Source organism: Nerophis ophidion, linkage group LG08, assembly GCF_033978795.1.
Source record: "Nerophis ophidion isolate RoL-2023_Sa linkage group LG08, RoL_Noph_v1.0, whole genome shotgun sequence".
Lineage (NCBI taxonomy): Eukaryota > Metazoa > Chordata > Actinopteri > Syngnathiformes > Syngnathidae > Nerophis > Nerophis ophidion.
The window spans coordinates 54,519,717-54,641,612 of NC_084618.1; the positions used below are offsets into that span (position 1 = coordinate 54,519,717).

At 38.4% G+C, this 121,896-nt stretch overlaps 5 protein-coding genes and 1 non-coding gene across 7 annotated transcripts; 3 read left to right on the forward strand and 3 right to left on the reverse strand.

The window, feature by feature from the left end:
• Positions 1-32,916: 32,916 nt before the first annotated feature.
• Positions 32,917-57,548, forward strand: cdc42ep1a (CDC42 effector protein (Rho GTPase binding) 1a). The gene is made up of 3 exons (XM_061908944.1): positions 32,917-33,059; positions 47,191-48,076; positions 52,707-57,548. Exons 2-3 carry the CDS (start codon positions 47,605-47,607, stop codon positions 53,372-53,374), a joined length of 1,140 nt encoding a protein of 379 aa, XP_061764928.1. The 5' UTR covers positions 32,917-33,059; positions 47,191-47,604; the 3' UTR covers positions 53,375-57,548.
• A 1,106-nt stretch (positions 57,549-58,654) lies between these two features.
• sh3bp1 (SH3-domain binding protein 1) lies at positions 58,655-81,657 on the reverse strand. The gene is made up of 18 exons (XM_061908943.1): positions 81,428-81,657; positions 72,060-72,102; positions 71,828-71,932; positions 71,688-71,764; positions 69,710-69,821; positions 69,552-69,628; positions 69,380-69,467; positions 69,225-69,293; positions 69,030-69,120; positions 66,482-66,618; positions 66,279-66,390; positions 64,043-64,124; positions 63,889-63,969; positions 63,670-63,783; positions 63,504-63,601; positions 60,022-60,184; positions 59,686-59,954; positions 58,655-59,304 (listed from the first exon to the last, which is right to left on the reverse strand). Exons 1-18 carry the CDS (start codon positions 81,475-81,477, stop codon positions 59,066-59,068), a joined length of 2,007 nt encoding a protein of 668 aa, XP_061764927.1. The 5' UTR covers positions 81,478-81,657; the 3' UTR covers positions 58,655-59,065.
• A 929-nt stretch (positions 81,658-82,586) lies between these two features.
• Positions 82,587-92,415, reverse strand: pdap1a (pdgfa associated protein 1a). Its single transcript, XM_061908945.1, has 6 exons — positions 92,222-92,415; positions 90,430-90,512; positions 90,292-90,363; positions 90,093-90,217; positions 83,691-83,842; positions 82,587-83,589 (listed from the first exon to the last, which is right to left on the reverse strand). The coding sequence occupies exons 1-6, from the start codon at positions 92,232-92,234 to the stop codon at positions 83,555-83,557; spliced, it is 480 nt and encodes a 159-aa protein (XP_061764929.1). The 5' UTR covers positions 92,235-92,415; the 3' UTR covers positions 82,587-83,554.
• A 4,048-nt stretch (positions 92,416-96,463) lies between these two features.
• On the reverse strand, positions 96,464-100,653 carry cby1 (chibby 1, beta catenin antagonist). 2 transcript variants are annotated; one of them, XM_061908946.1, is made up of 5 exons: positions 100,406-100,653; positions 99,493-99,594; positions 96,906-97,011; positions 96,696-96,808; positions 96,464-96,620 (listed from the first exon to the last, which is right to left on the reverse strand). In XM_061908946.1, exons 2-5 carry the CDS (start codon positions 99,583-99,585, stop codon positions 96,552-96,554), a joined length of 381 nt encoding a protein of 126 aa, XP_061764930.1. In that variant the 5' UTR covers positions 99,586-99,594; positions 100,406-100,653; the 3' UTR covers positions 96,464-96,551. The 2 variants fall into 2 exon arrangements, with proteins under 2 accessions (XP_061764930.1, XP_061764931.1); XM_061908947.1 differs by lacking the exon at positions 100,406-100,653 and adding an exon at positions 99,670-100,238.
• Positions 100,654-101,022: 369 nt separating this feature from the next.
• trnar-ccu (transfer RNA arginine (anticodon CCU)) lies at positions 101,023-101,095 on the forward strand. Its single transcript has one exon. It is a non-coding gene; the product is annotated as a tRNA-Arg (tRNA).
• Positions 101,096-101,581: 486 nt separating this feature from the next.
• On the forward strand, positions 101,582-121,470 carry plbd1b (phospholipase B domain containing 1b). Its single transcript, XM_061909826.1, is given in 10 exon segments — positions 101,582-101,811; positions 107,859-107,942; positions 112,166-112,307; positions 112,388-112,531; positions 113,252-113,396; positions 117,406-117,606; positions 117,679-117,819; positions 117,903-118,088; positions 120,744-120,850; positions 120,995-121,470. Coding segments are annotated over 10 exon segments (1,557 nt in total). The 3' UTR covers positions 121,172-121,470.
• Positions 121,471-121,896: the final 426 nt, after the last annotated feature.

Here is a 121,896-nt window from a genome sequence, read left to right on the forward strand (position 1 = left end):
ACCATACGTACACTTAACGTGAGCGTTTGTCTTTTTTTTCTCAACAAGTGAACGCTGATGGAAGCCATTTTGTGTCAGGTTTGGGCTTAAGTGTGTTTTCATTCACTATCCCATAATTAGTTCCCACAATGAGAAACTTAGTTGCATCTAAATTACAGGGTTGGGCTGTTACAGTAGGGTGTTTTAATTGGGAAAATGACTGTGTGCATGTGCAAAAAGGTATATTTGTGTATATATGTCCACAAATGAAATAGAATTGAACTTGAACACGTTTCTCCCCATACATAACATACAAGGGATTTGGTGCATCAGCAGGCTTGGAGGCGATGAAACAATATTTAAAGTACTTTCCGTCATAGTTTTTAGTTCGATTTTACCAAATGTTTTCATCCTTTTTCATCCAATGGACTCTGACGGACCGGGGATACAATTACATAATTGTATATTGGAAAAAATTAGAATATAATATAGCCTTTATTGTCATTGCATGATCAAGAAAAATTAATGCAATTCTTAATGGCGTACACGCGACAAAATAGTTCTAAAAAAAACAAACATGTAAAACACATGGGAGCCTGATGTACTAAGATCCAAATACCACTCGCTAGTGATGTGTGGATCCATACTGAAATATAGATACCGCCGATATCAGCTCTTTAAGCTCTAATATTGATTCTCAAATGAAAATATCAAAACTTTTGATACTTTCATTCAGAGGTGTCCAAACTTTTTCCACCATACTAAAAAGTGAACGTATTCTTGATTTTTTTATTTTTTTTTGTCCATCTATCCATTTTCTACCGCTTGTCCCGTTTAAGGTCGCGGGGGTGCTATCTCAGCTGCATTCGGGTGGAAGACGGGCTACACCCTGGACAAGTTTCCACCTCATCGCAGGTCCAACACAGACAGACAACATTCACACTCACATTCACAAACTAGGGACCATTTAGTGTTGCCAATCAACCTATCCCCAGGTGCATGTCTGAGTAGCCGGAGGGAACCCACGCAATCACGGGGAGCACATGCAAACTCCACACAGAAAGATCCTGAGCCCGGGATTGAACTCAGGACCTTTGTTTTGTGAGTCACATGCACTTTTTTGTTTTTTAAATATGCTAATAACAGATATTGTTTCAGCTATGTATTATAGATTACTAAGTGTGTTATTATTTTATTATTAGTCAGAAAGTTTCATTTTTTTCTAAATACATACGTTTTCTTTCTTACATTTTTACTGTTGTTTTTTCCCCATTTAAAAATAGAATAAACATATTAATGATAAGATTGTATAACTGCATAACCAAGTGTGTCAAAACCTCCGCCTGTCTGTAAATATCTATGTACAGTTACATATTTAGAAGGGTTTATTGTGTTTTTTGTAATTTTTCAAATTAAATGAGGTGGCGACTTGTCCAGGGTGTACCTTGCGTTCTGCTCGAATGCAGCTGGGATAGGCTACAGCCACCCCTGCTACCACTAGAGGGACAAGCGGTAGAAAATGAATGGATGGATAGAATTCAAAAGTTAGTTTTATCAAAATGTTTAATTAATCAATTAAAACTTTGTTTATATTTTAAGTTTATTTTATCTTTATTTTGAAAGCTTCTTATATTTTAGATTAGGGGTCTCTAAACCTTTTTCACCAACAGATATTATATATATTTTTGAAGACACAATTGTGTTATAGGCGACTAAGTATATTATTATTATTAGTTTAAAAATGTCAGGTTTTTCCTCATTCCCTTCCTATGTTTTGCTTTTTTCCCTCACAATTTTAGTGGACACATTAGGGGTATTTGTAGGTGCCAGCCTGAATTTTACTTGGTATCCGATGGGAAAGAAAAATATGTGGTATTGCTCATCATTACCTCACACTAAACTCATGTTCAAACTGTAAAATTGTGTGTACTATGTACAATGTGTTGCATGTGATCTACTAACATTATATGTAGAGGTGCAGAACGCGCTATTTAAATGATGTTTTTGGGTGTACTAAGTGGCTTCACCATGGAAATACTAATTTCCCTCCACACCAATGCTATCATGCTCTCCTACATTTGGGATTTTGCAATGTTGTTGAAAAACATCCATAATCTGTGTCACTTTTTTTGCAATATAGAATGGCAATCTATGCAACAAAACCTATTTTTAGCAGACAGACGGGTGCTTTCTGCAGGCAGCACCTCAGCCCATTCATGCGTCTGGAATGATCCAAATGCATGTAAATGCATATTGCAAGAAATTTTTATTCGGAAAGTATGTTAATAGATTTCCTAAATGAAAAAATTAACATAAAAGAAAAAAAAACAGTAATTTTAATAAACCTCTAAATTACTTGTAGAATGTAGCACCAAAGACTTACAATGGGTGTAATTTGAAGTGATATTTGGGAGCGAGCACACTAGTCGTAGTCTCGTCACTCGTCTTTGCAACATATGCAATGATCGCCTTTTGGGTAACCATTTGGTCAAGGTGAAGTAGCATGTGCAGTCAAAATAAATTGACTGATCTGCGTTTAAATAATATCTGCAAAAATGTTTGTGATTAATCACACGAGTTCACTAGTCATTTTTGACAGCCCTAGTTACAACTAAGTAACTAAAAAAAATCTCATTAGAAATTGCGTGTGAATGCTCAAAAGTTGAAGGCGAAGTGAAATGCTAACAGTTAGCATACAGGCCAGATAGCATCAAGTAACAAAATAAACAACTCTTAGATTTGTATCTGCAAAAATTAATACTTCAAAGTTCAACTCATGCGTTAACTACTAAAATATGACTGAGGTTTAAAATGGCAGAATTAGCTAAAAGAGCCTTTATTTTTGTTGGTAAGAGGTGAGAGATTATTATCATATCTTATCATACATATGTCAGGTAAATGCTGCCAAATAAGAACACGTTCTTAATTGATTTACCATGCACAAATAATGCTTCAATAAATTCATAAGTGCATTAAACTAAGAAGTAAATGCTTATATATTACATTACAGAGAAGGCGTTGCACTCTAGATGGGAAACAGAAGTAGGTCTGAGTTACACAGGAGGAGAACAAATGTGCCATTTGAGCAATAAGGATTTTCTATATGATTGCAAGTGGCTGTTCCTGCCTAGTCTACACAACATAAAATAATGTAAGTTTTGATTAGACTGTTTGTGCGTGTTTAAGCGACACTTTAAAGGGGAACATTATCACCAAACTTATGCATGCGTCAATATATACCTTGATGTTGCAGAAAAAAGACCATGTATTTTTTTAACCGATTTCCGAACTCTAAATGGGTGAATTTTGGCAAATGAAACGCCTTTCTGTTTATCGGTATTTTAGCAATGACGTCAGAACGTGACGTCACCGAGGTAACACACCCGCCATATTAATTTTCACATTACAAACACCGGGTCTCAGCTCTGTTATTTTCCGTTTGTTCGACTATTTTTTGGAACCTTGGAGACATCATGCCTCGTCGGTGTAACAACACTAACAGGGAGGGATTCAAGTTGCACCGAAGATGCGAAAGTGGCAAGAAATCTGCCGCCGGAGCCCCATTGAATGTGTCGGAGTGTCTTCACATTTTACCAGCGGTGCTAAGACAGACATGGCACAAAGATGTATGGATAACCTGCAGATGCATTTGCAACGATTAAGTCAACGAAATCACTGATGTGAGTTTTGTTGATGTTGTTGCCTTATGTGCTAATCAGACATATTTGGTCACGGCATGACTGCCAGCTAATCGATGCTAACATGCCATGCTAATTGATGATAACATGCTATTTATGCTAGCTGTATGTACATTTGTAACTAGATACCCACATTTAATGCGAAACAAACACTTACCATTCGACGGATTTAAGTTGCTCTAGTGTCACAAGATGCGAAAGTCCTGATCGTTTGGTCCGCACATTTTACCGGCGATGCTAATAAGGCAGCCATGCTATGGGCCACTTCATTAGGTACAACCACGCTATGGCAGAATAGCGTCAATAGCTATTCGCTCAATAGCTTCAATTTCTTCTTCAATTTCGTTTTCGCTATCTGCCTCCATACTCCGACCATCTGTTTCAATACATGCGTAATCTGTTGAATCGCTTAAGCCGCTGAAATCCGAGTCTGAATCCGAGCTAATGTTGCTATATCTTGCTGTGGTAACCGCCATTATGTTTGTATTGGCCGCACTGTATGACGTCACAGGGAAATGGATAGTGGTTTCGAAGATAGCGAAAATAAGGCACTTTAAAGCTTTATTTAGGGATATCCCGGGACCAGTAAAATTTTGAAAAAAACTTCAAAAAATACAACAAGCCACTGGGAACTGATTTTTATTGTTTTTAACCCTTTTGAAATTGTGATAATGTTCCCCTTTAAGAAAAATGTGTTTGCCGCAAATTGATGATGAGTGGCCAAATTGTGGGGGGAAGTTGCAGTCATTGGTTGCGAAGCTAAATGCAATTTGCGGGGATTGGTTTGATTTACTTGAATTGACATGATCGCAACATCTCAAATTCTTTGGGGGCCTGAAAGCGGTGGTAAAAAAAAAGGTCATCACACTGTTAGTATTGCCCCAAACATATATTGCACAATATATGTTTGTCTCATGAAGAGGTATTAGGAGCATTACACTCATTTATAGCTTCTGGATAAAATGTGTTGGTCAACATGTTTAATAATCTGAATAGAATGGATCTTTGAAAGTGTTTTTAGCTTATCTGAGAGATCTTCAAGAAAGGGAAAAGAGCAGCTGATGATCTTCTAGGCTGAGTTGATGACCCCCTGAAGCCGTTTACTCTGCCACTGTGCATCAAGCAAACCACACACACATCCAGTATGTTGCTATCCGTGACCAAGTGATAAAAAGACACTGCTGTTTCTGCAGAATCTTCAGGAAACAGTCTGCTGTGCCTTCTTGTTTATTGATGTGGGGTGATGCTCCAAAATCAGGTCCTCCTCTATTTGGACACTAAGGGAGCAGACGTCCAAGATGGACAGGTTTCTGTCCACACACCATGCAGTCAAGCGCTGCACCTCATCCTTTTATGCAGACCTATTTCCCCAATGGATGAACTCAGCTGAGCAGGTGTGTCGCAGTGTGTACGTGGCTAAAGATTGTGCTCATGTGAAAGAGTCATTCAAGGGATGCATGCTCAGGGAGACACATTTACATTGACAGATTCCTTATTACACAAGCAGGAGTTGCGTGAATTCCCGGAGGATGCATGTTTTGACCGAAATCCGGCTCGAATTTGAGAGCAAGATGCAACAAACACATTGTCTATGCAGTGAGAAGCTACTTCTAAGATAATGATCCTCACCACCAATTTTCTTCCAAGTCTCATAATCACTGGAGGACAAAAGGAAAATAATGACTAAGCATGCTACACACACACAGGATGACACAATAAGCTAATAGCTAATACTTCAATGTAAATTAGGGGTGATTGATCCGGGTGTCAACACTGTGAATACCTAGTGATTAGATCAATCTCAGGGCATTCAATCGATCGCAACTGGACTGTTTGGTTTGTCTTAGAAGACAACATCAGCTGTGAACAATGTTTTTAATTTTCAGAAAAATAAATAAATATTATTTTTATGTTTGAGTTCTTCCGGAGGTGGGAATTAAAACTCTCTGACAGGAGACTCTGCCAGACGTTCCCAGCAGACCCTCACAATGCGCTTGGGCCTGCCAGGTCTGTCCGGCATCCTCCCCCACCATCGCAGCCAACTCACCACCAGGTGGTGATCGGTAGAAATCTCCGCCCCTCATGAGGCCGCAAATCTGATGACACAACTACAAAGTCGATCATGGAACTGCGGCCTAGGGTGTCCTGGTGCCAAGTGCACATATGGACACCCTTATGTTTGAACATGGTGTTCGTTATGGACAATCCGTGACAAGCACAAAAGTCCAATAACAAAACACCACTTGGGTTTAGATCCGGGCGGCCATTCTTCCCAATCATGCCTCTCCAGGTTTCACTGTCTTTGCCAACATGAGCGTTGAAGTCCCCCAGTAGGACAAGGGAATCACCCGGGGGAGCACTTTCCAGTACTTTTAAAAAACAACTTTTGTGCAACTAAAAAACAACTAACATGAATTTAAAAAAACACATCAATTCTGTCTCTTCTATTCACTTTTGGTTTTCCTTTTGGTTAGTATAGTATTGTGTTTGTACAATAGGTCTTTTCAATTGCTTGGTATCTTGTATATATTTATATCCTTAGTATTATAAAGCTGGGACTGGGTTGGATCTTGGTTTGCTCTGTTTTTTTATTAGAATGATTTACATTCTGTGATATTTGTAAATACAATTTCAAAAATACATTTATAAAAAGACCAACATTGCGCGAATCAGTAAATAGTCAGCAACCAAGAAGAGCTTTTGTAAGATGTTCTGAAAACGTTATATTATGATCTATATACAAAATATTATATTACGAGAATCGTGTTGTATCGAAAGTGGATTCGAATCAAATAACACCGCAAGAATCGGAATCGAATCGGCTCTTTTGGTGCCCTAATATTCCGAATTGTAATTTATATATTGGTTCAAAATTGCCCTGTGAAAAATTAATAGTAATTTTTTCGAATCGGAAATAAGAATCATTGGGAACCGTATTCGGAACAGTAAGCGAAAACAGAATCTAAACCGAAATCGTACAAATTCAAACGATGCCTAACCCTAGTCCTGATGTTTAAAACTATGCCAGTTGGTTTTATTTAAGCAGTTCTGCAGCTGAGGAGAGGCACCACCAGACCATGTTTTTATAGTCTTTGTTGTTTTAAGAGCACTTTTCTTGAGGGGGGACGTATGGTCCGACTGGTCCAGGTGTGCGAGTGGTTTAGGCCCTGTAGCCATGTTGACGTTGGTGTGTCCAAGGTCATTGTTACTTTGGTGGAGTGTTCAATGTGTTGATTGCATTTTGGAGGCCCTGATTATAAATCTGCATGGTTAAAATCAAAATGCATGCCCTGGATAAACTACTATTAGTGTCATTAGCATTAGCAATTATTCCTTATTAAATAACAATTGTATTTCCAAAATCGATTTACATGTACAGTAAATACAAATTGACATAGTTATCTGACCCTACCGGTCAATAGCCTGGTGGTTGATGATCACTTTTATTATATAGCAATGATACGTTTGAAAAATGATGTCCATATGAGAGGTAAATCAAACAATACTTCAAGAAAAAAATGAACAAGAGACAAATCAAGTATCCACATCTGATGGTGTAATTTAACAAAAATCCTTGAAAGAGGCAAAAGAGAGAACAAGCACCTGTGTCCACTGCAGACTCCCCAGACGGACATTTGGTTCCAGACTCATGAAAAACACAGTAGCTGCTGTTATTTTAGGAGTCAAATTAGCGCGCCAAAAAAAAGTTGCTGGGTTCTAATTTGAAGCAGCCCTGCTCGTTTTGTGCACTAATACAAAACTGTAGAAAGATTTGTCGCAAGTATGAGGATATTATTCAGGGTTACAGACATTTTTTTTAATTGAAAAAGCAGGAATTAGCTAGTGTCAAATATATTGGTATTTCGATATTTGGGGATAAAGTTGTGACAAACCTACTGTGCTCTTCCATGTGAGACTATTTTAATTACATCTGAGAGTATTCCTTTTTTAAACATTGCTCCTTGTAATAACATATGCTCAAAGTTGTTGCACGCCAACAAACATAGCTCATTTCTTTATGACCTTGACACTTCTGAAAGAGTCCCGGTGAGAAGTATGAAAGGTATAAAAAGTCTCCATCTTACATTTTGTTTTTTAGGAAAACGTTTTAACAAACATAATTACAGAAGTTTCCATATAAATGCAGCAATTACAGGTTACATACAATGTCATTGCGCAAGAGACCATTGGAATATAATTCCAGAGCACTGTTTTTTCCATCTCAGGAAATAATTCTCTCCATGTCTTTGATTTGGTTGCATTTCATGCTGTTGAAACGTCTCTCTGTGTTTTGGCAGCCATTTGTAACGTTTAAAAGTAACCTCCAGGCGACTGCTTTACAATGTATTCATATGTTCCCTTCTACTCCTGCTTTTTTATCTTCTAACCTCCATTTGTATTCCTAAATAACCCATTCACTTCTCAGATTCAATTAAAGTGACATGTTTAGTTTTCTTTGGTGAATTGTAAAATGTTCTTTTTCCCCCTCATATAAGATTCAAGATTAAAGATTGTTTATTGTCATATAAATAGTTAAACAGTTTGCCATACAATGAAAATCTTACGTTGCTAGTCCACCCTTAAAAAAGTCACACGGTATGTAGCTAAAATAAAAAATAAAAAATGTTATATACAAGGCACGGGCTTCACGGTGGAAGAGGGGTTAGTGCGTCTGCCTCCCAATACGAAGGTCCTGCAGTCTTGGGTTCAATCCCAGACTCGGGATCTTTCTGTGTGGAGTTTGCATGTTCTCCCCGTGAATGCGTGGGTTCCCTCCGGGTACTCCGGCTTCCTCCCACCTCCAAAGACATGCACCTGGGGATAGGTTGATTGGCAACACTAAATTGGCCCTAGTGTGTGAATGTGAGTAGGAATGTTGTCTGTCTATATGTGTTGGCCCTGCGATGAGGTGGCGACTTGTCCAGGGTATACCCCGCCTTCCGCCCGATTGTAGCTGAGATAGGCGCCAGCGCCCCCCGCGACCCTGAAAGGGAATAAGCGGTAGAAAATGGATGGATGGATACAAGGCACAGTGAGTAGCCTAACATTATTGCACATTCTGATTCACAGTCAACAGTATGAATATGAAGATGACATTGGGTCACAGCAGCAGTTAAAAGTGTCTTTAGTGATCAAAGGTGAAAAGTGTCTACAGTTCAAAAGATAAAAGTAAAAATAATTACTTACATAATACAAAATTTACACCAATATCCAGAATCCCATCGGGGTATGATCAATCAACCAATCAATCAAATTTGATTTGTATAGCACTTTTCATACATCCAATATGTAGCACAAAGGGCTTTACATTTAAAAATGTGTGGTTCTCGCCTTCATTACATAACCCCAGGTTAAAACAGTCAACCCCACCCACCCAAACCCTCTTTTCCCACTACAACACATCTGCACTTATAATAAAAGTCATGTAAAAACATATGTGGCTGAGTCCAGAAAAAACAGGTGACATGATGGGAGCCACTTCCAAACCATGTTTGATTTCTTAATCATGTCATACAAGAACCATGCTAACGTTGTTGCTTTGAGAAAAAATATGTAATGTAATGTTTTTTTAATGCACAATTTAGTAGTGATTGGAGGATCCAAATATCAATCAGAGCAATACAAACATTTTAATTTTAACAAATGTCTATTGGCATTTAAACATGGCTTTAGTTAAACACTTGACCTAGAGGCACTTCTGGGATTTTAGTCGATGGTTCAGAGTCCCAATTAACTACTGTTTATTGACCTGCATTTGAAAAAATGTTTAAAATGGAATGGAGTAGATTCATACGCTCTTGAGAAAAATTGTGAAAAAAATGTGTTTATATCTGAGGAGTCCACAAATTAAGCATTAATCAGTGAAAGACAATGTTGGACCCATCGGTAAGCACATCAACTAAGCTTTAAATCTCAGGGCATTCAATGGATTGCAACTGGACTGTTTAGTTTGTCTTAGACAATGTTTCACTCTCATCAGAGTAGGCTTCATTAGTTCATGCTCATAGACTTAGATTGGTCAGATCTAGTCTTAGATTTAGATTGGTCAGATCTAGTCCTAGACTTAGATTGGTCAGATGTAGTCTTGTGGCTGGTGACGATTTGCCAAATATTTATACTCTAAAACCAGGAGGGTGTGCCTGGGCAGAGATGGTTTTGCCCTATCGTAGTGAGAAAAACAACTGTTTTAATGCAAACGAGCAATCTTAACTGTCAAAGCCAATGATAGTCGTTGAAGTGTAAATTCCCTTCGTTAGCATTGAGGTATTGTGTGACTGAACAATCGCTGTGGATCGACTACTACCAGTCCAAAATAGTCAGAAATCCTCATTGCTACCATTCCATTCAGTTGTAAACAAATAGCACAAATGGCATTCTGGTCACCTTTTGTGACCAGAATGTTTTTAACTCCTTTTATTTGTTGGAGGCTAAATTGTGGACTCTTTTAGGACTGGTTGAAAGGACAGTGTTGTGTGTGGGAGTGTCGCAGATCACATCCTCTGTTCAGGATAGATTTTTCAATCTTGATATAGAGGGCTTCCCTCACTCCTCTTTCTTACCATCCGTCCTCCCTCCACAGAATCAGTACATGTTTGTTCTCAAAGGAGTACTGTTTCTCATTGAGGTCCAGGTAGACAGCTGAGTCTTGGCCTGAAGAGTTTGCCTGTCTATGCTCTTCCAAAAGTCGGCTGAGTGGTCGTTTTGTTTTCCCTAATATATGAATCAATGCATTCATCATTACATTGGATAGCATACACCAGATTATTTTTGTGGGTGTGGGGTGTCCAATTTTAGGATGCACCAGTCTCTGTCTCAGGGTGTTGCCTGGTTAGAAGTGTAGCAGGATGTTGTGTTGGTTAAAATGTTTTCTGAGTTTCTCATGGATACCTGACACATACTGTATGGAATGACAATAGTTTTGTGTCTGTCACCTTTTTCTTCCTTAATTACTATATTCTTCTTATTTCTGGAACTGGATGCACTTTTCACAAATGACCAGCTTGGGTAACCATAGGTTTTGAGGTCTTCCCTCAAATTCCTATGCTCTTTCTCAATGGCCTGTAGGCTGGTAGAGACATTATCAGCTCTGTGTTCTAGGGTTCTGATAACACCCAGTTTGTGTTCTAGTCGGTATTGATCGGTATGTGTGGGTTTTGGTTGAACCCCGACATTGAGGTCTCCGTTTTCTCCAATGTAGACATCGCAGTCGTAAAAAGTGTATCTTACTGTCTTTGACATTCTCACATGTAAACTTGATGTTTTTGTCCACTGAGTTAATGAGCTCGGTGAAGGCTTGCACTTCTTGTTTTCTGATTTTCACCCATGTGTCATCCACATATCTGTACCAATGACTTGGTGCTGTTCCCTTAAAAAGCTCAGGGTTTGCTACTATTGATGTTTTATTATGTTTGTTATCTATCAAGAAGTCTGCACTAAGTAGAAATCAATGATGTTGTTGAAGTAGAAATCAACGGTTATGATTTGTTTATGGAATTAATGCTTAAAATGAGCAAAAAACATAAACATTACATCTTATTATGAATGTGCCTGTTACTACATTACATATATACTTAGATTGTGTATATAAAACCTTGATGGAAGTGTTTGAATGTTTTTTAAGCGCCTTATAGGCAGTAAAGCGTGACTCCCATAGAGAGGCTCCATTGTAAGCGGACTTTGATTGCATTTATTTTCTATTTAAAATGCATAATAACAGAAAAACATATGAGTGCTTGTCTTACATAAGGATTGTAAATTATATGCAAAATTCAAAAAATAGTGCTGTTCCCCTTTAAATCAGAATACTCTGTATAGATTGGGGAGGAACGGGGTTGTGTCACACTTTTTTTTTTTACATTTGTGAGAATTGCTCATCAAAACATCTTTCAACAGTCATTCCAACATTAAATCGTCCGTCACAATCCTATTTAAACGGAATATTTCTGAAAAAAGGCGTAACCTAATTTGCAAGTCGAATTGCTTTGACAAGTTGAAAATTGCTCATCAAAACATCTTTCAACAGTCATTCCAACATTAAATCGTCCGTCACAATCCTATTTAAACGGAATATTTCTGAAAAAAGGCATAACCTAATTTGCAAGTCGAATTGCTTTGACAAGTTGAAAAATACATACTGTAACTTAATGAATCTTAACACAAAATTAGCAAGGGACATGAACAGTAAACACATCTTTAAGCCATGTAATGAGTAATGTCTGAGTGTATTTGACAACCAACCCCACAGAGAAAGTGACGACTAACCCCAGATGGAATTTCTTGCTAGCATCAAGGCTAACAATTGTGTCGAACCATTTGCTAATCTAAACTAAACCCATCACATCTTTTAGGGGTAACAATTGTTTAGTTATTAGGCCGTTGTCTAAATGCCAGAGTTGGGTATAGTAGAAAATAATTCAGTAAATGTACTATTACTTTAAAGTAATGTGACCAAAGTAAAAGTGAAACGTAGTCCACCAAATAAATACTTGAGTAAAAGTAAGAATTCAGAGAAAAAAACTACTTAACCAAAAAGTAACTGTTGAGTAACTTCTAATTTATTTAGCTGTAGCTATTTTTAATGGTACTTACACTACAGCCGTGGTGTGCATGTGCATGAGAGATAGCGAGCAAGTGAGAGAGAAACACTACAGTGTGTACCACAAAAAATGCACATTTTACAGTCCCTTATGATGTCACAACATATGCGCAACTAAAACATAAAATACTAAAACATAAAAAAACATCTACAACATACAGCAACATGTTTTCTTCGGTTGGAATTGGAATTCTTGTCAGAAGAAATTTGAACATTTCTACTGACACAGATGACAGCGGGTGATACAAATGTTCTTTTTCCTACTTAGTAAGTAAACCTTGAAGAACCTTGTCTCTTTTAATTGCGGGTCATGTAACTGCCATGCTCTGTTTGATTAGTGAAATGGAGTTAAACGTCACTTGTGCTTATGTTAGATTGGTGGAATACAGTCATGTGACAGTGAACGTTGAAATAATTATGTCAGACAAACCACAACAATTCGTCTTTGCTAACAATGATTTTACTGTACATTACAAATACAATGATGATATCGGAATGAAACTCAATGTAGCAAAGTAAAAGTATTTTTTCTTCTTAGACTTAGACTTAAACTTCCTTTATATTGTCATTCAAATTTGCACTTCACAGTACAGATAAGAAAACATTTTTATTGCATTAGCTCATGGTAGTGCAGGAAAAAAAAGCAATAAGGTGCAGATATGAATAAATAGATTACTGTACAGATAAACATATTGCACTTTTGCATATGCATCCAAGTTTATAGATGTATGTTATATTGTTTTTATATTCCAGCGAGTTAATCCATTTTTGGGGGGGAATTATGATGCGTTCAAGAGTATCTTCACAAAAATACTCAAGCAAAAGTAAAAAATGCATTAAAACTACTCTGACAAGAATTTATCCAAAACGTTACTTTAATAAATGTAACGCAGTACATTTGGTAAATACTGAGGAGCTGAATATTTCAAATTTAACATGACGAACAGTCAGCCATTTTTACGCCACAGGCGTTTATGTAGGTGAACTCTGATCCTTAGTCCGTAAATTTCCATACCACAATTTGAGACACAGGACCCCAAAGGGAATAAGCAGTAAAAAAATGGATGGATGGATGGACTTTCTGGTGGCAAAAGCATGACAACCATCCCCATGCTACGAACGTGTGACTCTAAAGGAAAAAGTAAGATGGCAAGTACGGTTCTTCATGCCGTGGGAGCGTTAGGATCGAGACAAATAGGGAGACGAAGACCTATTTGGAACCATTGCCTCCCTTTGGGGACTTGACTCAGAACAGCATTTGATGTTTTTAGCAAAATAGCTGACATACTTTTGAAGGGAATTTGTTTATTTTGGAATTGGACTGAATGTGAGCAAGGAAAGGGATGCAAGGTTGGGAGAGAGGGCCAATATAGGAACAAGGGGTCGGATGCAAGAATTAAGTTTAGATGCTTGGAAAACTGCACTATAAAAAGCAAAATACAGTTTGAGCTAACATTTACACTCACTGTAATATTTGACTTCTCCAGCTTGCAGCAACACAGGGAAGAACAGTAGCAAAAGTCAATAAATGCAGAAAAGTCAACTTTGCTTCAAACACACACACACACACAAGTTAGTCTGGAATGCTAGGAAAGAAAACATAAACAGATGAACGAACGTATTAAAAAAATTAAGCTATTATGCAACTTCCCTCCAGAACAGCAGATTGGTCACAATTAGATTCTAACAGTTAGAATCACATTTGGGAGCAATATGAAGTCATATGCAAAACAATAGATCCAAAAACTGAATCCATACTCAGAATCGGGTCGATATAAGCATCATAAAAATCCATGTCATTTTGTTTATTTACCCTGTGCCAACTCTTTGTACCCCATGCAGGAGGTGGCAACTGGAGACTCGACAGACCCACGGGTGTACATGTCCTCCACCAGCACTGTTTACAGATTAGATATGCATATCAACATTATTTGCCTTTAAAGGACACATCGTTCCTGCATTAAAAATGTCACTGATAACCCAGAAATCATGAATGAAGTTTATCCCACTTGAATTAAAGGGCCCTTTTAATGCTGACAACTTTGGCATTTATTTCATAGCTCTGGACCCCAAAATTTAAAAATTCCCCCCAAAATATACACTAGAGATTTCAGGCTTGTTTTCTAAAGAGTTTCAGCACATTTTGAAACACCTACATTTAGCCCCAAAATGTGGGCAGGTCTGCACGACCCTGCTGACGTCAGCTACAGAAGATGAGAGCTAATTTCAAATTACGTAGTATGTGTCTTGAAAGGATCTTCATCCTGAATATATACCCTATACCCGGGGTCACAAACCTTTTTGAAACCAAGAGCTACTTCTTGGGTACTGATTAATGCAAAGGGCTACCAGTTTGACACACACTTAAATAAATTGCCAGAAATAGCCAATTTGCTCAATTTACCTTTAATAAATAAATCTATATGTATATAAAAAAAAATGGGTATTTCTGTCTGTCATTCCGTCGTTAATTTTTTTTCCTTTTACGGAAGGTTTTTTGTAGAGAATAAATGATGAAAAGAAAAACTTAATTGAACAGTTTAAAAAAGAGGAGAAAACACGAAAAAAATGAAAATTAAATTTCTAAACATAGTTCATCTTCAATTTCGACTCTTTAAAATTCAAAATTCAAACGAAAAATATGAAGAGAAAAACTTGCTAAATTGAATATTTTTGAAATTTTTTTAAAAAGAATTTATGGAACATCATTAGTAATTTTTCCTGATTAAGATTAATTTTGGAATTTTGATGACATGTTTTAAATAGGTTAAAATCCAATCTGCACTTTGTTAGAATATATAACAAATTGGACGAAGCTATATTTCTAACAAAGACAAATTATTTCTTCTAGATTTTCCAGAACAAAAAAGACTTTGAAATAAGATTTAAATTTGATTCTACAGATTTTCTAGATTTGCCAGAATATTTTTATTTTATTTTAATCATAATAAGTTTGAAGAAATATTTCACAAATATTCTTCGTCGAAAAAACAAAGCTAAAATGAAGAATTAAATTAAAATGTATTTATTATTCTTTACAATAAAACAAATTAATTTACTTGAACATTGATTTAAATTGTCAGGAAAGAACTTGAAGGAATTTAAAAGGTAAAAAGGTATATGTGTTTAAAAATCCTAAAATCATTTTTAAAGTTGTATTTTTCCTCTAAAATTGTTTTTCTGAAAGTTATAAGAAGCAAAGTAAAAAAATTAAAAAAATAATTTATTCAAACAAGTGAAGACCAAGTTTTTAAAATATTTTCTTGGATTTTCAAATTCTAATTGAGTTTTGTCTTTCTTAGACAAAACTCTAAAATTTTGAGCAAAGCGAGACCAGCTTGCTAGTAAATAAATACAATTTAAAAAATAGAGGCAGCTCACTGGTAAGTGCTGCTATTTGAGCTATATTTAGAACAGGCCAGCGGGCTACTCATCTGGGCCTTGCGGGCTACCTGGCAGAGGTGTGGACTCGAGTCACATGACTTGAACTCGAGTCAGACTCGAGTCATGAATTTGATGACTTTAGACTCAACTTGACAAAGTGTAAAAAGACTTGCAACTCGACTTAGACTTTAACATCAATGACTTGTGACTTGACTTGGACTTGAGCCTTTTGACTTGACATGACTTGCTACTTTCCCCAAAACCCAACGATTAAAAAGTTATTCAGGAGCGCTCCGTATCTTCCATTGTGTACGCGTGTTTGTCAACATGTGTGCGATGACAGCCTGTGCGCTACCTGTCAGTACAACAGCCAATCAAATTACAGCCAATCAAATTACATCCACGTTGTTTTCGTCACATAGCATTCACCCAATCAAATTGCAGGAAAACCAACGAAGAAGAGCTTTCAAACAACAGAAGAATAAGTGAAGAAAATTATGCCATAAAGTGTTTCGTTCGGGTATTAAGACGCATCAATTTACATTTGAAGTTGCACAAAGAAGGGTACTTATTTCCATCATTACTGCATTATCCTCTATATGTCCAAATAATATGTCAGCAGAAGAAAAAGAAAGTCTCTTAGAAAACCAAAATAAATTAGACAAAATGTATCAATCAAAAGCAGAAGGAGCCTTTGTAAGATCTAGAAAACAATGGCTGGAGGAAGGTGAACAAAACTCTGCGTATTTCTTTCGTTTAGAAAAATCGCAGGCTAAAAATAACACCATTGATCAATTGAAAATAAATTATGTAGTTTGCAATGACGCAAAACAGATTGCAAATTTTTGTTCTCAATTTTACAAAACGTTATACAATAGTCAATACTCTGAAAGTGATTCTGTTAAGTTTATGGACACCTTAACTGAAACTAAATCAATCAGCACAGCTGACCAAGTATTCTGTGACTGTCCAATCTGTCTCAAGGAAGTAGTGGAATCAATTAATAGTTTAAAAAAATAACAAATCTCCTGGAGTGGATGGTATTACATCTGAATTCTATAAAATATTTTCAGAAGAGCTAGCTCCTTTCTTACTAGAAGTATTTTGTGAAAGTATTGATACAGGTGCCCTTCCTCCAACTTTAACACAAGGCCTTATTACCCTTATACCCAAGCCAAACAAAGATTTACTAATCATTGATAATTGGCGTCCAATTAGCCTTCTAAACAATGACTATAAAATTGTAGCTATTATTTTTGCGAAACGTTTAAAATTGTTTCTGGACGACATAATTGATGAGACACAGTCAGGTTTTATGAGGAAGACACATATCTAATAATATCAGGCTTGTACTTGACATTCTGGATTACCCAGAGGTCATTAATGATGAAGGCTTCCTTCTTTTCCTGGACTTTTACAAAGCATTTGACTCGATCGAACATGAATTTATATTCAGGACACTTGAGAAATTTGGCTTTGGCAATTTTTTCCGCAAAACAATTAAGACTTTGTACTGCAATGGTAATAGTTATATAAAGCTCAAATCTGGTACATCTCCTAGATTCGAGTTAAAACGTGGGATACGGCAAGGTTGTCCTATTTCTCCATATTTATTTCTGTTAGCCACCCAACTGTTATCGGTTCATATAAAAACTAGTCATTTAAAGGGGATTTCTGTATTAGACAGAGAAATAATTATCAGCCAACTGGCTGATGACACAACACTCTTTTTGAAAGACTCTTCTCAAATTCCCCCATCCTTGGATGTGATTCATGTTTTTTCCTTGGCTTCTGGTCTCTGTCTAAATGTGAATAAATGTGAACTAATGGCTGTGAAGCGATGTGAAATGATGTCTGTATCTCAAATTCCAGTTAAGGATAGTATTAATTACCTAGGAATACATATCACTAAAAATCAAAACTCTAGATCGGTATTGAACTTCAATCCAATTGTAGAAACAACTAAGAAAAGATTTAACCAATGGCTACAGAGAGATTTATCCTTAAAAGGCAGAACCTTACTTTCCAAAGCAGAAGGTATCTCCAGGCTTACATATGCAGCAATTTCTTTAGATGTTAACCAAAAAATATGTAAAACTATTGACAAAATACTGGTTGACTTTATTTGGAAAAACAAAATTCATTATATTAAGAAATCTGTTATAATGAACAATTACAATCAGGGTGGTCTAAACTTTCTTGACTTCACTACACTAAACAACACCTTTAAAATTAATTGGATAAGACACTACTTGAAAGACCCTACCTCAATTTGGAACTTTATTTCTCATCATGTATTCTCTAACCTTGGAGGCCTAAAATTTTTGCTATTGTGTAATTATAACATTGATAGGAAATCCTTTTGCGCTCTCAAACTTCCACAAACAAGCCCTTCTAGCATGGTCTCTTGTATACAAGCACAATTTTTCACCTACCAAATATTTCATCGGGCTTCACGGTGGCAGAGGGGTTAGTGCGTCTGCCTCACAATACGAAGCTCCTGCAGTCCTGGGTTCAAATCCAGGCTCGGGATCTTTCTGTGTGGAGTTTGCATGTTCTCCCCGTGAATGCGTGGGTTCCCTCCGGGTACTCCGGCTTCCTCCCACTTCCAAAGACATGCACCTGGGGATAGGTTGATTGGCAACACTAAATTGGCCCTAGTGTGTGAATGTGAGTGTGAATGTTGTCTGTCTATCTGTGTTGGCCCTGCGATGAGGTGGCGACTTGTCCAGGGTGTAGCCCGCCTTCCGCCCGATTGTAGCTGAGATAGGCGCCAGCGCCCCCCGCGACCCCAAAAGGGATTAAGCGGTAGAAAATGGATGGATGGAAATATTTCATCTGGAACAATAAAGACATATGTTACAAAAGGAAATCTCTTTTCCTCAACAATTGGTTTAACAATAATATTATTTTAGTGGAGGAGTTCAAGTACCTAGGAGTCTTGTTCACGAGTGAGGGAAGAGTGGATCGTGAGATCGACAGGCGGATCGGTGCGGCGTCTTCAGTAATGCGGACGTTGTACCGGTCCGTTGTGGTGAAGAAGGAGCTGAGCCGGAAGGCAAAGCTCTCAATTTACCGGTCGATCTACGTTCCCATCCTCACCTATGGTCATGAGCTTTGGGTCATGACCGAAAGGATAAGATCACGGGTACAAGCGGCCGAAATGAGTTTCCTCCGCCGTGTGGCGGGGCTCTCCCTTAGAGATAGGGTGAGAAGCTCTGCCATCCGGGAGGAACTCAAAGTAAAGCCGCTGCTCCTTCACATCGAGAGGAGCCAGATGAGGTGGTTCGGGCATCTGGTCAGGATGCCACCCGAACGCCTCCCTAGGGAGGTGTTTAGGGCACGTCCAACCGGTAGGAGGCCACGGGGAAGACCCAGGACACGTTGGGAAGACTATGTCTCCCGGCTGGCCTGGGAACGCCTCGGGATCCCCCGGGAAGAGCTAGACGAAGTGGCTGGGGAGAGGGAAGTCTGGGTTTCCCTGCTTAGGCTGTTGCCCCCGCGACCCGACCTCGGATAAGCGGAAGATGATGGATGGATGGATGGATTATTTTAGTGAGTCAGCTTTTCAATAAGGAAGGTCAACTTTTTAATAACCAAGGATTTCTCAACCAATTTAAGATACCTGTGACTCCCAAACAATTTGCTATTGTATTTGATGCCATCCCAACAGGTGTTGTTATGTTGTACAGGGCTTACACACCCCCTCTTTCTGCTGTAAAAATTGTGAATGATCCACTTGACACTCCTGTGGGGAAACTTTGCTTTGATCAAAAAAATAACAGAAAAATCCGCAGCTTATTCCAAAATGATTGTGTGTCTGTCTCCTATGTAATTTCCTAATGGAATAATGTTGTAAATGACATCTGTTGGATCAAAACGTGGTCCCTTCCTAACAGGTATTTACTTACCAACAAAGTCAAAGAGATATCATTTAAAATCATCCATCGCTATTACCCTGTAAAGACTGTGATGGTTAGATACAAGTCGGACATTGATGTTACCTGCACCTTTTGTAACATGCACCCAGAGACTGTTAACCACTTGTTTTGGACTTGTGAAAACACTCGATCACTATGGCAGGGCATCTGTCGCTTCATCCTGGACAATATTTATGACAAATTTGTGCTTTACTTTAATGATGTGATTTTTGGTTTTACACTGTATGAACAAAAATTTGAAAAGGAATTCTACCTTTGCAACCTCATTATTTTATTGGCTAAGTTTTATATATAAATGTAAGTTTCTTAATACCCGTCCTATCTTTTGTGCCTTTAAAAAAGATCTGGAACTTTACATTAAAACGCTCTCTACCTCTAACAACAAAAAAGCTGTGAAAACAATGATGCTGTGTTCCAAAATTAAGTTGTTTGATGAATCTGAATAAGCCTACGGCTTTGCATTTTGTTTATTATATATATATATATATTTTTGTATTCTATTTTTGTACTGTTTTCATAATGTTTTATAATGTTTTATATTGTTGTTTGACTTATTGTTTGTAATTGTTGAAATTTATAAATAAACCTTTAAAAAAAAAAAAAAAAGAAGAAGGGTACGTTTTGAATGTAAGCTAACGTTTATTGGCTGAGTAACATGACTTTTATCTGCTGTGTAGTTAAATCAGTGAGGCTATAAACTCACTGCTAACGTATAACCATAGACATCTTATAAGGGTACGCAGCATGGAGCGCTACTGCCTATTGCCGCAGACGAGACGCGGGGCCGCCATCTTGGAGTGGTGATCCGCTCCACTCAGGGCAATTAATTTGTCAGGAGCAATGAACTGTCAGCACATTTGATTCATATTAACTCACTGAATACCACTGATATTCACGCGCTTTTCTGTCATACGTGTACCTATGATAAAGGACACATGTTTGCCGTGTTCATAATTTGCTTAACAGAAATAGAATATTCTTATATGCTATAAGTGGCCAGACGTCTCAGATCAAAACTGGGAATATAATCCCAGAGAAGGGGAAAAAACAGTCAGCTATTTTGAAGTTGAAGAAACAATATGATTAGGTTGTATATACATGCATATATCCTACATAAACAATGTATGAATACATTAGATATCTATATATTTTACGGACCTATAGACCAGTGGTTCTCAAATGGGGGTACTTGAAGGTATGCCAAGGGGTACATGATATTTTTTTAAATATTCTAAAAATAGCAACAATTCAAAATCCTTTATAAATATATTTATTGAAAAATAGTTCAACAAAATAAGAATGTAAATTCATAAACTGTGAAAAGAAATGTAACAATGCAATATTCAGTGTTGACAGTTAGATTTTTTTGTGGACATGTTCCATAAATATCGATGTTAAAGATTTTTTTTTGTGAAGAAATGTTTAGAATGAAGTTGATGAATCCAAATGGATCTCTATTACAATCCCCAAAGAGGGCACTTTTAGTTGATGATTACTTCTATGTGTAGAAATCTTTATTTCTAATTGAATCATTTGTTTATTTTTCAACAAGTTTTTTTTTATTTTTATATCTTTTTTTCCAAATAGTTCAAGAAAGACAACTACAAATGAGCAATATTTTGCACTGTTATACAATTTAATAAATCAGAAACTGATGACATAGTGCTGTATTTTACTTTTGTATCTCATTTTTTTTTCAACCAAAAATGCTTTGCTCTGATTAGGGGGTACTTGAATTAAAAACATGTTCACAGGAAGTACATCACTGAAAAAAGGTTGAGAACCACTGTTATAGACTTTATCTCTGTTGCTGCAACAGCAGAGAGTTTATTCTGTCTTGACACTTTGTATTGATATTTTCTATTACATTCTTCCTTTAAATGATCATGTTTACAGTGATTGTTTTATATGTATTTTTCATGTATGTTGCTTTGGATAAAAGTGTCTGCCAAATACTTGAACATATATAAACACCTGAAAGTCTATTTCAGCTAAAACCACCAATCTGTTTCACTGGATTCAGAATAAAACCAAATTCTGTGTTACTCAACAAAGTTAGTATTTGAATATTGTTACTTGAAGACTTATCTGTGGTTACAATAAAATGAGAATGCATCATAATCAATGGCGTCTGGTGAATTTTGTTTTAGGTGGGCCTGAAAGTTTGTAAACCAAATACCTGTAGGGGGGTCATCCTCCCCCAGAAGATTTCTTTGTGATTTTCAGATACAAATATTGTAGTTCTTTGCTCCTGCTTAACTCTGTGGTAATATTCTTTTCACAAAATACAACCAATAGTATGTTAATGTAAATTCGTACTTGTGAAAAGAAATCCTCCAATTCCTATTTTCAACAATCTGCTCAATTGAGCAGGAAAACGCTGAATACCAGCCCAGCATCTTTGTTTTCTACCTGCCAACTGTTCGTTTAGGCTGCTTGCCGGCTCCTCATCACCACTTCAAGATGGCGGCCAAATTGCTTCCGCCACAGCAGCCAATTCTGCGTCTACTTATAAGATGTTTATGGTTATAACGTCACTGCAAACACGGCAATTTGTTGCATCCACTGCAGTTCGCTACCTTATTCATACTTATTGTCAAGTGATTTTTTTTAAGCAGGGTTGCATGAGGTACCTACACATAACGTTACGTTAGTGAATGTATCACACACAGTAACGTAACGTTAGACGGCGGTCAGCAGCACCGCGTATTTTAGCCACCTACAAAAAGACAAACATAGTCAAATAAAGGTCAGTTAAAATGTATACTATATTAAGAATATGTGTACATATTCTATAGAGCCCTGACATCTAACAAGTACAGCACTATTCATTGTTATGTTCATGTATTTGTTGTTTTTCATGTGTACGCACACAAACACATACAGTATGAGATGAGATCAATGAGATAAGGTGACAACATGATATAAACTGCCAATGAACTAGTTACAATGCAATGTTCCATGGAAATACAATGTTAACACTTTTGTGCAAATAAGTACAGTTGCACTTGTTTTTTCAAATGTGTTTGTACTGTAATGAGTTAAATGTTTAGAATAACTGGTTAATAGTGCTATTATGAAGTGCAATGTCAGCACTGTTTTTTTTAATAATAAATACGTACAGCGTTTTAAAAGCATACACAATCTGTGTACATATATTAGTCTGTGGTTAAAAAGACTTGAAATGACTCGAAAGCCAAAATGCAGGACTTGGGACTTGACTTGAGACTTTCCAGTATTGACTTTGGACTTGACTCGGACTTGCCTGTCTTGACTCGGGACTTGACTCGAGACTTGAGGGCAAAGACTTGAGACTTACTTGTGACTTGCACAATAATGACTTGGTCCCACCTCTGCTACCTGGTGCCTGTGGGCACCGCGTTGGTGACCCCTGCGCTATACAATATCCTACCCTATTACCCTACTGTGCAATACTACCTTCGAGTGCAATACGTCCGACACTCATTGTTATCTATGACACTGATTGTTATTTATTACTTCGGTACTCTTGTCTTGTTCTGTATATTGTACAGCATTTTGTATTTCTATAGTGTTTTGTATATTGTACAGGATTGCTTATTATTTTTATTAGATAGTAGTCTGTTTATAAGCGGTAGAAAATGGATGGATGGAAAAAGTAGTCTGTTTATTTCAATTGTTAGTTTTTCCTTTATTACCTTTTGTGCTATTTATTTTAACCCCATATTTGTTCCCACTACCGCACCTTAAGTTGGAGTCTTTATATGCAAATATAATGACAATAAACTCCATTCTATTCTATTCTATTCTGAATCACGTACAGTAATAATCACATATGTCTGCCAGATGCATTGTTGCAGGTTGTAGCAATACAACTAAGGGGTCAGCCTGCATAAATTTCCAAATGATGGAAATATGTAAAACAAAATTCGGTCAAATGGTCACCTCTGTGAGAGGAATGCAATCCTGGAATAAGTTGCGCACACACATTAGAGACTGTGATAACTATTCACTTAAAAAAAAAAAAACTTACACACTGGCTAAAAATAAATCAGACATCCATCCATTTTCTACCGCTTATCCCTTTCAGGGTCGTGGGGGGTGCTGGAGCCTATCTCAGCTGCATTTGGGTGGAAGGCGGCGTACACCCTGGACAAGTCGCCACCTTATCACAGGGCCAACACAGATAAACAGACAACATTCACACTCACGTTCCCACACTAGGGCCAATTTAGTGTTGCCAAACAACCTATCCCCAGGTGCATGTCTTTGGAAGTGGGAGGAAGCCGGAGTACCCGGAGGGAACCCACGCAGTCACGGGGAGAACATGCAAACTCCACACAGATATGCACCCACTAAACCAATAAACACTGTTTTCAGACCCCAGCCCGTTGAAGTGGGCTTCTGGCCAGCGTATTTGAAGCTGTGAGTGAATTGTCTGTCCTGGTCTATTGTCTTGTAATTGTGTATTCCAACTGCTTGTCTTGTCTGTTTTATCATGTCTCATTAATTTGGTTCTTATTTCTGTCATTGTGGTTTTAAAGTTTCATGTGTTTCACTGTGTTAAAACCTGCCTTGGGAAAATTAGCATATATGAGCATTTATGCTTTACAATGTTTATCCAAGTGTTGATTAATGTGCACTGTCCCAAATACGTAAAATTAAAAAAAAATGTTATTAAAAAAATTTGAGGAAAGTATAAACCTCTCCAATCAAATTAAGTTGTGTAAAATAGGATGGATCAAGTGAGAAGAGTGTAATTTGCAGCAATCATTTTAATGATTCTGACTTCAAAGAAGAAGGGTTTTGGTTGGAATTTGGATGGAAAAAACATAAAAAACTCAAGACAAATGCAATCCCCAAATTTAGAAGCACAATCAAGAAGAGAAAGACTGAGTCAGAACCTGCAGAAAAACAAAAAACAGCAAAAATGAGAGAAAAATATCATTCATTGATAGTCTTCTATTTTGCGTCCTCTTTTATTGATGTGTTCCTCAAGATGCTTGAGGTTATAAAAGAGCACCGTCGGGTCAGGATTGCTCTCCTGCATTTGTGCCCGGCTTCAGGCTCAAGACAATACCTTTGAAGTTGATGATTGGAGGTTAATTGGCCTTCTTCAGTGTTTTCTGCGGTAGAATCACAATGCAAAATCTTGAACTCAGAACTTGAATCAGAGTCCTCTTGCACGTAAGCCATGTTTGTCCAAACTAGTGTAAAATTAAAAAACATTATTGTGGAGAAGCGTAGCTGACGGTCCGACGGCGGGAGAGGGCACGCTGGAGCCCTGCCCAAGATGGCGGCAAGGAGGCGGAGAATGTGCCGGGAGCGACGCCTCCGCAATCTAAATCAGGGGCGTGGATCGTGCACCGGCACACAATTGACATATCTTCTCACACTGTATAAAAGGGGAGAAGGAGGAGAGATCGCGGCAGAAGGAGTTGGAGAATCTGAGTACCAAGAACGACAGAGACCGAGCCGAAAACAGCGATGTCGTGCCCGGCTGAAAGAGAGCGAGGAGCAAGCAGGAGAAAAGGAGCTGAAAAGCAACCCGACCGCAGACAAGCTTGTGTTATTGAAAGAATAAACAAGAGTCAAACCTGCTAAGCAATGTCCTTTCTGAGTGGTCCATGAAACCCGCACGACGACGGCAAGAGTCCGTCACATTTGGCGCCCAACCTGGCTGGACCACCGGAAGCTGGGGAGGATGATCCCCTGTGGGCTCTCGTAGGCGCTCTCACGCAGCTGTCGGCAAGCAGCCGTCAAAATTGCCGACTCCTGCAGACGCTGGCGGACAAGGTGCGGGGAGGCGGCGAGTGCCCCCCCCCAAAGAAGTAACGGAGGAGCACCAGAAGGGAGATAGTGGGAGCAGGAGAGACAGATGACTGAAAAGCAAACAGAAGAAACTTTGACAACGAAACCAGATTGCTGAAAAGCAAAGAGAAGAAACTTTGACAAAGAGACCAGATTGCTGAAAAGCAAACAGAAGAAATGTGAAAACGACAACAAACGAAAAATAAAAAAAACTCTCCTGTTAAAACCCACGTCTCGAGGTGGTGTGGTCACGTTGGTCCATCGAACCCTGAAGGAGGAAGAAAGGAACCTCCACAATTATATTTCCAGATTTTATTTTATTTATAATAATACCCATATCAGTTTGAAGTAATCATTATGCAACAAAAACCCAGAAAGAAGTGATCAAAATAATAGTTTAACGTGCCTTTATACACACTGTCTTTGTGGGAAAATGGGCTCCAGTTCGGTGGATGACATCACATCAGGAGGGGCGGCATATCGAGTCTGGTGATGAAAAGAGGGTGTTCCAAGTTCAGTTACAATTACAGAAATGTTGGTCGTCTGGTCGCTATCGGTCCTTTTTTTTAAATGATGGGACCCAATCAAAGAGAAGCCCACATCTCCACACGCTCTTGTTGTCAGTAATTAACGATGGTAGTCATCTGCACTGTGAGTGATTGTGTTGACGTCTATCCGCAAGCATGCGAGCTATGTGTGTTATTGTGTGCGCTGTCACTGCATGGAGCTGAAATGTCAAAAGGCCTTGAGAGGACAGGGTGAGGAGGCTTGCGTTCCTGTTGATAAGACTCGCTTTCCTGTTGGACAGGTCAGCACGTACCGCCGACGTGAGCATTTCATACAGGCTGTATTTTCCTGACTTTAACCTAACAGTGTGTACAATGTTTTAAATAATGTGTACTACATTTGTATTAGTTGGTGTGTTGCGTGCGATTTACCAAGACTGTGTAATCATAAAGTGGTGCATGAGGATTAAATGAGGATTTTGATTGTACTATATGGAGCATCACCACAGAGACTCTCTTATTTACTGCACATTCATGTCATCATGTGCCTACCTGTGGCAATTTGCTATATTTTAAAACACGTAGCAGACGAGTAGCACTTTTTATGGGCATTTTAGAAGCAGTTGTGCAGTGCATCTACATTGACATATATATATATATATTTTTTTTTTTTTTTACAGCCGAAGGTGTAAGGTGTCATTAGTAAGAGGCTGCACTTACTCCACTTAAGACACAAAAAAAATGTGATACTTAAGTTTTTTTTTCATGTAAGAAGATTTCAATAAATATTATATGTGAAAGAATTAACAACATTAAAAAAGACAAAAGGACACCAAAATGCATCTATTGAATTTGCTTTAATTAGCCCCTTTAATCCTCAAGCAGCTGTAAAATTATAAAATTATGTTACTGAATAAACAATATGTCTTATATATTTTTTTATTTCTGACTGTCCAAAATGTCGACACGCAGACGTAGGACGGAGGATTCTCGTCTCTTCATCATCTGTCTGTGCAGCGCGAATACCGATCCTGCAGCTCTGTGTGGAACAGTCAGTTTGCACGTCCTTCTTAAACATGCAAAATAAAACGCAAAATAGTACTCTCAAAATGGTGGTGAGTGTTGATAAATCACATTGCGTGTACTAATTATTGGTTAAATCGTCTCCTCCCATTATCGTGGGGGTTTTCATGTTCAGCATATATTTTGCATAATAACAAAGACAGACACAAAATGGATTGCACACCTTATTCTGCTCACTTAACAGACGTAGTCCAATTTGCACAAGTTAAGTTACAGTAAATCAATTTTGCGTGCGCTATCGGGTTTGCCTGTGTTTTAGTACACGCAAACTTTAAATAAATCAGGCTCTTCGTGGACTATTTCTAACAACCTATCGAGTCATTCTGATTAATTCTATTATGGAAGGTGGTGGTTCCCAGTAAACACTTGAGGGAGGAGCAATTGCAGAAATTAAATGTCACACCTTTTTCACACAAACACATTTAATTGGAGTTGAGCAAGTGTGCCGTGAGTTGGATTATTTTGAGTCTGTTTTATTTGTACTATGAAATACGTTGGGTATCGTTCAGTGTAACGAGTTACAGTTGGAGCAATTCTATTAAAATTATTCAATTACTTGGCTGGGGATGTGCAAAGCTGAAAAATTGGCCTCTTTTTCACCTTTGCGTTCAAACTTAGCTATATATTTTTTTTCTTCTTTGCACTTTAAGGGGTTGTTTGCAATTACTCAAAGTTACATACAGTTGAACACCATCAGCAGTCCCAGAGAAGGAACTAACCATTTGCAGTCATGTTTTTGTTACAATAGAATATATACATTCAATTTTACATTAATAGCTAAACTCTGCGAAATCATTATTAATGCATGTTTGTTACATGGGGCATAGTTGACCGCCCCAAATCCGTAAGAGGTCTGGATATAATGCTTACAACACTTTTGAAAGTTAATGCCCTCTAGGCAGCTGTGTAAAAATTGTAAACAGCCCCTAGTAAGGTTTTTTTTGGTACTTGACTGTGAGTCCACAGAATGACGTTTCTGGATGAAATCCCATAAAGCAATTACATAATTCCGTATTTCCCCTTTCCTTACAGTCAGCAAATACAGTGTGATGATTCACACTTTACATTATCTTTGAATCCTTATTTGAATCTTGAAATGGTTTAAATTTAAATAAAAAAATATATTGAGTGTACTTTGTAGTTGCACTTTTATGGTTTTACTTATGCTTACAAATCAATTTGAAGCCTGTTAAATTTGTTTCTAGGGTCAATGGATCGATCCAAATATCAATAGCATTGAAACCCTTTGTATCAGAATAACACTGACATGATACTATTTTATTAAGTTAAATCTATGTTTAATTTCCAAATACATGTGTGTGTTAATATGTTGTGTTTGATGTAAAAAGAAAATTATTTTAAAAGACCCACTAAGGATTTTTGCTTTGTTTACTTATTTTGCACTATTGGCCTTTTTATGCTCATACAATTGTATGTAATGAAAGAGAATAATTGTATTAAATTTCCACCATTTATTAATTTGCTTTACAAAAATCACACAACATGTTAATCAATATCAAAGAAAAGAAAAGAAAACAACCCCAACTCAACCCAATCCCAGCATTACAATACTTTATCAAATACAACACTAGAAAAAGGAAAAATATAAATGTATATCAGCAACAACAGTATTCCATCCATCCATTTTCTACCGCTTATTCCCTTTTGGGGTCGCAGGGGGCGCTGGCGCCTATCTCAGATACAATCGGGCGGAAGGCGGGGTACACCCTGGACAAGTCGCCACCTCATCGCAGGGCCAACGCAGAATGACAGACAACATTCCCACTCACATTCACACACTAGGGCCAATTTAGTGTTGCCAATCAACCTATCCCCAGGTGCATGTTTTTTTGGAGGTGGGAGGAAGCCGGAGTAGCCGGAGGGAACCCACGCATTCTCGGGGAGAACATGCAAACTCCACACAGAAAGATCCCGAGCCTGGATTTGAACCCAGGACTGAAGGAACTTCGTATCTGCCTCACAACAGTATTCGTAACAATGATAATAATATCAATGTCATGATCCATTGTCCGGGTCATGTTTTGTTTAGTTTGATATTTCCTTAGTTGTTGGTTAATTCTGTTTCAGCACCCTTGTTTGTTTTCTTAGTTGCCATGGATGGTGATTTTTGTCACCAGCATTTGATTAGTGGTCGGGACGCTCACCTGCTCCTGATCACTAATCAGAGAGCTATTTATTCCTGCCTTGCGCCACACACTGCCTGCCAGTCTTGTTCGCAACACGCAACATTTACATTGGGTATTTAATTTCTTGAGACATTAGAATGACTAGTTTCTTGCTCCGTTGTTGGCTAGTCTATTGCTAAGCTTTGCCGTAGCTTCTCATACAATCTGCACGTTTTCCTTTTTTTTTTTGCCTCGTTATGAGAATAAATCAATTTTTTACCTACTCGGTGTTTCCTGACGTCCTTTTGCAGCTTGGGGAAATGACGTTCGCAAAACCATGCCATCCAGATGTGACAATCAATAATAGTGATTAAAAAATAAACAATCACAAACAAAATAAATTACATATACAAACAATATGTATCATTATTATCGCTTACCATTTACATGTCCATTTAAGCCATTATTAAAAACTGAACAATAACAAGAACAGTCACAATGGTTTAAGCTTGCATTGGATCTCATACATTTGGCCTCAAAGTGCCACACTGTAGCTATAATTTACCACCAGGAAGAAAAAGTCCCATTGTTGGGTTGCTATCACGTAACCAAGAAGCACTTCCTGGTTTCAGGTGGTGGTCTGGAGTCCTATTAGGCTACTGTTTATTTACCTGCATCAGTCCAAAAGTGGGTGTATTTTTAAAGGTTTAGAGGCAAACATATAAGCTATCTTTAAAAAATATTTAAAATGGGATGGAGTAGATTTATATACTCTTAAGAAAAATATTTTTTTGAAAAATTTAAACCATTTATTATCACTGAAGTAGATGTCTGCTTGCCTTGGCCGCACTTCCTTGACACTTATAAGGATCGAAAAAAGAAAAGATTGGAGGCACATCATGTCTTCACATCTGAGGGGTCACAAAATAAGCATTACTCTGCAAAAGACAATGTTGGACCTATTCGCCAAGTAATATATTTGATTTACTGTGATCGTGAAGCTAATGAGAAAAGGGATTAGTTTAGATTTTGCAGTTGATTTCTTCGTACAAATATTTGTCATCTACAATTCATGTCTGTGGTTGTTTTAATTGTGTGAAGTTCATGTTTTGTCTCATTGTTTAGCTATAAATGTCCATGTTGTTCAGCAATGTTTGGTTTTTCAACAATATTTTGTGGTACCAAGATTCAGTTTGCTGTTGAGCCTATGGGAGATTTATTCATCTCGTTTATAATTACTATTAAGGATATGTTCTTCATGCTAACGAAGAGTGAATATCACCAAAGACGCTATAATGTGGTTATCTGTGTGGAATAAAGCACTTGGCTTTCCTGCTCAACAACTTAACTTTTAGAAAATCAACAACCAAAACACGGTTAATTGGACCAACATTCCCAATATTTGTTCGTAGGACTCAACATGACGTTAGTTTATTTGCACAAGTGCGGTCTTTGTAGTTATATTCAAGCACATCTCTAGAACACAACTTAAAAGAACGCAAACAAACTAATGCAATCTCTTATATTATTTTATGCTCAAGTCTGATCTTAAACAAGAATAAACTTGGTTGCATCACATACATTTTCTCAAACAAATCAAATGATCACACAACCTTTGACTAAGTAATAGTTGCAGACACGAGCATGGTCTGGCTGTATTCTACAAGATAATGAAAGTGATATTTTTTAGAGCCATTCCCCTCAACGCATATTTGAAATTCCCCTAACTTTTTTCTTCTGTCAACTTTATTAAAAGGTATTTCCTATCTCTAGATTTGAATGCGTGGAACAACACAGCAAAGCAGCATTTTTTAGCTCAAATTCTTCATTTACTAACGTGTCTTTCACTTGATTTAATGCTGCGCTCAAACTTGTTACATCATGTGAAATACACCCCGACAAAGCAAAGCGGACGTGACATCATATGCAACCCAGCGATTTTAGGTTCAGTTAAACATTTGAATATTTAGATATTATGTTTGATATTGTCACAACATTGTCTTGTGTATATAGTTATATGTATATATTGTATGTTTTTTTGTTTTTAGCTAATTGTTAATACAAACCCCAACAGCAGTGAAGTGGGCACGTTGTGTAAATCGTAACCTAAAACAAAATACAATAATTTGCAAATCCTTTTCAACTTATATTCAATTAAATACACTGCAAAGACAAGATACTTAACGTTCGAACTGGAAAACTTTGTTATTTTTTGCAAATTTTAGCTCATTTGGAAGTTGATGCCTGCAACATGTTTCAAAAATGTTGGCACAAGTGGCAAAAAGACTGAGAAAGTTGAGGAGTGCTCAAACACGTATTTGGAACATCCCACAGGTGAACAGGCTAATTGGCAAGAGGTGGGGACCATGATTGGGTATAAAAGCAGCTTCCATGAAATGCTCAGTCATTCATAAACAAGGATTGGGCGAGGGTCACAACTTTGTGAACAAATGCGTGAGCAAATTGTTGAACAGTTTAAAAACAACATTTCTCAATGAACTATTGCAAAGAATTTAGAGATTTCACTATCTGTGGTCCGTAATATCATTAACAAGTTCAGAGAATCTGGAGAAATCACTGCACGTAAGCAATGATTTTACGGGCCTTCAATCCCTCAGGCAGTACGTAACTGCATCAAAAGGCGACATCAGTGTGTAAAGGATATCACCACATGGTCTCAGGAACACTTACGAAACCCACTGTCAGTAACTAAAGTTTGTTGCTACATCTTTAAGTGCAAGTTAAAACTCTACTATGCAAAGCGAAAGCCATTTATCAACAAGACCCAGAAACGCTGCCAGCTTTGCTGGGCCCGAGCTCATCTAAGATGGACCGATTTACAGTCGAAAAGTGTTCTGTGTTCTGACGAGTCCACATTTCAAAACGTGTCCTCCAGACCAAAGAGGAAAAGAACCATCCAGATTGTTATAGGCGCAAAGTTCAAAAGCCAGCATCTGTGATGGTATGGGGGTGTATTAGTGCCCAAGGCATGGGTAACTTACACATCTGATAAGGCACCTTTGATGCTGAAAGGTACATACAGGTTTTGGAGCAACACATGTTGCCATCCAAGCAATATTATTATGGATGCCCCTGATTATTTCAGGAAAACAATGCCAAGCCACCTGTTACAACAGCGCGGTTTCATAGTAAACGAGTGCGGGTACCAGACTGGCTTGCCTGTAGTCCAGACCTGTCACCCATTTGAAAATGTGTGGTGTAATATGAAGCCTAAAATACCACAACGGAGACCACGGACTGTTGAACAACTTAAGCTGAATGGGAAAAAATTCCACCTCAGAAGCTTCAAAAAGTGGTCTCCTCAGTTCCCAAACGTTTACTGAGTGTTGTTAAAAGGAAAGGCCATATAGTGGTAAAAATGCCCCTGTGCCAACTTTTTTGCAATGTGTTGCTGCCATTAACTTCCAAGTTAATGATTATTTGCAACAACAACAAAAAAAATTCTCAGTTCGAACAATAAATATCTTGTCTTTGCAGTCAATTCAATAGAAAATAAATTGAAAAGGATTTGCAAATCATTGTATTGGGGACAAGCGGTAGGAAATGGATGGACGGATGTATTCTGCTTTTATTTACGTTCACAACGTTCCAACTTCCCTGTTTTTGGATTTTGTAGATACATGTTTCGTTTATTTTCGTGTCCTGTGTTTTATTCTGACTATTATAACGGTCATGATTAACATATTAGAGGCAAAATCTTGGTATCCGTTTGATACCACCCCTAATCAGTAATGCCCCCCCTATAGTCTACTGGCTGTATGACACGCCCCTTTTCTCGTCCTCCGCACTCCGTCCTTGCACGCGCACACACGCACGCGCACACACACCAGTTGTTTGACTGTTCTGTCAAGCCATCATCACTCGGACGAATTCAACTTTATTCTTCTGGACAACAGCTCTAAAGTATCTTTTCTTCGAATTTATCCAGTTTGTCGGTAAGTTTTCATCCTTTTGTTGGCGTTCAATCGTGCCTACTGCATCCGCGTGACGTCACACTTTTCTGTGTTCTTTTGTGCCCATTAAGCAATCAAACGAGATTTAAATACTCATTTTCGTTATAAAAGCTCTTAAAACTGTGAATGCAGTTTGACTCTGGCGTTCATTGGTATAATTATGTTAAATGTGTGAATTACAGTACTAAGGTAAAGTGTTATTTGGTTTAATGTCATTATGACATCAAATGTAACCAGCTAAAAGACACGTGTTGCAATTACGTAAATTAGGGCTACATTCCACTGAGGTTTTAGCTCCTATTATTTATTTTAGTGTTCACAGACATGTTTGTCTATTTTTGACAGTATTAATGTTTATTGTTCGCCTTGTCATGTAGTATAGTTATGTATGGCAGTGGTTCTCAACCTTTTTTCAGTGATGTAGCCCCTGTGAATTTTTTTTTAATTCAAGTACCCCCTAATCAGAGCAAAGCATTTTTGGTTGAAAAAAGAAGATAAATAAGTAAAAAAACTGCACTATGTCATCAGTTTCTGATTTGTTAAATTGTATAACAGTGCAAAATATTCCTCATTTGTAGTGGTCTTACTTGAACTATTTGGAAAAAAGATATAAAAATAACTAAAAACTTGTTGAAAAATAAACAAGTGATTCAATTATAAATAAAGATTTCTACACATAGAAGTAATCATCAACTTAAAGTGCCCTCTTTGGGGATTGTAATAGAGATCCATCTGGATTCATGAACTTAATTCTAAACATTTTTTCACCAAAAAAATAAACCTTTAACATCAATATTTATGGAACATGTCCACAAATAAATCTAGTTGTGAACAGTGAATATTGCATTGATGCATTTCTTTTCACAGTTTATGAACTTACACAGCCCTTTGAGACACTAGTGATTTAGGGCTATATAAATGAACATTGATTGATTGATTGATTCATATGTTGTTGAAGTATTATTCAATAAATATATTTATAACAGATTTTTGAATTGTTGCTATTTTTAGAATATTAAAAAAAAAATCTCACAGACCCCTTGGCATACCTTCAAGTACCCCCAGGGGTACGCGTACCCTCATTTGAGAACCACTGATGTATGGGACAAAATATACTTTCCCGTCTACTTATTGCTTATCCGAGCGTTACAAAATAATGTCGCAAAGTACTGTACAATACTTCCATCACTTCCTTTTTTTTTTATTGAGACAAATATTATTTATGTATTTAATATTTATTAATTATTTATTTGTTCACTGTTCTGTTGCAGAGAACAAGGAAATTGGATAAAATTGCTATGGTATAAAAAGGGGTAGGATTAAAAATAAGCTCCTTTACGGGCGTGCTGCAATGAAACAACTGGAAATTTGTGATGCTTTACATTGTATTGTATGCATGTTCAAAATAAACTGAAACTGAACTTAACTATATTTTTAGATACAATAACTTGTATCTAAAAAAATTATCTTTTTAATATATGATTTGATCATTTGATGATGCACTTTGTCATTTTTGTGACATACTGTATATCTGCAGGTTGAACGGGGACATTCAGCATGCACTCTTTGGGGTTTAGTTTCTGGTGAGGAAAGGTGATTTCGATGTGATGTTAATGACCTTTAAGTTTGGGCAAAACTACAAATGTTGGTATTGAAAAAGCAAATACAGGTTTGTAGTGCTGATTCTAAAACCGATACATTTTACTTGAATTTTTTCACGGTCGTTGAATGGTTTTCTGATTGTGCCTTTAATTTGTTGATTACCAGCAAGACAAAGATTTTAGGCAAACATTATTTGGATCAACAAACTTATGTTTGAAAATTGCAACAATATATAAATACAAAAAAGTATATAGGACAACATAACAATATCAACAAAATAATACAATTACAGTAGTATCTTAACTTATGAGCATATTTGGTTCTGTGACAGCTGCTTTTAAGTCAAAACACTTGTTTCGCAAATCAATGTCTCCCACTGAAATCAAGTGAAATTGATATAAATGGTGCTTGCCCCCTAAAAAAAGCACTATTCATATGTAACATGCCTTTTTAAAAATACATTTTAGATGAGAAATATTGTATAAAAACAATAACTTGGAATGTACTACAAACATCTACAGTAGTTTTATAAAGTAATGCAATAATAATGTACTGCATTCACCCTGAGGAGTGGACTTTTACGGCATCTCCTTCCAGCTGCTTCTCTGTCAAACACACCATCAGGAGCTTTTCCTATATTTTTATGGATACATTTGTGCCCTTTAGGTATTATTTTAACATCTTTTGCTGGGGTTTGACTCATTCTGCTTCAGCATGGTGCAGACTAGCAGTGATACGCTCCAATTGCTTTGCCCAGTTGGGTAGACGCTCCTCTTTGAATTTATGATTGCTTTTCTTAATTCAATGAATATCATCTGTGTTTTCTTCTCATCGCTTTCTTCCTTCCCATGGTGAAAAAAAAAGTTATGTTGATCTCTAGATATAAGATAGAACGTAGTTTTTAGGAGTAAGACCAAATGTTTTGAGCATATCTTATGGGGTTCACTGTGACATTTGCTACGGCAACTAATGGGGATACTTGTTACTCAAATTTTTGCTTGTAACTTAAGGCATACGAATTAGCAGAGAGACAGCTCTTACATCAAAACACTCTTAAAAGGTCTGTATAACGCAAAACAAACTTTTCTAACCCTGATGGTACCTGCTTATGTATATTTGGGATCACCATGAGTCCCGAAAATGTAAAATCAAAGCCTGGCGGCATCACAGAGATATTTGTAAAAGCTGAGATAGGCGCCAGCGCCCCCCGCCACCCCGAAAGGGAATAAGCGGTAGAAAATGGATGGATGGAATCTTGCCTTCTTTCATACTTCTGGCAAACGAGCTGTTTAGAATTCGGTCTGTCCTGTGACGTTGTATGCCCTATCTCAGGGGTGCCCATTACGTCGATCGCGATCGACTGGTCGATCTCGGAGGGTGTGTCAGTCGATCTCAAGCCAGGCATTAAAAAATAGACATAAAAATGAGCAATCATCAATCATACCAAGACTTCACTTTCGTCAGTTGTTTGACATTCTCGGCACCCGAGGATCTTGTGAGATGACGCTGGCTGCTGCGAGCTCATATTTAAGAAAAAAATCACTAACAGGGCGGACGCAGAGAAACACATTTTATTTCTAGAGACTCCGTACCTACTGTCAAAACTCTAAAGACCGACAGCACAGTTCCTGTCTTCACCATAAAAGACCTGTTTCATCCTGCCTGTGCTAACAAAATAAGAGTCTCAGAAAGCTAGCGTGCACAAGCTAGCAAGCTACGGAGTTTGATGCCAATGTATTTCTCCCCCGCCCTCAGCGACCGCTTTCTCACTTGCTTGCCCACCCGCACACTCACTGACGTCACTCACCTGCTGCCAGACATTAAAGGGCCACACACATACGCTACTCTCATAACAAAGTGTTTAAAAACGAGTATGCAAGTTGGACAAATGAGATGCCAAATCCAACCACTTTCATGTGGTATTGGACGGAAAGGAGGACTTGTTTTCCCTCCATTTGAAAATGCGGACGTTATCAGCACCACTGTCTAATTCCAATCAATGCAAGTCATCAGAATCAAATACACCAACTTATATTCTTGTCTTCATGAAAGAAAGGAATCTATGTGTCTTAAACATGCTTGTATTATCATTAAACACCATTAACTTGTTAACAAAAATGTCTCTTTCATAAATAAATAAATATAAATTATAAATAGGAATGAGGTAGATCTCCTCGACTTGGTCAATTGAAAAGTAGCTCGCCTGCAGAAAAAGTGTGAGCGCCCCTGCCCTATCTTGTCAATGGATATTTCCATATATGGTAAAGTTTTACCCAGAGAGCTTAGCACGAGTCCACAATTCTGAACTGTAGTCCATAAGCACATTCTTTTTAACTATCCTCTTGTTTTGGGGCAGATTTGCTCGTAAATGCACATCTATCCGCCGCTGTTGCCATTTCTAATACAAAGTAGCGTATAGCTGGAAATTATATCCGTCAGTAGACACCGCCATTGAAGCGCTAAAAACTAAGACAATGACGGGCAGAAGATGCTGTCGAAGTGGAGCCAAGTACATAAGACCGCCCACAAAATGGCACATCTTGAAGAGACAGTCAGAAAGCAGCTTGAAGATGGTCTGTAAAACCTAATTTATGCAAAATTTTGACCAAAGAACTACGATTAGATTTTATGTAGACCACAACATATGACCCCTGTAAGTTGGGGCACTCTTAAATTGTGGTACTACTGTATACATTGTGTTACATACAATTGTATAAATAGTAAATAGTGCAAATTAAGTAAACAACAGCATAAACATTGTTTGGCTTTCATTTAAATCCATCTTTTTTCTCCAAAGGGATATTTGGGACTACAAACAGAAAATATGGGTCTCATCATGCTAGATACTAGTACCTTTCAGGTATTGACAGTATCAATATTTTTTGATGCGCCCACCCTCTAACATTCTTTCTGTGTAGAACTGCCCTGGGGTACACTGTCACTCAAACGTAACCCTTTCCTTGAAGAAGCAAATTATTATTGACATAATTGATTATTTTGGAATCTTTCTGAAAAGCGGCAGTTGTCATATGTAACTGTCGGGCAGCAATTCCAATAAAGTTGGCTACGCTATGGGAAACACTGGTCTTGTTGAGAGAGTCTACTCAGATATCTGCCATGAAACAAATCCCACCTGCCGACATATTTATACACCACAAGCAGCTGGATCAGCAATATATCTACATTATTATATCCCTGCTGCAACCGTGCTGTGAACTTTGATTTTCCAAATTAATTATAGGTTGCAACATGACAAAAACTAAAATCAATCGGGATGCACTGAGAGTTGGGGGACCCCGTTGACATTTGGTAGCCTTGAGGTGTTTTAATTAGTGATTGTTGGGGGCAGTGCCCTTTTTTAGCCCTACAACCTGCCAGCACATCATAAAGGAGGCCACAGTGCGAAATACCACACACATGCGCACATTCACTTGCACTGACAGAGTTTGCTGGAAAAATCCAATAGACAAACAGGCCCAATCAATAAAAACATTGCTCACCGAATGACTTGCAGTCACTGTTGCACACTTTGTGTGTCAATGTGTGTAAGCAACAGTGTGTGACAGAGTGGGTGTATAGTACAGTACACTACATCCTCCTTCAGTGTAGGCTGTCATATTTCCTGCTTCTGTGTAAAGTCAGTCAGATTTTTATTTGTGCCGTCCTTCTCCTGGACACAACACAAATCATAACGTTTGATTAACAGCTAGTCCGTGTGTGTTTTTCCCCCTTGCAAGGAAAGATTGACATTCCTTAGAGGCAGGACCCTTTGTGACCTTTCGGTGTCATTGACGCAACTAGGACGGGGTCAGTTGTAGAGGTGCAAAGTTTGAATCCGAGTGCTGTATTTGTTTTCACACCACTGGACTCTAACCATTTTTACAACAAATGGTCAAACTTCAGTGCTTTGGCAAAACTTGGCCAAAGGAATTTGCAGCATTTTGAAATAGAAGTAAAGGCATTAAAAAAGGATATTGCTTATGATCATTAGATTAGATTAGATAGTACTTTATTTATTCCGTCAGGAGAGTTCCTTCAGGAAAATTAAAATTTTCAGCACAATCCCATTCAAGTTTAGACAAACATTACAGGGAGACAGAACAGGATAGCTGACGGGTCTGCCGGCTTCCAGCGGCCCTTACAAAAAAGATGAGATACAGGTAAACAAGGAGGGGGAATAGAAGATTAAAACAAAATAAATAAAAAAAATCGGTCTTAGCCTGGGCCCTGGAGAGGAGGTGCAGACTGAGGCCAAGGGAAAAAACAACAACTCATAGCCATGGTACACATCCCTCTTCCATGTGTGTAAGAGGGAAACATCAAACATCAAAGAACACAGAGGACATTAAAGACATTAAAGCAGCAGATACAACCAGACACTTCTACATACTAGCTATGAATAAAAAGTAAAATAAACATATCCACTGGGGTGTTCCACGCCATCGTCCGCTGGGGTGGAGGGAGCATAGCCAGAGACAGGAGCAGACCCAACAAAGCAACCAAGACAGCCGACTCCATTTTCGGCCTGTGTCCAGTCCGCATGGATGAGCGAGGATACGTCCAAGGTGACTGAGGTGTCCGACACCTGCTCACCCAGCCAAGACACCGCGAAGCCTCTCCGTCCCAGCGCTCAGTGCTAGCTCCGCAGCCCTGTCCCCTCATCCGCACCTCCTCCAGTCCCTCCAAACTCTGCAGTCCTGTCCCCTCATCCGCATCTCCTCCAATCCCTCCAAACTCTGCAGTCCTGTCCCCTCATCCGCATCTCCACCAGTCCCTCCAAACCGACTCCGGTGTGGCAGACACCCAGCAGCTGGTCTCCATGGCCAAAAGGCTCCCGGGAGGCAGATCCAGGAGTCCACAAAAAAAAAAAAAAAAAAAGCACCACAGAGGTCACGAAAGTGGCACCCCTTGTCACACAGTCCCAAAGGGTCCCGGACCAAGAGGCAAAAAAATATAATAAGACATGAAAACAAGAGGGAAACACAAAAGGATGACACAAGAGCACAAAGCTCCTGCCTACAGCAGCCACTACAGCAGCGCCATCTTGTTAGGCTTACTTACAATTGTTTGTTCACATGCTTTCTTGGAAAACTCCTTTGTACAGTATGTCCTTGTCTTCACTATTGCTTATTCAGAAATTGCTTTCTTCAGTCTTATGATTGGCTAAAACGATTTTACTAATTTGCCACCTGTTGCTTTGGCACGTGTTTCACAGCCTGTGAATGTGTTTTGTGAAAATAGTAAAAGGAGAAGGGACAAGTAGATCAAAACCCAAAGCAGTGTGCCACCATTATTAAGTGGAGATTGGGAACAGGGTTACAAGCTGGAACTATAAATGTTTCACTTAAGGCATTACTTTTATATATCAAAATAAAATAAAATATATTCACATTGTTTAAACTGTAACATTTGCAAATGTCTGTACTGTTGCACTTTTGAAACACTTAAACTATGTGTACAAAATGTAGCTTAGGGCCATTTTTGGCCCACAACTTATTTTTTGTGGCCCTCTGCTTATTTTAAAACAAAAATGTATTCATTTGTTTTGTCACCTATAGCACAAAGCGTAAATAACTTTTTTTTTAAATGCAGTGTACTTACCTACATTCGATGTGGATCAAGTTCGTCCACATCCTTCCTATTAATACTTTTATTTTACTTAAAAAGTATTCAATGGGAGAATTATCACTTTTTTTTTTTTAATAAACTGTTTACACAAAAGTTAAACAGTTTTATGTTTAACATGTAACAAAAATAAACAGAACCGAACTGAACTGTGATCATATATCATAATGTATATAATGTGAATTTGTTTGGGTCGGAGAAAATTGCATCTTTTTCTCCGAGTGAGGCTAAAACTCACAACCTCAGCAATTCTCAGTAGTTGTTGTTGTTATAAACTACTCCGTCTTAGAAAACCATGTGGTCTCCAATTATACGTCTTTTTTGGAATTGTACGTCTGAAAACCTCAGAATTGTGCGTGCCTTGACAACAAAATCATATACAATAATGCAGCTACTGGTAAAATATAACACAGCGATTCCTTGCATGCAATATTTTATTTTTTTAGATCATGTTTAAGACTGAAGTTATGCCTATTGCAGAATATTATGATTCTAAGTACACAGAAAGTAATAGCCCAAAGCTGATTAACGCCTTTCAAACTCAGCATTCGATAGTAGTTTCTCTTTTCAGCTGCCTTTGACTTACAACTGAAGTGTAAACGTCTTTTGTGGATAGTGTTAGCAAGCAAGACTGATTGAATCTAATCTAATTGAGCACATACTTTATGACTTTAGTCTTGCTATTTTGCCTGCACCACGTTTTCATTTAACCTAATATCAATGACCATTTTGTTGTGATATTGTTCCTGAATGTTCTGTTGAAAACAAGTACCAAGTAGATGAAATGAAGTTTATTTGTTTTGATTCAACAAACAGCAAAGCGAGTCTGGATATTTGAGAAGTTAAACATGTTTTTTTTGACCAAAGAAGTGTTGCCCTTGGATTCAAAATGAGTGTGAATGGTGAAAATAGAAACATTGTAAACGGCTAAAGGCTTAGTGTAAAAAATGCTGCCTTATCTTGAATGTTTGTTCACCTGGTTAGCGGGGTTACAGCCCGAAGGACGTGAGGGGGGAAAAAAGTCCACTGATGTTGAACCTACAGCAGAGTCAAGGATTTTAGCACCGCAGTCATTCCAAAAGGGTTTGTGTGAAATGTGCTTGTAACTCAAAAGACAGCGAAGCACAAACAAGAAGAAAATCTTAGGCAAGTTGCATAAAGAATGATATATGTGTGAGCTTCTGAAAAAAGTTAGGCAAGAGAGTCCTAAATGTGTGTGTGTTTTTTAAAATCAACACCAAGCTTAAGATAAGATGTTAAATGGTCATAAACATATACTCCCTTAATTGATGCTTAGGAATGTGTTTGCTCATAAACTGATATCTCCTACTAAACAAATTAGTACCGGACCCAGTGACATGGAATCAGAAGTTGTGTATTCTTGGTAATGGTTTTCTGTTGCATTATGGAACATCACAGTTACACAGTTCAACATGTCTGAAAAGGAGTAGGTAAAAGCAAAGACAAAATGTTCCGTAATTCTGCCAAAGTAGCTAAAAACCTCACTGTTGAATTTTTATGAAAATAGATTATACTGTATGAATGTATCAGTGATGAAGAGGCATACATTTTAACCAGTTGTGAAATCCACAAATGTATCACAATGCACTGAAGAGTGCTCATGCAAACATATGTACTATTTGTTAATGATGGTCAGATGTTATCACCAACTGAAATTCTTCCTTTCCATGTAATATGGAAAACAATGGAGGGATACTAAGGACTTACATGCCAGGAAAACTATTTTTACTGCTTCATGTGCTTTTTAAAATGATATTTAGTTATAAATATCGGATTTTTTTATGTTTTTATTAATTGCATGAATTAATGCATTAAATTGGACTGCCCGAATTAACAGTAAAAGTAACAGTAACTGATTAGAGTCTTCTTTCCTAGTAGTATCACAATTTGGTTTGGCCTTGTTACTTTAAGAATATAGTTAAAAAAATAGTTTATTGTTCTTCGGTCAATGGTCAACAAAACAAACAAACAGTTGTACATTCACAGATTGAAAATGAAAATCTTGCAAACCAAAAGGGTTTAGGCTGAAGTTGAACACTTATAGCGCCTAACCCTATAAACAATGTCAAGTACAGAATAAACTTCCGAAAATTATGAAATGTCCTTTGCACAACATATTATAAATACACATTATACACAATTATATACACAGTAAAGGCATTAGAAATATCCTTGCACACGTATTAAACCTTTGCACCAATTATATATATATATATATATATACATACAAACAATCATACTTCTATTATTATTTATATCCCACATTTAGTTTTTAATTAACATTAATCATAGTATTAACTACAATGTTGATTCAAGAGAGATATATTTTTTCCAAGACATTGGTCTTAAAGTGTTTTTTAAATGTGTGAATGGAACTGGAACAGTTTTAAGGAATAATCCAAGCTGTTCCACAGTTGAACTCCCCTAATAGAAACACATCTACTTTTTAAGCTCATTCTTATTTGTGTTTTTTGAAAGAAAGCTGAACCTCTGAGGTCATAGGGATTCTCTCTGTGTTTGAACCTCACCTGTAGACACCCAGGCAGCATGTGGTTATGAGCTTTGTAAGTCACAATAGTAGTATTTAGGTCAACAAGATCGTGCAGTTTTAATGTTTTTAATTTTATAAACAGAGCATTGGTATGGTCATGATAATTCGCATAATTTACAATTCTAATCGCTTTCTTTTGAAGTAAGAATATAGAGTTGATTTTTGATTTGTAATTGTTACCCCTGATTTCAACACAATAATTAAGATATGGGAGTATGAAAGAATTGTATAACATGTTAAGAGTCTTCTGATTTACAGAGTTTTTCATTTTATGTAACATAGCAATAATTTTTTCCATCTTTGTCTTAAGTATATTTATGTACAGTTTCCAATTTAATTTATTTTCTATATAGATTCCCCAAAAAGTTATTGAGTACACCCTTTCTATCTCCATATCATCAATTCTTATATGACGCCGTATGTTATTTTTCCTATTTCCAAAAATTATATATTTTGTTTTATTTAGGTTGATTGATAGTTTATTGGCATCAAACCATTGCTTTAGTTTGTGGAGTTCAATCTCTACAGTCTCTAGGAGTTGGTCAAGGTCTTGCCCAGAACAGTACAGACTTGTATCATCAGCAAAAAGAATACAGTTGAGTTTATTAAAGATTGTACAAATATCATTAATATACAGTAAAACCAATTTTGGTCCCAATACAGAACCTTGGTGTACTCCATGTGTTATAATATTTTTATCTGAATCTACATTGTTCATATGCACATACTGCTCTCTGCCACCAAGATAACTTTCAACCAATCATGAGCAAGACCTCTGACACCATACCTCTGCATTTTGCTTAAAAGTAATGTGTGATCGATGGTGTCAAAGGCCTTGCTCAGGTCAATAAAAACACCAATAGCAAACTCCCTCTGATCAATTGCAGTGGTTACCTCCTCAACTAGTTCCATCCCTGCCATGGAAGTGGACCTATTAGATCGGAAACCGTATTGGTGTTCACTTAGCAAGTGATGCTTATCAATAAAACTGTCTAATATTGACACAAATAATTTTTCAAGGACTTTTGAAATTTGTGAGAGTAAGGAAATAGGCCTATAGTTGGTGAACTGATGCTTATCTCCACTTTTGAAGATGGGAATGACTTTTGCCGTTTTCATTTTCTTTGGGAAGACACCTTTTACAAAAGAAATATTGCAAATATAATTGAAGGGAACAGCTATAAAATCAACAATTTCTTTGATCAGTAGTCTGTTGACTTCTTGTTTTTCTGAGAGTTTACAATTGTGATTTCACTTTCATAAACGGGGGAATAAAAAACGATTCTAAATTGTTTTGAATGGTTTGTTCATTAAATTTTGCACTGTTTTCAGGTTGTACAATTTCATTTGCTAAATTAGGTCCAACATTTACAAAAAAAGGTGTTAAAAGCATCCGTTATTTCTTTAGGGTCATTTATAGTTTGATTATTTTCTATAAAATAGCTAGGATGTTCCTTATGTGTCATGTTTTTTTTTTAATGATATAATTTTAAAATTTCCACGTACCCTGTATGCTATTTTTATGTTGTTCTAATAGGTTACAGTAGTATGTTCGTTTGCTGTGCTTTATTATTTGTGTTAACTTATTTTTGCACGTTTTATTTTGTGTTCAGTTTCTTCGGTTCTGTACTTTAAATGTCTTCTGTAAAGATAATTTTTCTTTTTGCAAGACTTCAATATTCCCCTTGTGATCCACGGTTTGTCCTTAACGGTGTTGTCTTTAATGACATGTTTTTTTAATTGGAGAGTACTTATCGTACAGTTTCATGAAAAGTTTCATATGCCCCAGTCTTGAGCAAATAACTCAGACTTGAATGCTGCCATAGTTTCGTGTTTTTGATGTCTAACAAATCTATATTGAACTGCTTTTTTGTTTTTTCTCTTATCAAAGAAATTGTGGAAAATGCTGAATACAGGTGGATGATCACTTATCTCATCGAGTAGTAGTCCTGCTGTTATTTGATTCTCCGGTTGATTGGTGAAAATGTTATCGATCAGTGTGACAAAGTCTACTGTTATTTGGGTTGCTTTTGTTATAAGGGGAAGTAAATTATTACTGTACAATCCTGTCATAAAATCTGTTGTTTTGGTACTGTCCATGGGGTTCAGAAGATTAATATTAAAATCACTGCACACAATATGGATTTTGTTTGACTTACTAAACAAATAGTCCAATTTTTCATTGAATGTTTCTAGACATGATCCAGGTGTTCTATATACACAACTGACGTTTATTTTTATTTATTTTTTTTCTACCTCGATTTCTACATTTATACATTCAAAGACTCCAGCTATAGCAGTTAATTTGCTGTCAATCTTACAATATTTTAAATCTTGATTTACAAAAAGTGCTACTCCTCCTCCCCTTTTTCCAACTCTGTTTGTGGTGAATAATTCATAACCATCCAATCTCATTTCACAACACTTGTTGTCATCGAGCCGAGTCTGTGAGACTGCAACAACACTAAATTTTTTGAACTGGCTCAGCTATTCAGTAATTATGGAAACATTTTAAGACAAGCTTCGGCTATTAAATGTATTACAGTAAATGATTTATCCACATTCACACATTTAAATTGTTCGACTGTGTAGTACTCACAGTTTCTGGTAATATTATTGTAAAGATTACAGTCGGGATCTATATCACTGCCAAACTCATTTAAATTACAGTTATAATTGATATTGTCATAAAAGTCTTGTTGAATATGATTATAATTATTATACAGTTCTCTACTATGAATATTATCAGTACTTCTACATTCAAATTCCTTATTACCAATATTGGTAAATATAGTTTTTAATTCACTTTCCATTATATTTTAGTTTATTTGTCTTTGTAAAAATGACACATATGTACTTCAGGTCCCTAAAATGCCAAAAAGACTGTTTTGAACCTCCGGCTAGTCAGCAAGAGAAACACACTCCCAGGAAATTACTCCAGCAGTAATAAAATATTGAGATATAAGATAAGTGAGACACTGTTTTGTTCCGAATTAAATACAAAGTACACATACAGTTCAATGTGGTGGGACATAAAGTCTCCATTCCATTTCCTTTCTCTCTTTTTCTGTCTTGACAGGAGCATAAGTATCCAGACCTGTGTCCTATAAATGTGCATATTTAGGGGCAACAGACATGAAGATTTAGAGGATTATCCTGGGTATGTCCGAGACCCGCACACCCTCCAGGCAGGCCGCAACAAGGATTGTAGCATTAAAGTCATTACTGTATGTTTATAAAGCCTGCTGGTGCTTTACAGGCTATTTATCTGACACTCGAAAGTGCGGGCTTCTGTGTTTACGTGACTCCGCAAACACATAAACAAGTACAAATGAGCCCGGGGGTTTGGTGGGGGCAACTGCCTCTGTGTTGCGGTGGTCAAAGGTCTTTCAATGGATTACAGGCAGAGACGATGCATCAGAGCTTCCCGTAAGCACACAATCAGGGTAATTAACAACCCCATGTGTGTTCCCCATAATCCAGTAGGTTATCAATTAAACCAAACCTTGATATGGCATTTTTAGAGTAAGTTGCATTCATGGGAATGTGCTGAAGTACCCTTTAAGACTATGCTATCTCAGCTTCAACATGTGTCCCATTATTTTGTTTAGCTTGGCCTGATACAGCTGCGATCAGTGCTGGTATGTGGCGTGTTTCTCCCCCTCGCTCTGCTTCCAGATGCCCTTCTTAAAAAATGCCAGCCAGGGGAAGTGGAGGAAAGAGTTCTGCGACTGCGGTCAGCTGCAATTGAGAAAGACTGGACCTGGACCTGACGTAGTCCTCATCTTTTAAACCATCGCAAGTCATTAATGAAACCAGATGAGGCCGTGCATGTGTAGAGGCCTGTCTCCTTTGCTAAAACACTTTTAAAGAGAACCAGAAGGCCCTTATGTTATCAAAATATTTAGGAATTGGCTATCCATTACTGCTGCTGGCAAAGAACAGCTCATGATATAAGGACAATTTTCTACAACATACAATATTAAACTGTCAAAAGCTAGCTCCTTTGGGTAACGTCCATGACGGTTGAAACAAGACAAATACAAGAAGAAAATACCTTTTACGTCTAGGAAGTAAAATCGCAGACTTTTTAATTCACAGGGGAGTGACTTTTCATCTAAATTTAGATTCTTCCAGACCAGTCAACATTTGGAGCGCAGAATAACACAAACAAAAGGCAGACTTGCAGAGGACATATATGCACAAGGAATCAACGGCTCAACTGCCACAACATTAACTGTTAATGTCATCTCCTTCTTCCTCCTGCCTCCATTTTAAAGATAGTCCTTCTCTCTCTATTTGTGCTCTCCATAGATGGTTCCACGGCGAGACCGCAGAACCATTTGCAGCTGGACCGGGACCTATTTCTGAGCTGATGTCGACAAATTTGAATCGAGGGAAACCAGGGACTTGACTGCAGTCCAACTGGCGAGGCTTTTCCCAGAGACAACTACACAGTGTTTTCTGCAATTTATGACGGTTTTACTCTGCCAGCTCGGCATAACGATGACCAGCAAAGAGCGGCATGGATTATGTCTTGCACGTGATAAACATAGATAATGTTCAAGTGAAGTATTTGGTCAACTTTTTACTCATTTAGACTATAAGCATTCAAATCTTGGAGAACTTGGTCAAGGTTTTTGAAGGTTGATACTTTGCAGTTGAGTTTGAATTATTTAAAGACTATTTCCATTCTGTACATACTTTTTATAGTTAAGGCAAGTGAACATGAATCTGCAAGAAAAGCTCTCCGGCCTGAAGGGTCTGGTCACACACTCTCAAAGCAAACGGCGCTTTAAAGGCGACCTCACAGTGGACATGATCAGCCCCCCTCTGGGTGACTTTCGCCACACAATGCACGTTGGCCGTGGCGGTGATGTGTTCGGGGACACTTCCTTCCTCAGCAACCATGGCGGCTCAACCAATGCGGGCAATGGCGAAACGGAGTCAATGTCCACACCGGACAATAAGCTTGGAGCGTATTTCTCCAGGAAACTGCAACAAATCCGCAGGGGCTCTGACAACCGACCCAGGGAGGTATCCAAGGATGCAGGACTGCCACCCCCGGCCATTTCTCCCATTATCAAGAATGCAGTCTCCCTCCCAAGGCTGGATGTGGATATGTGTAACGGGAGTCCCATCACCAAGGTGCTTTTTCCAAGTTCTCAAAGCACGCCAGGAGAAAGGACAAGTTCTTATGGTGAGCATGGCAATACACTGGGGAAAATCTTTTTAGAAAGAAAAAAACATGTTTTTAGTATTTCACTAATCATATTTTCTATGTAGTTTTTTGATTACATCATTGGAAAAATATTATATTCAAATTGGCATCATAACGCCTCCTCTGTTTGATGCTAACTTGCACAACTTTCTATGTTTTGCCTGCATGTTCCTAACTCGCTGCTGTGTAAGTGACAGGAAGAAAAACTGACTCCACAACCCTTTTCTAAGGGAAAAACACGTATCCACTCTACCGGCCAAAAGTTTTAGAACACCTTATGTATAGTAGTAAGTAAGTATGTCCAATGGTACTATAAAAGTTACTACGGCGTTTACATACTTTGCTATTAATGTTGCTGTTGTTATTACTTGTTATAGTACGATCCAGATGTCATTTGAACGTGACACTTTTTTCTTTAATGATTTTAGTTCTACAATACACACGGTTACACAACCATAATAGATTTGAAATAAATACTGTAAATCAATAAACACAATTAGCATGTGATTAGGAGGTTTGATCAAAAAAATTTATCATTTAGAAATGACAACTACATTATAGATAACATCCATTTAATTTTCATTGATTCATGACATAATTGTAAATGTATTCAACTTGTTTATAGTCATAATTTAAGGATCTCAATGGGCTTCTTTTACTGCAAAGGATTTTCATGTCGCTAATATATTAACCAATGTGTGTACTTGAAGCTTTAATTACTAAATGGTAAATTATATTATTTTGTAACAGCTCTTAAAGTATAAAGTCTATACTTCAATCGCTAACTAGCTGGCTAGTAAAATGTAAAAAAAAAAAAACCCACCATAGTCTTACTGTATTGAGTATGTGTTTGCAAAACAACACCATAGTCTTACTGTATTGAGTATATGTTTGCATTATTCTTGTTGTTAGGAAAGGGTTGAGGTTGGTTGGAAATAATAATTAAAAAAAGAATAGCAAAAACCTACGCGGAGTCATATTTTGTGTACCATGTGACAAGACCACATGACAAATTGATGAAAGCAATATTCAGCATTTACAGTGGATCAGGTTACATGAAATGCAGCGATCATAGGTGATATGTGTGCTGATTTGCCACAGCTCTCTAGAACTTTGTAACTTCTGCTGACATTTGTAATAATGTTACTGTGTGGTTGACTCCCTGGGCTCTCATCAGCAGCAGTCTGTTTACAGCACCTTAAATAAAGTCACTGAATTCATCTTCCCGGCATCAAACAGACCGTGAAGTGACCACTACCACCACATTTGGTGGTCATATTATGTTTAAAAAAGACATGCCTGTGCAATAACAACAATGCCAGACCGACTGAATTGACTTTTTACAATGTGTGAATAGTGTCAGTGTCTGGTGAGGCCGCTAAGGAATAAAATGCTGAAAACAGACCTGCTGCAGAGTCTAGTGTGTGTTGGAGCCATCTACCACCACTACCACCGTACTTATACTACCTCACATTGAAATAACATCAACATCACCCAGCCACTCGGCTACCTTGTTGAATAAGACCATTTGCGTCCGTCACAAATTTGAACACATCAAGATGGACATTGTAGAGCAGTTAGTTTCTAAAAAGTCAAGTATTGGAGAACATTGTCCTTTTTTTTTTTAAGTACAGTCATCCCTCAATCATTGTGGTTAATTAGTTCAACAATAAACAACTTTCCACTAAGTAGGAATACATTATTATAGATTAAAAATGTTAATAACTACAGCATAAAAAATTGTTACCTACATTTTAAATCTGTTTTTCAACATTAAGAGATCCCGCTAGATATGAAATAACACCCATTTAGTCACTTTTACACTCTAAATCTAATATAATAACGCTTTCTTAGGCAGAACCAATCAGTGGCCACGATACCAAACAACAAGATCTCATTGGTTTCATCTAGTGGACAATACTGTAGTATTGACAGTTTTAGTTAATTTAGCCATTTTTTGCGTAAAAAGTATTAATTTACCACATTTCTTTAGAATGGACCATATATTTTACCCTAGAAAAAGTCTGAAAAAGTAAGGTCGTCCAGAGATTTGTGCATGCAAACTAACAGATGGTGCCGAACAGCTTCTACAAACTTGTACCCGTACATGTCAGAGCTTTTCTTCCTGTCAGTCACACATATGTGACTTAGGCGGATGCAGCTGCAACAGAGACCCTCTAAAAAGAGCTATGATGATAGTTGAACACAACCAAATTTATTTTTAGTCTAAGAAAATAAGAAATATGAAAATGTTTAGTCTGTTAGTTAAAAATATTACTGATAGTAAAAAATATATTTAAAAATATAGAAAAAGAGAGGCTGTCTTATATTCAGGTTACTGTGGTAGCTCATGCATGAATCCTAATGACAAATATGATGCATATACAGTACAAACACACAATTTAGTTAAAAGACTGTTGCAGTGATCTGAACCATAACAAGGGTCACTCTAGTTTGCAATTGTGCATTGTTTTCTCATAAGCAGTGAAGATCAGAGACATCATTTTAAAAAAACCAAAACCTCTTAACTGGAACGTCCCACAGTCATCTATACACACCACCAAATCCCAGAATAACGCCTATGATTACGATTGGATGAAACCATAAATCCCAGTTGCTAAACAAAGTAAAACACACAACAGAGAGTCAAACGAGTTAACGCAGCAAAGACTAAGCGACAACGTGTATGACTGCAGTAAAACTCATCCATGGAGTCTACTCAACGATTTAGACAGATTTTCCCCAGATGCTATTATGAATCACCTTGGCTCGCTATCAGCAGCTCCTGCACTGATAAACAGCAGCCATCCAGACATGACAGGCAATAAACTGTTGGAGTCTGTGTTTGAATGACCCGCAATGACACCAGACTCATGCTTTACGCTGCATACGTGTGTGTGTATATACGTGTGTGTACATAGATGAGTGATCACGTCAACTCCTTAAAGATTTCTCACAGACACGTTGTTACATTTCAAATGTCAAAAGGTAATTATATGCCTTAATATATACATCAGGGAGGGGCCTTTCAGCAGATTTACTGTACTATAATTATGTACAAGGTCACATAAAGCACTGTTAGACCATTGCCACGACATACAGTGCTGCTGCAGTCATTTTGGTTGTAATGGCAGAAGAGTGAATGAGACAGGATATGTGATATGTTAGCCTCATGGCAATGTGACAATGATGACTGAGAAGAAACTACATTAAAAAAGTTTGCAGGCTCGAGTGTGATGTGAGACAGGTTGATGGTGTGTACTGCCCCCTGTTGGAATTATTGACTAAATAATGTTAGAACAGAGTTGAATGGTATGAATTACATCCGGAGTATATCGGCAGTTCTGCCAACTGTTTTTACCCAAAATGTTGTGAAGCATGACATATGGCAAGAAAAATTGGGAATTTTAAAAAATAAAATTAGATGCAAAAAATTCCAACTAAAATAGTCAAATATGCACATCCAAACTTAGGAAACATTATTTTATGTGTATGTAAATATAAATTAGGTTTTATCATATTACATAAATATTAACAATACAGAACAAGAAAAACGTTTTTACGTAAAAAAAATATTAATTATGTGAATTTTAAAGATAAAAATGAATATCAAACAAAACACTTTTTAAAAAAAATGTCAAATACCGTATTTCCTTGGATTGCCGCCGGGGCGCTAATTAATTTAAAACCTCTTCATACTCCTGCACTTACCCTAGGCATGCGGTAAAAGTAAGCATGAACTAATTATTTTAAAACCTCTTCTCACTGCGGCACTTACCAAAGGTATGCAGTAAAAATTTGAGTTTGATGTATGGTTGGACCTTAAATTCTACTGAATAACTCTTAATCCTCTTCCCTTTATGCGATTTCAAATCACCGGTATTGAAATCAGCCTCCTCAATTTTGAAAATGATGACAGGGAAAGTGTCACTCGTGACGTCACAAGTTTGACCAGGCGGTAATACTAAGCATGCGCTAATTATTTTGGGAAGCGAGTTTGACCCGGCAGTAATTCAAGGCAGGCGCATACTATATGCCCTGCGACAATTCAAGGAAATACGGTATCTCCTATTCTCTTCTTGAACAATTTTACATTTCTCAATAGTGTATTACAAGTCTGTAACATAATGTCTATGCTGGCTTGTTTCATTATTCCATGAATTTTCAGCAAGTGTATGATTCATACTGTACTATTAAAGATATTAATTGGAGTAGAGACGGATATAAAGAAAATTTGCACGTATAAGTACATCTTTTGTATGTATTACATGCCTCGATGCTGGAATTTAGACAGTTTAAAAGGGCTTTCAGTAAACCATACTGGGAACATGTTTTGTGTGTCTGTAGCTTTAATGTGAATGAGTTGTGCTATCGTGATGTAGTTTTGCATAAAGGAGGATCTTTTTTGAGGATCATTTTATCTAATGATTTTGGTATGCGAAAGATTGAATGTGAGAGTTTGCATGAATTTTGGCATTCAGTTTAAGTCCATCCAAAGTTTGTGGCCCACTTTGCATAATTCAATCGGAGCTTGTTCATGCTTTACAATTTTCCATGGAATTATAACATGAAGTGATTTCTGGTAATGTTCATGTTGTGTCTTCTTCAGGTTTGGAATCTGGCTTTGTCACTCTTCCTCGTCTGTCCCGCTCTGAGCGCCAGCAGCCCTCCATCTCCAACCCTGCTCCTTGCGGCTCTCTGACCGCCCCCACCGACGCCAATTTATCCACCGGCGCTAGCACCGACCGCAAGTTCACCGCCTTCTCCGATTCCCTCGGCTCCCTGGACACCTTCAACTTTGACATGGGCCCCTCCCTCATGAGTGAAGTTTTCGGCTTACTTGAGGGAGACAATGAGGCCTGGGAGAGAGAGGACATGGGGTCGGCGTGGGGGCTCACCAACGAGGGATCGGAGATGGACTCGGCCACAATCTCGTACGTGGACTCCCTGCTGAGAGAGGACTGCGTGGGAAGGAAAAGTCCACACGTCACAGAATGGGATGACGACGACGTGGAGGTGAACGGAACGCCGATGTCTGGGAGACTAGCAGATACGCCGAGAGGCGGGTCACCCGAGCGAGCCAGTTTGGGCCTGAAAATGGAGAGTGAGCGCTTCCAGAGTGCTGCCGATGTGCTCGCACGCCATTATGGAGGTCAGGGCCTCTGGAAGGGTCACGGCACGGTGGAGGCGCCAGATTCTGAGATGAGGAGCATTGGGCAGTTGAAGAAGAAAGCATCCTACAGCTACACGGATGATGATGATGAAATCAAAGTCTGATTGAATAGGATTGAATTCTAACTAAACCAATAATCTCAACCTCAACAACTGGATTCTTTATTCATACAGTGGAACCCGCTTATGTTAAACAACTCATGTAATTACTTAATTCGACCTAGACCATTTTTAGGTCTTGTGGAAAAATGCTGCAGTGTTGTTAACTTCATTATTGCTAAGCCAAAACGTCACTACCAACTAGTGAAAGTATTAAAACGTGCGGACAGTGACTTTCGGTTCAGAGCAAAATACACTTCAAAATAAAACATGGAGTCGACACCAACTTTTAATTTTGTAACTTGTTAACCACGGTAATAAATATTTTTGCACATATGAAAGTTTTATTCTTGTCGTAGTCAAAACATATAACACCATTACTGTACTTTCCGGACAAATTGTAAACCCTGCGGATTATTGCTGGATTGCAATCACGTGACCTAGAGGGCGATGGTCTAGAGTCCTATTATGGTACTGTTTATTTACATGCGTCAGTGTAAATTTAAGTGTATTTTGAAAGCTTTAGAGGCAAAAATACAAATTATCTTAGAAAATAAATAAAATCGGATTGAATGGATTTATACACTCTTAAGAATTTTTGGGGGGAAAGAATTGAACCATTCATCATAAACATACGTTACTGCTTGCTATGACCTCACTTCCTTGGACACACGGGTTTGGAGAAGAAAAGACTGTATTTTTCTTAGCAAATGGATAAATTATAGATTGCATTAAGCAAAGAAATCAGACAGTGTACTAAAATGATTCACAACTGTTAAAATTCAAAGTGCTCAAAGTACAAGTAATAAGAATCCTGATAAACATAAGGAACTTTATATTGAAAATATTAGAATAGAAGATTTCTATGTGAATATAATATCACAACGTACTGGTATATTTCTGCTGCTAATATACGGTTGCAGATTTAGTAGGTATGGTTTATATGCCAGTGCGGCTTATAGTCTGAAAAATAGATTAGGTGTGTAAAAGATTGTAATGCCAGCAGAATGAAGACAAGACAACGCCTTTGATTGGCTTCTAGAAAACAGCAGGGTTGGTTGTCACAATCATATCTTACCCTTAAATTAAATAAATTAATAGGGATCAGAGCTCACTCTTCTCTGGAAAAAGATGGCTGAACATGAGATAAAAACTTCTTGTATTTTCATGCTAAATTGTAAATATTCAGATACTCAATGTTTGTGTTCTGGACTTTTACAGTATAACCAAAAACAGTTGCCTATGCAGACTGTGTAACACCGCTATTATATGTTTACATTCCGCGTCACAAGCGGCCCACTGAAGGCAGCCATAGTTGCAACGGGGCCCTCAATAAAAACGAATTTGACACCCTTGGTCTAGAGCAGGGGTCACCAACGTGGTGCCCGCGGGCACCAGGTAGCCTGTAAGGACCAGATGAGTCGCCCGCTGGCCTGTTCTAAAAATAGCTCAAATAGCAGCACTTACCAGTGAGCTGACTATATTTTTATTTTATTTTATGTATTTACTAGCAAGCTGGTCTCGATTTGCTCGACATTTTTAATTCTAAGAGAGACAAAACTCAAATAGAATTTGAAATTCCAAGAAAATATTTTAATGACTTGGTCTTCACTTGTTTGAATAAATTCTTTTTTTTTTTACTTTGCTTCTTATAACTTTCAGAAAGACAATTTTAGAGAAAAAATACAACCTTAAAAATGATTTTAGGATTTTTAAACACACACCTTTTTACCTTTTAAATTCCTTCCTCTTCTTTCCTAAAAATTTAAATCAATGTTCAAGTAATTTTTATTATTGTAAAGAATAATAAATACATTTAAATTTAATTCTTCATTTTAGCTTAATTTTTTTTCAAAGAAGAATATTTGTGAAATATTTCTTCAAACGTATGATTAAAATAAATAAAAAAATATTCCGGCAAATCTAGAAAATCTGTAGAATCAAATTTAAATATTATTTAAACATTTTTTTGAATTTCTTTTTAAATTTTTGTTCTGGAAAATTTAGAAGAAATACTGATTTGTCTTTGTTGGAAATATAGCTTGGTCCAATTTGTTAAATATTATAACAAAGTGCAGATTGGATTTTAACCTATTTAAAACATGTCATCAAAATTCTAAAATTAATCTTAATCAGGAAAAATTACTAATGATGTTCCATAAATCCTTTTTTTATTTTTTTCAAAAAGATTCGAATTAGCTAGTTTTTGTATTCTTTTTTTTCCAGTTGAATTTTGAATTTTAAAGAGTCAAAATTGAAAATAAACTATGGTTCAAAATTTTATTTTCATTTTTTTCGTGTTTTCTCCTCTTTTAAACCGTTCAATTACGGTAAGTGTTTTTTTCATCATTTATTCTATACAAAACACCTTCGTAAAATGAAAAAAAATGTACGACGGAATGACAGACAGAAATACTCTTTTTTTTTTATATAAATAGATTTATTTATTAATGGTAAATTGAGCAAATTGGCTATTTCTGGCATTTTTTTTAAGTGTGTATCAAATTGGTAGCCCTTCGCATTAATCAATACCCAAGAAGTAGTTCCTGGTTTCAAAAAGGTTGGGGACCCCTGGTCTAGAGTCTTGTTAACTAGATAACTAGTTGTCACGCGGTTGTTAGCCTTGATATTGGCAAAACGTTCCAGTTGTAATTGGTTGTCACGCATTTGTCGTACATATTACATACTGCATACACAAGGCTGGCCTACAGATTTGTAGGCATAGAGATGCATGTTTTACCTTTTTTAAAAATATATATTTTTACCATTAAAATAACACTGCATCAACCATTATCACCTTTAGGTAGCTGCTTGTCAACATGTATTGGCGTGTCTTTGACAGTTGTTTACCTCTTTGTTACGAAGAGTTGTAAAATGAGACAGATGAACATTTACATCCAGCCCTTCAATTTAAATTAGAAAAGAAAATTTAAAGTTGTTTAGATGAGCAATTCACACCAAGGTAAACGTTGTGACAACCAACCCCGTTGTCATGAACCGAATATGCAAGACGCACTCCACATGTCGCTACACGATGCGCAAAGACTATGTCATTTCCCGTCGACTTATTTCGATCAGTCATTACGTTTGTGTACGTGGTCACTGTCACCTGGGTTAAAAAATGTGTTGTTCTTTATAAAACACTACATACAAAACACATCACAGCTGAGAACCACACATGATACTCATGACGCTTTACAAAAGCAGAAAAACCCACATGAAAATATGCACAAATGGAGGAAAACAATTTCAACAAAGTGAAATAGGTTTAAAAATCCTCTATTAGTGATCATTCTCTTTTAGATATGGCTAAAGTCTCAAGAAAATGGACACGCAATGCTTTGTTTTGATTTATGCCTACATCAGTCTGAGGGGCGTTGAGATAAGCGAGTTCCACTGTACTTTATAATGATGCAACAACACTTTGGCTGAGGAAACACTAATGTCACTGGATGTATAAGTCATGCCATTCAATTTATATGCTAAACGTCAGGAGTACCTTACACTTATTGTGTCTTCGGCCTAAATTCAGAGAGGGGTGGCCATCCAAAGTCACTTTTATTCCAGACTTTTTGACTCATATCAGTTGATAATCCTGCAATATGATACGACCAATACGAGTAGTATGTAATGCAGACCTTTTATAGAAATACTATGTGCTCCTTTAATGAAGAGGAACTCGTTTACCTGTATGCTTTAATAGACAAATCATATTTCCTTTTATTTACTTCCTATACAAATGTACATGAAAATATCAACTGACCTCCCCTATAAATATGTACTTACAATATAGCACCTTCAGTGCAAGTTTTATATGTAAATATTCATCTCAGTGAGAATATAATGCAAAGTTCTTTGATTTCAGGAGTTCAAATTTGGCTAAAAGGCTAATTAAAGCTATAAGGAAGTGTTGTTTATGATATTCAACCACATATGAGATACTGAATTTGAGGCTTTTATTAGCAATAGGTCTAAAAAATGTATTGAACACATTCTCTAATTATTTAATTTTCTTCATTTGAACTACTGAAATAAATGAATTTTTTCAAAATATTCTAGCTGGTTGACATACTCGTGTAAACATCAGACTATGATGTCATTCATTGGAAATAAACATGCTTTCTTTTCAGCGTGATGGACACATTATGGGCCAGGAGCCGAAATAAATATTTGATGTCAAGGCTTTGTAGACTTTATTAACTGATTATGTTGAAACGTTGTTGTTAACTAACTTATATCAAATAAATACATAGTAATGAACTCAAACAATACCCCAGTAAATGTGCAAAGTTGATAGCGCATGTAAAGCTGAATTACTAAGCTTGGGCGCAGAGGATTGTGTCTACCAAATGAGCAAAATAGCGAGCGCAATCTATCATTATAGTAGAAGTGGAGATGCAACTGTAATCATTTCTTCCTCGCAGTGTGATTTACCAAGCCTGAAACCGTTTCGCATCTACGTTTAGCAAGTTGGAAATGTGTGAGTAAGCAGGCACACAATTCAGCACAAATGAGTGTGAGAAAGCATTATGATGAATAATGCAGAGAAACTATTTCGCACCTTTGGAGTGTCAGAAATAAAACATTAGACATATCGGCTTTCTGAAAATGTCTGGATAACATAAGGGGCTGATTAAAATTAATTCTGCGTGGGTTCCCTCCGGGTACTCCGGCTTCCTCCCACTTCCAAAGACATGCACCTGGGGATAGGTTGATTGGCGACACTAAATGGGCCCTAGTGTGTGAATGTGAGTGTGAATGTTGTCTGTCTATCTGTGTTGGCCCTGCGATGAGATGGCGACTTGTCCAGGGTGTACCCCGCCTTCCGCCCGATTGTAGCTGAGATAGGCGCCAGCGCCCCCCGTGACCCCGAAAGGGAATAAGCGGTAGGAAATGGATGGATGGATTTTTTTGGAAGGCATTCATTTGTTTCATCCATCCATTTTCTACCGCTTATTCCCTTTTGGGGGCGCTGGCGCCTATCTCAGCTACAATCGGGCGGAAGGCGGGGTACACCCTGGACAAGTTGCCACCTCATCGCAGGGCCTACAAAGATAGACAGACAACATTCACACTCACATTCACACACTAGGGCCATTTTAGTGTTACCAATCAACCTATCCCCAGGTGCATGTCTTTGGAAGTGGGAGGAAGCCGGAGTTTCTATAAAAACACTTCTTGCGACATGTATTTTCTTGCGTCTGGATCATTCCAGACACACCATCGGAACCTTTGGCATGCTAGTAATAAGTTCTGTTGTTTGTATTGAGTTTCAATATAACCCTGAAAAGAAGGTACACATTATATTTGTGTGCTGCATGTTTCACAACATAACAAAACACTACAGATTGAAGCATATGATGCAATGGGTGTGCAGTAAATGAGTGTCTCCATGGTGACAGCCGGTATACGCATTTATATCGGCCAGGTTTGCACCACAATCCTAGACACGCTCACTAATAGTACACGCCATTTAGAACTTATTTGGATTTTATTACAACGGGGCCCTATTTGGACAAAAGTATTGGGACACCTGACCATTTTGAAATGGAACACTGTCCTTGTCCATTCATGCAGAACATTTGCGAGGGCAGGGAGAAGGTCACGTTCCTCCTAAAGGTGTTTGGATACAGTTCTTCCACACCAAACAGCTCAGGGAGCGATGTACACATTTAAGTCGTGTGTCAAAATCTCATCTTACTGTGCTTCTGTGGACTGCAATGCAGGGGGGCGTGGCGGAGGGCAGTTTGGGGCTTTAACGGCGGGCTTTTTAAACGGCATCTTTTTGAGGCCAGTAGGTTGAGCTGGGGGCATAATACCCGGGGGTGCCACAGGGGCCCGTGGCTTTGGCGGCTCCGGGGCTTTGGGTTTGCTGTCGAAAACCGTCATCGGCTCGTTAGCTTTGTTGGCTTTTCTCATACTGACGTTTCTCTTTGCTGCGGACGAGAGGCAGGAAGACACAAAACAACTGATTAGGGACCCACTATAACAACTATTGTGCTTGAAGTGTAGCGTCGTCCTGCATTATGCTTCTTCAGCTACATGCGAGGAGTTGGTGACTACATGAAGTAAAAGGAAGTCAGCGGTTAGAGGAAGTGTGTGATATGTTGGTAGAGTGAGACTTCCTGTTATCTTATTAATGAGCTGCGTACGTATCTGCTTTCTGTAGACGTGCACATTATGAGGAAAAGGCTGATGTGTACATGACAAAAGTGAAGGAAGAAAACTGCCAGATACATCAAATTTGTTTTAAATCCTACTCTGGACTCCAAAGTGTTGTAGTTGATTATATATTGCAAATAATCTTTTTGACTCACGTTTGTTTGGTGTGATCCCCACAACTGCTTTGGCAGAGCATGGCGGGGCCTCTGAAATATTCTCCAACTGGCTCAATTGTTTTTGGGCTTGGTCCCTGCTCGGTCCTTGGCTGGATCTCACAGTTCTAGGATGCAGCGTCGGGTTCTGGTTTGACGGCAGGGCGGGTGTTTCTATTTGGGCGGTTGCTGCCTCGGACGCGGGCCCGCTCCACGCCAAGCGCCTAGCAGAACCGGCTTTCACAGAGGAGACGCCCTCTTGAGAGGACATACTAAATGGAAAATGAGGTGATAGAACCTTCCGACATGAAGTCATGCCTGCTGGGTGATGTACAGCACCTGTTGGTCTTGGAGAGAGGGTGATGGTAGGAGGATGAGGAAGCTGTGGAGGCTGTGGAGGCACAGGACACTGTTCTGCTCAGCGGCGTGGGTTTGGAGATGGAGGACTGGACTAGAGGATCATCTTGGGCTTCTGGAAGCTCTGGGACCTCAAAGGACACCTCTAAATAAACATTTAGGACAATATTTGTAACTCCACTCCTGCAATACATTACAGTCTGTCATTGATTACTTCATGATACTCAACTCAATTGTTTTGGCGGCCACATTTCGGTGTATTTATTGTATAACAGGGGTGTCAAACTCATTTTAGATCGGGGGCCACATGGAGAAAAATCTACTCCCAACTGGGTCGGACTGGTAAAATCACAGCATGATAACTTAAAAATAAAGACAACTTCAGATTGTTTTCTTTGTTTGAAAATAGAATAAGCACGTTCTGAAATTTTACAAATCATAATGTTGTTGGGGTTTTTTCCACTTACATGTTGCGGTTTCTATCTTTGTTTATATTTTCTGAAAAATGATGTGATAATTTTCATCATTTAACTCATTAGTGTTAGTATTCAATTTATCAAGATAAAAAAAAAATATGAAAATCAAATTACAGGATGTTATTTATGTAGTTTGATCAGTTTCCTCGACTGATGTACTAACATCATGTGGTTTATTTTGTACATATGTAGCATCATCTACAAAGATATAAATAATTGCTATTGCGACATCCAGTGGACACATTTAGAACAGCTGTTTCTGTCGTTCAAAAATTTCATGTTCATTTTTATACTTGGCAAACTCATCCCGCGGGCTGGATAAAACCTGTTCGCGGGCCTGATCCGGCCCTCGGGCCGTACGTTTGACAGCCCTGTTTTACAGTTAGAGAGGCGCTTTATAGGACCTTCTGCAAAGAAGGTAGTCAAATATGTTGTGTTTTTTTAAGAAACAGGTACAAAAATGTTTTTAACTGAATGTGAATAGCTGAAATGATGAAAGAGAACACTACAAGTAACTAAGGAAGTTGAAAAAAAAAATGACTACTGACTGCATTAGAAGTAAACAAGCTACAGCCACACATATTTTCCTTAAATCGCATTACGAAAAAAACATGTAATTCCAAAAAAAAGAGGGCTTAAAGGGGTGCCTTGAGGAAACTCTCAGTTATGGAAATGACAAGTTTGGATTCAGTGTTCTGTTTGCTAGCAAGGTTAAAATGTCAATGCAAGGATCTGCCAATATGTTTACAGTGGTCCAAGTTAATCTATACAACAACATTGCAGTACATTTTAGAAATGTACTGCAAAAATATTTGTCTCCCAAATTTTGAAATCAACTCGGACCGCCAGTTAACTAGTCCTGCACTACAAGAACGGTAAGTTGTGAAACAGATTGTTTGTTTTAACCGACGCTGCAAGAAAAGTATCATTCAAATTTGATGTTATTCTGATCTTGTGGAATTATTTCTAATAATTAAGCACAACATTATTCCTAGACAGTTTGAGTTCAAGTTCATTTTTAGTAAGTGTTTTAAGGTGGAAATTAAAATGATAAAATAACAACAAAATATATAAGCGATATATATTTTTTTACATTCTAAAAAATATGCCACACCCTGATCTTATCGGACAATTTTGATGACCTTGGTTATTTCTAGCAAAACTTATTAGATGAAAAAATCATCTCTTCAAACGTTTTAGTGTCGTTTGGAATGGAGGATCAAAAGGGGGGACATTTTTGAATAAGTATTTAAATGTATCATTCATTAATTGATTAATAAATGGAATTAGATACATGTGGTTTTAAATGTGTCGATGTATTCAATGTAAGCATTTAATTAATCATTTGAATATGTAATCAACTGTTGAATGAATTTATTATTTTTTTCAGGATTTAATTATTAATTGATCAATTCATTAAATATTATTATTGTATTAATCTGTCAAACTCAGCCATCAAAGTAAGAGAGCGGAGCTAACAGATATCTTAGTCCAATGATTGCTTTGGTTTGAACCCTGGAACTTTAGAAGTCTTTCAAAACATGGTGGCTAAGGATGACACTCAAATGGGACAAAGTTACATGAATACATCTTTAAATAATTGCTTAAATGTGTCATTAAGTTATTGGAATTAAAATTAAGTACATAATTGTGTTATTAAATGTGTCATTTTTTTTTCTAATATGAGATACTTTTAATTATTTAATCATTGAATTCATTAATTCAATATCTAATTCAGTAGTTTATGATTTCACTATTTTGTAATTAAATTCATTATTTCATGACTTTGATGGCTTAGTTTGACGGATAGAATAATTGTATACATGAGGCTTCCACACAGGCTCATGAAATAATCACAAAAACTAATTAATTAAATATTTAAATTAAAAATGTATTGAATTGTGAAATAGTTAAATGATTAAATAATTGAAAATGTTTGTAATTGTTTAATTGTGAAATAAGTGATGAAATTGTGGGAAAAGTAGATAATTAATAAAATTTGAAAATAACTAAATGAATAGTTCGTTAAATCAAAATAATTGTATTTTACATTAAATTAAGTAATAACAAATGTATGTACTTATTTAGATTTATTTATTTATTTAATTATGTCATATTTGACCTGCCATAGTTCCCAGCTAAAAGTTGAACATAAAATAACATTTTGTCAACTAATAATATTTGGGCAAAATCTGTCCATGTTGAAAATAATTTATGACTTAACCCAGGGGTGTCAAACCCATTTTAGATCGGGGGCCACATGGAGAAAAATCTACTCAAAAGTGGGCCGGACTGGTAAAATCACGGCACGATAACTTAAAAATAAAGACAACTTGAGATAGATTTTTTGGTTTAAAAATAGAACAAGCGCATTCTTAAGATGTACAAATCATGATGTTGTTGGGTTTTTTTACCCTTACACGTCGCGGTTAATAGTATTCTATCTTTATTTGTCGACATCTATACTTTCTGAATAAATCATGTGATAATGTTCATCAGTCAACTCATTGGTGTTCATTTTCAATTAATCAAGATAAAAAAATAATATCATAATCAAATTACAGAATGTTATTTATGTAGTTTGCTTCTTTTCCTCGACTGGTGCACTAACAACATTTAGTTTAGTTTTTTTTTTAATGTGTAGCATCATCTACAAAGATACAAAGAATTGCTATTGCGACATCTAGTGGACACATTTAGAACAGCCGTTTCTTTTATTTAAAAATTTAGTCTCACTTTTATACTTAGCAAACTCATTCCACAGGCTGGATAAAACCTGTTCTCGGGCCTGATCCGGCCCACGGGCTGTACCTTTAATGCCTCTGGCTTAACTGTAATTCTTGTTTCTAAAAAGCTGTCATTAAAACTACAATAAAATAATGAACATATGATGAAATTAAAAAGTATAATAAAGTCTCCAGTCAGTAATCTGAGGGTGACATCTTATTCACAAAATACTGAATCCATTCAAATGTGAGGTTCATATACCTTCAGGGAAGAGCGTGGCGCTGTATTGAATAAGAGGCTCGATAACCGTCACCACCTGGACAGAGGAGGCGGACGCCATGTCCAGCTGGGGAATTTCCCTGAAGAGGACAGAAAAAAGTTAGGAACGTGTGGTTGAAGACGACTAAGAAATACCAGCTCTAGTCACCCCTCTGCTAGCGGTCGCAGCAGGTTGGGCCCCAGGACGATGGCGATGTTACTGGGCGTCATCTTGTTGGCAGACTGCTGCTCGGACAGCCGGGACAAGAACTGGACTAGATAACTGGTCAAAAGTTGTCCAGTTAGTTTGGCTAAGTCTTCATTGTTTACAAGTGTACAAAAATGTACTCGTCCGTGTGTCTTTTTGACTGTTTCTGATGACATGTACCTGAGGTTGTTGTAGTTTTCTGCCGGCAGTTTCTTCAGCAGCGCTCGGAACTTCTCCAGCTTCTCACTGACATCTTTTTCACTGTGGAAACATCAACTCTTAAATCCCGGAAACAGCTCCATGCTTGAGGTTCATGTGTAGTGTTCTTACGCACCCTGCTGCTTTAAACCAGTCGTCGTAGAGTTCAAAGGTCATTAGAGGTTCAGGAAGTTCTCGCAGGTAACACTTCAGTGCTCCTGTTGGGATCCAAAGAGAACATTGTTTGTCGTATCGAGTATAAATGGATGATGGTTGGTTAGAACCCAGCAGGCACAATACGTTAAAACAACATTGAGAAATTGTTGAATTAGGTCCTGACCTTGAGCAGCTCAGACCTAATGTTAAAACAACAGGCTTTTTGGCAACGCTTAATTTCACTTTTAAACCTTTTGTTGATCAACTTGTGAAGAAACTAAAACTTAAATTTTTTATTTCTTCCGTAATAAGAGATGGTTTCCTTTTGGTGTAAAAAAAAAAAAAAAAAAAAGCCACATTTTTATCTGTACCACATTATAGTCCATCCATCCATTTTCTACCGCTTATTCCCTTTGGGGTCGCGGGGGGCGCTGGTGCCTATCTCAGCTACAATCGGGCGGAAGGCGGTGTACACCCTGGACAAGTTGCCACCTCATTGCAGGGCCAACACAGATAGACAGACAACATTCACACTCACATTCACACACTAGGGCCAATTTAGTGTTGCCAATCAACCTATCCCCAGGTGCATGTCTTTGGAAGTGGGAGGAAGCCGAAGTACCCGGAGGGAACCCACGCATTCGCGGTGAGGACATGCAAACTCCACACAGAAAGATCCCGAGCCCGGGATTGAACCCAGGACTACTCAGGACCTTCGTGTTGTGAGGCAGACGCACTAACCCCTCTGCCACCGTGCTGGCCGCTAGATTATAGTGATCTTTTTTATATAAATGCTACTCATTCCTGATTTTAGATGGTGGGCTGTGTTTACCATGCTTCTTTGAGGTTCATCACAGACTGTAGAGCCGTAACACACCCCTGTGACTTGTACTCTCAGGTGGGAAGGCCTTCTCTGTCCATTAGGAGGCAGTGTCACTGGTACATTTTTATTTACAAAGCTCTTCTGGGACTATTGCCCGAATATATTTGTGCATTGATTTCACAGAGAAGGATTCTTATGCACTGAGAGCAAACGATCATCCGTCCCTTTTGCTGGCACTGAGCTGGGGAAAAAACATTTTGTCTATGCAGCTCCTTGTGCTTGCAACATGCTACAAAGGGACTGGAAGCTGACTGAATGTTTGTCCTTAAATGCTTTTAAATCTAAACTGAGAGCATTTGAAGGAGCCTCAGTTATCTGTAACTGTTTTACTTGATGTCTATCCTGTCATTTTAGTGTGTAATGTGAATGTGTTTTTGCCAGGACTCCCTTGAAAAAGAGGTTCCTAATCTCAATGGGATTTTTTCCTGGTTAAATAAAGGTTAAATTAATCAATAAAAAAAATCAATGTTGGGTTCTGACGTTGATTTGACCATTGCCATCCTCCCATCCATTTTCAACCGCTTATTCCCTTTGGGGTCGCGGGGGGCGCTTGTGCCTATCTCAGCTACAATAAAGTTAAAGTTTAAGTACCAATGACTGTCACACACATACTATATGTGGTGAAATTATTCTCTACATTTGACCCATCACCCTTGATCACCCCCTGGGAGATGAGGGGAGCAGTGGGCAGCAGCCGCACCCGGGAATCATTTATGGTGATTTAACACCCAATTCCAACCCTTAATGCTGAGTGCCAAGCAGGGAGGTAATGGATCCCATTTTTATAGTCTTTGGTACGACTCGACCGGGATTTGAATTCAGGGCAGACACTCTAACCACTAGGCCACTGAGTAGGTAATAGGCGGAAGGCGGGGTACACCCTGGACAAGCGGCCACCTCATCACAGGGCCAACACAGATAGACAGACAACATTCACACTCACATTAACACACAAGGGCCAATTTAGTGTTGCCAATCAACCTATCCCCAGGTGCATGTCTTTGGAAGTGGGAGGAAGCTGGAGTACCCGGAGGGAACCCACGCAGTCATGCGGAGAACATGCAAACTCCACACAGAATTTGGTCATTTCTCAGCCAATATTCTGCAACACAAATACAACTTTGAAACAAAATGCGTTTTGATGACGTGCATTCAATGTCAGGTTGTGACGTTGATTTGAACATTGAAATTTGGTCATTTCCAACCACCAACGTTGTCTCACTTTACAAACACAACTATTTTGTGACTTGTTTCAAAATTGGTTTTAAAGACATGTACGTATAATCAACATTGTATCAATGTCTTGCGGCTGCTGGGAAAGCTCTTTACCTACCAGCCACAGCGTGGGGATCCATTCTGAACTCGCTCTGGTCGACCACCCCATGATCCATACACGTCTTCAGCCTCTTCACCACAGAGGCAGCAGCCGCTAGCCGAAATAAACCCTGAGACGGCAGAGAAGGAGAAGAGGTGGAAGCAGGAAGGCATTTGGTCACTTGTCATACCTTTATTAGACACATAAAAACGTGATCCCACCTCTTCGCGCATTCCTGTTCTGAGAAGCATGTGAATACACTCTTGGATGGGGGCAGCGATCTCCCTGTTGCTTTCATGCAGATGAGAGGCTAGAGACTCCCCAAAAACCTTTTGTCGATAGAGGTTCCCTGGTGGCTCTGCACCACATCACATAATTCACATTCAAATACTGTATATCCATCCATTTTTTACCGCTTATTCCTTTTGGGGTCGCGGGGGGCGCTATTGCCTATCTCAGCTACAATCAGGCGCAAGGCGGTTTACATCCTGAACAAGTCGCCACCTCATCGCAGACAATCAAATCTCATTAATATTTTTTTGTCACCAAAATTATCGGTTGAATACGGAATCTATGTGGTATTTTACCTATAAATGACACGGCAAAGACTTTAAGACACTTTGTTATGAGTTAGTAAAAAAAAAAAACTTTTTTATTCTTTTTTAATAAGCTGATAAATATTTAACTTATCAAATGAATTATTATTAGAAGGTATTAAAGATCAAGAGATTGTCATTATTTCTTATTTCATAAAGAAGTATTCATAAAAACTATAATTACCTAAATCAATACTAAACTGTATATTTTATCATTTTTTTATTTTGTAAAAAATATTGATATTAAATTGATTCAATTAATATTAAAATACAACAGTTTTTATTTTTATATTTTTAAGTATTTTAACTAAATTAATTGCATGAATCAATATTAAAATCTATGAAAAGAAAATATTTTTAAAATTTTTTGTTTTGTAAAAAAAAAAAAAATTAATGTATAATAATTAAATTGATACTCAAGGTATAAAAAACATTTATTTCTTTTCATACCATAAAAGTTATTGACAATAAATGGGTAAAATTAATATTAAAAGTTATAAAAAAAACAATTATTTTCATAGTATATTTAATTTATTTAATCTAATAAATGTATTTAAACAAATATCCATCCATTTTCTACCGCTTATTCCCTTTGGGGTTGCGGGGGGCGCTGGCGCCTATCTCAGCTACAATCGGGCGGAGGGCAGAGTACACCCTGGACAAGTCGCCACCTCATCGCAGGGCCAACACAGATAGACAGACAACACTCACACTCATATTCAAACACTAGGCCCAATTTAGTGTTGCCAATCAACTTATCCCCAGGTGCATGTCTTTGGAAGTGGGAGGAAGCCGGAGTACCCGGAGGGAACCCACGCATTCACGGGGAAAACATGCAAACTCCACACAGAAAGATCCCGAGCATGGGTTTGAACCCAGGACTGCAGGACCTTCGTATTGTGAGGCAGACGCACTAACCCCTCTGCCACCATGAAGCCCAAAAATTAAATAAATAAAAAAATAAAAACTATATATATATATATATATATATATATATATATATATATATATATATATATATATATATATATATATATATTCAATTAAATTTACAAATACAGTGGGTCATTATTTATTATTAGAATCAGCATTTGACTTTTGTTTATTATCCCTATTGCTCTATTTTCTAATTGAGTTAAATAACATTTGTATGCCAATGCTAATATAGGCCAATATATGGCTTTCTTTATAGCTGTTTGACAGGAATAGTTTTTCTAAAGCTTACTCTGAAGACTTCTGGTGTCCCTCAGGGAGAGGATCGCCCACCTTACATTTTGAAAAGCTTTTATGTGGATCGTGCCCGGGTTGACACTTTCGTTAAAAGGATCCAAAAGGAATGTTCATAAAAATTTCATTAATCAGAAATATATTTTTCTTTACTTTTAACTATTGGCATCTTTGAACAACTTCAGATCTATCTATTGATAAAAAACGTTCTATTACATGGCTTTTTTTTATGTTTCATGGCCTTTTCGTCAACATAACTGTTTTTTTATGATAGGAAAATACAAAATATGCAATATTTAGAAAAACAAGTTGCCCAGTGGAATATTTGAGGTTGGGTAATTGCAGCCTTGAATAGGTCAATTATTTTTGACAACATCAATTGTGATACAGTAGACAAGTAGACCACAAAATATTATATTTACAGTGCCTACTGAGCTAGGAAGAGACAGGAAGCAGGCAGGATTTGGTTGAGTGTGTTGAGTTCATATATCAACCATGTTACATATAACTTCACAAGATCAGTGGTTAAATGGCAATTAAACTCATCAAAGCTCTGAAAATTATACTCATGGCTTTCCGGTGCCATGTGGTGGTTAAGAGGCACAATTAGACCAAAACAATATTTTCTTGTGTTTCCATCTGCAAGAATGAGAATCATTTGGTTTACATGGAAAAAGCAGAGTAATATAGCAGGGAGTCAATGGGGCTGAAAGTGGTCTTGAGAGAAAGTGTGTATACTTTGTCTTTTTCTAACAATATTGCAATTAAAGACACTATACAATTATATATAAAAGGTTCTGACTCCTGTAACCTTCGAACTGAACAGTCATTTCACATAAGGAACACATGTAATGTTTTGGGCTCCTTAGGTGCACAAAGTTTAAACATATCTTATCTAATTTTTTATCGATTGTTTGAAAGGCATAAAGAAATCACAAGCACTGACCTTTGTGGCTGTGATTCTCTTTGAGTTCGCATATATTTCTATCCAGGAATTCGTGTGAATGTTTGTGGTATTCCGCTTGCAGCTCCAAAAGCTACAGTTGAGAGAACACAAAGTTCAATAACATACATGCATAGATCCCACTGTGGTCCCGATTTCTACAAAACAGGCAATGTCCATTTAAGGATTCCAACCTACGCGAATGAAGTAGCTGGCGTAGTCCTCTTCTTTGGTTGCAAAGTGATACAGATCTGCTGAATACTGATTCTGCAAAGAAAAAAGCGACAAATATGTGAAAGGTGCAACCCCAAATTAGAGAGGAAGGCGTCCTTTTGAAAAATGAACACCGGTGCCTTGATGGTCTCCAACTTCCTCCAAGCTTCTTCTTCTTCCTCCTTGAGTCCATCCTGCTTTGCCTGTGGACCGGTGCTACCCTGGCTCCTGAGAGTGGTGAAAATAAGCAAAAATAATTGGCAAACATGCTGCAAAAATATGGGTTCAAACTTTAGAACGAGGAAATGAAACCTGAGTCGTGCATTATTCCAATCTGTGTTGAGCTTTGCAAAGTGCTTCTTGTTTTTGAGGATCTCTGGTAGTTCATCCTTGAGGACGAACAAGATGAGAGATCGGTCAAATATATTTATCAAATATGGCTAAAATGACAAAAACATCTCTGTAATCACCTCACTAAGTTTATTCAACGGTTCCAACACTTGCTTCTCCATGTTCATCTCATAGTCTGCGAGCAGGGTGGCTAACTTCTTCTCCATAAAGCAACACATCTCCAGCACCCTCCTACCCCCCCCACACACACACACACACACATGATTAAACCACTTAAGTTAAATCCAAACTAAAATTCAAAGTTTTAATTCCTCTTTAAGTAGGTAATGATCAAACTACACCGATGACATCTATTAATAACCACAATTTATGATAAAAGGGGTTCTTAACCTTTTTGACCCACTCAAATAATGACACTTAATTAAGTAGAGTTCATAGGTCTTCTATTTGTGCGAGACACAGCCTCGTCCAATGCAAGCTAACACTTCATACTTAGTATACCAAGGTTCGACTTGCTAAAATGTATGATATATATATGGACACTGAATTACTCATCTTATTCTTGATTTTAATTGTATTCAATAATTATATCTAACCTACCTACAGTTTATAACCTTATCAAATTCTATGTAAGCATGTGTTGATCACAAAGATTATTTATTTAACACAGACACCTTAGATCAGGCTGAATAGAAAAATAAATACCAACCAAATATATTGCATAGGTAAGGACCGATTAAAAATATGTTTCAATGCAATTATGTTGTGTTAAAAGAATTAAACTAAATTGATAACGAATTTGTTTCTTGGATAAATTGTCAATAAAATTAAAATCCAAATGACTCCACTTTAGTTTTATTTTTTGGGCTTGAGAGAAGGGGAATTGCACTTTTTTTTTTTGCCTATTATTCACAATCATCATGAGAGACAAGGACACACATGTAGGAGTATTTTAGGGTCCTAAAGATGATTAAAAAATCGCTTGGAAGATGTGGCTTATGGAAGTCAGCTTTGTGGCCTTAAAGGCCCTCTAAAACAACTTCCAAACCCTCCATCAACATTTTGTATGCACTCTTTCAGTCTACATATAATGTAGTAACAGACACGTTCTTACCAATATGTAACATGTATAACATTTACCATATTTTGATCATTTTATGCATCACCAGAACTTGTAGAAGGTTTGTTGAACCAAATACCACAATTTCTGTTTTATTTTTTTTCAAATACACAAAATTGTGACCCTAACCATTCCTGTGCATCATGCATATGCAGAGTATGGTCACCCTCTTTGGCACTTTAAACTTTTTTTAGTCCCATGGCTATTCTTGTGAGTAAGCAATGCATTTCTTACAAAATGCACGCACGGTTAATCATCAGCAGAGTTTGATACAACACAAGGATGGGACTACTTTCCTAATGCAGGGTTTTCTAAACCTTTTTGACATCAGGGACCAACTTTTCCACTAATTAGGGAGCACTGAAATAACAATCTTACTCTTGATTTTATTTGTATTCATTATTTGTATCCAAAGTAATTACAGTTAAACATGATTGACCTTGTCAAATGATATGAAACAATGTGTTGATCACAAAGATTAGTATTTATTTAACACATAAACCTTACGCTAAGGTCATGCTGATTAGAAATAGTAACCAAACATACAGCATAACAAAAGACTCATAAAGAACTGGCCAAAAAATGATGTACAAATATAATAACAAATATGTTTCTTAACTATTCTGTCAATAAAAATAAAAGTGCAAACACAAATACAGCTTCACCACTAAAAAAATGTACTGCCGGGTCTCAGGTGGTTATTGTACCAAACGTACCAAAATTGCGCGTCTACTCGCTCGCTATTGTCGGAGCACACGCCGCCTTTTACGGAAACTCCCGTTGGACAGCGCAAACACAAAACTGCACGGCTCTATGGTGTTGTTCTGCTTTTGTACACAGCTCCACCTTGGCTGAGGTCTGCGCTCTGCAAAGAGTCTTTTTGATGTAGAAGTGAAAACGTGGGGGGCCGTCACACTGAGTCAGGGGGATATCACATGGGGGCGCGAAGACAGCACAGGGGGAAGTGAAGTGCTCACCTGATGGGAGACTCTGCATCAAAGTCTTTGAAGCTTTCCGCCATGCTGATTGACAGCAGCATCAGAGGAAGCTTCTTCTGCAAGGACACACACTTTCTGTTTAGAGTGCATGCACAGTTGTTCCATCGTGGCCGACGTACCATCCGTTTTTCAGCATCCAGTCCTGTCTGACTCTGCATGCAGCCCAGCAGCTTCTTGTGGAGCATATGTGCTGCTCTCTTGGCTGGTTCCACCCGCTGCTCCACCTGAAATTAAAGACATATAAACCCTTGTATTAATGGAGTTCTGGTCCTATTAGGCTACAAGTGACTGGTACTCTCACTGTTTAATCACGGTAACGAAAGCAGAAGAAAACATTTTGTCTTTTCTCACCACAACCAGGTCTTCATGTAGAAGCTCGCTGACATCATGTGACCTGCAGATGTCAACAATGGCTTAGTAGGTGGATTATTGCGTGATAATAAAGTACCTCTAAGAACTGGCTACATTACCAAGTACGAGTAAAAGTAAAAAAACAAACATAGAAAAAAGTAACATTTGAACAGTATAACACCTCACCCATATCAATATAAAAGTAATGAAAATAATCCATCCATCCATCGATTTCCTACCGCTTGTCCCTTTCGGGGTCGCGGGGCGTGCTGGAGCCTATCTCAGCTGCATTCGGGCGGAAGGTGGCGTACACCATGGACAAGGGCCAACACACATAGACAGACAACATTCACACTCACATTTACACACCAGGGCCAATTTAGTGTTGCCAATCATAATAATAATTAGCTTTATTGTCTCCGAGGAGAAATTTGTCTTGGGCATCAAGACAACGTTTTCATGTCCAACGGCTTGCTACTTGGGGGCCCAGCCGGGGTCGTTTCTCCTCATGAACAGCATCTAGCTGCCTCTCTCGGCTGCCTCCAATGCAGTTTTGATGGCTATACCCAGGCTTTGGCTTCAGACTCCCAGGTCTACAAGAAATTTGGTGGTAGATCTCGCCACAAAGCCTGTGCAGCCCACCTCCACTGGGCGGACCTCAGTTTTCCATCCATGATGTTGTGCTTCAGCGGGTAGCTCACTATTGCGTAGGTGTTTTCGCTTGTAAGCCTCATCCACTGAGTCCTCTCAAGGTACTGTGAGTTCGATGATGAAAACTTTTTTTTGTGAAGGGGACCAGAGCACTATGTCCGGTCTCATGGTGGTCATGGCAATCTCCAGAGGAAACTCAAGCTGCCGGCCAAGATGAACCAACATCCTCCAGTCGCGGGCCAAGCGTAGCTGGCCTCGCTCAGGTGGTATGGAACTGCTCCTTACTACTACCTTAGCCGCTTTGCGGACAAAGGTAATGGCCTGATAGTGGTTGGCTACTGGTGGTGGTAGGGAGTTGGTGGAAACTCATTTATCCTCCATGGTGAGCGTAAGGGTCTTTAGGACTTAATTGTGACGCCATGTGTAATATCTGTGGGTTAGACTTGTTTTGCTACCTGTGAGAATGTGCTTGAGGGTGGCTGGCATGGAACAAAGGACACACACCGGGTCTTCGCCAATCCACTCGTGAAGATTTACTGGTGTTAGAAGGATGTCATATGTAGCTCTGATGACAAAGCTCAACTGCCTTGCTTCCATGACCCACATGTCCTTCCAGCTGATCTTCTACTGACCCTGTTTGCCCAGAGAGATTGCCTTGGCCCATCTTGCAGCCTCCTCCTGGCGGCGTACTTCGTCCACCCCCGTCTTCCTCCGTTCTGGTGCTGTGGCCTTGTGCCAAGCTGGGTGGGTAGCTGTCAGCCCAAAGCCTCCTCCTCCTTGCTAGACATAACCCACAATGTCAGCATGTCTGAGGGCTGCTGTTGCTTCTTCCACTGCTTTGGCTGGTCTCCATTTGCGCCCTGTCGCCAAGGTCGGTGCATTTTTGCTCACTACTAAGTCTCTGGATTCATTCAGTGTTATCTGGAGTCTTGTTTTTGCCCACTTTAACTCCTCTGTGAGATTGGTGAGTGGCAGCTTGAGGATGCCATCTCCGTAGAGGCCTATGGTGGTAAGGCATCGTGGAACTCCGAGCCATTTTTTGATGTAGCCTGTGACTCCTCTTTCCAACTTCTCCATGATTGAGATTGGAACCTCGTAAACTGCGAGGGGGCACAGTATCCTGGGAAGGAGTCCAAACCGCAGGCACCAGGCCTGTTTACAGAACAGTTGTCATTCACTTCAATTTCACTATGAATTTTACCATGAATTGATTAACGTGCATTCCGACTTAAACAAGTTGAAAAACTTATTGGGGTGTTACCATTTAGTGGTCAATTGTACGGAATATGTACTGAACTGTGCAATCTACTAATAAAAGTTTCAATCAATCAATCAATCACTGAATCTCGCTCAAAAATGAATATCTTTATATGAATTATTTCACTGGAAAATATATCGAAATATATATCGAATATAGAGTTTAAGTAAAAATATATCGAGATATACTTTTTCATCCATATCGCCCAGCCCTAGTAACAGTTTTATTTCATGGATTAAGAAGCTCTTTTATTAATCTCTTGAGGCCTCGATCAGGACAAATAATATTCCATCAGAACATTTCTGCCTCTCTTGCTCTATACGACAAGGTTGTGCTCTGAGGCATTTACTTTTTGCTCTTGCCATTGAGCCTCTGTCAATAGCGTTTTGAACTAATCTGCTTATTATGGACCTTTTAAAACACAATGTGCAGGTGAAAGTCTCTCTCCGCAGATTACCTTCTATATGAGATCCATCCATCTTCAACCGCTTATCCGGAATCGGGTCGCCAGGACAACAGCTCCAGCAGAGACCCCCAGATTTCCCTCTCCAGAGCAACATTAGCAACTTCCTCCTAGGGAATCCCGAAGCGTTCCCAGGCCAGAGAGGAGAAGTAATGCGCCATCTGGTCCTAGGCCTGCCGTAGGGTCTCCTCCCAGTGGGATGTGCAACAAAGACCTCCCGAGGGAGATGCTCGTGAGGCATCCGCACGAGATGCCTGAACCACCTAAGCTGGTTCCTTTCAAAATGAAGGAGCAGCGGCTCTACTCCAAGTCTCTCTCGGGTGACTGAACTTCTCACCCTTTCTCTAAGGGAGATGCCAGTCACCCTTCTGAGGAAACTAATTTCGGCCGCTTGCATCCGTGATCTTATTCTTTCGGTCATGACCCACACTTCATGACCATATGTGAGAGTAGGAATGGAGATAGCTAGGTAGATCGAGAGCTTTGCCTTCTAGCTCTGCTCTCGTTTCGTCACAACAGTGCGCCAGAGAGACTGCAATACTGCCTCAGCTGCTCCAAATCTCCGGCTCATCTCCTTCTCCATCTTTCCCTCACTCGTGAACAAGACCCCAAGATACTTAAAGGCCTACTGACCCCCACTACTACCCACCACGCATTCTGATAGTTTATATATCAATGATGAAATATTAACATTGCAACACATGCCAATACGGCCTTTTTAGTTTACTAAATTACAATTTTAAATTTCCCGGGAGTTTCGTCTTGAAAACGTTGTGTAATGATGACGTGTACGCAAGACGTCATGGGTTTTAATGAAATATGAGCGCTGCACACACACACAGCTAAAAGTCGTCTGCTTTAACGGCATAATTACACAGTATTTTGGAGATCTGTGTTGCTGAATCTTTTGCAATTTGTTCAATTAATTTTGGAGGAGTCACAATAGAAAGATGGAGTTGGGAAGCTTTAGCCTTTAGCCACACAAACACACGGTGATTCCTTGTTTAAAATTCCTGGAGGTGAAACTATACTATGGATCACAGCGCGGTCAGGCAAACATGAAGCACGACGGAATGTCAACCAGCAGGTTTCGGTTAGAAAATTGTGGTAAAAAGTCGCTTCTTACCGGAGAAAAGCTGAGCTTGTGCCATCCATAAAGCTGCCGTCGACTCCCCTGAGACATTGTCGTCAAGACACCCATGGACGTACGCCTCCGACTATCAGGTACTATTTAACTCACTAAAACACTAGCAACACAATAGAAAGATAAGGGATTTCCCAGAATTATCCTAGTAAATGTGTCTAAAAACATCGGAATCTGTCCCAATGCAATCGCGTTTTGTTTTTTTTACTTATTTTTTTAAACCAGTTTTTTTTTCTAGTCCGTCGCTATCAATATCCTCAAACACAAATCTTTCATCCTCGCTCAAATTAAAGGGGAAATTCTCGTTTTCTCGGTCCGAATAGCACTTTTTGTTGGTGGCTCCCATTAAAAATAATGTGAGGATGTGAGGAGCCCCCACACGTGTGACGTCATCGTCTGCGACTTCCTGTAGAGGCAGGGCATTTCTCTTAGCACCGAAAGTTGCGAACTTTGACGTGGATGTTCTCTACTAAATCCTTTCAGCAAAAATATGGCAATATCGCGATATGATCAAGTATGACACATAAAATGGAACTGCTATCCCCGTTTAAATAAGAAAATCTCATTTCAGTAGGCCTTTAAACTCCTCCACCTGGGACAGAGTCTCGTCCTCTACCTGGACAGTACAAACCATCGGTTTCCTGCTGATAACCATGGCCTCAGATTTGAAGATGCTGAACCTCATTCTAGTCGCTGAACACTCGGCTGCGACCCGATCCAGTGAGAGCTGAAGGTCACGAACCGAAGGTGCCATCAGGACCACATCATCTGCAAACAGCAGTGACGTAACCTTTAGCCCCCCGCGACGTATACCCTCTCCGCCATGGTCAGGACTCTGCCTAGAAATCCCGTCCATAAAAATCACCAACAGGATAGGTGACATAGTGCAGCCCTAGCGGAGACAAACCCCCACTGGAAACGGATCCGACTTACATGCAAGCACCCGGACACAACTTTCGCTTTGGTTGTACAGAGATTGGATGGACATCAGCAGGGTTCCCCTCACCCCGTAGTCCCTCAGCACCTCCCACATGTAGACTAGATAGGCATACTCCCAGGCCTTCTCCAGGATTCCCACAAGAGTAAAGAGCTGGTCAGCTGTTCCATGACCAGGAGGGAATCCACATTGCTCCTCTTGAATCCGAGGTTCGACTATCGGCCAGACCCTCCTTTCCAGTACCTTGGCATAAACTTTCCCAGGGAGGCTGAGTCGTGTGATACTCATGTAGTTAGCACACATCTTCTGCTCCCCCTTTTTGAAAAGGGGAACCACCGCCCCAGTCTGCCATTCCCTCGGCACTGTCGCAGACTTCCACGCAATGTTGAAAGGCGTATCAACTATGACAGCCCCTCAACACCCAGAGCCTTCAGCATTTCTGGACGGATCTTCAATCAATCAATCAATCAATAAATGTATATTTATATAGCCCCAAATCACAAATGTCTCAAAGGACTGCACAAATCATTCCGACTACAACATCCTCGGAAGAACACAAAAAAGGGCAAGGAAAACTCACACCCAGTGGGCAGGGAGAATTCACATCCAGTGGGACGCCAGTGACAATTCTGACTATGAGAAACCTTGGAGAGGACCTCAGATGTGGGCAACCCTCCCCCCCTCTAGGGGACCGAAAGCAATGGATGTCGAGCGGGTCTAACATGATACTGTGAAAGTTCAATCCATAGTGGCTCCAACACAGCCACGAGAGTTCAGTTCAAGCGGATCCAAGACAGCAGCGAGAGTCCCGTCCACAGGAGACCATCTCAAGCGGAGGCAGATCAGCAGCGTAGAGATGTCCCCAACCGATACAGGCGAGCGGTCCATCCTGGGTCCCGACGAGCGGTCCATCCTGGGTCTCGACTCTGGACAGCCAGTACTTCATCCATGGTCATCGGACCGGACCCCCTCCACAACGGAGGGGGGGACATAGGAGAAAGAAAAGAAGCGGCAGATCAACTGGTCTAAAAAGGAGGTCTATTTAAAGGCCAGAGTATACAGATGAGTTTTAAGGTGAGACTTAAATGCTTCTACTTAAATGCTTCTTGTCAACCTCCGGAGCTTTGCCACTGTGGAGTTGTCTAACTACCTCAGTAGCTTCACTCCGAGAGATTGACGTCGATCCCCCACCATCCTCAGGCTCTGTGCCTGTCAGGGAGGGTGTGTATGTTGTAGTTGGGTTCAGGAGTTCCTCAAAGTGCCTTTTCCAAAGCCCTACGACTTCCTCACTTGAAGTCAGCAGAGTCCCATTCTTCCTGTACACAGCTTGGATGGTTCCCTGCTTCCCCCTCCTGAGGTGCCGTATGGTCTTCCGGAACAGCTTTGGTGCCGCCCGATAGTCCTTCTCCAGGGATTGATTGATTGATTGAAACTTTTATTATTAGATTGCACAGTTCAGTACGTATTCCGTACAATTGACCACTAAATGGTAACACCCCAATAAGTTTTTCAACTTGTTTAAGTCTGGGTCCACATAAATCAATTCACGGAGAAGGACTATATGACATCCTCTCTCTGAAACCTAATAATCAGGTTGGAAATTTAGGCGTAATAATAGACTCAGACTTGAACTTTAACAGCCACACTTAGTCAATAACATAAGCAGGTATTTTCTACCTAAACTACATCGCCAAAATCAAAAGAGTAATGTATAAATCAGACTTAGAAAGACTAATCCCTGCCTTTGTCTCCAACAGGTTACACTACTGCAATGGCCTTCTCACTGGGCTCTCTAAACGAGTTGTAAAGTGCTGCAGTACATCCGGAATGCTGCTGCTCGAGTCTTGACTAGAATCAGGAAATATGACCATATTAGTCCGGAGCTTAGGTCACAGCACTGGCTTTTTGTTGCTCAGAGAACACGACAGCTTTGCTTGTGTACACGTTTTTTCATGGTCCTGCACCAAAGCACGTTAGAACCATAAGAACCAACGTCAGGAAGTGGCCACACGGGGAGGCTGTATTTCAATTTTCCATCCATCCATTTTCTACCGCTTATTCCCTTTATGCTGCTAAAATCTGAAACAATCATTCAGAAGGTGTGGAAACCAGCCTCAACTTTGGCAACGTTAGAAATCCAGGTAGGCAAAACGTTTTTATTAGTGCATAGGACAACTCAAAGTACTATCTACACCAGGGGTCTCAGACACGCGGCCCACGGGCCAATTGCGGCCCGCGAGACGTTATTTTGCGGCCCCCACCTTAATATCAATCATCAATCAATGATTACTTATATAGCCCTAAATCACTAGTGTCTCAAAGGGCTGCACAAACCACAACACAAACCACTACGACATCCTCGGTAGGCCCACATAAGGGCAAGGAAAACTCACACCCAGTGGGACGTCGGTGACAATGATGACTATGAGAACCATGAAAGTTTAATGTTAGTGCGGCCCGCAAGTTTTATATGAATGGCGCTTGACAGTGTTGTGTTATTTGGGTCCAAAATGGCTTTTTCAACGTTCTGGGTTGCCTACCCCTGCGTTAGTGGAAAAGCGGCAAATGACTAAAAGCGACAGAGACGTTGCCATGGAGATGAGGGTTTTCTTATGTGCCTGGCTGCAGTCACACCGCGACACCTGTCCGTCAATAATAACAGTCCCCGATAACCTGGACCAATTCAAACCGTTATTTTTTTTATTGTTTAATTTTCATTGCCTCACACGATGAACACTACATATATTTCTATATGACGCCGGATAACACTCCGGGAGCCGTCACCTTTTTGTGCTCGCTATCCCGGTACTTTCCGGTACTATTATCCGCCGATCGTCGTGTTGCTGTAGGGAGGAAAAGCGGAACGACATACATTGCGGAAATAACAATATTCTCCAAACATGTCTTTTTTTTAAAGCTTGCAGTGAAGAGAAAGGTTAGTGATGAGCAAAGACAATTCCAGGAAAAGTGTGAAATGCAATATTTCTATGTTGAGCACAAGGGTACCCCGACGTGTGTTATTTGCACAGAGAAAGTGCACAAGGAATACAATTTGAAACGTCATTATACAACTAGACATGCTGAGGAGTATGCAACATTTTTTTGAAGAAATCTTTTCTTGCGGCCCAGCCTCACCCAGACTCTGCACCCAGGGGCCCCCTGGTAAATTGAGTTTGAGACCCCTGATCTACACAATTTGCTTTTAATCAAATTAATGACTATTTGTATGTTTTTATCCATCCAGGCATAATTGAATGCATCTGTAAAACACTTCAAATTATCTTGCTTACAAATTGCGTTCTATAAATAATCTTGCCTTGCCTATCATACTGCATCAAACCTTGCAGGACTTGCTTGTGCAGTTCAACAATCCTGCCATGTACTTTGCCCTCAGGAGGTCATGACTGTGTGGATGTCTAGCAGATAATGACACAAATTAGTGCATAATTTCCTGTGATGAGGTGGCGACTTGTCCAGGGTGTACCCCGCCTTCCGCCCGATTGTAGCTGAGATAGGCGCCAGCGCCCCCCGCGACCCCGAAAGGGAATAAGCGGTAGAAAATGGATGGATGGATAGTGCATAATTTGTCAATGGTCATAAAGCTGATGAACAACTTGTTTGAGGTAATTGTTCAATTCTATATATTTTTTTTGTTGCTTCTTTCCTTTTGATGAGCATACTCTACTGGAATCCACCCGTGCAACATACTAATACGGATGTTCAGGAGTCTATGTGGCGTGTGAAACGTCAACAGTTTGGAGCTTTGGCCACTTCCTTTTTTCAATGTCATTATTGAGAACCATTGACTAATAGTAACTATAAACTGAAATATGAAAAAACAACCAAAATAGTGATGCCCCATCAAAGTTTTGTATCGCTGTGCAATGTTTTGTAAGGATACGCGTACGTAGCATCCGGAAAGTATTTACAGCGCTTCACTTTTTCCACATTTTGTTACTTTCCCACATTTTGTTACTTACCCAGATTCCAAAATTAAATAAATCATTTTTGTCTTCAAATGTGTACATGTTATACCCATAATGATAATGTGAAAAATAAATTGTATTAATTTGCAAATGTATTAAAAGAGAAAAATAAAAACCACATGCGTAGATGGAAACTAATCTGATGGAGCTTGAGCGGTTCTGCAAAGAGGAATGGGCGAAACTGCCCAAAGATAAGTGTGCCAAGCTTGTGGCTTCGTATTCAAAAAGTCTTTAGGTTATAATTGCTACCAAAGGTGCATCAACAAAGTATTGAGCAATGGCTGTGCATACTTTAAACATGTTTAATACATTTTCAAAACGTAATAAAAACTTTTTACATTGTCATTATGGAGTATTGTCTGTAGAATTTTGAGGGCACAAATTAATTTATTCCATTTTGGAATAAGGCTCTTACATAAAATTTGGAAAAAGTGAAGTGCTGTGAATACTTTCTGGATGCACTGTCTAGAACTTTACCCCAAAAAGATGCCCTCATAATGTAATAATGCCTGTTGTTCAAAGTGACTGGCTTTGCGTGCCAGTGTGGTTTGTGTTTTGCAGATGCACACTGCACCGGTGTACAACCTCAAATTCAGAGGCAGAAACAGTGACACATGCTTCATGCAGTTTAAAGAATAGACAGAGTGATCGTTATAGGCCGCTGTCACCACGCAGGAACAATAATTCATCAATTAATGTCATTGTAAATGTGTATTGCTCAGGTGTGTTTTGCACTAAAGGACTATTTTTTTCTGAAATTTGTAATACAGAAAAACAGTGTCCGTCCACCGCTGGATTTCAGTAAGATATTGTGCGTAATGTTATACAAAAGTACAGTGCACCTGAGATTATTCCCAGCATACACTTTTGAATTTAAATGAATGTTTAAGTACAAAAAACAGAACAGTATGATGAAGGTGGAAACTTACTTTGCAGAAGATCCAAGCTGCTTAAAAATGCTCAGGGACTGTCGGAGCATTTTGGCTGTTTTAGCAATAACTGACCCACTTGGTGAGTCCCCTCCCCCAGCAAAGGTCTAGCACGTTACTACAGAAAACAGATTTTTTTTTTTGTTTGGATTTTACCGTTTCGCTTTAGATTTCAGACGCGCACTCTCAAGCTCTAAAACAGCTAATGAGGAAGTTGCACACATGCAATTGTTAGCGGGAAGAGATGTTTTTTTTTTCTTCTGCTTTGACTGACAGAGTTCCACTCCCCCACTACTGACAATCACAAACTGTTACCTTCAGCGTAGTTTTTCTTTCATAGTAAACATATATACAACCTGAATTCACTTGAGGCCTTGATTTTTGTACAGGTAGAATTTTCATAAAATGGTGCAGGTGCACTTAATGGTCTACCCCAGGGGTCCCCAAACTAACCGCCAGCGTCCAAAATCCGGCCCACTATAAATCCCAAGTTAATTTTTTTTAATCTGTCCTTTCTAAACCAACCCCTGGTCTATCCAGTATGCATGTGTGCAAAGTTAATAAAATATATTACAAGGAGTTGCTAACAATCAAAATAAACTAAGTGCCAGTTTTAAAATTAGACAAATGTGTAATCTGTGTATTCAAAATACTAGAACCACTGACAGATGAATCCTCATCTTTATGAATTTATAAAAAGGTTTATTTTCAAAGCCGTCACGTTGTAGTATCTCAAAGTTTTAATGTCGCTTTTTTTGGTCAATGTTTTATTTTACCAACTTGTTGGTTACTATTTTGAGTAAACAACCTGTGGTTGATATTTTCTTTTAAGTTATCACAACTGTAATAACAATTGCTCCATGTATTATATAATGACTTGTCATGTCATGTTGTGCCCAAAAACAAACAGCTTTGAACTGTGTTAACTACTGTTATCCATTATGCAAGCTTTTAGTCGATGGACTTTTTAACTTATCCTTTTTGTGATGTTGCCCCTGTTTTAATTCACCTATGTTTTGTACAGCACTTTGATTTGTATTTGTGAAAAGACCTTCATAATCAAAATGTACGTATTTATATTGTGACCAAATAATGCATTAAAATAATGTTCAACATTGTAAACTAAAGCTCAAATAAAAAATGTACAGCAAAGCCATCATGAATATATGAATGAATTTCTTTATTAAATGACTTCAAACACATGAGGGGAAAAATTGAGGAACTTGTTTCGATGCTGCAATTTGAGCTTTGATTTTTTTGTATCTACAATGTATAACTCTTACTTGTGTTTAAATGTATTTGATGACTGTTGACCATCCACTAAAAGTTTTTGCATACAAATACTTAGCTTGTCAGATACAAAAATGCATAACACAAGTGAGGGTTTTTTTTTGAGCAAGTGAGTGAAAATCAACTGTAAAAAATATCTAACGCAGGTAAAAGCCAGTGATGCGGTCTCACGAAATAAGACAAAATGCGTCCTATAAAAGGACTGCAGATCCTTGCAGAAACAAGGCCACAGTCACTGAGTCAGTTTGATGCGAGGCTTTCCAGAAGTGGTGTGTTAAGTGGTTGAACTATTGAGAAACAAACAATACGTAGTTCAAGTAATATTCCCTCTGCACGGAGTAAACATTCAGTCCACTTCATAAAGAATTAATACAAGCTTTACCTACTTTTTCTTTCGTGTACATTTTACTGTCTATTGCTGCGTTCCGACAAAAATAATTCAGATACAGGGAAAAGTTGCGGCTGTTAAGAGTCAACACCTTGTAAAAACATTTGAAACAAGAAAAAAAAAAAAAAGGAATGCAAATGTAAGCCGCTCTAAGAATTAGTATGGTGTACGAGTAAAGAGTGTGTGTAGCACATAGAAAACCTGCAGCAGTCTCTTCAAAACTGCAGACGAATTCCAAATGTTGCATTTCTCTTCACCGCTTAATGATTTCACCCGTTTGCCTGTCTGGACCACACCATGATGAAAAGTCCCACGCCTCGCTGGTGGTACAAGGAAGCACTGGATGGAGCTCAGGAGCAGCCATGTTCTGACACTATTCCAAATTTGTTCACCGTCCTCCCTCCATCCCTCTGAGACTGATGTGCATGTTGAAGTTCTCGGACAGGTGACTAGCGTTTTGCTTTGGCCTCCTCTGTCTCTTTTTCTACATAAAAAAAAGATGATGGTTGACATTTCAGACTTAGGGGAGTTCTTACAAACCACATGTAAAGCTGTGTAATTAAATAATTGTTCCTTCCTTCTCACCTTTCCTGAGTTCATCTCTTTTCTTAGCAGCGTCCTCCCTCTGCTTTTTGATGATAGCAAGTCTTGCCAAGTCGGCCCTGGCCTGCTCCGTCTTCCCCTCCATGTGAAGCTTCCTGTAGCGTTCCTTAGATTTCTGCTTCTCGATCTCCTCCCTGACAAACACAGCAATACGAAAAAAAGCTCACTAGCAGACACACAATTTAAGTCAATTGTATTATTCAATGACCATACAAATAAACTTAAAAAACTACCGTATTTTCTGGACTACAACCACCAACGTTTTGAATCCTGCAGCTTATAAAACAGTAAGGCTCATTTATGGATTCTTATACACCAACGGCCTTAATTTTCTGTAATTTGCAAAAAGTTTTCATAGAGGCCCAGGCTTGGACTGAATTATTATTATTTTTCTCCCCTCGTCCCCAGTGTTAATGTGCTTCTCACCTGTTTTTGTAATGGGCACCGGAAGTTGGCAGACCTGTCATCGATCCTGTTCTGTCTCCCTGTAATGTTTGTCTGCTCTTGAATGGAATTGTGCTGAAAGTGTTAATTTTCCCTCGGGGATTATTAAAATATTTCTGATTCTGAGAACACAGTTACTGTTGTGGAATTGAAAGTTGCACCGACATCATTACTATATCAATCAATCAATCAATCAATCAATGTTTATTTATATAGCCCCAAATCACAAATGTCTCAAAGGACTGCACAAATCATTACGACTACAACATCCTCGGAAGAACCCACAAAAGGGCAAGGAAAACTCACACCCAGTGGGCAGGGAGAATTCACATCCAGTGGGACGCCAGTGACAATGCTGACTATGAGAAACCTTGGAGAGGACCTCAGATGTGGGCAACCCCCCACCCCTCTAGGGGACCGAAAGCAATGGATGTCGAGCGGGTCTAACATGATACTGTGGTGTATCCCCGGCCCCGGATGGACATCCTCCCAAATTTTTCCAAACATTTTTGCATCAGCTCACCTACATATAATTGGACATCTACAAAGAATTGTTTAAATCATTTAACCAGGCTTCAATTTCTCTCTTCTTGAAAAAAGGTAAGTATTCCTTATCATGCACCTCGTATCAGAATGTTATGTGTGGACTTCAAACTGTTATCCAAATTGCTGGCTTTGTGTCTGGAGACTATCCGTCCATTTATTGTTTATATCATTTCAATATATTGTACAATGTACCTGCTTTTAACACCAAAAGAAGCAGTCATAGCTATAGATGCCGAAAAGGCATTTTACTCATTAATATTTGTAATTATCCATTTTATGTCCTGGAGAGATTCAACTTTGGTAACAGTTTTATTTCATAGACTAAGCGCTTTAATTCATCTCTTGAGGCCTCGGTCAGGACAAATAATATTCCATCCGAATATTTTCGCCTCTTTTGCTCTACACAACATGATTGTCCTCTGAAACCTTACTTTTTGCTCTTGCCTTTGAGCCTCCGTCAATAGCGCTTTGTACTAATTCGCTTATTATGGACATTTTAAGACAATGTGCAGGTGAAAATCTCTCTACGCGGATGACCTTCTGTATGTCTCAGACATTCTTTTGTAAATTAGTCAGATTTTGGGTTTCATTTAAAATAAAAAGACTTACAGGTTACGTAAACAATATTTGCAAAGACCAAAATCGTTGGGAGGAGTAACAGTACCAAACATTAGGTTTTATTAGTTGACCACCAACCACCAATTCTTGGGTATTGGCTGCAATATGAAGCATTTGATCATCCTCCATAATTGCTGACTATGGAAGCACCCTTAACTAAACCAGCTTTGGTTCACTCTCCCATTCCCCTTAACTACCAGGTGCAATCCTGGCACAGGGAGGATGAGGCCCCATCCATGCAAAGGCCGCAGGGATTGTACCAACTAGTCCTTTCAACAAATCCTCAACTTATACGAAAAACTAAATTGTGAAGACCTCATTCAATTTGGGTTCAGTTTAGGCGCTATTTTGGTCTACAGACTATATTTAATCTTGTGCCGATCACTACAATCATGCATTCTCTCCCTTTGTTGTATATAGGGCCTTTTTAAAGTAAGTCTGGGATCAACAACATGAAAGATTTATACATTGACAACACTTTAGCTTCTGTTCAGCAACTTTGTAATACATTCTCACTACCTAAGCAATTTTTTTTTACATATCTGCAGACCCGCAGTTTTGTTTGTACAGTTGTGATCAAGATTATTCAACCCCCACACAATTTTGGTGTTTTAGCAAGTTGGACATTTATTCCGTATTTTGTTTAAAGTCATACCAAATAAGGATGTGTCAGACAAATGCAACTTAAATTGTAACACTGTATTTTGAAAAATACCAAAAAATTACATTTTTCTTAATATCTTATTGACAAAATTATTCAACCCCCTAGTTACATGTATCTTTAGTACTTAGTAGAACACCCTTTGGCAGTAATTACATCCTTCAAACGTGATACATAACCGGACACAAGCTTCTTGCAACGATCTACAGGTATTTTAGCCCATTCCTCTTGGGCAAAGGCCTCCAGTTCATTCATATTCTTGGGCTTGCTTGCTGCAACTGCCTTCTTCAAGTCCCACCACAGGTTTTCTATAGGATTTAGGTCTGGCGACTGTGAAGGCCACTCCAGAGTCTTCCAGCCCTTCTTGTGCAACCACTCTGATGTTGATTTGGAGGTATGCTTGGGATCGTGGTTTAAATGGAACTTAGATATTGGGTTTCACTATGTAAAGCGCTTTGAGTCACTTGAGAAAAGCGCTATATAAATATAATTCACTAATTCACACACATCGTTGTCCTGTTGGAAGGTCCAACGTCTCCCAAGCCTCAGCTTCGTCACTGACTTCATGACATTTGCAGCTAATATATCCTGGTAAGAAATAGAATTCATAAAGCCTTGAACGCGCTGGAGATTACCGGTACTTGAGGCAGAGAAACATCCCCAGAGCATGATTGACCCCCCCACCATGCTTAACAGTAGGCAAGGTGTTCTTCTCTTTGTAAGCTTCATTTTTTCTCCTCCAGACATAACGTTGATTCATAGGCCCAGAGAGTTCCAGTTTTGTCTCATCACTCCATAGAACAGTTTCCCAAAACCTTTGGGGTTTGTCCAGATGATTTTTGGCATACTGGAGTCTATTTTTCTTGTGCCTGGTAGTCAGAAGTGGGGTGCGCCTGGGAGTTCTGGCATGGAGGCCTTCATCTCGTAGTGCGCGCCTTATTGTCTGGGACGAAACCAGCGTTCCCCCCTCTGCAATGTCCTGTTGTAGTTCCTCAGCTGTTACCCGGGGGGTTTTCACCACTGTACGCTTCAAATACCGGACAGCAGTTGCACACAGCATCCTCTTTCTACCACACCAGTGTTTCCACTGTGCCTTTAGCTTTAAACTTGGGAATTATGCTGCCAACTGTGTCTCTTGGAATGTGTAATGTCTTTGCTATTTTCTTATATCCATATCCTTTCTTATGAAGAGAAATTACCTCCTCTCTTGACGTCTTTGACCACTCCCTGGACTTTACCAAGTTGCAAATACACCATTGACCATCTACAAGAAGCTAAGCGTCACAGTCTTTTTCAATCAGTTTAATTGTTGCTCGTTATGGTTCTAATCACATCTACAGCTGTTTCCAACACCTGATTGAAAAGATCTTATTCAAATTATGTTCTTAAGAGTTATGATTTTCAAGGGGTTGAATAAATATGCCAATGAGATGTTAAGAGAAATGACACTGTTTGGTATGTTACAAAATATAATGTTGTAATTCAAGTTGCATTTGTCTATTTAATGCAACTTTATTTGATATGACTATAAACAAAATAAGGAATAAATGTCCAACTTGCTAAAAAACCAAATGTGTGGGGGTTGAATAATTTTAATCACAACTGTAATACTTTCTCTAGGTCCCCAAACTTACCGACTGAAACAGAGTCTGGTGCGTTTTTGACACCACTTTCGACTCTAATAGGATCAATTACAAGTATTTACAAATATTTTTTTCATTTATGCCCTGAGTCTCTGGATTAAATTAAGTAATTTGGGGAGGGTGATTTAGGAGTGACCCTATCAGAGGAGAGCTGGAGAGATTTTAAGTAGAGTTCATAAGTCTTCTATTTGTGCTAGACACAGCCTTATTCAATGCAAGCTAATACATCTTATTTATTATACCAAGGTGCAACTGGCTAAGATGTATGACGCAATGCCATTATGTGATCGGTGTAAACAATCTCCACCTAACTTAATACGTATTTTTTGGCTTTGCCCACCCCTGTGCAGTTATTGGTAATAAACATTGAATACTTTGTCTTGTTAATTGGCAAAAAGATTGAACCGAATCCTCATAACGGACTATTTGGGGTAGCCTCTCTTTGTCCTCTTCTCTCAGCAAATCCAAAAAGAATTCGGTAGCATTCACTACTTTGTTAGCTAGAAGACTCATTGTGGTATTTTGGAAGGCTGCAGCGTCTCCCTGCCACACCCGCTGGATCAGAGATATTCTTTAAATTGGAGAAAATTAGGCTGAATTTCATAGGTTATTCTGTGAAGTCTCAATAAGTATGGGGTGGTTTCCTACAATATGTAAGAGAATAATTTTCAATTTAACACCGATTGAAAAGTAATTCAAATGTAGATCATTGATGAACATTTTTTTGCTTTTGTGTATTGCTGTACAGTGTTGAGGACATTCAGGAGTTTGGTTGTCTGTGGCTTCATGTCAATATTTGCCTGTACTTTGACTTGCATGTTTTTTTTAATTTTTGTTTACATGTTTTGGGGCAAAAAACCTTTACTGTGTGTTTAATTGAGTTTCTGGCAACTGCATCTGCAAAAAGAATTCAATAAACAAATGTTAATTAAAAAAATAGAGATGTTGCGATCAGGAATTTATGCTGCCGATTCCAGTACAGAGGGAATGCGGCCGCTACTAATAGCCATCACATGTATTATCTCTAAATTGTTCTATATATTTATGAGTGCTGCTGACAGTTTAACAATATCAGCATTGATTGACTGATTGAAACTTTTATTAGTAGATTGCAAAGTTCAGTACATATTACGTACAATTGACAACTAAATGGTAACACCCGAAAAAGTTTTTCAACTTGTTTAAGCCGGTGTCCACATTAATCAATTCATAGTAAGCATGGTAGCACAGTATTTTAACTAGTTTTTCATTAACTTTTATTACATCCAATTATCAAAAAGTCAACAGTACTAAACAACAACTGGTCACCTACCAAACAGGAAGTGATCTGTAAGCAATGGAAGGAACATGCTAAACAGTCAATCACCTAACCGTACCAACTATCAAATTTTGTTGCGCCATCTTGCTATCCATTCTCTGCACAGAGTGAGAAGGGAAACTATAAATGAGTGCTGCAGAGAGCAAAAACTGTGGCTAAAACCGGTAAAGCCACATCGATACTTTGGCAGTTTTATGGATTTTTTCAAACGGCCCATAATCCTTTGCTGCGCTCACCTTTTACCCCCGACCGCTCCCTATTTGGATGTACGAAAACAAAAAGGTAAAAACTAAAGTGCAGGACCGTATAAATAAGATAAAGGTAATGCGATACTTAATTTTTTTTAATTTTATAATATTTAAATAATTACTGCACAAAATATATGAATTTGCATACTTTAATAAGAATAACACACCAAATTAAATGTTAAACAGACCACGTAACTTCCTGACAGTAAACCTGCCAAAAATTGTTCTCAGGTTTCTCTGTGTTTACATATTCAGAAATCAGAATCAATACTTTATTAATCCCAAAGGGGAAATTAAATCCATTGAAGATTAAACAAACATTACAGGGAGACAGAACAGAATCGCTGACGGGTCTGCCAACTTCTGGCGCCGTTACAAAAAGGTGAGATACAGAAAAACAATGGGGGGTGAGAAAAAAAAAATTTGTCTAAACCTTTAACACTTTGCGCTATTTTGTTACACTGCATTAAATACTTTCTTACATATTACTAATCTTTGCACTTTAATTTAAAGAGGTTATTTTTAAGTGTTTGTGATTTTAGACCATTGTTTTGCCATGGGTGTGCTGACATTCCTTACCTTTCTGCCCTGATACCCAATGGGATTATAATCAGAGGACAGTAACATTTGAAATGAAAATGTTTAATATATTTTTCTCCTGGTCCATATTTTTATAAGTCATAAAAATATCAATTATCAATATTGACCAATATGAAAACTTATATTGTGATAGTTTTGAGCCACATCGCCGTGTCCTATATCTACCAGAGGGGATAGCGTATGTGATCGGCTTTGAAAGGCAATAATTAGCAATGGCGATCACATAGTCTTTCTTTAAAATAGGCCGATAATGACCGGTGTCCGATCAATCAGCACATTATTCAAAACAACTCCCTAAAGACCCACCTTTCTCTGCGAGACAGTTCCGGAGGTGCATCAACATCTACTTCGGCCACTTTTTTACTTTTCTGAGACACACGGTTGGGGTTCTCAATTTCTATGATTCCCTCCACACCGCTCCTCTTCCTAGACTGTATGTAGAAATGAACGCATTTGTAGCACAACATAAGATGCAGCCAGCAAACTCTTTACCGTCCTTCCTCACCTCGGACTCCTCATCACTGCTACTCTCATCAGAGTTGGAAGCAACCTCTTTCTCAACACCACCATTTTCCTCCTATTTAAGAAAAAAACAGACACCAAAATAAATTTTTTATAAATAAAAATACAACTTTTAACTCACCAGCTCTCGCTGTGCTTTCATCTGACGGTCAATCTCCTCAGGATTGCTGAATTGCTTCCCTCTGCCCTTGTGGCCCTTTTTCCCTGGACAGTCACATGCAGATCAATTACAATACAATATGACAGACCTTGGCAAATTAAGGCCCGGGGGCCGCATGCGGCCTTTTAAGCTTCTCAATCTGGCCCGTCGGACATTCCCAAATCATTTTTTTTAGATCTTTAAGATGGAAACTGTTGCTGCCATTATGATGTGCAGTGATGCTTTCAAATGACCGTTAGTCTTGAACTATACAAAGTATTTCAATGGTTGAAATCTGCACTTTTCTGTGATATATTAGTTACTATGATAATCTAATTAGTTATACTATGGTCATCTAATTAGTTACTATGGTCATATAAGTCAAAGCAGCTCAGACAAGGCACCGAGCAGGGTGGGTGGGAAGTGTTTCCACGGTGTGTCCAGAGCGACCAGCCTGAAATGCGGGTGTCAGGGACAGATGTGGAAGGAGATTTTTACAACAAATGTTCTAAAGCTTAGTGATGTATCAGATATATCAGATTGTAGGTGGGTTTTTCTTAACCCCTTCACGTTCATATTTCGCTGTGTTTGTTGCATTTTTGTTGCGTTTCGCTTTATTGTAAAATATGTCGATGGAGAGGGGGTGCGACATTCATATGTTGTGAATATTCAGTGTTTTATCCATTCCATTTTCTACCGCTTATTCCCTTTAGGGTCATGGGGGGCGCTGATGCCTATCTCAGCTACAATCAGGCGGAAGGCGGTGTACACCCTGGACAAGTCACGACCTCATCACAGGGCCAACACAGACAGTAAACATTCACACTCACATTCACACACTAGGGCCAATTTAGTGTTGACAATCAACCTATCCCCAGGTGCATGTCTTTGGAAGTGGGAGGAAACCAGAGTACCCGGAGGTAACCCACGCAGTCATGGGGAGGTCATACAAACTCCACGCAGAAAGATTCCGAGCGATTGAACCCAGGACCTTCGTATTGTGAGGCAGACACACTCACTTCTCTTCCACCATGCTGCCCAAGTTTTTTATCGTACATAGTTAATATTGCAAATCCCACATTCTTTAATTTCATGAACATTCTGGGTGGCTCATTCAGTAAAAAAAAAAAAAAAATGCCATTCCGTTTTTTAGGCCGTCTGTAATAATGTTTTTAGCTTTCAATGAGACAATGTAAGTTTTTGTATTAGTGCTCCTATAAATAGATATACCGGCCCCCAGGCACAATTTTTTCCTCAAAATTTGGCCCCCCCGAGGCAAAATAATTAAACGGGCCTGCAAAGTGAGCTTCTGGGGTTAACTGATTTAATACTTTCGTTGATGTAGGTATTATCTAGCAGGAAACTACTGCCACAACATATTGTATACATGTCCCATTGTGAACCTTGATTAGACTGTATCAAATATCCTGGGGCCTTCAATAACAAGTCTCACACAGTGGGAAAACTACGTGTTATTGAGAAGAGGTAAGAAATATTAAATAGCTGTCAACGGGCGAATCTACGGCACACATGGTAACGTTAATGGCGGTAAACGAACACTGAAACGGTATAATGCGAATGTTTTAAGGGGAGCTAACTTTACAATAAGCATAAAACTCACTCCGACACAATTTAATGCACTCTGATATGCAAGCATTATGTTTCCGTGAGACGCTAACACAAATATAGCCCCTTTGCTAACCAGTTAGCATGCTAAAGCTAAGCATGCGCCACATTTGCTAGCTACGATTAGCTTGCTTAAAGAGATACTTACCACCTCTCGGCATGATGACGGTAAAGGACAATAATACAACTCGATCCCAGTAGTTACCACTATTTCCTTTTTCACACCACAACGTTAAAATTCGTCTAAGAAAAGCTCAACAGCTGGAACTTTGTGTCTACTGTCTTCTCAGGGTTGTCAGCATTTACCCCAACTACGTCGCGAAACTACCTGCGCATGCGCAGTCGGTAGGCAATCGTGACGTTTGACTGAGAGATTTACTTACCAATCAGCTGCACTGATTATTAGGCGGGCCTACTCTTGGACGTGGATGTTGACAATAATAAGCTTGCACTCTACATACTATGTACACAGTCCTATGTTAAGTAATTATATACAATAATGATTGGAGATGAAAAAACACAAATATCATTCTATCATCAAATCGAATATACCGTATTTCCTTGAATTGTCGCCGGGGCGCTAATTAATTTAAAACCTCTTCTCACTCCTGCGCTTACCAAAGGCATGCGGTAAAAGTAAGCACGTGCTAATTATTTTAAAATCTCTTCTCACTCAGGCACTTACCAAAGGCATGCAGTAAAAATTTGAGTGTGATGTAAGCTTGGACCTTAAATCCTACTCAAAAGCTCTTAATCTTCTTCCCTTTATGCGAAATTCAAAATACCGGTATTGAAATCAGAGGAAGTGTCACTCATGACGTCACATGTTTGACCAGGCGGTAATACTAAGCATGCGATAATTATTTTGCGAAGCGAAGTTTGACCCGGCAGTAATTCAAGGCAGGCGCAGACTATATGCACTGCCGCAATTCAAGGAAATACGGTATACATATATACTATGGTAGCTTGAAATCTACAAGAAAATACAGTAATGAACGACAGCATATGGTCTATTTGTATCCGTCATCATAGTTGTCCGTGCCGTTTTTGTTGTTACAGCCTTATTCCAAAATGGAAAACATGTCCATTGTTGTCCTCAAAATTCTACACACAATACCTCAGCATTTTGTTTTTCGATCCATCCATCCATTTTGTACCGCTTATTTCCTTTGGGGTCGCGTGGGGGCGCTGTGCCTATCTCAGCTACAATCGGGCGGAAGGCGGCGTACACCCTGGACAAGTCGCATCTCATCGCAGGGCCAACACAGATAGACAGACAACATTCACACTCACATTCACACACTAGGGCCAGTTTAGTGTTGCCAATCAACCTATCCCCAGGTGCATGTCTTTGGAAGTGGGAGGAAGCCGGAGTACCCGGAGGGACCCCACGCATTCACGGGGAGGACATGCAAACTACACACAGAAAGATCCCGAGCCCGGGATTGAACCCCAAACTACTCAGGACCTTCGTATTGTCAGGCAGACGCACTAAACCCTCTTTCCACCGTGAAGCCCCATTTTGTTTTTAATTTTGCAAATTTATTTAAAAAAAAAAACATCCCATGTACATAAGTAGAGATAGATAGATAGATAGATAGATAGAGATAGATAGATAGATAGATAGATAGATAGATAGATAGATAGATAGATAGATAGATAGATAGATAGATAGATAGATAGATAGATGGATAGTACTTTATTTATTCCTTCAGGAGAGTTCCTTCAGGAAAATTTACATTTTCAGCACCATCCTATTCAAGATCCGACAAACATTACGGGGAGACAGAACAGGATCGCTGACGGGTCTGCCGACTTCCGGTGTCCTTTACAAAAAAGGTGAGATACAGGTAAACAAGGGGGGGAATGGGAGAAAAAATAAAAGATTAAAATAAAATAAAATAATCGGTATGTAAGTCATCAGTAATAAGTAATCACAGCCTTCGCTCAATATTTTGCTGATGCACATTTGGCAGCAATTACAGCCTCAAGCCTTCGCTCAATATTTTGCTGATGCACATTTGGCAGCAATTACAGCCTCAATTTTTTGGGAAAACGATGCCACGCGCTTTACACACTTATCTTTGGACAGTTTAGCCCAGGGGTCACCAACTTTTTTGAAAACAAGAGCTACTTCTTGGGGTCTTATTAATGCGAAGGGCTACCAGTTTGATACAAACCTAAACAAATTGCCAGAAATAGCAAATGTGCTCAATTTACCTTTAATAAATAAATCTATATATGTAAAAGAATGGGTATTTCTGTCTGTCATTCCGTCTACATTTTTTTTCCTTTTACGGAAGGTTTTTTGTAGAGAATAAATGATGAAAAAATACTTAATTGAATGATTTAAAAGAGGAGAAAACACGAAAAAAAAAATTAAAATTTAATTATGAAACATAGTTTATATTAAATTTCGACTCTTTAAAATTCAAAATTCAACCGAAAAAAAAAAGAAGAGAAAAACTATCCATCCATCCATCCATTTTCTACCGCTTATTCCCTTGCTGATTCGAATCTTTTTGAAAAAATTTAAAAAATAATTTATGGAACATCATTAGTAATTTTTCCAGATTAAGATTAATTTTAGAATTTTGAGGACATGTTTTAAATAGGTTAAAATCCAATCTGCACTTTGTTAAAATATATAACAAATTGGACCAAGCTATATTTCTAACAAAGACAAATGATTATTTCTTCTAGATTTTCCAGAACAAAAATTTTAAAATACATTCAAAAGACTTTGAAATAAGATTTAAATTTGATTCTACAGATTTTCTAGATTTGCCAGAATAATTCTTTTTGAATTTTAATCATAATAAATTTGAAGAAATATTTCACAAATATTCTTCGTCGAAAAAACAGAAGCTAAAATGAAGAATTAAATTAAAATGTATTTATTGTTCTTTACAATAACAATAAAAAAAATACTTGAACATTGATTTAAATTGTCAGGAAAGAAGAGGAAGGAATTCAAAAGGTAAAAAGGTATATGTGTTTAAAAATCCTAAAAATCATTTTTAAGGTTGTATTTTTTCTCTAAAATTGTCTTTCTGAAAGTTATTAGAAGCAAAGTAAAAAAAAAAAAAGAATTTATTTAAACAAGTGAAGACCACGTTTTAAAAATATTTTCTTGGATATTCAAATTCCATTTGAGTTTTGTCTATTTTAGAATTAAAAATGTCGAGCAAAGCAAGACCAGCTTGCTAGTAAATAAATACAATTTAAAAACTAGAGGCAGCTCACTGGTAAGTGCTGTTATTTGACCTATTTTTTGAACAGGCCAGCGGGCTACTCATCTGGTCCTTACGGGCTGGCTACCTGTTGCCCGCGGGCACCGCGTTGGTGACCCCTGGTTTAGCCCATTCCTCTTTGCAGCACATCTCAAGCACCATCAAGTTAGATGGGAAGCATAGTTTTTTTTATTCAGGATGTCTTTGTACATTGCTGCATTCATCCAATGTGTTTGTTAAATGTTGGGATTCATCTCCGCACCAATCCACCAATCAGGTCTGTATGGTATGGTATGGTATGGTGGCCAGGGGGAAGCCCATCCTTTCATCCATTATCTACCGCTTATTCCCTTTTGGGTCGTGGGGGCCAGAGGGAAGCCAATACCAACCCTACATTGAAGCATGGTGGTGGCAGCATCAAACTGTGGGGATGTTTTTCAGCAGCAGGAACTAGGAGACTAGTCAGGATAGACGGAAAGATGAATACATGAAAACTTAACGCTTCTCATCCAACCTGTAGAGCTTGAGAGGTGCTGCAAAGAGGAATGGGCAAAGTGAAATGTGCGAAACTGCCCATAGATAGGTGTGCCAAAATTGTTGCATCATATTCAAACACACTTGAGGCTGTAATTGCTTCCAAAGGTGCATCAACAAAATATTCAGTAAAGGCTGTGAATACTGTAAACATGTGTTTTTTAGTTTTTTATGTTAAATACAATAACAAAACAAAAAAAGATTCACATCGTCATTTTGGGGTATTGTTTGTAGAATTTTGAGGGCAACAATCAATTCCATCCATCAATCCATTTCCTACCACTTGTCCCTTTCGGGGTCACGGGAGGTACTGGAGCCTATCTCAGCTGCATTCGGGCTGTGAATGCTTTCTAGATGCACTGTATTAATAATACTTACCTGAATTTGTGTAATAAATAAGGTGTTGGTCTTCCTGGAAATAAATATGTGAATAAAATCCCCCGGCTGCTTAAATTGTGACAGAAAAATTATTTTAATGTGAAGAGTTTTTTGCCACACAGGTACTATGTAAAAAATGCTGAATATTTAAAATACCTTACGCAATAAAATATAAGGCTATTAAAAAAATCTATAGATTTAGTCTTTCTGATTAATAAACCTTTGGACATTATTATATACACAAATTCAAAAGGTATTTTTTATTTTTTTTAAACAAAACAAAATTCCACTTTATAATTCCTATGAGGAAGGCATCATATCTTTGTCATTTCTTCAATGCATGGATGTGATCCCCTCTACTTCTTTCTCTTTTAGGTGGTACTCCACTGTGGACTCTGTCAGCTACATGGAAAAGATGAAATGTACTGTTTATAATAGGGATGCATTAAACCTCATGAGTGTTCTATCTGTTCTCACCATGTCAAGAAGAATTTCAATCTTTAATTTCAGAATATTGTTTTCTTCCTCCAGCTGTATGTTTTTTTTCTTGAGTCGCTCAACTTCCTTTACGGATACATTTCCACCGGAGTCTGGTCAAGAATAATTCAAAGAGAAGTAATATGTATGCATCTGACACTGTAACATTCTCAGTACTGGCTTGTTAGCCACATTGCTAACTTACATTACCTGTTATCCACTGGCCATCTTCAAATTTTAAAGTCTGTCCTCCAATGTTCATCACAGGCGGTCCATATTCAAGGCCAAGCTCCAATTCCCGTGTGGAACGATCCAACTAAAAAAAGGACATGTACAGGGAAAATAATCAAATCTGTATGTTTTTGTGATGTAAAGGGTGGGCGATACTCCAAATGTTGTTCTCAATAAAGTCAGGCTTTCAGAATAAAAGTTTTCCACCAGCACATGCCCTTGTTGAGTTGTGTGCTCTTAATAAGAATGTTATTTGGTCGTAATGTATATTATCATTTTATTTCTGTTATGGTACATACATACTGCTTTTATTTTGAAACAATTTCCTGAACAAGTTTGTTGTAATTCATTCTTGATGGACACACAAAGGGGCTTTCTAAGTGTTGTAAGCATTATATCCCGCTCTCCAGCAGCTTTGAGCACGGAAACTACGTTCCATGTAACACGAGCACACAATTTGTACTTGTTTTAACTGTTATTTAACCAAATAAGAAGCCATTGAGATTGAGATCTCTTTCACAAGGGTGCCCTGTCCAAGAGGTCAACAGCGCATGTCACAGAGCAGTTACAGAAGGGTAATAAGACATTCATTTTAAAATGTATAAAAATCAGCTAATAATAGGGATTTGGCAACATTTAGCTCCTAACGTATGGAGGGTCGATTGGGACAGAATTAAATGAATAAATAACCCACTGACTTTGAGTTTGACAGATAAAATACATGCATGAAGCGCTGACACACAGGTTCATGAAATTATTGCATAAAGCATGAAATCATGAAATTATTAAATTGGGAAATAATTAATTAGATCGTTAAATAACTAAATAATTGAATCATGAAATAATGATGAAATCATAAAATAAATAATCAAATAATGAAATGGATTAAATAAATCATGAAACAAATAGTTGAATGATTACTTAATTAAATTTAAATTTACATTAAATAAATCAAGGACACATTTAATGAAACATATGTCTCTAATTTCAATTACAATTTACTAATGACAGATTTAAGTAATTATTGAAATATGTAATTATTTATTTATTTAATTATGTCGCAAACCTCAGAAAAAACTTGGCTCTCCAAGTACCAACATAACGACCAATAATAAAATACAGTAGTGTAGTAGGCCTTAGCATTTATGAAAACCAAAGCAGAGGTTTTATTTTTAAAAGTATATTTAATATTTTTGGCCACTGTAACAATACACACAGATTGAACAGTAACACTATGTTTGAATATCGGAAAACGATAGACTGTACCTAAATAATGAATCAAAGTTTTTGGCGCGTACAACAGTTTGAGAATTACTGCTCTATACTAACGTTAGTTATCACTGACTGTATAGCCTATCATCACAACAGGACAGCATTATTGTCATTTGCAAAACTTTCTTATCTGGAACTGCGTTAGTGTGTGTACGTGTGTAAGAGACAGCCATGAGTGAAAGTCTGAATGCCAGAATTTTTCGTCAGGCCAACAAGCTATTTTTATTCAATATGATTAGTAATTGTAAAAAAAAAACATGTACAATTCTTTAAAATATATACTATGTTAAACCACTAATGATAACAAAAAGTTCTATTTTGGTTTCATCTGATTACAAAACCTTCTACCAATCCTCTGCTGTATCATCTGTGTATCCATTTTGGTATAAACTCAACTCGTCGTGTTTGGAGGAAGAAGAATACTGAGTTGCATCCCAAGAACACTATACCTACTGTGAAGCATGCGTTGGGGCTGTTTTTCTGCTAAGGGGACAGGACGATTGATCCGTGTTAAGGAAAGAATGAATGGGGCCATGTATCGTGAGATTTTGAGCCAAAACCTCCTTCCATCAGTGACAGCTTTGAATGGTTGACCAAATACTTATTTTCCACCATAATTTACAAATAAATTCTTTAAAATTCCTACAATGTGAATTCCTGAATTTTTTTTCACATTATGTCTCTCACAGTTAAAGTGTACCTATGATGAAAATTACAGACCTCTGTCATCATTTTAAGTGGGAGAACTTGCACAATCGGTGGCTGACTATACATTTTTGCCCCACTAGTATATTCAGAGTGTGATTATGTGTACCTATGATGAAAATTACAGACCTCTGTCATCATTTTAAGTGGGAGAACTTGCACAATCGGTGGCTGACTATACATTTTTGCCCCACTAGTATATTCAGAGTGTGATTATGTCATGTTATCGATGGGAAAATGCATTTTTAGACAATATGATTTGCCTGAGCGACTAGGAGACAACGAGTGTAACAAGCGGGAGAAAATATATATATATATATATATATATATATATATATATATATATATATATTAGTTGGGACTTTTGGATTTTGGACGCTGGCGGGCCGTAGTTTGGGGACCAATCTAACTACACGAACAACAAAAATCATAGACGTCGATGAAACGAAATGAAAGACAACTGAAAAATATCTCCCGTGAATATTGACCAGATATTGATATAACGCGAAGTATCGATCGTATCGATGTTCAGATTGATCAGCTCGCCCTTTATAGTGACATTTACATACTTTATTGTGCAGGAACTTACTGTATGAAGGCTTGATAACGATGCTGATTTCCTTGGAGGGATCTTCTTCGGACTGAATACGTTCCCAAAATACCGGAAGCCCTGCAGTGCCATTTCTAGGTCCTAGATGAGGTTGAACACACAAGTCAATATTACTTTTTGTACAGACACTTAACGCCATGCCATCGTTGTAGTTACCAGCAGGACTCAATGCGACGGGCCAACGCTAGCTAACAGCTACTTATCTGACAACTAGTAGCTACGAATATGTATCATACCTGACTTTTATTTTGATACTGTTAATAGCCCTACGGGTGCATTATTAGCTCTTGCTGTGACACTGTGTTTATGTATGTATACTATTTAACCCCATAAAGACTATTTAGTTATATCCCTAATGCTGTGGTCGACCTCTTTGTAAACAATGCTAGCGTGCTACTGCGCAAGTGCGAATGTTCCATTAAAAAATTTGTAATTCTGTTTCACAATTGTATGTATAATATAGATGTAACGGTTGAATGTAAACCACACCATGTTTTCCCCTCTTTTATATTTCGATATTATTTTACATAAATGTATCTAATGAATTAGTAAACACATTCTTTAAAAACGATCAAATGGAACGCCCCAAAACGCATCACCATAGTGATCCGAATACGGCAATTACCACCTCCGAATTGGGTCAATATTCCTACTATGATCGTCTATATGGATAATATAGTAAAAGTTACACAAATGGACATTTTGACCAGGATGGACGCCATGATAAGGCACAGATTTGCTAAATATTAAAAGCAGAACCATGTGTTACCCATGCCCCAGTGGCCTAATGGATAAGCCACTGTGCCATTTCTAGGTCCTAGATGAGGTTGAACACACAAGTCAATATTACTTTTTGTACAGACACTTAACGCCATGCCATCGTTGTAGTTACCAGCAGGACACAATGCGACGGGCCAACGCTAGCTAACAGCTACTTATCTGACAACTAGTAGCTACGAATATGTATCATACCTGACTTTCATTTTGATACTGTTAATAGCCCTACGGGTGCATTATTAGCTCTTGCTGTGACACTGTGTTTATGTATGTATACTATTTAACCCCATAAAAACTATTTAGTTATATCCCTAATGCTGTGGTCGACCTCTTTGTAAACAATGCTAGCGTGCTACTGCGCAAGTGCGAATGTTCCATTAAAAAATTTGTAATTCTGTTTCACAATTGTATGTATAATATAGATGTAACGGTTGAATGTAAACCACACCATGTTTTCCCCTCTTTTATATTTCGATATTATTTTACATAAATGTATCTAATGAATTAGTAAACACATTCTTTAAAAACGATCAAATGGAACGCCCCAAAACGCATCACCATAGTGATCCGAATACGGCAATTACCACCTCCGAATTGGGTCAATATTCCTACTATGATCGTCTATATGGATAATATAGTAAAAGTTACACAAATGGACATTTTGACCAGGATGGACGCCATGATAAGGCACAGATTTGCTAAATATTAAAAGCAGAACCATGTGTTACCCATGCCCCAGTGGCCTAATGGATAAGGCACTGGCCTCCTAAGCCAGGGATTGTGGGTTCGAGTCCCATCTGGGGTGTCATTGACATTTTTCTCCCTCCAGGGACAGTCATACATCTATCGTTCGTTACCTGCACTGTAGACAGTGGTGATAAAAGAGGAACATTTTTCGTAGAAAACAGGAATATACCTGCATAAATGAGGGGGCATCTCGCTAAACTGTGGATATTGTTCAACACTTTGGCTGCATCAGGACACACTTGGCGTGAGTATGGTCTTTAGTGGTTCAGACTATGAATTATTTTTTATTAGAAAAGAGAACTTGATTTTATCATGGTTTTAGACTGAGTGCGTGCATACATTTTGTTAACATTAGCTCACATATCACAGGCTGCATATATACGTGATTTATTCCCTTTGGGGCATCAATTGGAGGCATATTGTCAAACAAAGAAAAATTTAAAAATGTGCCTTAACAATTGCATTGCTGTGTTCCCGCTATGACATAAGTTACATAATGTGTGTCATCTAACCTCAACTGTGTGACCCTGACTATCCTCTTATAATGATAGGCCTTCATGAGGCCACTGTGTACTGGGATGCTGCCCAGAAAAGGGTGAGCCTAAAGGAGGATGCGATGGACACAGAGGGGGGTGCCTATGGCTACTTCAATGATACTCTGCACTTAACCGGATGGGGCATCTTGGAAATTTGTGCCGGTTTTGGAAATGTCCAACAGGAAGACGAGACAACCTTCTTCCTGGCTGGGTACCTGGAAGGCTACTTTAGTGCCAAGTGAGTATACGGTAGGCGTTTTACGTATCCCTACACTTAGTGAATGTTAAGAATGAAGCAATAAAACTATAATGTACTCATTTATTCTTTAAATGTTGGGATACTAACAATTAACCGCGTAAGGGAGGAGTGTTCAAAGTGCGGTTCTCATTTTCTATTAGCCTGCAGAGCAGTATACTAAAACATTTGTGATAAAAAAAACAAAAAACTAAATATTACACTAATAATATAATCATGTTTTGTTCTGTCAGCATAGTATATTTTAGCATCCTTATGGACAAACTCTATCAAACTGGCATCCTTCAAGTCTTCCCTATAGGGTAGCTGCACTTAAAAAAAAAATGTGTCTGTTGTTCACAATCATTAGGAAAGACATGACAACATATGGATTTTTTTTTTATGCACTGTAATTTCTAAATTTTAATGATCCGTTCCCTGTACGATCAGTGTCAGAGCTTGGTCCGTATTGCCAGCAGTAAGTCGGACACGTTTCCAGTGAGGGTTGGACTCCGCCAAGGCTGCTGCCCTTTGTCACCGACTCTGTTCATAACTTTTATGGACAGAGTTTCTAGGCGCAGTCAGGGCGTTGAGGGGATCCGGTTTGGTTGCTGCAGGATTAGGTCTCTGCTTTTTGCAGATGTGGTCCTGATGGTTTCATCTGGCCAGGATCTCCAGCTCTCACTGGATCTGTTCGCAGCCAAGTGTGAAGCGACTGGGATGATAATCAGCACCTCCAAGTCCGAGTCCATGGTTCTCGCCCGGAAAATGGTGGAGTGCCATCTCCGGGTTGTGGAGGAGACCCTGCCCAAAGTGGAGGAGTTCAAGTACCTAGTAGTCTTGTTCACGAGTGCGGGAAAAGTGGATAGTGAGATCGACAGGCGGATCGGTGCGGCGTCTTCAGTAATGCGGACGCTGTATTGATCCATTGTGGTGAAGAACGAGCTGAGCCGAAAGGCAAAGCTCTCAATTTACCGGTCGATCTACGTTCCCATCCTCACCTCTCCCGTCCAAAGACAAAACCTAGTAACTCACTTCTAGCTGATTTTGAGAAAACAAAGGAAAACCAATCATTCTTGATCCTGTCTTACAAAGATCTACAAAGTCATCAAACGTATAGATGTTTTCTTGAGCTTTCATTTTCTTGCCGATTGAGCCATGGATTGAATCTGCTCCCATGAACGTGTGCCCTTTCTCCAGATATTTTATCACAATCTCGGGTGGGCCCCATTCTGCGTTTGCACATTGGGCAAGAGCCGTGTACAGCGTCCAGTTTTTATTTTGACCTCCACAGTTATCTGCCCAAAAGAGTATGCAAGGGGAAGAATCAAGAACAATACATTTAATGAAGGTGCTTGCAACGTCCTGGGCCAATCTTCCAAATATCCCCTCGTGCCATAATATCACATAATCAGGTTGACCGTCGGCCCCCATTCGTGCAAATGTCTCATTAAAGACAATAAGGCGACTGACAAAGAAGCTTCGATTGGTCCCTTGAGATACTAGGTTTTTCTCTTGTATCTACGCGGTTATGTGGTAGTTGCTAGGTCCTGCCATGCGCGTAACAGCTTACTTACGGAACGAATTACAATATCACATACACTAATGTAAAGCATATCACCTAGGAACTCCAAAATTATTATCAGTTCAGTTTTGATGAAAATTGAGTTACTGGGTTTTGCCTTTGGACGGGAGACCTATGGTCCTGATCTTTGGATTATGACCGAAAGGACAAAATCACAGTTACAAGCGGCCGAAATGTGTTCCCTCCGCCGGGTGGCGGGGCTCTCCCTTAGAGATCAGGTGAGAAGCTCTGCCATCCGGGAGGAGCTCAAAGTAAAGCCGCTGCTCCACCACATCGAGAGGAGCCATATGAGGTGGTTCGGGCATCTGGTCAGGATGCCACCCGATCGCCTTCCTAGGGAGGTGTTTAGGGCACGTCCTACCGTTGGGAAGACTATGTCTCTCGGCTGGCCTGGGAACGCCTCGGGATTCCCCGGGAAGAGCTTGACGAAGTGGCTGGGGAGAGGAAGGTCTGGGCTTCCCTGCTTAGGCTGCGACCCGACCTCGGATAAGCGGAAGAAGATGGATGGATAGATGGCATTTTAACTTGTAGATCAACGTAAATTAAATTCAGACCAATGGGAGGTCCTGTATTTTTCCCCAAACATCCAATAAACAGCCATTCAAAAAGCGCCAACAATACTCCATTTACATTTTGTGGCTGGAATATTAACCAAGTATTAGTGATATTGTTATTATAAGCGCTAACACAGACAAACTATTTATAGCAGCGCTGTGATCACAAGCCTGTGTACAATCTCAACATTAACAACAGGTGCGGTGTTTCCTCGCTTCCTTGCTGCCTGGAAATTTATTGTAGTTCATAAATCTTGCATCTCACCTGAACAGAAGAAGTCTGAGTAAGTATTTTGACAAGTTGGTAAACTTTGACAAGAAATTTAGGACACGGAAATGGTGAGAACGAAACTAAAAGACTCTTGATTCCATCCCTAAACCCTGTTTCTTTGTGAGGACTATGGTCATTCTTCATCTAAATGGGAATATATGAACATGCCTAGTCGGCATCCTAATGACTGCAGACATTGCACAGTAAGTGATGTTTTATTATGTTTGTTGGCTCTCATGAAGTCTGCTGTGAGTAGCAATAATGATGAAGATAAAAAAGCAAACAGGATGCGTTTTTGAGATTATGTGCCGTGTTTGCTTGAAATGACAAAAATACGTAGATATTCAATGTTATTATAAATGTGACCGTTACTACATTATATATGGGTTGAGTTGAGTTTGAGTTTATTTGGAACATGCAAGCATACAACATGATGCATCACAATTTCCAGTTTCTCTTTTCAACATGTTCGAAAAGGAGTAGGAAGAGGCAGAGCTTATTCAATCCTACCCCTTTTCTTTTAGATAACAGTTGCTAAAACTTTTGTTCACTTCCTGTTCTCAACGTCTTCACAATATACTCCATAAGTAATGAAAACAAAAATAAATAAATCATTTTTGAAGTAAGTTTTATTCCATACGATGAGATAAGTAAGATTATTTTGAAAATGAAAGAATGAATGGGTGAATAAATTCAGAATGTTTATCATGGTTCTTCTTTTTTTGTAAACACTTCAAGTTTAAAGAGTTTCTTGAAGTGGATCATATTAGTAAATTGTTTGATTGCTTTGATTGTTTGATTCCATAGTTTAATTCCACATACAGATATACTGAAGGTCTTAAGTGTTGTACGTGCGTACAAATGTTTTAAGTTACATTTTTCTCTAAGATTATATTTCTCATGGGTTATATATACTTATATCATGTATATAAAACCTCAATGGAGGTGTTTGTATATTTTTTTAGGGGCTTCATGAATAGAGCGGCTTACATTGTAAACAGTTTTTTGATTGCATTAATTTAATATTTCTAATGCAACATCCATCCATTTTCTACTGCTTATAAATGGGTTGTACTTGAATAGCGCTTTTCTACCATCAAGGTACTCAAAGCGCTTTGACACTACTTCCACATTCACCCATTCACACACACATTCACACACTGATGGAGGGAGCTGCCATGCAAGGCGCTAAGCAGCACCCATCAGGAGCAAGGGTGAAGTGTCTTGCTCAAGGACACAACGGACGTGACGAGGTTGGTACTAGGTGGGGATTGAACCAGGGACCCTCGGGTTGCGCACGGCCACATTTCCACTGCGCCACGCCGTCCCCTTATCCCTTTGGGGTCGCGGGGGGCGCTGGTGCCTATCTCAGCTACACAAAATACATAAATAAAGTAAAGCTGCAAGCAGCGATGGACGGGACCGAGTACATATGGAAGTGGCTGAGGAGAGGGAAGTCTGGGCTTCCCAGATATAAGTTAGAACAACACACTACTTTGTATTATATTGTAGTTTTTACCTTCCATAACGTGTCTACTGACAGATATAAGTTCAAACTAAACACTACTCTTTATTATAAATGTCATAGTTTTTACCTTCCATAACGTGTCTACTGGCAGATATAAGTTAGAACTATACACTACTTTGTATCATAAATGTTGTAGTTTTTACCCTCCATAACGTGTCTACTGACAGATATAAGTTAGAAATACACACTACTTTGTATTATGTTGTAGTTTTTACCTTCCATAACGTTTCTACTGACAGATATAAGTTGGAACTACTTAGTATTAAAAATGTTGTAGTTTTTATCTTCCATAACGTGTCTACTGACAGATATAAGTTAGAACTATACACTACTTTGTATTATAAATGTTGTAGTTTTTATCTTCCATAACGTGTCTACTGACAGATATAAGTTAGAACTACTTTGTATTATAAATGTTGTAGTTTTTACCTTCTGTAACGTGTTTACTGACGGATATAAGTTAGAACTATACACCACTTTTTATTATAAATGTTGTAATTTTTATCTTCCATAACGTGTCTACTGACAGATATAAGTTAGAACTAGTAGCTACAATTAGCAAACAGATAGACTTACAAACTTGGTGTAATATCTTAACATCGACACACTCTCTCGTCGCAACTCGGCCCTGATGGTCGGCTCCGATAAGTTTACAATTAGTTGTAAAATGTTGGACGGTTGTTTTAACGATATGCAGGCAAACGACAACTTTAAAACACACCGGCTTAGCTACGGCCCCTGGCAGCCATCTTGGTATAGACGATCACAGCCCCTCCCTCACAAATATTGGTGCGTGCGCAGCGGTTCTTTGAAGTCTGATAAGATAAAAGCCCTAGCAGTAATTAAAACTCTTTCGTCAACTTTTAATCACAAGGATCCCATCTCTCTCCTGTGGTAGTTTGAAGCCGAAACTACAAACGCGCTCAGAGGAGATAATGTTTGAAAAAAGGTGACCGGTTTTTACAAAACTTTTGTTTTGAAGGGGGAATTGCAAACTTCCTGTTGATTTTTGCTGGAGGGTGTCAATATATGAAATGTATGTCTAAGTGAGACCTACATAGAGGTTTTTGTTTCATGTCTCTACAACATTCCTACTGGAAGTTACAGGCAGTTTTGTCAGTGTTTTCTCATGAGCGCAAGTTTAAGTTTTGGGGTTAGATTTTTGATTAGATCGCAATTTTCGCAAGTCCTGATGTGTATGTCCAGTTTGGTGAGTTTTGAATTGATTGAGGCATATTAAGGGGGTCAAATTACAGCTCAAAGAGGCAAAGGTGAGTGTTTTTACAATACTTTTGTTTTGAAGTGGGAATTGAAAACTTCCTGTTGATTTTTGCTGAAGGATGTCAGTGTATGAAATCTAGGTCTAAGTGAGACCTACATAGAAGTTTTTGTTTGATGTCGTTACGACATTCCTACTGGAAGTCACAGGCAGTTTTGTCTGTGTTTTGTTCCTAGGGGGCTCTAGGCCGCAATTTTTAGTTTTGGGGTTAGGTTTTTTTTTATTAAATCGCAATGTTCGCCAGTCCTGATGTGTGTGTCAAATTTGGTGAGTTTTGAAGCATGTTAAGGGGGTGAAATTACAGCTTAAAGCTGCGGAATAATAATAAAGAATAAAACGCTAGAAATTCAATAGGGTCCTCTGTCCCAAAGGGACATCCGGTCCCTAATAACATCCATTGGCATGTCTCTTATAATGATTGTGAACATTTTTTTTTTTTAAGTGCAGTTCCCCTTTAAGCGAAAATGTTTGGACATTACTGATCTATAGGGTGAGTTGAGACTAATAACATAAACATCTAATAACATAAACATTTTGCTGATTTCAAACTTAGATATCAAAAAATAAAGGTAATATTTTACAAGAGGACCGGAAATTGACATGATACACTTTTAATTTGAAAGCAGTTACCTCCCCTTCTGACACTTGATTTGAATCATTTTAGTGGTAATGTGAAGTAATCTGTTGTCTTTGTTATGTGCATGATGTAACTTTGTCCTCTACTTGCTGCTACCTCTTGGCCAGGACTCCTTTTGGAAAATAAGTTCTTAATCTTAATTTGATTGTTTTTGAAAACACATTTAATACAAATAATTGCTCTCCTTTCCTTGCAGACAGATGTTTCACCATTATTCCAACGTGTACCCTCAGCTAATAAAGGACAAGAAGGTTCTGAATCCCTTGGAAAGCTTCTTAAGGTACAATCATAATTAGTTCACATTTATACAGTTGTCACTCGCAACATTGTGCTGTATTCTAAGCATATTCAAGCACAAACATGGCTTAATAAACTAAAAAAATATCAATACTTCAGTCATATTGACCACGAGAGGAGCCCAAACCACTCACTGCTCATTATTGTGGCCACTGATTGGCTCAGCCTAAATTGGATTAAAAGAGTGTAAATGTGACAAAAGGGTGTTGTTTAATTTCTAGAGGGCTCCTTTACTGTAATGTCGAAAAACTTGTTGTAAGACAGGTTTTCTTGTGCTCTAGCTATGAAAATTTTGGATTTATAATTAATGGTTCCTTCTTCGCAGGCATGTCCGGATTCAATCAACAGCGACAAACAAAATATTCGTATATAGCAATAACACACAATATTGAACAAAACCTATAGTATTTTCAGAGAAGCAAAAACAATCTATGTTTCTATATTCTATTTTAGAGCAGGGATTCTCAAACTGTGGTACATTTACCACTGGTCAGTATAAAGAAAGTATGGTCAGCTAAACAACAGGCACCATGACTGCTACCAAGGACGTGTGCGGCTGTGCCTGGATGCATGCAATTGCTGTCGTTTTGACGTTAGTTTTTCTGACAAAATAAACCCAAATATTACGTCCTTATGTAGTTCTAAAATAGCCATTAGGTTACAATAAAAGGTGAAAGTACAATTTGGCGGACGTATTGTATTTCACACACTCTTCTGCTGCATTCATGCAGTGTTTAGTGACCAGCCGGCTTTAAACACGCACCCGGCGACGCAAAAGAATTTTAAAAAATTACACAGAACAACCGAAAAAGCAACCTATTAGCCTCATTTTGCCAAAATGTTAAACTTTGGACCAAAAATCATGGGGAAATTATGACTTTTGTGTTAAGTATGTAAACTGTAGTGGCTGCCTTCAGTGTCTTTTTTGTAATAATTGTTTGTGCTATGCCTGTGCTTTTAGACTTAGACAATATCGATTGATTTACTCTCATCTACTCTTACACCAAAAAAATTAAATGATTTAATTCTTACTATGTCAACTCTGTCTATTTGTATTTGTGTTTGAGTTTCTCTTCTACAGTTACCGAATAGCATTGTCCTATTTTTACTGGGATTCTAAGATAGTCTGTTTTTTTTTCAAAACATTCCTTTATTGGTTAATTTCCTTTGTTATTATTTGCATAAACTTCTGCGTGTTCTCTCCTGAACAAAACACGGACATTGTTTTGTGTGTTTACCTTGCACAAGGCACTGTAGTGTGTGTTGACGGCAAACCTTCACTTCCAATACTTATCTTCTTTCCGGTATGCAGGGAAAGTTTTGTAAAAGCTGTCTACATTTCTGGCGAGTGGAGCAACCCCACGCTGCAGGGCATTTATACATGTCAAAAAACTAACGAGGAAGAGCCGCAAACACATAGTATCAGCTCAAAGCTGGTAGCAGTCATGGCGGCCTGCAGTCACGTGAGTGCCTTTTAGGAGATTGCCTTAAACCGGGTTGGCCATACTTTCTCTATACACAACTCTGCCACTAGTCAGAGTCATGCACATTAATACGGCCGCAAAATTATACCTATTATGCAGGGTTTTTGTAAGATTATGAGCTGGAGTACGTTGAGAACTCTGTATGGACATATTATTTTGGTTTATTTTGTCAGAAAAACTAACGTCGAAATGACAGCAATCGCATGCATTCAGGCACACCCGCACTCGTCCATAATAGCAGTCATGGCGCCTGTTGTTTAGATGCCCATACTCTTTTTATTCACGACTCTGCCACTAGGAGTCTACGCAGGCTCCATTTAGTGGTATGCCAAAGAATAACCCGATAAAAGTATTTTTTTTTTTTGTACTTTTAAACCCAGTGTTACTGTTCAAACTGTTTAAACCCAGTGTTGCTGTTCAAACTGTGTGTAATGTTATAGTGGCCAAAAATATAAAGTATACTTGTGAAATAAAACCTTGTTTTTCATGAATACCGAGGCCGACTATCCTACTGTATTTTAATTTTGGTCATTATGGTGGCCAAGTGTTTTCTGAGGCGGTGCTTCGTGAAAACAGTTTGAAAACCACTGACCCACAGCGCTTTTTGTCACTTAACATAATGTGTAATGTATCTAAAAGCACCTTTTTGAGTGTAGTCACACCAGGCCAGTTGTACCGTGTTACACACCTAAAGTCTTGCATGTCTGGCTTGTGTGATCTGTACACAAGTTCGGCACACTTCCTCTTTTTTTGGCACGGTTGAAATAGATGGGCCAGGGCATGTTGAGTACATACATGCTGAAATAATGCAATCACACATCACAGGTTTGTAAAAATAACAAACACATTTTATCATACAAATTAAATATAAAGACAATCCGTGTTGCGATGAGGTGGTGACTTGTCAAGGGTGTAATCTGCCTTTCGCCCGAGTGCAGTTGGGATAGACTCATGCCCCACCCGCGACCCCGATAGGGACAAGCGGTATAAAATGAATAAATTAACTTAGAATAATCCAAAAGCCAAGGCTGATTGCCCGATTGCATTTGTGTGCCTTGTAATTTCCCCTACTCGCAAGTAATTATATGTAAAAGACTGCCACCAACTTGTAAAAAACGATAATAGTAGACTAACTCGATATACAAATAAAAAAAATCATCAATATCAGGGTAATTGCGGTAATACAGCAGTCGAGAAGTGAGGGGACATGCAATCAAGTTGAAGCCAGAGTGCTCAGGAACGCTCAGTGTCAGGTCAGCGGCGGCTTGGAGAAGGGTGAAGAATCACACCATGGTGAAGTCTGGTCCAAGCAAGGCTCAGTGGGTTGAGCGGCCATCTTGTAACTGTTGGGTTACTGGTTCGGTCCCGGCCTGGCGAGCTCATGTCGAGGTGTCCTTAAGCAAGACACCAAACCCCTAAATGCTCCTCAGGTGACATGGTTAGCGCCTTGCAGTGCAGCTTCCGCCATCTGTATTCCACAATGTCGTTGTTCTTGATGTGCAATGATAATAAAAGCCTTTTCTATTCTATTCAATTCAAAGGGCTTAGTACAGGGGTCACCAACCTTTTTGAAACCAAGAGCTACTTCTTGGGTACTGATTAATGCGATGGGCTACCAGTTTGATGCACTCTTAAATAAATTGCCAGAAATAGCCAATTTGCTCAATTGACCTTTAACTCTATGTTATTATTAATAATTAGTGATATTTATCTTTGTGGAAACACTGATCGTCTTAATGATTTCTCACAATAAATATACATAGAAACATATAAATGTCAATATGCAACACTTTATTTTTATATTCTCTCTAAGTGCACATTTTTCAAATTGAACATTTTTAAATGATCACTTCTAAGACAATATCCCATTTTAACTAGCTAGCCACTAACATTTTTTAAAAAATCATGAATTACTTTGCACCATGTTTGTACAAATAATAACTCATGTAAAATACAAAAGTCAACTCTCACATTTTTAGATAAATCATGTCACACTTTGAACTGGACACCAAATGTGTTATCTGTTTCTTTGTCAGTTAGTGGGAAGCCTGGCATTGCATGCTGTTAATTAGTGTGTTGTACTCTGGTGTGTAACTTGACACTGCAACTCTGAGTGAGTCTTGCAGATGTGCATCAGTGAGGCGTGTTCTGTGTTTGTTCTTGATGAAGTTCATGTCAGAAAAGGCTGATTCACCTTCATGGCTGCTGCACATACACCACTGTACTTTTCTGTGTCAACAAGGCCCCAAAAGTTTGGTGCAGCCTGGTGGGCTTTAAATTTTAAATTGTCAGGAAAGAAGAGGAAGGAATTCAAAAGTTAAAAAGGTATATGTGTTTAAAAATCCTAAAATCATTTTAAGGTTGTATTTTTTCTCTAAAATTGTATTTCTGAAAGTTATAAGAAGCAAAGTAAAACAAAAAAAATGAATTTATTCAAACAAGTGAAGACCAAGTCTTTAAAATATTTTCTTGGATTTTCAAATTCTATTTGAGTTTTGTCTCTCTTAGAATTAAAAATGTCGAGCAAAGCGAGACCAGCTTGCTAGTAAATAAATAACATTTTAAAAAATAGAGGCAGCTCACTGTTAAGTGTTGCTATTTGAGCTATTTTTACAACGGGCCAGCGGGCGACTCATCTGGTCCTTACGGGCTACCTGGTGCCCGCGGGCACTGTGTTGGTGACCCCTGGCCTAGTAATAAGCACACCCTATATGTTCCACAGCGAACAGGATCAATAGGCCAGAGAGCAGGTAAAACTGAGGAAGAACAGTGAACCCTTGTGGAACTACTTGGGACTGATCTTGGCCCAACTGGACGGTCTCATAGCTGGAGCTGCATCGTGGGCCAAAAGCAAACACACAGAGGTGTGTGTAACGCCTGTTGCAAATACACTAACAACGACTGTGTCATCTTACTCATCTCTCGCTCCTCTCACTCCCACCAGCCTCTGTCAGTGTTTATGGTACAGTTTCTGAATAGTGTTGGCGACCTCCTGGACCTCGTCCCTGCTCTAACACCTCGCCTCAACTCTGCCGGGCCCAAGTCTTTCAGTATTCAAGAGATGGGCCACTGCACGGCTCTCATAAAGGTTAGCTCTGGCTCTTTTGGCTCAAGCTGCCAGTGAGCGCTGAGGAATCCCAAATATAAATTAATTTTGTTTTGGTCCTTCTGCACTCTTGACAGCGCAAAATATATTTACGTGCTTGTGGATTGTTTCTGAGTTAATAGTTATGTTAAGGGGACCTATGATGAATATTGTCTTTTATGAGTTATGAACGTTGTTAAACTGTTGCATACTTGTGTGAAACAATACCATAGTGTCAAATAATAAGGTTCATACATTTAAAATGTATGAACATAGGCATCTATGTAATACATGGATGCCTATGTGTGCGGGGTTTGGCTGTCTGGCTACGCCGTGGTGTCACAGTGAGATGGATGTACTTATTTGGACATTGAGTCAAGCTCTCGGCAAGAGGGGTGGACCTCATCCCCTGCGGCTATGAGAAAACATAAAAAAGGCAGGGTGATGTATTATTTTTATTTAAATTCAACTTTCATCTTGGGATATGCATAATAAAACAGACGTGGGACTTGAAGTGACATAAAAGCTGTTAAGGATGAGGGACTGACAGTACATGTTTTTGAACATCACAACCTGCAAATTCTGTTATCATCAGGTTTGCAAGGTAGTAGTAATCGTGAATTTTACTGCCAATGCTCTTGAACTGACCCACAAAACTAGAACGAGATCTCCAATAGGGAAAACTAAACACATCCAAGCCATCCTCTCTTTGTTGTGTCCAAGGTGACGCCTGGTTTTGAGAACCTGCTGCTGGGTCACTCCAGCTGGTACAATTATGCATCCACCATGCACATCTACAAACATTGGAACCTCAGGGTGTCCAACATGCACGTAGCCACGGGAAAGATGTCGTTCAGCAGCTACCCTGGTACGTACACACATTTTCCTAATCATACATAGTGCCATAGTGCAATAAAGTAAAACAACCCATACCTATGGGTTATGGAATGTATGTATATATCTCACAAAAATGTATCTTACTTAAACTTACGTATTTAAAGGGGAACAGTCTATTGTTCACAATCATTATGAAAGAAATGACGATGGATGTTACTCATGTATTTTTATTTCAAAATAATAAATAAATGCGATCAAAAGTCCTCTTAAAAAACCTTATGAGAGCTGCGCAATCCCACCTCCAAAGCCCTTGAAAAACATATTTTATAATGATCGTGACTGATAGCCAGAATTCCCCAAAAAGTACAGTTCCCTTATGAGGTTCAGATATATATATATATATATATATTTATATATATGTATATATATATATATGTATATATATGTATATATATATATGTATATATATATATATATATATGTATATATATATATATATATATATATATATATATATATATATATATATATATATATATATATATACATATATATATATATATATATATATTATATATATATAAGCGGTAGAAAATGGATGGATGGATATATATATGGATATATATATATATATATATATATATATATATATATATATATTCCCATTTCGATGAAGATTGACTCCTAATCCTCACAAAGAAACAGGGTGGGGCCATGGGAGGGACCAAGCGTCTTTTCGTGTCATTCCGGCCATTTTTGGGTCCTAAATGGTTGTCAAAGTGTACCAACTTGTCGTAATACCTACTCAGACTTCCTTTGTGCAGGTGAGATGCATGATTTATGATCTAGAATAAACTTACAGGGAGAAAAAAAGCGAGGAAGCAGCAGACCACGCAATGATGTAGACATAGGGACACGCGGTAGTGATTACAGCACCGCAATAAATAGTTTGTCTGCAAAAGAGCTCATAATAAACAATCACTTGATCAGTGTTCAAGTCATGGAGTATTTATTGTTGACAGTTTTTGGATGATTGTTTATTGGATTTTATGGGAAAAATAGTGGAGCTCCCATTGGCTTCCCTGTAAGCCAACTTTTATTTAAGGTTATTTAATATTAAGAATGCATTAAACAAAAATCTATCCGTCGTCATGTCTTTCATAATGAATTTGATCGACAGGCAATATTCCAAAAACAGTGCAGTTCCCCTGTATACACACAATGAAATATATTCAACATGGGATTTTTTTATAGCAAATTAAAAAAGACACGGAATGATAAGAATGAAAACACCATACTGAAATGTAGAGTAAAAATAAATGTTAAGTTGCAGCAGTTTTATTCATTTAAATAATGTGTTTTGAATGTAAAAGTAGAATATCACTGAATAATCTAACTGCAAAGATTTGCCAAAAAATCCTCTTATAGGCTTGTGTTTCCTTTAGAACACAACTGATATTCAATGTGCTATTTTTAGAGCGTACAGGCTGTGACTTCACTGTGTTACAATGAAGATAGTTGTTACTCTCTGACAATGTAGAATAGTGAAAATGCTTGGCAGGCATTAAGGCTATCCTATTATATAAAGCACAAAACCACATTTGGTTACTTAAACTTAAGTTGAACCGCAGGATTCCTCATAGCAAGGGAATGACAGGAATGAAAACACCCTTCTGTCATATACAGAAAAAAATAACAGCCAAAGTACCAGTAGAGGGGAAAAACAAGTTGACTCTTTATTGAAGCTATTATCATCCATCCATCCATCCATTTTCTACCACTTATTCCTTTCGGTGTCGCTGGGGGTGTTGGAGTCTATCTCAGCTACAATCGGGCGGAAGGCGTTTACACTCTTGACAAGTCGCCACCTCATTGCAGGACCAACACAGATAGACAGACAACATTCACACTCACATTCACACACTAGGGCCAATTTAGTGTTGCCAATCAACCTATCCCCAGGTGCATGTTTTTGGAGGTGGGAGGAAGCCGGAGTACCCTGAGGGAACCCACGCAGTTACGGGGAGAACATGCAAACTCCATACAGATTATTATATACAGCTGAATGTATGACACCTGAAGACTTCCAAAGTGTGTTAATAGATATTGTAAAAATAATACAAATCTCACAAATATTCCTGAGGTATTTTGAGAGATAATGAGAAGCCAGTCACGTGATTGCGTGACGTAGAGGTAGGAACCGCAGATCCCTTCATCACGAACAACAATGCAAATCATTTAAACTTTGTGAGCCTGGGAGGAGCTGGAGGAAATGGCTGGGGAGAGGGAAGTCTGGGCTTCCCTGCTTAGGCTGCTGCCCTCGCGACCCGACCTTGGACAAGCGGAAGAAGATGTATGGATTGATGGAGAGCCAACAACAATTATTTTGGGCCCACTTAAGATCCGGAACCTTACATTGTTGATCCTAAATATAAGTTTTAGAAGCTCTGCTAAATGTATCCAGCTTTAGTAAAACACCTAGCATCACGTAGCAGTGTTGCTAAGTGCTAAACAGGATATACAAACTACAAACATAATAAAACGATAGCTAACTGTAAAATGTCTGCGATTACTTGGATGACGACTGATAGGATGTTCATATCTTTCTGTTTAGATGAAAAATTAATCGTGATGTGCATAAAGGGTTAACAAGGAAAGGTCTCCCTGCAGACACTGTCTTCGGTTGTGTGTGTTTGTCTCCATCTCTGTATATAAATTGAATTTTACAGATAAACAACTTCTAGATTCATGGCTCAATCTTCCTAACATCCAGATAAGAGGCATGATTTATAATCTATAATAATTAGCCGAGACGTGATGATGCGGGAGCAACAGGACATCGCTGCCGGCTCACAGCCGAAACGTGATGATGCGGGAGCAACAGGACATCGCTGCCGGCTCACAGCAAAGGCAGCAAAGGCAGCAAAGGCTGCAAAGGCATCAAAGGCAGCAAAGGCAGCAAAGGCAGCAAAGGGCTAATTAGCTGTCTGTTTCAATGCGCCGCTAAAAATATTTTGTCTGCATTAGCGCTTATAATAACAACATCTGTAATATTTGGTTAATATTCAGGTCATGATATATATAAAGAGTATTGTTGGCAGGGTTTGCATGGTTTTTTAGAGGGTTTTGTGGGCGAAATAGAGAGCTTCCATTGATTACATTGTTAGCTGACGTTTTATTTGTTTATTTATTTAAGACTTTGAATGCATAGAAAAACAAACATATGTGAGATTGTGAATGATAAACAGAACGTCTCTGTCTAATTTTTGCATATCGACATTTCCAGTAAGACTGATCAGATAACATGGTCAGAGCGCAAAAATGTTCCCATCGTGATGTCAATCTACGTAAATAGCCAAAGGTATTTGGATCGGAATATTCAAAATGGCTAACTAAATTTGTGGCATATAGCGATGTTTAAAGTGTTTTTTTAAATACCTTGCGAATTGTAAATACGATTGGATATGGTTTAATGGATACAATGAAACACAACTAAGCATATAAAGTCAACTTGTTTTTCCATTCTACTGGTGCTATAAGTTACAGAAGCCTTATTAATTTGAATAATTAGTTTTGAAAGTAAAAGCACTGTCATTATTAGTGTCACAAACCCCAATATTTGTACACAAATGCAATTTTATTATCATATGTTGTATGGGAATTTTTTTTTAAATGTTTTACTTGAATGCACATAATTCATATGGTTAAAAAATTGGAAACCGTTTTATCTGAAGTCCAGTTAGGGTTTATTTTGAAGTGAAATGTTCAAGGAAAGAACACTAGTTTGAGTCTCCTCACTAATTTTTGCACTGATGTATGCATTTTCTTATCACTGACCTTATGGCAGTTAAAGTAAAAGAGCATGTACGGTCAAAATAAATTGCATGATTAATGCAATATTTTTTTGTGAATAATCCTATGAGTTAATTTTGACAGCCCGATTTCCAACATATTCTTCACCTATTTTAAAATTATATTTCAACAAAAAGTATCCCTCTCAGCACATTTGCTAACACCAAATGTTCCTCATCGTCCTGCAGGCTTCCTTACGTCTCTGGACGACTTCTACCTCCTTGGTAGCCGCCTACTGGTTACTCAGACTTCCATCTGTGTTTTCAACGCCTCCTTGTTCTCTCAGCTCAGCCCTCACAGCCTGCTGGCCTGGCAGAGAGTCCGCCTGGCCAACAGCTTGGCGCGCAGCGGTGAAGAGTGGGCGCAGATCTTCTCAAAATACAACTCAGGTCACAGTAGCTGCAGGTTGTGGGACTCAAACTTGCAGGAAACAAGACAATGTTTATATTCCTGTGTTGCAGGTACATATAACAGCCAGTACATGGTGGTGGACCTGAGTAAGATCTCACTCGGTCACAGCATCAGAACTGGAGCTCTGACTGTTGTGGAGCAGATTCCAGGGAAGGTGATGCACTCTGACCAGACCCAAACTTTGCGAGGAGGTAACAAGGGTTTTTAATAGTTAACCAGAGTGGTCGTCTATCTACTATAGATAACCTTTTCCCCATGGTGCTTTGCTTTAAAGGGTACTGGCCGTCCTACAACATTCCATTTCATGTTGAAATCTATAACCTGAGTGGATACGGCGTGATGTGGACAAAACATGGTGAAGATTTCTCTTATGACCTTTGCGCCAGAGCTAAAATCCTGCGCAGGGACCAGGCCAAGGTGTTTGATCTCAGGTCCCTCAAGTACATCATGAGATACAACAGTAAGTGCAACTGGATGGAGCTAAACTGAAGTGCTGGTAAAGAAGCATGACTCCGACACAGTTGTACCTCAACTTGCATGCTTAATTGGTTCTGTGACGAAGCTCTTAACTCAGAACACTTGTATCTCAAATCAACGTCTCCCATTGAAATTAATTGAAATCAATTTAATTTGTGCCTGCCCTGTGACCAGCTGACAGGGAGGCTTGCAACGTGACCCCAAGATGCGGAGAAAGCCGCTTGTGTGCAAGTAAAAAGGAGGTTTATTAGCACAAAACCTAGTGCAGCTAGAGAGTGAACCGAAAGGAAACTCCTCCATGGCATAGTCACTAAACAACTAAAGATGAGCCATGAGGAACATGGCTTTTAAGGTATCATGATTGGTAACCAGGGACAGGTGTGTCCATATTGCCAATGAGGTAAGGGAAGCAGCGGCCCAGCCAGAAAAAAAAAAGGGTTAGGAAATGAAACCATATAAAGCAACCTGATTGACAACCAAGGGCAGGTGATGGACGCACCACTCTGACCAGAGAAGAAATGTCAGGAAATGAAAACACGCAGTAAGTGTAAACGAGAAAACAATGTTGGAAGAGAAATAACACCGAGCAAAGGAAAAAAACATAAGACGCCATGATCTATCAGCAGGTCATGTCTCCTGTTGGTTTTTGCTATATAGAGCTCCTCGGTTTTGTATTTAGTTCTGTTCCTAGCACTTATTTCCTTCTTTGTTTGCATTTCGTTGCTAGGAGCGTTGGGTTTACAAACATCTCTAGTAATGATTAGTTTCTCCACCTGTTGTAAGGCTAATCATTCCCCTTATTCATACCTGTCTTGCATTGCAGTAAGTGCTGGGCCAACGTTCGCTGTTGGCGCCTTCTACGTTTTCATGCCTGTTTTTATTGTATACCAAGAGCTACTTTTTTGCATTTGGGCTTCACATGTTTTTTCCCCACCATGCTGTTTTGTGTTTTGCCAGTGTTTGGAATAAAATAGCTTCTTACCTGCACGCTGCTTCTGCTATCGTCCGCCGTCGTCTTGCATCTTGATAACATAACTATCGCTACGGTGCGGCCCGAGAACTCTTCAAGAGGATCATGACATGTTCCTCGGAAAAACAGCATAATTTTAACATGTAACATGGCTTTAAAAAAAAACCCCAAAAAACATTTAGATACATAATATTGTGTAAAAACAATACAACACAATGTACAACTAAAAGTCAAAGTTAAAGTACCATTGATCATCACACACACACACCTCTGCATTTGACCCTTGTTCCACCCCCTGGGAGGTGAGGGGAGTAGTAAGCAGCAGCGGTGGCTGCGCACGGGAAACATATTGGTGAATTAACCCCAATTCCAACCCTTGATGCTGAGTGCCAAGCAGAGAGGTAATGGGTCCCATTTTTATAGTCTTTAGTATGACTTGGGCGGGGTTTAAACTCACGACCTACAGATCTCAGGGCGGATACTCTAACCACAAGCCCACTAAGCAGCTAATATCTACAATATTTTCATAAAGTAGTGTACTAATAATGTACAGTAGTTACTTTGGAGAAAGGACTTCTACGATATGTCCTCCCAGCTTCTTCTCCGTCAAACACACCATCAGCAGTGCTTCTATATATTCATGGATAAATGGCAGCCATTATTATAAAGCATTACAATTAGCTGAGCAACAGCTCTAATCTCAAAATACTCTTAAATTAGGGCAGTCTTAAACTAAGGTACCACTGTATACACTTTTTGATTCTTCTGTTTAGTATGACATTGTAGCTGCGGGAGTATTGTTGGTTCTAAACTGCAATTCAGCGGTTGGGCTTTATGGGGCAGTGGTGTTTGCCTGCTATAGGCCAGTCTAAAACTGAAGAAGAGTTGTCGAGTCGTCTTGGTGTGGAGTTTGTCTTGTTGTAAGGTATTGTGGCTTCCAAGGTTAAACGGCAGATTTTGTTGTAATTTTGCATTGTTATTTTGCAGACATTTCAATTTTCTATACTTTGCCCTTAAAGTTTCAGTGTACAGTATGTTTTGACAACAATGGCAATAAAGCTTTCGCACATGTGTAAATATTTCTTCCATTTACTAACAATTTAAAATAAATTCACACAAGGGTGTAACATCCAGGTTGATACTGTCATGCTTTTGTTTTGAAACCTATTTTGCACTGGACAGAGAATCACTGTGTGCATGTTTCAATGCTGTGTAACAGTTGTTTCACGCTTATTATTGATAACAAAGAAGGCAATATTACAACACATGTCGACATGAATGTAACAAAAAATTTAATTTTCATTTTAAGAAAAACAGTCCACCATGTATGTCAACATCGACTTCAATAGGCTTGTTTAGTAATAATAATAATAATAATAATAATAAAAAACAGTGGACCAGGACTTAATGAGTGTTCCGACATATTTTTACACTTTTACACAACCCATTATTATACACTTGTGTGACAATTAAGAAACTTGAAAAGTGATATGAATGTTCTAGTAATAGAAAAGCGCGATATAAATCTAATCCATTATTATTATTATTATTATTATTATTATTATTATTATTGTTATTATTATTATTACTATTATTATAAAAATAATTTTGATACAGGAGAGGTTTTACTGTATGTCAGTTATGTGTCTTATTCTGGATCTGTTTCAGACTATAGGAGAGATCCTTATGCCAAGGGCCATCCATGTAAAACCATCTGTTGCCGTAACGACCTGCGACCAAGGAGACCACGGCCAGGTGGTTGCTACGACACTAAGGTCAGAAGTCAAAGGCTCGTCTTCTTTGCATCGATTCTTATCGTTCAACTCAAAATGTTTACTGTGGAGTAATCAGGTGATCGTTTTTTGTCCTGTTCGTTGCATGCCGCTTACGCACCACCTCACTCCTGTCACATGACACAGGTGACTGACTACCAGATGGCTCTTCAGCTGGCAGCAGAGGCAATAAACGGCCCCACAATCCAGGGGGGGTTACGACCATTCACATGGCTCTCCTTCAACCTCACGGCTCACGACGGCCTTCCTTTCAAGTACAATTTTACTTTTATCACCGTGAGACCCGCTCTGCACAAGCCCTAAATGTACCAGCTCCCTAATCCATGGCATATATTGTGTTAACGGTTTAGTTTGTGTGCTAGCATTTAAACATTGGTTGCAGATTGGGCAGCTACTTGGATGTCATGTAAAGCATTATTCCCTAGAGGAGGGATGCAGTTGACCTTTTCCTCCAGCATCACCATCAAATGTTAATGTTTAACTGTCAGTAAACTGGTGAAGAGCCTGTTAACGTGTAACATTGAATGTTCAGTCCGATATACAGTCTATGAAGCATGAAGATATCTTCTTTATTATTATACTGTACATCTGAGTAGAATAGAATACCCTAATCTATACATGTACAACCAGACTGAATGCAACCCTTCTCATTTTAGTGTGTTGTAAAAGACTAATAAAATTAAAGCTACAGCAAAAAAAAGGGTATTTGACATGTGTTTAATGGTATTTCTGGACTGAATGTGTCAAAAATGATTAAAACAATAAAATATTAACAGGTTAGTCAAAAAACGTTTTCATTAATAATCTTATTTATTCATTTTAGCACAACAAAATTGTGTGTCAATGTATTTTTTGTCAGTTATTTATGATTCCTCTTTATGCAGCATTTTTTATTAGTACTTATTTTTTTTCTAATCAGCCTGACCTAAGCCTAAGGCTTATGTGTTAAATAAATAATAATCATCAATCCCTCGCTACATCACGCGTCAAATATCGCGGCTTCACAAAATCTCCGATTGCTCTGTGTT

What these genes read in the sequence shown, in the direction of transcription:
- cdc42ep1a (XM_061908944.1), top strand. Translation starts at nt 47,605, where the DNA reads ATGAATCTGCAAGAAAAGCTCTCCGGCCTGAAGGGTCTGGTCACACAC. An exon ending in AGAAAGGACAAGTTCTTATG is followed by an intron (nt 48,077 to 52,706) that starts GTGAGCATGGCA and finishes TGTCTTCTTCAG; the next exon opens with GTTTGGAATCTGGCTTTGTC.
- sh3bp1 (XM_061908943.1), bottom strand. Translation starts at nt 81,477, where the DNA reads ATGCTCCGACAGTCCCTGAGCATTTTTAAGCAGCTTGGATCTTCTGCA. An exon ending in GAACAGGAATGCGCGAAGAG is followed by an intron (nt 66,391 to 66,481) that starts GTGGGATCACGT and finishes CTGCCGTCTCAG; the next exon opens with GGTTTATTTCGGCTAGCGGC. An exon ending in GACTGGTTTAAAGCAGCAGG is followed by an intron (nt 63,970 to 64,042) that starts GTGCGTAAGAAC and finishes ATGTTTCCACAG; the next exon opens with TGAAAAAGATGTCAGTGAGA.
- pdap1a (XM_061908945.1), bottom strand. An exon ending in GCAGTGATGAGGAGTCCGAG is followed by an intron (nt 90,218 to 90,291) that starts GTGAGGAAGGAC and finishes TTCTACATACAG; the next exon opens with TCTAGGAAGAGGAGCGGTGT. An exon ending in AAGAGATGAACTCAGGAAAG is followed by an intron (nt 83,590 to 83,690) that starts GTGAGAAGGAAG and finishes TTTTTTATGTAG; the next exon opens with AAAAAGAGACAGAGGAGGCC.
- cby1 (XM_061908946.1), bottom strand. Translation starts at nt 99,585, where the DNA reads ATGGCACTGCAGGGCTTCCGGTATTTTGGGAACGTATTCAGTCCGAAG. An exon ending in CGTTATCAAGCCTTCATACA is followed by an intron (nt 97,012 to 99,492) that starts GTAAGTTCCTGC and finishes TCCTTTTTTTAG; the next exon opens with TTGGATCGTTCCACACGGGA. An exon ending in AGATGGCCAGTGGATAACAG is followed by an intron (nt 96,809 to 96,905) that starts GTAATGTAAGTT and finishes ATTCTTGACCAG; the next exon opens with ACTCCGGTGGAAATGTATCC.